The sequence below is a fragment of the Perca flavescens genome, chromosome 1 (assembly GCF_004354835.1).
Source record: "Perca flavescens isolate YP-PL-M2 chromosome 1, PFLA_1.0, whole genome shotgun sequence".
NCBI lineage: Eukaryota > Metazoa > Chordata > Actinopteri > Perciformes > Percidae > Perca > Perca flavescens.
Genome location: NC_041331.1, coordinates 42556230 through 42699359, shown reverse-complemented (window position 1 = coordinate 42699359; position 143130 = coordinate 42556230). Strand labels below are relative to the sequence as shown.

General features: G+C 42.0%; 1 protein-coding gene and 36 non-coding genes across 37 annotated transcripts; 1 reads left to right on the top strand and 36 right to left on the bottom strand.

The window, feature by feature from the left end:
- Nucleotides 1-55329: 55329 nt before the first annotated feature.
- Nucleotides 55330-55402, bottom strand: trnav-uac (transfer RNA valine (anticodon UAC)). Its single transcript has one exon. It is a non-coding gene; the product is annotated as a tRNA-Val (tRNA).
- Nucleotides 55403-56553: 1151 nt separating this feature from the next.
- On the bottom strand, nucleotides 56554-56626 carry trnav-uac (transfer RNA valine (anticodon UAC)). Its single transcript has one exon. It is a non-coding gene; the product is annotated as a tRNA-Val (tRNA).
- A 647-nt stretch (nucleotides 56627-57273) lies between these two features.
- Nucleotides 57274-57346, bottom strand: trnav-uac (transfer RNA valine (anticodon UAC)). Its single transcript has one exon. It is a non-coding gene; the product is annotated as a tRNA-Val (tRNA).
- A 673-nt stretch (nucleotides 57347-58019) lies between these two features.
- trnav-uac (transfer RNA valine (anticodon UAC)) lies at nucleotides 58020-58092 on the bottom strand. Its single transcript has one exon. It is a non-coding gene; the product is annotated as a tRNA-Val (tRNA).
- Nucleotides 58093-58556: 464 nt separating this feature from the next.
- trnav-uac (transfer RNA valine (anticodon UAC)) lies at nucleotides 58557-58629 on the bottom strand. The gene has a single exon. It is a non-coding gene; the product is annotated as a tRNA-Val (tRNA).
- A 647-nt stretch (nucleotides 58630-59276) lies between these two features.
- On the bottom strand, nucleotides 59277-59349 carry trnav-uac (transfer RNA valine (anticodon UAC)). Its single transcript has one exon. It is a non-coding gene; the product is annotated as a tRNA-Val (tRNA).
- A 1033-nt stretch (nucleotides 59350-60382) lies between these two features.
- On the bottom strand, nucleotides 60383-60455 carry trnav-uac (transfer RNA valine (anticodon UAC)). The gene has a single exon. It is a non-coding gene; the product is annotated as a tRNA-Val (tRNA).
- A 647-nt stretch (nucleotides 60456-61102) lies between these two features.
- On the bottom strand, nucleotides 61103-61175 carry trnav-uac (transfer RNA valine (anticodon UAC)). The gene has a single exon. It is a non-coding gene; the product is annotated as a tRNA-Val (tRNA).
- A 650-nt stretch (nucleotides 61176-61825) lies between these two features.
- trnav-uac (transfer RNA valine (anticodon UAC)) lies at nucleotides 61826-61898 on the bottom strand. Its single transcript has one exon. It is a non-coding gene; the product is annotated as a tRNA-Val (tRNA).
- A 647-nt stretch (nucleotides 61899-62545) lies between these two features.
- Nucleotides 62546-62618, bottom strand: trnav-uac (transfer RNA valine (anticodon UAC)). Its single transcript has one exon. It is a non-coding gene; the product is annotated as a tRNA-Val (tRNA).
- A 1034-nt stretch (nucleotides 62619-63652) lies between these two features.
- trnav-uac (transfer RNA valine (anticodon UAC)) lies at nucleotides 63653-63725 on the bottom strand. Its single transcript has one exon. It is a non-coding gene; the product is annotated as a tRNA-Val (tRNA).
- A 643-nt stretch (nucleotides 63726-64368) lies between these two features.
- Nucleotides 64369-64441, bottom strand: trnav-uac (transfer RNA valine (anticodon UAC)). The gene has a single exon. It is a non-coding gene; the product is annotated as a tRNA-Val (tRNA).
- Nucleotides 64442-65475: 1034 nt separating this feature from the next.
- Nucleotides 65476-65548, bottom strand: trnav-uac (transfer RNA valine (anticodon UAC)). Its single transcript has one exon. It is a non-coding gene; the product is annotated as a tRNA-Val (tRNA).
- A 1034-nt stretch (nucleotides 65549-66582) lies between these two features.
- Nucleotides 66583-66655, bottom strand: trnav-uac (transfer RNA valine (anticodon UAC)). The gene has a single exon. It is a non-coding gene; the product is annotated as a tRNA-Val (tRNA).
- Nucleotides 66656-67303: 648 nt separating this feature from the next.
- trnav-uac (transfer RNA valine (anticodon UAC)) lies at nucleotides 67304-67376 on the bottom strand. The gene has a single exon. It is a non-coding gene; the product is annotated as a tRNA-Val (tRNA).
- Nucleotides 67377-68048: 672 nt separating this feature from the next.
- Nucleotides 68049-68121, bottom strand: trnav-uac (transfer RNA valine (anticodon UAC)). The gene has a single exon. It is a non-coding gene; the product is annotated as a tRNA-Val (tRNA).
- Nucleotides 68122-68585: 464 nt separating this feature from the next.
- trnav-uac (transfer RNA valine (anticodon UAC)) lies at nucleotides 68586-68658 on the bottom strand. Its single transcript has one exon. It is a non-coding gene; the product is annotated as a tRNA-Val (tRNA).
- A 647-nt stretch (nucleotides 68659-69305) lies between these two features.
- trnav-uac (transfer RNA valine (anticodon UAC)) lies at nucleotides 69306-69378 on the bottom strand. Its single transcript has one exon. It is a non-coding gene; the product is annotated as a tRNA-Val (tRNA).
- A 646-nt stretch (nucleotides 69379-70024) lies between these two features.
- trnav-uac (transfer RNA valine (anticodon UAC)) lies at nucleotides 70025-70097 on the bottom strand. Its single transcript has one exon. It is a non-coding gene; the product is annotated as a tRNA-Val (tRNA).
- A 1034-nt stretch (nucleotides 70098-71131) lies between these two features.
- On the bottom strand, nucleotides 71132-71204 carry trnav-uac (transfer RNA valine (anticodon UAC)). The gene has a single exon. It is a non-coding gene; the product is annotated as a tRNA-Val (tRNA).
- A 1039-nt stretch (nucleotides 71205-72243) lies between these two features.
- trnav-uac (transfer RNA valine (anticodon UAC)) lies at nucleotides 72244-72316 on the bottom strand. The gene has a single exon. It is a non-coding gene; the product is annotated as a tRNA-Val (tRNA).
- Nucleotides 72317-72962: 646 nt separating this feature from the next.
- On the bottom strand, nucleotides 72963-73035 carry trnav-uac (transfer RNA valine (anticodon UAC)). Its single transcript has one exon. It is a non-coding gene; the product is annotated as a tRNA-Val (tRNA).
- Nucleotides 73036-74069: 1034 nt separating this feature from the next.
- On the bottom strand, nucleotides 74070-74142 carry trnav-uac (transfer RNA valine (anticodon UAC)). Its single transcript has one exon. It is a non-coding gene; the product is annotated as a tRNA-Val (tRNA).
- A 646-nt stretch (nucleotides 74143-74788) lies between these two features.
- trnav-uac (transfer RNA valine (anticodon UAC)) lies at nucleotides 74789-74861 on the bottom strand. Its single transcript has one exon. It is a non-coding gene; the product is annotated as a tRNA-Val (tRNA).
- A 1032-nt stretch (nucleotides 74862-75893) lies between these two features.
- trnav-uac (transfer RNA valine (anticodon UAC)) lies at nucleotides 75894-75966 on the bottom strand. Its single transcript has one exon. It is a non-coding gene; the product is annotated as a tRNA-Val (tRNA).
- Nucleotides 75967-76612: 646 nt separating this feature from the next.
- trnav-uac (transfer RNA valine (anticodon UAC)) lies at nucleotides 76613-76685 on the bottom strand. Its single transcript has one exon. It is a non-coding gene; the product is annotated as a tRNA-Val (tRNA).
- A 1032-nt stretch (nucleotides 76686-77717) lies between these two features.
- trnav-uac (transfer RNA valine (anticodon UAC)) lies at nucleotides 77718-77790 on the bottom strand. Its single transcript has one exon. It is a non-coding gene; the product is annotated as a tRNA-Val (tRNA).
- Nucleotides 77791-78828: 1038 nt separating this feature from the next.
- Nucleotides 78829-78901, bottom strand: trnav-uac (transfer RNA valine (anticodon UAC)). The gene has a single exon. It is a non-coding gene; the product is annotated as a tRNA-Val (tRNA).
- A 647-nt stretch (nucleotides 78902-79548) lies between these two features.
- On the bottom strand, nucleotides 79549-79621 carry trnav-uac (transfer RNA valine (anticodon UAC)). The gene has a single exon. It is a non-coding gene; the product is annotated as a tRNA-Val (tRNA).
- A 673-nt stretch (nucleotides 79622-80294) lies between these two features.
- Nucleotides 80295-80367, bottom strand: trnav-uac (transfer RNA valine (anticodon UAC)). Its single transcript has one exon. It is a non-coding gene; the product is annotated as a tRNA-Val (tRNA).
- A 464-nt stretch (nucleotides 80368-80831) lies between these two features.
- On the bottom strand, nucleotides 80832-80904 carry trnav-uac (transfer RNA valine (anticodon UAC)). Its single transcript has one exon. It is a non-coding gene; the product is annotated as a tRNA-Val (tRNA).
- Nucleotides 80905-81551: 647 nt separating this feature from the next.
- trnav-uac (transfer RNA valine (anticodon UAC)) lies at nucleotides 81552-81624 on the bottom strand. The gene has a single exon. It is a non-coding gene; the product is annotated as a tRNA-Val (tRNA).
- Nucleotides 81625-82658: 1034 nt separating this feature from the next.
- trnav-uac (transfer RNA valine (anticodon UAC)) lies at nucleotides 82659-82731 on the bottom strand. Its single transcript has one exon. It is a non-coding gene; the product is annotated as a tRNA-Val (tRNA).
- Nucleotides 82732-83770: 1039 nt separating this feature from the next.
- trnav-uac (transfer RNA valine (anticodon UAC)) lies at nucleotides 83771-83843 on the bottom strand. Its single transcript has one exon. It is a non-coding gene; the product is annotated as a tRNA-Val (tRNA).
- Nucleotides 83844-84490: 647 nt separating this feature from the next.
- On the bottom strand, nucleotides 84491-84563 carry trnav-uac (transfer RNA valine (anticodon UAC)). The gene has a single exon. It is a non-coding gene; the product is annotated as a tRNA-Val (tRNA).
- Nucleotides 84564-85733: 1170 nt separating this feature from the next.
- trnav-uac (transfer RNA valine (anticodon UAC)) lies at nucleotides 85734-85806 on the bottom strand. The gene has a single exon. It is a non-coding gene; the product is annotated as a tRNA-Val (tRNA).
- Nucleotides 85807-103450: 17644 nt separating this feature from the next.
- On the top strand, nucleotides 103451-142794 carry LOC114558283 (nuclear receptor ROR-alpha A). The gene is made up of 11 exons (XM_028582151.1): nucleotides 103451-103536; nucleotides 122795-122880; nucleotides 126405-126546; nucleotides 128651-128892; nucleotides 130112-130304; nucleotides 133205-133326; nucleotides 135009-135141; nucleotides 137961-138068; nucleotides 140153-140263; nucleotides 140858-140970; nucleotides 142250-142794. The coding sequence occupies exons 1-11, from the start codon at nucleotides 103509-103511 to the stop codon at nucleotides 142412-142414; spliced, it is 1443 nt and encodes a 480-aa protein (XP_028437952.1). The 5' UTR covers nucleotides 103451-103508; the 3' UTR covers nucleotides 142415-142794.
- The last annotated feature ends 336 nt before the right edge of the window (nucleotides 142795-143130 follow it).

Below are 143130 nucleotides of genomic sequence, written 5' to 3'. Positions count from 1 at the left end.
AGACTGCATGGGAAAGGGATCGTACCACTGACCTCCTGACTAGTGGACAGCCGCTCTGTTGACTCAATTTGCTGTTTTTTCCCGTGTGCAATAATACTAACCCAGCCCCCCCACCTCCCCAGGAAGAGCCCTTAGCCTTTGCAGCCAATTTTATCCAGTGGTCACTAGCGGTATTGCAACACAAAACCCCCCTTTTCGCGACCCAGATGGTATTTTCAGCCCGGTCTCACGGCAGTTCGTGATATGTTCACGTTATTCAATCTACGGAGTCGTGGACAGGACACGATAATGTCGTTTTTTTTCCGTGTGGTGAGCACGAATTTTAAAGCAATGTATTTCAATGGGAAGCATATTTCATGAATGATGACGGTAGTGAGTAGTATTGAGAAGGAGAAAGTCTGCATAGGGAGGTAGGTCGGGGGGGTGGATGGGTCAAACAACTCAGGACTGTGTTGCACTGGCAATTTATTGCTATTTTATACTGTTGTGTCCTGCCTTGGTTGCACCGGATTGTTATGGTCTGCAGAAGCGCAGAGAACTTTCCCTTTTTTTCCTGAACATAACAATGGGGATTCGGCCTATTCCAGGCAACATTAAAAGATTTGTACTCCTGAAGGCTGGTTGCCTCTTCCGCCCCCTTTTCCTCCCCGACAGGTGGCTGACCTGACCGCAGATATCAATTAGCGGTTAAAGAGACCCAACTCCCGGTTGGACTCTGCTCAGAGAGTCCAGATGGCGAGGAGCGGTGAGTCGGAGCAGCCGAGGAAGACAAGACCGAGAAGGTTCCCCACCCCCGCTCACTACGCCTGTTCTCTTGCTGGAAACATGAGTGTTTGACTCACGCTCAACGTTTGTCACGTTAACGACTCAACCGCAGTCTCCTCTGTACAAGGACCTCAACATTTGGACTTATGTACAGTACCGGACTAAATGTACTTAGTTACATTCCACGTATGGAAATATCAAACCTGGGAGATATAGATAGATGAATGGATGGATGGTTGGATGATAGATAGATAGATGGATGGATAGATAGAGAGATAGATAGATGGATACAGTAGATAGATACAGTAGATAGATGGATGGATAGATAGATACAGTAGATAGATGGATGGATAGATAGATACAGTAGATAGATGGATGGATAGATAGATAGATAGATAGACACAGTAGATAGATAGATAGATAGATAGATACAGTAGATAGATACAGTAGATGGATAGATAGATAGATAGATACAGTAGATACATAGATAGGTAGATAGATAGATAGATAGATACAGTAGATAGATACAGTAGATGGATAGATAGATAGATAGATAGATAGATAGATACAGTAGATAGATACAGTAGATAGATGGATAGATAGATAGATAGATAGATACAGTAGATAGATGGATAGATAGATAGTATCTGAGACATGTCAAAAGTCCATTTAATGATTGTTATACCTCTGAGGTTCGTTCTTTAATTCAAAATCCGTGACTCTAAATGGCAAAATAGTATCGTCACTAGACGCGCCGACTTGGTAGATGGTATTTCACACACTTTTGCGTCACCATATGCACGCAGATTTCCATCCCTGTAACGCTTGTCTAAACGCGGAATAAAAAGTGAGAACGCAACGCCACTTTTGCGGTTTTCTCTTCAGATGGTTTCTGTCTAAACACAGCCCGACTCTCGCTGGACACGAGTCTTTCCCTCACGCTCAGCATGCGTTACGTTAACGAATGAACTGCAGCCTGCTCTCTCTCCCTCGCAACACATGCAATCACAACAGCTTTGATATGTTCATACAGTACAGGCCAAAAGTTTGGACACACCTTCTCATTCAATGAGTTTCCTTTTTATTTTCATGACTATTTACATTGTAGATTCTCAGTGAAGGCATCAAAACTATGAATGAACACATATGGAATTATGTACTTAACAAAAAAGTGTGAAATAACTGAAAACATGTCTTATATTTTAGATTCTTCAAAGTAGCCACCCTTTGCTTTTTTATTAATAAGGGAAATAATTCCACTAATGAACCCTGACAAAGCACACCTGTGAAGGTAAAACCATTTCAGGTGACTACCTCATGAAGCTCATTGAGAGAACACCAAGGGTTTGCAGAGTTATCAAAAAAAGCAAAGGGTGGCTACTTTGAAGAATCTAAAATATAAGACATGTTTTCAGTTATTTCACACTTTTTTGTTAAGTACATAATTCCATATGTGTTCATTCATAGTTTTGATGCCTTCAGTGAGAATCTACAATGTAAATAGTCATGAAAATAAAAAGGAAACACATTGAATGAGAAGGTGTGTCCAAACTTTTGGCCTGTACTGTACGTCACTGCTGAGTGCCAGCGGGGAAATGTCCGAAGTACATTTACTCTGGTACTGTACTTAGGTACAAATGTCGAGGTACTTGTGCTGTACTTGATTCGGCGTGATAACCGAGAAACCATAAATTTACCAGACAGATGAAGTCAGTAGTTGATCTCCTCCCGTGTGACTGCAGAGAGACTGAAGTGCGGTGAGGAGAAGCTGCAGGACGATCACTCACAGCTCCAGATAGCATCAGAAGTTCAGCCGTTAACGATGAAATGATGAGGTCGATCTGTCCGACTGACAGCTGAGATCACGAACGCATCACGCTGTCGGACTCTTGGTCCCACGTTGACTCTCACTGCTGAAACCTTTCTTTATCTACAACCTGCTTCCTGCGGCACTTTCTAATCACATTCAACATCTATTCATCAATTCAATTAATTAAAATGTAAAAACCTGAATCATTTCACCCCACCCTCGCTAATTAAAGGGTCACATTCCTTTGGAGTTGCAGCAGATTTTTTTTTTTTAAGCGCTTGAAGACCCAATAATCAATAACGTGTATTTACGTGCAATTAAAGGTGCTCTAAGCGATGTTGGGTGACGTCACTACTCTTGACGTTCGAAGTATTGTCAAACAAAATGGAGGCTAGCTCGCCCCTCCCTCCTCCTCATCTCGTCCCCTCCCCCTCCCTTCCGCGCACCGAAAACGCGTGCATACTAGAAATAGATAGCATTAATCTAGAATAGTATTTTTCACGCGACACGCAAACGTGTTGGAAGGATTTCCAGGCAACATAGAATAGGAAAAGATGTTTATAAGTCATTTTGACACAAATACATATTAATAAATGACATTTTGATGTTTGAAAGTCTCGAGGTTTTGATATAAATGCAGATATATAAATGTAATTAAAAAAATAAATAATAAATAATGATCGATTTTCTAATATTGCACCTGTCAATCCAGAAGGAAATATTCTGGAGCCTATATTGCCGCCAACACTGCAGACGTTGTCTTTGCTGTAATCAGATCAGAATATATTTATGTTTATGTTTATGGGAAATATCCATGTGTCCAGACGAGGCTAGCAGCAGCTGTGTTGTTGAATTATGGTCCTCATCAGTAAAGTACACAACCTTTCTTGGTTGATGTCTTCATTCGTGGTGCGAGAGCTCAGAAAACTCAACAAAGTTTTGGAAAAAATGACAGTGCCTTATATACCCCTGGCAAAAGCAACGGTACGAAAAAATATACTGACGTGCACATGAATCGCTCGAAGAAAACGTTACGGTTTCCTGTGTTAACTGCAGCGATGATGTCTGATAAACGCAGCAGCTACAGCACAGGCCAAAAGTTTGGACACACCTTCTCATTCAATGTGTTTCCTTTTTATTTTCATGACTATTTACATTGTAGATTCTCACTGAAGGCATCAAAACTATGAATTAACACATATGGAATTATGTACTTAACAAAAAAGTGTGAAATAACTGAAAACATGTCTTATATTTTAGATTCTTCAAAGTAGCCACCCTTTGCTTTTTTTATTAATAAGGGAAATAATTCCACTAATGAACCCTGACAAAGCACACCTGTGAAGGTAAAACCATTTCAGGTGACTACCTCATGAAGCTCATTGAGAGAACACCAAGGGTTTGCAGAGTTATCAAAAAAAGCAAAGGGTGGCTACTTTGAAGAATCTAAAATATAAGACATGTTTTCAGTTATTTCACACTTTTTTTGTTAAGTACATAACTCCATATGTGTTCATTCATAGTTTTGATGCCTTCACTGAGAATCTACAATGTAAATAGTCATGAAAATGAAGAAACACATTGAATGAGAAGGTGTGTCCAAACTTTTGGCCTGTACTGTGTATGTTGATGGTGCGTTCGTGCGTCTGTTCGTGCGTGCGTTTCCCCGCAGGATTAAAGTGAACTATCATCTAACTGCTGTGAATCCCGATCATCCTCTTTCTGCACGCTGCAGTCGTGTCAGCCGCTGCCTTTGAAGTCGGTGCGTTTTTTTGCAGCGTCGGTGGAAGGTGTTTGGGTGGGGGATGGGGAGGATGGGGGGATGGGGGGAGGGGGCTGCATACAAAGCTATTCTTTCCATCTCTTCCTTCTTACACCGAGTGTGGAAAAAAAGACTAATCGTCTTCATCAGTCAGAAGTGTTTATCTGGTTGGCTGGGGGCAGATTTTGGCGATCGGCATCTGGTGTGGGATGAGTGCTGAAGACGCTCGCCTCGTTGAGTCGGATCGCTGCAGCTACGTGACGGGGAAGGTGTAAACCGCTGTGTTAGCAGAGCTCACAGAGTCAGCTGCCAGTGTTCTGAATGCAGATTGTAAAAATGTGATAATAAACCGGAGAAGAGTCAGTTCTAGCCTGGTTCAGTTTGTTGCCTGTGTGACGTAGATTTGGAAGAAAAGGGAAGAAGAGTGTTACAACTACTCTTGACGAAAGGTCCAGGGGGACCAACTTGTTAATAATAAGTGGCTGGATTTTCCCTTTTCTTCCTAATCTCTAGGGCTGGGCGATATGGAGAAAATCAGATATCACGATATTCTTGACCGAATATCTCGATATCGAGGCGATATTCTAGGGTTGACAAATGGGGCTTTAACAAAATATCTTCACACTTTGGACACATAGATAAATAATCATCAATAACGTAGACATAATGTCTAAGTGGGGAAAAGTCAAATAATAGAACAGTTACAACAGTCTGGTAAGTTCAGAAAAGTACATCACTTTACTGTAATGTAGCCTTTAAAACCAGGAAAAGACAACACTTATGTCATATCACGATATGAGGATATTCAAAATCTAAGACGATATCTAGTCTCATATCACGATATCGATATAATATCGATATATTGCCCAGCCCTACTAATCTCTGATTTCCAACGTACCTGCGCGGAAGAATTTTTTGGATGTGCGAATGTAGTTGACAAAGGAAACCGAGTGTGAAGTCCACTAAATTGTTTGCTAAGTTAAACACACACATTTCCACATCATCCTCCCCCCCCCCCAACCCTAACACCACCAGGGGGGCTCTGTATTTCTGTAATTTAACCCTTTGAGCTCTGCAAAAGAAATGTTTTTCCAGTGTCTAGGTTGGTCTTTTTTTTGCTTATTGTGATGCTATTTGTTGGAGCATCTTCAAAATGCTTAAAGGTAAAATATAAACCTCCAAACACTTCACAATACGTCTCGACTAGTAAACTCTGAGCTGTCTCACAAAGTCATATGAAAACCCCACAAATGGGTCAATGATGTAGTACATCCACCAACAGCTACTGTAGAGACCCACCGTTAGATCATGTGTGTGTGTGTGTGTGTGTGTGTGTGTGTGTGTGTGTGTGTGTGTGTGTGTGTGTGTGTGTGTGTGTGTGTGTCTGAGGACTCTGAAACCAAGAAAGAAATGAAAGAAGTTCTTCTGCGTCTGATTATTTTTCTCTCTCTGTGAATCCACCGGGGAGCAACACATGACACAAAGATGTATTTTTCTTTGAGATGAATAGGGGTTGTGTGTGTGTGTGTGTGTGTGTGTGTGTGTGTGTGTGTGTGTGTGTGTTGTACAGAAAGTAGACCAGCCTGTCCTTCAAATTATCACCTGCAGAGAAAAAAAGTGAAGGAGCGCCACGTTCAAGGTGACAGACATCATGTCTGTGTTTCTGGCTGTTAACACACACACCACACACACACACACACACACACACACACACACACACACACACACACACACACACACACACACACACACACCACACACGTTTTTTTTGGGTGTTGAAGTAGGCGTCTATTTGTGCCATAACAACTTCATGAACTGATCCTGTTTCAGATCTGCCGTGAGTTGGTTTTGCAGTCATGTTTGTTTCTGTTACATTTAAATAAAGTTGAAAGACTCACAAAACAAAGATATAAGTAAAAAATTATAAATTAAATTATAAGTAAGAACCAGTTAATCAGTCCCTCGCATAATTCAATGCATTTTTTCAAATACGCCGCACTTTCGCGGCATAAATTGCCGATTTCCGCGCAAAACATGCGGGGCTTTGCATGATTTCATAATCCCGGCATTTTCGTTGCAAAAAAGTCCTGTAATATATCTTAGTAGAAAGTTCAATAATGTTGCGTTTACTTCACACAAGACCAGCCATTTTGTCCTGTTGCCATGGGAACGTTACGAAATGACACAATTACATCATCGAAAAGCAGGGTGTCTTTTTCATCAAACCACAGTTTATGCAAGTTCCCGCAATTTCATCACATAAAATTGCATAAATATCCTGCATATTCCATCGCATTTTTTAAGAAAACGTGCCGCATAATCAAGGATTTCTGCCCGCAACAAACACAAAAAAACACTTTTCTGGTTAAAGGACACACACACACAGACACACACACACACACACACACACACACACACACACACACCCTCCTATCGGGCCACAGTTAGTTAATTCTTTTGGGCATTCACACCTTTAATGGATAGGACAGCTGGACATGTAAGGGGAAGAGAGAGGGGGAAAGACATGCAGGAAATTGTCACAGGTCGGACTCCAACCCTGGACCTTCTGCGTCGAGGCATACACCTCTACATATGCGCGCCTGCTCTACCAACTGAGCTAACCTGGCTACGGGCCACAGTCAGTTTGTTAGTTAGCTGTTAGCTGAGCCTGTCCAGTAAAGACTAGGTCTCTTTTTCCAACTCATTCTCAACAGGTTCGTAATGTACGAAAACTTAGGCACAACAATTCGTAAGACACACGTGTCAAACTCGAGGCCCTTGGGCCAAATCTAGCCCTTTGCAAATTTTTATCCGGCCCCATATCAATTTAGGTTCACAATACATTTTTGGCTCGCCCAGTTTTTGCCACTCTTTGGCTTTCTTCAATGTTTATGACGCTTTTTCCAACATCTTTTTTGACATTTTTGCTTATTTTTTCCGACATTTTTGTCGACCAAACTCTAACTGAGAAGACTATCTGAGACATGCAATAATAGAGTCAAATATATTTGACTTTTTCCATTAAAAATAAAAGCAATCCACTCTACATGTCTGGAAAGTCTTGTGTTTTCTCCTTAACTTCTTCAGGACATGAACACCTGTTTCCTGGGTGAAAGTCTTGTGTTTTCTCCTTAACCTAACCATTACTTTTCAGAGATATATTAGCTGAATCAGCTTTTGAATGAATGAATGAATCAGACCTTTAGGGTTCCTTTATGGGTTCAGGATATTATCCTACTTCTTAGGAGAAAGAAATAATTCAAAAAGGTTATTAGACTGTTTACATTTTTATACATATGCTGCCTCCTCTCATCTCTGCTGGACTGTAGAGACTCCCGAACACTGACAGCCGGCAGCTCTTTGAAATGCAAAACCAGAACCACTCAGCTGAGATCAAAGCAGGTGTTTCCTGTCTGCCGGAGATCTGATCTGGTGTCAGTCGGCAGCTTTCGGCGTGAAGCCGCGACAACATTTGGATTCCTGTGTAGCAGCTGACACTTTGATGCTGTTTAAATAAACTACGCTGGGTTCACTGTAGAGCCAGTTTCCAGCACTGGAAATTTAACTAAGTACTATGTACTCCAGTACTGTACTTCAGTCTAAATGTTGAGCTGTACTTGTACTGTACTTGAGTCTTTTCTTTTCATGCCACTTTCTACTTCTACTCCGCTACATTTCAGAGAGAAATATTGGACTTTACTTACTCCGCTACATTCATCTGTTCCAGCTTTAGTTACTAGTTACTTTAGTTACTCCGCTACATTCATCTGTTCCAGCTTTAGTTACTAGTTACTTTAGTTACTCCGCTTCATCTGTTCATCTGTTCCAGCTTTCTGTTCCAGTTTTACTAGTTACTTTAGTTACTCCGCTACATTCATCTGTTCCAGCTTTAGTTACTAGTTACTTTAGTTACTCCGCTACATTCATCTGTTCCAGCTTTAGTTACTAGTTACTTTACTTACTCCGCTACATTCATCTGTTCCAGCTTTAGTTACTAGTTACTTTAGTTACTCCGCTACATTCATCTGTTCCAGCTTTAGTTACTAGTTACTTTAGTTACTCCGCTACATTCATCTGTTCCAGCTTTAGTTACTAGTTACTTTAGTTACTCCACTACATTCATCATGTCCTCTGTCCAGTTAGTGAGATGATGAGACTATTAAACACACAACTGGTTGGATCCTTTACTCGTTCTACAATGGGAGGATTCTTCTTTACTTTTAATACTTTAACTACATTTTCCTGACGATACCTACACACTTTTACTTCAGTAACATTTTCAATGCAGAACTTTTACTTGTAAGAGAGTAATTTCACAGTGTGGTATTAGTATTTTTACTGAAGTAAAAGATCTGAATACTCAGACCGATCATCATGAAGTGGCGTATGTACGACACGCCAATTCGTATGCCATTATTGGCGTGTTATGAAGACGCACACTAACTTTTTAGCGTGTTTATCAACGCCGTTTGGCTTCCATTGACTTACACTACCTTGCGATTGTGTGTGAATTGATGCCGTAGAGCAGGGGTCTCAAACTCAATTTACCTGGGGGCCGCTGGAGGCAGAGTCTGGGTGAGGCTGGGCCGCATCAGGTTTTCCACAAGAAAAGCTTTGTTAAAAAAATTCCAATCTTCTCAAATCTCTTTATTGTTATTATTTATATTCTTTTATCCCGCCGCCTAAATTTGAAAAATAAACCGTGAAATGGCACTTTCTGGATAATTTTGTGCAAATAAATGGAGAAATTGAGTCTGACATGATATGTGCAAAACTGCAAGGTTAAGAGCCTATACTCTGCATTGTTGTAGTATCAACAGGTATTAGGGCATTTACATTACTGTTAATCAGTCATCACTTGATTACACACAAAGTAACTAGTAACTAAAGCTGGAACAGATGAATGTAGCGGAGTAACTAAAGTAACTAGTAACTAAAGCTGGAACAGATGAATGTAATGTGTAATGAGGACTAACAAGGGACAGGTGATACAAATCAGGGCAATCACAAGGGAGGGAAAACACAGGAAGTAAAACAGACAAGACAAGACAGAAAACCAGATTTCAAAATAAAACAGGAAACAGAACATAACCGAAACCCACAATCTAACAGTTTGTCTTGCCTCTCAAATTATGAGGCCGTTGCATGCTTGTTACTGTTCTTATGTTTTATCTGCGGTGGGGACTATAGATGAAAACTAGCTATGGTGCTAACTCCAGCATATTTACATTGTGTACTTGTAGCCTACTGATGTCTGTTAATATGCACTATCCCTATCTAAATAAACAATTCAATAAAAAATAAAAAACTTTTTCCGTTATCAGGCCCTTATGCACATCCCTGGTACCTTAGTGTCCCTAGTTGTGCATTGAGTCCTCGGGCGGTGACTTTGCTCGGATGTTGCTCTCACCTTGATCGCCGCTCGCCTTTTCAGAATCTCCACGGAGGAGAGCAAAGATGCACCAACGGCGGCGGCCATCTTATTCTCTGAAAAGTGGGACGATGTTCAGTCAGCTGGTGATGGATGAGGACATTTCTCCCATCTTATTGTACCGGCCGGTCAGCGTGAGCTGGTATTCTTAGACTGACCCGACGCACACACACGCAAACGCACACACACACACACACACACACACAAACACAAACACACACACACACACACAAACACACACACACACACGCTGCGTTGTCATATAATCTCTCTGAAGGAGGTCACCATGTCTTGTCGCTGTGAAACGTGTCGACTTCTGACGGCGTATTTTGTCTCCTGTAACTTTGAGGAAAGTTAACCAAAGTTGAAGTGAAATTGATTTTTTTTCACTTTGCTGCAGGGACTTTTTTCATCTCTCTCTCTCTCTCTCTCTCTCGTTTGTTCGTCCTCAGGAGCTCCGCGGCTTCTTGCGGTTATTGATTCCTTCGTTTCCCAGGGGGACATATTTAGGGAGAGAAGCCGACATGTAGACTGACAAAATGATTGATAGCACAGAGTGAAAGCAACCTATATGGCGCTAGTTTTTTTTTTTTTTTTTTTAAAAGACAGCAGAGAACTTGTGTCCTCAAGTGACGGATCTTCTGTTTTTAGTGAGGAATAAACTTCAGATAATGAGCTTTTGTCGCCAACACAAAGTCTTAACGGCATCATGTGTTTTCTAATGCCTGAGACAGCTTGAAGGTGACATCAGACCAGCTAAAATAACGGGAGTAACTAGTAGTTCAACCTGACTCATGCTGGGTTTATGCGGCCAGCTGATATCCAGATGTAGGCATTAAAAAAAATCAGCCAATACTACTTTTTTTTGACATAAACAACAATCTTGTTACAGATCCTGTTGATTCTTAATTTTGTATTTTGTAGTAGTGACCAAGAAACATAACGAGAAGGACATTTTACAGTGTTAATATAGTCTTATAAGTGCCCCCCCTAGCCTACCGTTAGCTAGTTAACACTACATTTGACAGCAGGTAACGTTAGCCAACCGTTAGCTAGTTAACACTACATTCGACAGCAGGTAACATTAGCCTACTGTTAGCTAGTTAACACTACATTCGACAGCAGGTTACGTTAGCCAACCGTTAGCTAGTTAACACTACATTCGACAGCAGGTAACGTTAGCCTACCGTTAGCTAGTTAACACTACATTCGACAGCAGGTAACGTTAGCCAACCGTTAGCTAGTTAACACTACATTCGACAGCAGGTAACGTTAGCCAACCGTTAGCTAGTTAACACTACATTTGACAGCAGGTAACGTTAGCCTACTGTTAGCAAGCAGCTGGAGTAAACACGGTTAAAATGCTGATAGCTAAATGGTGTAAAATTGTGTCTGGATTTCACTGGAGAGGATTGTAACACCAGACTGTAGCTCTTGTTGTCTTAAAAACACAGAAGAGATGCGTTACCTTTTTCAGCCCTTCTTAGTTTAACCGTATGACTTTAATATAACATTATATTCATTATGGCCTTTAGAAAAATGTTTTTTGTGGAGGTGGGGTAGTGCACTACAGGCCCCTGTGGGGTGGGCTAAGCTTTTGTCCTTATTTGCATTTTTTCCCCCTTACATTACTTTTACTTTTATACTTTAAGTAGTTTTGAAACCAGTACTTTTACACAAGCTTGAGTTGATAATTCAACTTATACAGAAGTCTTTTCAAACCCTAGTATCTGTACTTCTACTTGAGTAATGAACGTGAATACTTTTGACATCTCTGCTACCGGTTCTCTCGTCTCTAATGCCACCTTTCACCAAACGACGTTTCAAGCGATTCCAATGGCGCAGACTATTTAATTTAACTCTGAGAGTCTTGGTAGAGTCAGGGGGGTCTCCTGTCGTCTCCATCGTTTGGTGTAAGGTCATAAAACTCCCAGTCAGTTCTCCCGTCTGGACCTTCAGACAAAATCAAACGTGTTTGATGATATACAGTACAGGCCAAAAGTTTGAACACACCTTCTCATTCAATGCGTTTCCTTTTTATTTTCATGACTATTTACATTGTAGATTCTCACTGAAGGCATCAAAACTATGAATGAACACATATGGAATTATGTACTTAACAAAAAAGTGTGAAATAACTCAAAACATGTCTTATATTTTAGATTCTTCAAAGTAAAATCCACTAATTAACCCTGACAAAGCACACCTGTGAAGTGAAAACCATTTCAGGTGACTACCTCACGAAGCTCATTGAGAGAACTTTGAGGAATCTAAAATATAAGACATGTTTTCAGTTATTTCACACTTTTTTGTTAAGTACATAATTCCATATGTGTTCATTCATAGTTTTGATGCCTTCAGTGAGAATCTACAATGTAAATAGTCATGAAAATAAAAAGGAAACGCATTGAGTGAGAAGGTGTGTCCAAACTTTTGGCCTGTACTGTAGGCCTATGTCACGCAACAATTGAAGACCGGAAGAAGGTCTTTGAGTGGGGATACGGCTCTTCCCGTTAGTTTTTTACAATGGCAGAGCCCGATAGATACTGCTGGACCAAGTCTCTCTGCTACCTGCCTGAAGTCACCTAGGACTGTGTTGTTATGAGTGGCGTTGGCAGGAGCTCAGTCAGTAGGGAGTTGGGTTGGGAACTGGAGGGTTGTGGTGGTGTAAATTTTTCTTTAGCAAGACACTGAACCCCCAACTGCTCGGGGCGCCTTTCCATGGGCAGCTCCCTCACTCTGACATCTCTCCATTAGTGCATGTAGAGGTACTGAGCATGTGTGTGTTATAACAACAGAGTGAAAGCGTTGTAATTTCCCCTTGCGGGATTAATAAAGTATAAATTATTATTAACTAAACTGTCGTCGCTGGTGTCACGGTTTAGAGTTCGGAATGAAGAAAGGAGAAATATTCTTTTTTTAAGGAGAGATGAAAAAGGAAGCTGTCTCATTGGGACACATTGGATAAAGAGTAGCCTCATAGTTCGTTAAAAGAAGGACGAAGCATCAGCTACTGAGCAAAGAAACTTCATAGTTTTGTAAAGAAGAAACAAAGGAAGAAAAAAGATTTCTTATTAGTCTGGAGCAGTGACAGAAAAAAAGTGTCTGCAGCTCCGAAAGGATGCACGGAAAAATCAAGTCATCAAATCCTCAGAGGCTGCACTGCAACCGAAATGAGCGATGCATTCACATGCCGTTTGGAAAACAGAGGCCGAGGTGAGAAAGGCTGCGCGACTCTGAAAACACAAACTCAACAATCTGTCAGCGGTCAAATCCTGGGTGTAATGTTTCTCCTGAGGCAGATACAACATTATCTCTGATGACACACACACACACACACACACACACACACACACACACACACACACACACACGGTCCAGTGTGTACTGTTATCTCTCCGCCACATGTGTGAGTAGGAGGCTGGCTTTTCCAAATCCATTTAAATTCCAATATCAGGCGTTATAGCTTATCATTCACACACTGCAGTCTGACATGTTTTCTATACGTCGCTTATTTATAGAAACTGCAATTAGAAGAAGTTTGGTTGCGTGCCTCATCACACCTTTGTGTGCGGTGTGCGGACATGGTTTATGGAGATGTTTAAATGACTAAACTTTCTAAATAAATAAAAAGTGCAGATGTTTTTTTTCCCTCCCGTTAATATTCTCGCTGTCACCTCTCCTCAGTCACCTCTCCCTCCTGTGCAAATTAAACTCAGATTGTCGTCTGCTGCTCGGAGAAGTAAATTAACTCGGGAAATGGAATTTTTTAGGTGTGAAATATTTCTGTCCCATCAGTTGATTCATGGACGGAGTGGAGGTAGAGGTGGGACGGTGTGTGAGACCTTCATCGTTAACTTTAGGAAAAAATTTGCATGGAGTTTGTTTACCCTCTTCCTCACATCTGGTTCTTTCTTTGTTTCCTAACTTGGAAGCATCCCCTCTTCCTTGCTCAGAAACAATGCAGAGTTTCCCCCTGTCATTATAAGGTTTATGTAGCCTGGTCCTACCAGACCCTAGTACTGTAGCCTGGTCCTACCAGACTCTAGTACTGTAACCGGGGGCTACCAGACTCTGGTACACTAGCTTGGTCCTACCAGACTCTAGTCCAATAGCCTGGTCCTACCAGACTCTGGTACACTAGCCTGGTCTTACCAGACTCTGGTACACTAGCCTGGTCCTACCAAATTCTGGTAACCTAGCCTGGTCCTACCAGACTCTGGTCCATTAGTCTGGATCTACCAGACTCTAGTCCACTAGCCTGGTCCTACCAGACTCTGGTACATTAGCCTGGTCCTACCAGACTCTGGTACACTAGCCTGGTCCTACCAGACTCTGGTACACTAGCCTGGTCCTACCAATTTCTGGTAACCTAACCTGGTCCTACCAGACTCTGGTACACTAGCCTGGTCCTACCAGACTCTGGTCCATTAGGGCGTTTTCACACATGAAAGTCCGAACCAAAGTCCGGACCAAGGTTCATGTTTTTGTTACATTGTCTACATTTGATCTGGTAAGTTGTGGTTTCACACTGCAGTTTTGCAAGCGCACTAAAGATCTCTACGTGACAAACCTACGTCCTGCCGTCATCACATACGTGAGCTACGTCTCCAGATACTTCTAACTGATTGGTTTGTTGAAGGGCTTCCTCGTCCTCTCATATGCTCTCTCTGTGTCGGCTGCTCTCCCCCTACTGACTGATGCTCTCCCCCTACTGCCGCGGCCCTTTTTGTTTTGTTGTGATGTTGAGAAGCAAGACACGGGAACTTTCTTTCTGGAGCATTTATTCAGAGACAAACTGAAACCTACGCTGTACATTTACCACTTAACAAATAAACTGCTGATGTATTCTCTGCTCTGATAGCCGACAGCTGTCTTCTCTGAACACATTCCCTGTCACTCTCTTTCACTAAGCACCTTAAAGGAGCTTCCCCGGTCTTGTAACACAAGGAGAGCCTGCCAGAGCTTCTTGTATTTGGTCCGAAAGTCCGAACCATCCAAAAAATGCTTTCACACTATAAACGAACCGGACCGAGACCACCTCTTTTTATCGGACCAAAATTTGGTCTTTTGATCCGGACCGCGGTCCGGGGGAGGTTTTTACACCTGTAATTTTGGTTTGGATCAAATTAAAAAGTCCGAAAGTCCGGACCAAACGAGGTATGTGTGAAAACGCCCTTAGTCTGGTCCTACCAGACTCTGGTACACTAGCCTGGTCCTACCAGAATCTGGTACATTAGCCTGGTCCTACCAGACTCTGGTCCATTAGTCTGGTCCTACCAGACTCTGGTACACTAGCCTGGTCCTACCAGACTCTGGTCCATTAGTCTGGTCCTACCAGACTCTGGTACACTAGCCTGGTCCTACCAGACTCTGGTACATTAGCCTGGTCCTACCAGACTCTGGTACACTAGCCTGGTCCTACCAATTTCTGGTAACCTAACCTGGTCCTACCAGACTCTGGTACACTAGCCTGGTCCTACCAGACTCTGGTCCATTAGGGCGTTTTCACACATGAATGTCCGAACCAAGGTCCGGACCAAGGTTCATGTTTTTGTTACATTGTCTACATTTGATCCGGTAAGTTGTGGTTTCACACTGCAGTTTTGCAAGCGCACTAAAGATCTCTACGTGACAAACCTACGTCCTGCCGTCGACTCTGGTACATTTCATTTGTACAGAGAGTCTGCCCAATCTCCATTGACAAGAGCCACTCTGGATCTTCCATAACCAATCGCTAACATTTGGTTGTGACGTATGTCACGCGCTTGTCCAACAAGAGGGGAGACCAACAACTATTTGTTTTGATTTAGCATTAGCATCGCTAGCGTTAGCCTTAGCCAGCCCCTTCACCACTTATGGAGCGAGCTGGAAAATCTAACTTTTCCCGAACCCCATGGGGAGGAGGGCCACAACATCACGGCCCCCCAACACAACTCAGAAAAGATTGTTCTTGCTCAGGCCTTAACTTCTGGATATTCGGCAGCGTTGCCACAACGCACCAAATGGCTTCGCTCGAAACTTTCTAGCACACGTCCTCAATGTCATCGTTCTCAGCCACTCCCTCTGTTCTCTGATTGGACCGCCAAATATTTGGCCGGAGAAAACCCAAGAATATACCACAAACCCAGATGGAATACTGAAGGAAAATGAAAAATTGAGCAGAAGTACGTATGAGGGCAGAACCAGGCTAAGGTTTTGTGCAACACCTAAGCCAAATTTATGTAACTAAAAGATTTTTCTCAGATCTAATGATTGTAGTTGGCCTCATTCAGCAAGTTTTGTCTTTGAGCTTTTTGAGTGTTATTTAGTTATCTGCTCTAGCTTTTCAACGTTTTAGTCACATATATGGTGATAATAACAGGCCAAAATGATGAAAAAAGAGATGCAAAACTACCAAAGGGACACATACCAACTACAAAAACACACCAAGTGACCACAGAGACCCAAAACAACCCCAAAGGAAACACAAATGACCAAAAAGAGACACAACATGTCTACAAAGAGATGTTAAAAACCCACAAAGAGACACTAAATGTTTGGGGGAAATTGCATTATTTTTTTAAATTGAGAAATGTAACATTTTCTCAAGGAATGGCGCCTAAACCCCCCGCCAAATACGCGCACCTAAGGCTTCCACAAACCCAGAGAAAACACTGCAGTGGTGTTTCTTTCCTCTTTGATCTCAACTAGAAGATATGTCCTAATTAGGTAGCATCCTCCTTCCTTGCCTCTCATATAGGAAGCTTCCTCCTGCATTTCTTCTTCCTTTTCCTCAAATTAAGAAACTTTCTCCATCCTTGCATTGGAAACAAGGAGATCATCCTCTTCTCTTGTTCTTTAAACTGGAAGCTTTCTTCTTTCTTGTACTGTAAATTGGATGCTTCTTTGATCGCTAACAAGGAGTCTTCCTTCTCTATTGTGAACTTACTAAGAAGCTATGTCTTTCTTTCCCCCTTCAAAAAGAAGGACTCTTCCTCCTTCTGTAGAGTTAGGGTTCCTTCCAAGGGCGTAGGTTTTGTTTCAACATTGGGTGGGAGCATTGACTGTAAATATTAAAGGTCCCATGGGATGAAAATTTCACTTTATGAGGTTTTTTAACATTAATATGAGTTCCCCCCCAGCCTGCTTATGGTCCCCCAGTGCCTAGAAATGGTGATAGGTATAAACCGAGCCCTGGGTATCCTGCTCTGCCTTTGAGAAAATGAAAGCTCAGATGGACCAATCAGGAATCTTCTCCTTATGAGGTCATAAGGAGCAAGGTTACCTCCCCTTTCTCTGCTTTGCCCACCCAGAGAATTTGGCCCCCCCATGAGAGAGAGAGACATCATGGCTTTCTAACGAGCAAAGTGGCAGTTGGTCAAGTCAAAAGACTTCAGATACAGTATTAGGGGACCATTAAGGTCTATATAAAAGAGACTTCAGATACAGTATTAGGGGACCACTAAGGTCTATATAAAAGAGACTTCAGATACAGTATTAGGGGACCACTAAGGTCTATATAAAAGAGACTTCAGATACAGTATTAGAGGACCACTAAGGTCTATATAAAAGTGACATCAGATACAGTATTAGGGGACCACTAAGGTCTATATAAAAGAGACTTCAGATACAGTATTAGGGGACCACTAAGGTCTATATAAAAGAGACTTCAGATACAGTATTAGAGGACCACTAAGGTCTATATAAAAGAGACGTCAGATACAGTATTAGGGGACCACTAAGGTCTATATAAAAGAGACTTCAGATACAGTATTAGGGGACCACTAAGGTCTATATAAAAGAGACTTCAGATACAGTATTAGGGGACCACTAAGGTCTATATAAAAGAGACTTCAGATACAGTATTAGGGGACCACTAAGGTCTATATAAAAGAGACTTCAAATACAGTATTAGGGGACCACTAAGGTCTATATAAAAGAGACTTCAGATACAGTATTAGGGGACCACTAAGGTCTATATAAAAGAGACTTCAGATACAGTATTAGGGGACTACTAAGGTCTATATAAAAGCATCCAAAGAGCACAATGTCACGGGACCTTTAATGGACAACGCATCCTTTTTGGCAAAGTGCTGCAAATGCGGAAGTGCCTTAAACCTGCATTCTACCTGAATACCAGCAGGGGGCGACACGTGCGGTTGCACAAGGAGGTGGGTTTCTGTAGAAGTCTATGAGAAAGTGACCCACTTCTCACTTGATTTATTACCTCAGTAAACATTTTCATAATGAGTTTATGGTCTCAATCGCTAGTTTTAAGTCTTCTGCAATACAGAATAATTATTAATTTTTTTAATTATGGTCTAGTTGATTTTAAAATCGGCGATAAATTAGGGGTTGTTTTAGGGCGTGGCTATGATGTGATTGCCAGTGAAAGTGTGTAACGTAACGTAGAGTGTAAGGGCTCCTCCCTCTCTCCTCCCTCTCGTCTAAAATCGTCACATCCCCAACCAGGATGGCTGTGCTCGTTAACGGCAAACTCGACGATTCATACCAGATCTCCACAAACCAATGGGTGACGTCACACATGCTCTGGCCATTAATTTTAACAGTCTATGGGTGGGACACATTACAGCTAGGGGGGTATGTGGTTTTGAGAGTCAACCACTTAATATCCTGCATTCTGGTGATTTTTTGTTTATGGAACAATTTGTGCCTTTTCTGCACAAATCACATCTTTATTTTTTTTATTTTCTACCCCTCTGTTGTGTTCTTTAACTCCATAACGTAGCACAAGTAGACTTTATATTTCACAGTTACTGTTTACCGTCAGATCGTTTAGAAATCTGGACATTTCTGACTCACTTGAAGTCAGCTTCATTTCACAGAGAAAAAGAAATGAGACGTGCACTGCGAGGTTAGGATGGTAAGGATGCCCTTTACTTTACATTCCTGCTGCTGTATTCTTTTGTTAACCGGGAGGTCGTCGGTTCAATCCCCAGACCGACAGGATAAAAATCTGGGTGGGGAAAGTGAAAGAGCAGCACTTGTCCCTCCCTCATTACCACCACTGAGGTGCCGTTGAGCAAGGCCCTTAACCCCAACTGCTCCAGTGGAGCTGCTCAGTGGCCAACAGATCAGACTGTGGTGGTACTGGGCAGCTTCCAGGTATGAATGTATCGGCAGGCCGATATTAGGCCTTTTCCAAACTATCAGTATCGGCATTTATAATGAGCGATACATTTATATATTATTATTATTATTATTATTATTATTATTATTATTATTATTATTATTATTATTTTAAATATTAATTTATCAGAATTGATTCTGATTCTGATAAATGACACACACACACACACACACACACACACACACACACACACACACACACACACACACGGTGCTCTACAAACTCCCTCGTGTTTAACCCTTTGAGTTTTGTATCTTAAGTTTGTTTATACATTTTATTTATCAGAACTTTAATATATTTTGATGTTCTGTTGTGACAATAAAACAAACAAGTTTATTTTTAAACTGCGTTATATTATTTTAGTGAGGACTCATAAATAACTACAAATAACTAATGTTTGGTTACCAGTTTCTGAATTTTTTTTTTTTTTTATTTATATCGCCCGATATATCGGAATATCGGATTTTTAAATCACCAAATATTTGTATCGATATCGGCCTTAAAAATCCTTTATCAGTCGGGCTCTAGTAGGATCTTCTATAGTGGTTGCTGAAACAGTTGGGCAACGTATTTATGTTAGATAAGAAGGATTTATACATATGTTCTTAGCCCCCTGAACAGCTACCTCTTTTGGGGTGTGGCTTGTCAAATATTTTGAGGGCGATGACTCTACCTCTTCTAAATATTGGGGGTGATTCTTGTTCCTAACCTGGACGCCTCCTCTTTCCTTGTTTCTTTACCAAGATACTTCACTCTTCCTTGATTCCTAATTAGAGAGCATCCATCGTCTTTTTCTCCCTTAATAGGATGCTTCTTTCATCCTAGCTCGTTTTTCCATGCACTCTCTGTTGCTTCTGAATAAGAAAACAGTTCTTTCTTCGTTCTTCGTTCGTCTTTGTTCTGTTGCTAGAAAGCTTTCTGCGTCCTTCTTTATAACTTTGGAGCTTTCTAATAAGGTTTCTCTGATTCCTACTGCACTATAATACACACACACACACACACACACACACACACACACACACACACACACACACACACACAGGCACACGCACGCCCTTCATATTTCACTCTGAATTTGGAGTGCATGTTGAATAACAGCCTGAAGGGTTATATGACCGCTCCTCTGGAGAAATTCTTACAAACATTATTTTCATTATTGTGTGATTTCTGTACTGGATCCTATGCTGGCCCGAGACAGTTCAACACAAATGCAAAAGCCACAACACAAATACAAAAGCCACGTCACAAATACGAAAGCTATAACACGAATACAAAAGCCACAACACAAATGCAAAAGCCACAACACAAATACAAAAGCCACGTCACAAATACGAAAGCTATAACACGAATACAAAAGCCACAACACAAATACAAAAGCCACAACACAAATACAAAAGCCACAACACAAATACAAAAGCCACGTCACAAATACAAAAGCCACAACACAAATACAAAAGCCACAACACAAATACAAAAGCCACAACACAAATACAAAAGCCACAACACAAATACAACACAAATTGATGTGAAGTTTGAGCAATTCTTTAATGGAAACATAACTAAATGCGGTAGTTGTAACATTTGAGTTTCCTCAATCACTTTCTCCTTTGCAGAATTTGGATTTCTCGCCTGGCTTCATGTCTTCTTGGCTCGAACACAAACACAAACAGATTTTGACTCCTCTAATGGGATTAAGCTGTTTGATTTGTCTGACTGGGGTTTATATATTCCTTTATTTTGTTGTTTGGTTTATTCTGGCTGCAGTTAAACAGAAATGTCTTGGCCCTTTGATTTCTTTCGTTGACAGTTGGGCGCTGCAGCTGCAGAGGCAGACGAACCGTACGCCATGTTCAAGCTTTGTGCCGTTGGTCTGTGATATGTGGCTGATGAAACCTTGATGTAACATGAAGCCCTCGGAGCTGTTTGTAAAGTATTCAACAAACACCGTCAGGACATTCAGGCTTCACATCTGTGGTTCAGTACAGGGCGCCGCCAGGGACTGTTCAGAAGAAGTGATACTATCCTTCAACTCCAGCACTTTGGTCTTAAATGAAACTAACTAAAGCTTTGTATGTGTTTGTATGTGTGGCGTGGGCCTTCGAATATGCCCACGTTTGTGCTCAATGCATTGATCGTTGCAGTATTCTCCGAAAAGCCACGGGAGCCAGGGTTTTTCCTGGCTCAAAATGGGCCACACATATGAAGGGGGATTTTGAGCATATACGATACATTTTATGCACCAATTTACTGTGAAAATGTCTTAATTTATGTCAAGGAAAAAAATCTAAATTCTGTTGGCAGGTAACAATTCCAAATGTAAAAATATAATGGGATATAATGCAGTAAGGGGGCTTTCCCATCCGGGACCAGGGCCTGGATTTGACTACACTTGACCTCAAAGTCCAATTGGTTTAATTAATAAGCTATATGCTATAGCTTAGCTAGCTTGTCTGCGCCACCTGCATGTCTGGCTGCTGAAAATCAAATGCTTTGGCGCTCGTTATTTTCCTTTGTCGCTAGCTAAAACTTCTTTGGGGGGGACGCCAAAACTTTCTCTATGCAGGAAAAACCCTGGGGGCGTGCGTACAAGTGGTTCCAGCAAAATGGCTGCATGTGTCTGCGACAATACTGCCTACGTTGTGGCTTTGCGACCGGTACAAGGCCGCAGGCCACGTTTGCCCGAGCCTACGGGACGTGTAAACCAGTGGCAGAGCGGGGGATGTCTTCCGAATGTTTCTCAACAGCCCCAAAAATTGTAGCAACCCTACCTATGTTATGGAACAACAACATCAGGCAGTGTTCTACACTGTAAACCTGTACATTTACAGCTAAAGTCTTACAGTATCTCACTGTTTTAATGTTATACAGGATCATACTGTCAATGGCAATGCATTCTGGGAGAAAATAATATTAAAGCACTATGTGCAAATATTTCACATTACAGGTTTTTACTCTTAATACCAGTGCATCTTGAGAAAATAAAGGAAAAGGCAGGAATTACACTTCAGCCAGTATATTATATTACTGTAAATTCAAATAAGACAGTAAGAAACTGAATGTATATTTACAGTAAAATACCTTAAAATGTAAAAACAGTATACTTACTATAAATAAACAGTAGTTTACTGACGAAACTGCTGCCAGTATATTACTGTAAATTTACAGTGACAAGTCTTGCAGTGTGCCAATGTTATGGAACTTAAAAACAGAAACATCCGACAGTTTCTGCCTCTCTTTAGGGGGCAGGACAGAAAATGAGTCATTCTTAACATTTGTTGTGTTCTGGTTTTCAGAATGATGAAGACAGTTGGAGAACAGTTAGACATATAAAAGGATGTAAAGAAGCAACGCAAATGTCAAAAAACCCGAAAGTCTGTGACCCAAACCGGCTTGGACCAGGGAGGTTGAGGTGGATGGGTGGGTCCCAAGACAAAGACGGAAATCGGTCAGAAATAATTTCTAAATTAGCATTTGCTTAAGTTTAAGTCTAAGTTTAGTTTATTTATTTAAAGAAACAGGGACAGCGTACAATAAACATTAACCCCAAGGGGAGAGATGCATAGTACCAAGTTTTAGCTCAAGAGCTAATTTTCACCCGTAGTCCCTGGGCAGGCTGATCTTAACTAAAATACACAATATATCATACATACATGAATAGTAAAATTTACATTGACCAGTTAAATAAATAAAATATAAGAAAAGGTCATTTTCAAACCTTTCATGTACTCAGATCTACTATTATAGACCTCAGAACACACACTTACACCACACATACATATATCCAGTCACATATGTGTACAAATTTGATTTGACAAAAGCCATTTCTTTGTCTGTCTTGCAAATGTGTAAAAGTTTGTGCTTCCTATCAGCTCTGTGTGCAACATATTCCACTGACGAGCGGCCACACAAGAAAAAGCATTTATTCCAAATGTTGTCCAGCGTTTAGGGATCCTGCATTCACCTCGCACTGTAGAGCTAGTTGCTCGAGCCGTTATTTCAGAGCCCAAAGATATAAATTCATTAGCATGCATTAGCTATTTGATATCAAAAGGTGTTGAAGCCTAAATAACGGTTTATTTGTCTCTCAGCAGGATTAAATGAAAACGACTGGCCCAAGTGCCATGACACTTGGTGGAAAGGTGTAGCACAGGCCGAGGAAGAAGGCAGACAGGGAGTGGCCTTGACAGAGGTCTGCGCTCTCCGAGTGCCCTTCTAGTTTAGATTGTTGTTGGGTTACACTTTACTTGAAGGTATCTACATAAGAGTGACATGACACTGTCATGAACGTGTCATAAACATTATAAACAAGTCCTAAACGTTTATTACATAACGCTTCTTTTAGTAAGTGTCATTTGGTTTTTGCCATGACTGGTTATGGTTAGAGTTAGAGTTAGTATTAATGTGCTCAATACATGTCCAAAGAATGCTTCTAAAACCTTAATAATACCATCATAATCCCATATGTCTTAATCTGAAAATGCTAAATTTGGGAAAAGGCCTAATTCAGAATATGGAATTGAACGTATAATAATAGTGGAATATTAGTGTGCATGTAAAGGTACTCATTCTAATCAGCAGTCAGTCAATTATCTTCCCTTTCAGAGAAACAACCAGGCTTACTTGTCAAGCTGTAATCTCTCTCATCTCAAGTGTTTTTAGTGCCAAAGATTGTTTCTAGATTTTCAGTTTTTCTCTTTTTTCCATCTCAGTCTCTGTATTTAACCTGTGTGCTGAACAACCGCAGTCCTCGACCAACACCAGCCTCTCCTCGTGTTTGTCGAGGCCCCGCTGTCTCCATCATCTACCTCCTATGGCGGCAGAACAAACAGTGTGTGTGTGTGTGTGTGTGTGTGTGTTCATTAGCCGGCTGAGTCTCTTGCAGGCCTTCAGAGCTTCATCCTGAGCCGAGGATGAGGAGTTAATCAGACTCAGTTTGGGATCTCCTGCTGCCTGCAAATCCACATCACTGGCCACAGCTGCAGGAGCTTGTGTGTTTAAGTTACATACGCAGACTTATGTTGTATTGTGACTGTTACACAACTTCAGCTCGGAGGAATGTGAATGTGAAGTGGCAGATAAACCACTGAAAACCAGAGAGAGAGAGAGAGAGAGAGAGAGAGAGAGAGAAGAGCCAATCTAAATGCCACAGCAACTTTAGTTATTTCAATATTCATTTATAATACTTAAAGAAGAAACAAATCCAACACTGTAATCCCAAACAGTTGTACTAGCTCATAAGTAATAAGGTCATAACAGTCAAATGTCGTTATGCAGTTGACCAAACAATAAAGTGTTGAGCTCTGTTGAGATTTATGCCACTTTAATTGAAGAGGGCTCAATATTTTATAGGTAATTTATGTGGAACGCTCAAAATGTTTAGGTAGTGTCATGACGTTATCGACGTCATGACGTTCTGGTGGGTGGGTCATCTCTCCCTCAGGAAAGCTGAGTCAGCCATCTTGAATTTGCCTTGATGCGGGGATGTTTGGGCCGCCCGTGGGGATGTGGAACACAGTTTAATTTGTTTTAATTTGTTTGCAATGCGCACTTTTATGCTGCCTGCTTGAAACCACCACCACCTCCGTTTTTATCATTAGTCTTATTGCCCTCGTTTTCTTAAGCGCCATCTTATCATCACCTCTGATTTGGTAAGTAACTCTAATGTTGTTTTTGTTGGGTTTTTTTTAAATTGAATTTCGATAGTCTTAAATGTGGAACTGGGAATACATTTGTACAATGTGCACAGTGAATATTTGTTGTAAATAGTTTAAAAATCCCGGTAATTGTAACTTTAGAAGTTGTTAAATATGTGACAAATACGTTACGTTGCTTCATCTTACAACGGTGTAACGTTATCAGCGGGTTTCCTGGATGAACTACATTTCCCATAATGCATGTTTGCCCGGGACATTGACGGGACAAGGATGGAGGAAGGTCCATGAGTTTTTGCTGTTCGCCGGTAATGCAAGTGCGTACTGTGAGTATACTTATTTCAATAAGTGTCTGCCTTACACAGTAAATATTTTAATTTATCGAGCTGTATGTACGTGTGTGCTAGCGTGAAACGAACAATGCTAAACAACATAATGTGAGTGTGTTATCATGATGCTAACCAGGCCTGTGTTTGTATTTCTTCCTAGGCTCAAGTGTGTGGTTGTGAGATCATCTCGAAATCCTTTTAACAGTTCAGGTAGGATGTATTATGAAATAGTGTTACTAATAATTGGTTTTATTTTATGTGTTTCCACAGTCATTCTTTTGCTATTTCTGCTATTTCTAAATTTTAAATGTTTTTATCTCAACTGTGGGGTCAACAGTTGATCACTTGAACCCTTTATTAATACTTTGTTAAATACAAAGAACAACAGAAATAGCAGATCTATAAGCACACAACTTTGATGCTTTGCTTGTTAATAACTAACTTGCTTATCTTTTAACATTTTCATTTTTACTATAATTAGTGTACAATGAATGTTTTTGATAGATTTGGATTTTTATCTATATATTCACATTATTATTTTAAAAATGTTTTTGAACATTAACAAATCATCTTTGTGCGCATGTTGTGTACAGATATTGGACTACAAAGAGTGCTACAGAGAGCCAGCGTTTCACCATCAGACAGGTGCTAATAGGTGACTTTTGTAAATTGAGTACTAATTAAAAACAAAAAAAGATTTTCGCCTTGAGTTATTCACAATGGTTAGATTTTTTTTGCAGCAGAACAGACTTAATCAAATTACTGATGTGTTAACTGGTTGGCATAATTTTTTTTTAAATAAATTTTTGAATAGCCAAAAGTTCAAAACAGGGCTGAAATGGTTTAGACTTTAATCGAAAATATTTAAATTGCAGGCTGAAGTTGGCCCAATGGAGTGGAAGTGCAAGTTGTGTTCTGCAACTTCAAATACCCGGGGACAATTATTTTGGCACTATACTGTACTGCATAGCCAATATTCAAGAGTGTCCCCCTGCCATGTCTCTATGACAGTTGCATTTGTACTTTTCCATCATTTGAAGCGATGAAAGCTCATCTGTCAAGATGTCATAATGATTCATGTAGAGTAGATGCAACTGAAGGAGCATGTGGTTTTTTTACATGTCATTTGTGTAACTTCAAGCAGCCCTTTTCTGAGGAAATTCTATTGGGTCATTTGAGAAGTCATTTACGAAGTCATGAGATGGTAGCATGCCCATTCAAGAATTGTAATTACAGAACAAATAGCTACTCAGCGTTTAATGCACACAAAAGTAAAAAAAACATGGTGGTGATTCAGACTTTGGTGAATGTGTTGTATTGGCAGACAATGATAGTGCCCCAGTTGTAGTTGCAACAGAAAGTCTTGGGGAACACACTGAAAGTCACAGTGCAGGGTCTGCGGACACATTTGATCTTGATGAGGTGAATGGTCAGTGTGACACTTTAAGAGCCCAGTTGAAGCATAACTTGGCATCGTTATTCCTAAAGATGCAATCTATTCTTCATGTATCTGACATGGCATCTCAGGAGATAGTGGAACATTTGACTCAGATATTTTCCTTGTCCCAACCGATACTAAAACAAGATATTAGAGAGGTCTTACAGAGTCATGACATCACTGTCAGTGAAACACTTCTAAATGATGTTGTCAGTATTGTTATCGACAGTAATATTATTGTCAGTGCCACAGCTAAGGGGAAGCAGTTATCCTCAACCAAGAGAAGGAAAACCTTCATCGAAAATAATTACCCTGTGGTAAAGCCTGTACAGTATCTGCTACAGCCAGGACACACAGCAGTGCATGTTCCCATTCCGGAGATGATACAAAAAAATCTTCAATCATACAGATATTCTGGACAAAATTAAAGAAACAAAAGTGGCACAAAACAGTCATTATGTAAGCCACCAAGATGGCTTGTACTTCAAAGAAAACACATTCTTGTCTTCAGATGAGTTAACGATAACACTCATTTTGTACATTGATGATTTGGAAATAGCCAATTCACTTGGCACATCACGGAAAATACACAAAATCTGTTCAGTATACTGGACTCTTGCTGATCTTGCCAGTAAATACCGATCAGCCCTGCATGTAATTCAGCTTGCAGCTTTATGTAAAGTGGCTGACATACAGACATTTGGCTATGAAAAAGCACTTGGTCCTTTGTTGAGAGACCTCCGTATCCTTGAACAAGATGGGATATTCATTGAGTCTATTGGTAAGGTAGTTCAAGGAACAGTCATGTGTGTGGTGTCTGACAATCTTGCAGCCCATGATTTGGCAGGCTTTTCAAAGTCTTTTAAAGCAGAATATTTTTGCAGATTCTGCACAGCGACACAAGCTAAACTTCAGACTCATGAAGTTGCAAGTGGCGAGTTCAGTCTTAGGACAAAAGACAGCCATAATAGTGATGTGCATGCTGTAATGCATAGGGGTGGTCAGAGTCAGAATGGTGTTCAGGCAGATTGTGTCCTGAGCCAGCATCTAGAGCATTTTCATACGGTCACTGGCTTTCCACCTGATGCCCTCCACGATCTTTTTGAGGGCATTGTGCCTGTAGAGCTCGCCCTGTGTATCAGAGAGAGATGATCCGTTGCAAAGACTTCACCCTTGAATATTTGAACGAGAGAATTCTATCGTTTCCATACCAGCACACAGACAAGCTTGACAAACCTCATAAAATACCACAGACCTTCGCTGTAAAGAAAAGCATTGGTGGTAACGGCCATGAAAATGCCACATTGCTTAGACTGCTCCCTTTGATTACTGGGACTTCAGTTCCTGAAGAGGATGGAGCATGGACTGTGCTAATGGACTTAAAAGAGGTAGTAGAGTTATTGCTGTGCACAGAATTCACAGAGGAGTCCATCCAGTATTTACAGTCCAAGATACAGGATCATTTTGGGCCCCTTGTACACTTGTGGACAATGAAGTTTGAGGGTAAACACAGTTTTTTCAATAGAGTTGTACATGACACACAAAACTTTAAAAATGTGTTAAAAACACTTGCAGACAGGCATCAATACATGGTAGCATACCATCTCAGTGCCTCCGGATTCTTCAAACCTCACCAGCAGACATCAAACATCTCTTCTGTACTGGTATCAATGCTTCCAAATGTTGCCAAGACATACATTGAACAAATAACAGCAAGCAATGTTATTTACAGCAACAAAAATATTTATTAATTCAATGATTAAATAAGGTAATGTCTCCAAACTTACCTCAATTATAACTTGTCTCCTGCTAGTTATTCTACAGTACTTACTTTAAAAATAAGTTAAATTAATAAATAATTTTGTTGCATCTCTTTTCGGTGTTGTAATTTGTAGACGGTCCCTAAGCACTCGTCTTACAGCAGCAGCAACAACAGAAGAGAGCAGAAGCCAGCAGGCAAGTGTTATTTACATAAACTTCTGGTGTACTTACAAACTTTACAATCCATCGTTTTATGTGACCGTAATGTCTAGACATCATTAGCATGATTTGTATCCTTGAGGGGCTGAACTCATTTTTGTATTATTTGTGTTTTATAGTCAGCAGATGGTCCAGACCTCACTGACACTCCGGTGGCTCTCCAGACAGTTGTCACTGATGATACTACTGATACGGCCCTCTTCAGCCCTGAGAGCATCTGTATTGTCGTGGAAGATGAAATACTTGTGAGTGGTCCCACAAACCTGGCTGACTCATTTCTCCTGCTCTTTGGGTATGTCTATGCACTAGACCTACAGTACCCAAAGAATCTCGAGCTTACATTCACATTTATCCAAAAAGTTGTGATGTGTCTTGAGGACAACAAACCACTGAAAGGGCGTCTACTGACACTGAAGAATGATTTGTTCAATGAGTGAATCACTCAGAATGGACTATTTGTTGAGCTGAGTATTGAGGATGTTTTTGTTTTTTCCCCTTTACAAATGTAATAATTTGCCTCTTCTACCTCATGTTTAATATGTTACACTGTTTGCCTCTTCTACCTCAGATTTAATACATTGATTGTTAATAGATAAATATCACAACATTGACGTATTGCCAAGCCCAAGTTTTTGTACTGTACTTGTGGGAAACGACTGTTGAATTCATGCACTATACATGTTTAATGTTGTGTGACCTAATGCTTACCTTGATGTTGCCAGTTGAAGTACGGCACAGTAGAAACCAGTACTTTTATTTGAATGTTTTATTTAAAAAAAGTGAGTTGCAGCCTTCAAGGTAAAGTAAGTGCCAAAACGTTTTAAATGGCTCCACATTCTAATAGTTGCTGTTGAGGATGGATTATAATTAGAATCTTATTGAATTTTATCATGAAGCCTTTGTGAGTTTTTATCATAATGTTTACTGAATAATGTGATATGGAGACCCAAAATACTGAATCTACCCTCTGTAGCAATGACCACTATCAGAATATTGAACTTTTAACACTTAATGTACTTTAAAACACATTTTGTTTTTATGGAGTCATTTCCTTTTCCTTTTTTCTTTTAATTTATGACAAGCACTTTGTTTTGACTGAGCTCCTTTTGATTTGTGCCTTTTTAAAAACACATTGTGTTGAATAAAAAAAAAGTTAAATTGTCACTGTGGTGTCACTTTCATGTTTTCTAACATGCCTGCCTGTGTGTATACGTGCGTCCGTTTACTTTGAGTTTGTCAGAGCCAGGTCTAATGTCTCAGAACTATTTGGCTACATATAAAAACAGAATACATGGTTTTGCACAAGGTGCACAAATTAACACTTAACAGTTGCCAAATGCAGGTTAATTTACCGTTTGGCGAGTGAATCTCAGAGCCCTATCCGTCACATGGCGAGTTAATGTTTGTACCAAAATAGTTCTGTTTTTCAGTCTTCATTTTGGTGAAGGTACAGCTACTTTCTGGTGCCATGTCATTTCCCCGACGCTCTTTGTCATTGTTCCGACCTCTCAGTAACCCGAAAAATATTACTAATCCCACTATGGCCACGCCAAGACCCGCCCTTCAATAGCATTTATGGACCTTTTTCACAGCAGACATGTTGACTTGTCATAGTAGGAAAAGCACAGCTGAAATTGATAACCTTAACGATGGCTCAGTTCCATCAAGTGTCCCAGTAAGATATTTCAGTGAGTCAGCATGACCAATACCAGGACCTCTCCTAAGTGGAATGCAGCCATCATTAATGGTTTAATACCAGGGCCTCTCCTAAGTGGAATGCAGCCATCATTAATGGTTTAATACCAGGGTCTCTCCTAAGTGGAATGCAGCCATCAGTAATGGTTTAATACCAGGGTCTCTCCTAAGTGGAATGCAGCCATCAGTAATGGTTTAATACCAGGGTCTCTCCTAAGTGGAATGCAGCCATCAGTAATGGTTTGAATACACCTGTGCTTTTCCTACTACGACATGTCAACATGTCTGCCGTGAAAAAAGTCTATTAGCCAGGCGTCCATGCTTACGCAAGCCAACGTAACCCGATTTGTACAGGTCCTATCCCCTGACCAATCGGCTATTCTAACCTTAACCACTCGAGGTGAAATGTCTAACCCCAACCAATCGAGCTGCTTCGTAGGGCGGGTCTTGGCGTGGCCATAGTGGGATTCGTAATTTTGCAACCAAAGGGACGTCGGACTAGTGGGCTGTAGGACCAAAGGGAATTTTTCGGGTTATTGAGAGGTCGGAACAATGAAGCGTCAGAGAAATGGGCCGTCCCCCTACTTTCTTCTGTTGCTCTGCTGTCTGCATGTCGCAGCTTCGCGGGACCAGGCTGACACACGCACACACCAGACGCCAGCCACCCTGTCACTTCTGTTTACTGATAGACATCGTTTACATCAGGCTAAATACTTAGCTAGTAAGTGGCAATTTTTGGCAGCCAGCCTTTCAAAAGAAAGCACAATGAAATTAAATGTTAACTGATCATTAACTGTTGACTAGGGATGGGCAGTAATACGGTAATACGGTACACCGCGGGGTATTAAAAATAACAACGGTATCAGTTTCAACACCTTCATTAAAAAAAATGCAATTCACTTATATAGGAGACAAGGATTAAATATTAAATATAATTTATGTTATGTTATGTTAATTAAGTTGTCACATCACATAAAAAGCTTCTTTTTTTAAAACTTTTTATTAATATGGGTTTTCTGATAATATTAGGCTAATCGGTCAAAAATCCTATTGTCGGTTAACAATTAAACGGTTAATCGATAACATCGGTCCCTACCAGCAGGACTTGCAACCACAACTACCAAGTTACAAAAAAACAATTTAATAAAATATGCTTGGCAAGTGGATTTTTTCATCTACCCGCCAACTTGATCGGTGAGTCCAAAAGTAAATTTTGGACACTGGTTATGTGGATAACTAGTTTAGAAATCTAGACGCACATGTAGTTTGCATCCAGGGTCGTTTAGCAACTCTTGGTTGGCTTGCGAGCTGGAAAAACCAAATTCTGGTTGGGCCAATCACATCGTGTATAGAGTCGGTGGGCGGGGCTTATGGCTGCTGCTGCTGCTGCTGGTGAACAGAGGTCTTCTGGAAGACTTGGAGTTCAGCTTTTCTTTGAGAAAAGAACAAAGAACGGCACTGAAGTCATTCTTAAAAAAGAAAGATGTGTTGGGAGTTTAAAGTTTAATCTATCAACTAGCGTTGCTCTGATTGGCTGCAGCACTATCCTATTGCGTGCAGAGAGAATTTGAAAGACAACCGTTGATCCCGCCCCTCGGATTGAGCTCTGTCCAATGGGGAGTTCCCAGACCTCAACATCTGGATGTGGGGCTGGCTTGTCAGGCTAGTGGAGAATAGCCATGATGTTTAATGTTTAATCTTTGTGCTACTTTAGTGTCTGATGTGAAGCGATTACAGCTCATGTCATCTCATGTCAAGTTCAGTTTCCGTGTTTCAATGTCACAGTGAGAGTTTGAAATTCACGCTTTCGTGAAATATTACAGCTAAGAAACTAAAACTTTACATTTACATACATTTTTTTGGTTTTTATTAGTATCTTATTAACCTGGCAATATAGTTGCAGTTTGCTAAAAATATTTTTCACTGCTTATTTTAGTTTTTGTTTTAGTTAAAGGTCCAATATGTAATATTTGTACTGTAATAAATCCAAAAATGACACCAATGCCTCATCAGATATTAAGGAAACATGTTAAACTGAAATACTATCTTTTCTGACAACCATGCTAATGTCAGTATTTTTTACTTTTTGAAATTTACATTCCGTGACGTAATGTCTTTATGTTTTGATCTGTGTGTTGTTACCAGTTTGACAGGCAGGCCGGGTTGCCAGATATACCTGTAAAAATGTAAACCCAGCGCGCTACAGCTGTAACGGTAGTACAGCCATGAAAGCAGCAAACAAACCAACAGGATCAACGGAGATAGATTCTACATGACATAAAAAAAAGAAAACAGCATGTTTCTATCAGTTGCGTGACCAGAGACGTAACAACCCCCTGGTAAATATTGGAGATGTATTTGAAAGATGGAGACAGCTTAGATCCCAAAAGGACGCAGAGTTGGCTTATTTTCTCCTGAACAGGTTAGCATTAGCTTCAGGCTAATTTATCACAGCTACTAGGGAAGGGCATTTTTTGTCATTTCAACATTTGTGTACTCACATTGAATTATATAGCTAGAGTACCCGAGTTGGTTAATCGCAAAAACAATTGAGACAGCCAGTAAAGTGATCCCGACCGGTCCTGGCTAACGCCGCCATGCTAACCCTGCTAACTGCTAACGTTACCGGGAGGACCAGGCATGCAGCCCATGGCTGTTTACAACGTGTAGTTTCACGATGGAGCCGACAACGGTGAGTTATTTTAAGCCACGAGAGGGGGGCTGTAAATCGGGAAGAGGGGACTGTGAGTTTGAAGTGTGTTTAGCGATTGTTGCCGTAATTCTAAGCCAATGAAGTGTGTTCCGTCGGCAAGGTAGTGGTGTTTTTAGCGTTTCGTATTGTAATTCTAAGCCGAGGAAGTGTGCCTGACTGGCGTGTGGAGAGGACAGTGAGGTTGTTGTGTTTTTAGCGGTTCATACTGTCATTTTAAGCCGAAAAAGTGTGTCTATCAGTTGGTTACAGAGCTCAGCGTGAGCACGGGCTTTTATGACTTTGGCTTTTTTATGTCAATAAAGCCAGCATCTAACGTTAGCTACTCGGCTGTGTTGTGGAGTAATGTCTGGCTATGTGAGACTAGCATCTAACGTTAGCTACTCCGCTGTGCTGTGGAGTAATGTCTGGCTATGTGAGACTAGCATCTACCGTTAGCTACTCCGCTGTGCTGTGGAGTAATGTCTGGCTATGTGAGAAAAGCGTCTAGCAACATTGTTGTGAATGCTGCGTCTCAGCCTGGCGACCCCCGTGAACTTGGAGTCTGGGCAGGAGGGGGCGGGGGAGACGACTCTCCAGTATTTTGAATTGGTAGTGCAGTAACAATTTTAACCGCTAGCTGCCAGTATTACATACAATATTACATATTGCACCTTTAACTATAATAAAACTTGTCTGTGTGTGTGTGTGTGTGTGTGTGTGTGTGTGTGTGATGGATGCAGTGCAGAGCCTCAGGTAATAATAGCCATGATGGATTCTCACCCAATCCGGCAAGCTGCGGCTCAATGAGAAATATAAAGATGTGTTGGAGCTCCGCTCCGGGTCCGAGGGGGCCCCTGGGCCCGGGGAGATATTAATGACAACCCCCTAACATCAACATCCCCACCCTTCCCAACACACCATGCCAGTGGTCATCCGCTAACAATACCGCTTTTAGGGCAAGAGCATCAATCTGCGTGGCTCCCAGCATGGGCTGTTAATTCAAAAGGGAAACAGTGGAGGTGTGTTTGGGAGTCTTTAATGAGAAACAACATCAACCTCTGGGTAACAGACTGTTTGACTGTAGTCTTGCTACACCACATATGCATTATAGGATAGGAGACACTTTTTTTTACATTTCTTTGAACCAATCACAATCGTCTTTTGCGCTAAGCTCCGTACACACCAACAGCGTCTCTGCAAAATAGTCTCAGGAAGGAAATTGTTTTGGTGGAACATTTGCCCCGCCTCAAAAGAAAACGCCACATACAATATTAAAGGTCCCATGACATGGTGCTCTTTGGATGCTTTTATATAGGCCTTAGTGGTCCCCTAATACTGTATCTGAAGTCTCTTTTATATAGACCTTAGTGGTCCCCTAATACTGTATCTGAAGTCTCTTTTATATAGACCTTAGTGGTCCCCTAATACTGTATCTGAAGTCTCTTTTATATAGGCCTTAGTGGTCCCCTAATACTGTATCTGAAGTCTCTGTTATATAGACCTTAGTGGTCCCCTAATACTGTATCTGAAGTCTCTTTTATATAGGCCTTAGTGGTCCCCTAATACTGTATCTGAAGTCTATGTTATATAGACCTTTGTGGTCCCCTAATACTGTATCTGAAGTCTCTTGTATATAGACCTTAGTGGTCCCCTAATACTGTATCTGAAGTCTCTTTTATATAGACCTTAGTGGTCCCCTAATACTGTATCTGAAGTCTCTTGTACACTGTTAATTATTACAGTGATTTCACAATATTTAACAGTATTATTTCACAATAAAATATTGTATTCAGACTTTTACTGTGAAATAAATGTAAGACTGTATGTTCTCTATCACAGTACAGCATCTTATTGTGAAATTTGAATTGCACTTGAAACGCACTGCATTGTGGGGCGATTTCGTCAGAAGCCAAACTCACTGGATTCTGGATTTTGTCACAGACGTCACAGACGATCAGGAGAGATACACGACCAGATACGAGGTACGTCAAGTTGAAGGCAAAAAGTCAATAAGTAAAAGAAGGCAATAGAGTTATATGGTAGATTGTAATTCACGGTGCTTTTAATAGGTATTCTGAAGAATTCTTTTGCTTTTTGGTTTAACTTTTAACGTTAGTGGACTGACTTTCATGCTGGTTAGCTAGCTAGCTATCAGACTCTGTCACCACATTTTCAGGCTCAGTCATATATTTATTTATTAAGCTGACACTTTTATCCAGAACGACATACTAACAGTCCCCTGGACTTGAGCAACGGAGGGCTATATATATAGCTAGCTTACTAGCTAGCTAGCTAGCTATAACGTTAGCTAGCTAGCTAGCAACGTTAGCTAGTTAGCAGACCTCCACCGTTCTCAGACTCCCTCATTGTGGTGAAATAGCAGGTTGCCCCTTGTCCGTTCAGTGTACCTGTAACGTTAATATAATTTTACTTCGGATACCAGTACCTTTTTCTCTCGTTTTATCAGACATTATCTACTTATCTACCAAAATCCTCCGTTTTTTTGCTTATTTTTTTTTTTTTTTTTTTTTTTTTTTTTTTTTTTTTTTTTTTTCGCTCAGCATGTTTCATACTCCTGCTAGCCAGTTCATTTAAATCCTTTCCCCCGCCATTTTGTGAACAATGTTTCACTGTAAATTTAGTTTGTGTGAGCATGTGTCTGAGACGGTTAGTCAGTTTATTCACCACACAAAGCTGCACAGTAACACTCCCAATTATCAGTATCAGTGTGGTGTTCCTGACTGTACTTGTATGTACAGCAAAGTGATTGTTTTAAAAACTCATATATATAGAGACCACAAAGCTACAGGATCTTCCCAGTGGCATTTCAAGCCAACTGGCACACTCTTAAAGTGTGTGTCTCAGCCCTGTGCATTCAAGTGTGGCACTATAACTTCCCTTGTAAAGCATTTGAAGGCACATTTACAAGAAGGGTTGGAAATCAAATGCCCATTTAGAGGCTGCAACTGCAGCTTTACAATTGCTTCCAGTTTTGCCTCACATGTTTCCAGGAAGCATACAAGTGGAGGTGTAGAGGATCTAGATGATTCGGTACTAGAAAAGTCTGTTCCCACAGAGCCTTTGGGTCAGCCTGAGCCTGGTCAGTCATGTTCAGACATTTCAGAGGAACAACATGAGCTAGAAGTGCCATTTGCTGTGGATGATGCCCTCTTTTTACACAACCTTACACTTCTTTACTTGAAATTACAAGCTAAGCTATTGTTACCAGCGAGTACCATTCAAACAATAATTGACGACTTCCAAAATGCCCATGAAATTGGTCTCTTACATTCACTTAACATTCTGAGTAAAAAATTAAAGGTACATGGAATTCCTGAGGCCACAATAAGCAACATAATTGAAGAACTAAACAAAGGGGATCTACTCAGGCTTTATAACAGGGGCGCTCTGAGCACAGATGTAAAGAGGAAGGAGGCTTTTAAAACGGGTTTCAACTACGTTGATCCTGTGCCTTTATTTTTGGGAAATGATGAAAGCGACAGAGTGCTTTGCCCAGTATGTACCTATAAGGGAAACATTGGCTGCACTTTTCAAAAGTGAGTCTTTTCAAGAGCAGTACGCTTTGACACGTTTGCAACCCAGTGCTGATAATGTCTATCAGGATGTTAGGGATGGAGAAGGAATTCAGAGTAATCGATTGTTGACAGCTGAGCCTTCATCATAAATATGTTACAGTTAAGGTTTATTTTACAGCCGTGTGCCACAGCCGCTGATGTGCAGAGAACAGTGATGCTACCGAGCACCCCCCCTGCTTGATTATCCAAGGTACTATTTATATCTGGACTTCATATTCAAATTTTCTAGCACAATGTTTCCTTTAGGATTTTTTTTTTTTTTATTACTGTAGTAGTTGTATACAGTCAATGGCTTTAGAGATTTTCAGAATTATCCCGCATTCAAGGGGTGGGGTAGCAAAGCATGTTCTGTAGCTTGAGCTGTTTGAGAGACTAAATCAGTAGATCTTGTTAGATAATATATCAGTAACAAGTGGGTTCACAGTTTAAAGGCAGTGTTGCTAGATATCAAAATCAGAAACATTCTTCTCTTGTTCATTCAACATTCCACTTCTATATCTGTTCATTTTAGGTGACCTGATGAAGCCAAAGACTTGGATGCTATCCACTGAAGGCCAAGTGGTGATGGGGCCAGATGACAGCTTCATCAATGGGATAGCAGCCGTTTTTGCAAGCTATTACAACTTTAATCTGCAGTATCCTGAGGACGGCTCATGTACTCTGGAGTTTATTCAAAGGTATTGAAAAACTCAAATGTACATTACACACACACACACACTTATATACACACGCCTACAACAACACGGTAAGGGTCTGGATGCGCGCACCCCAAGGGGGTAAGCTTCGCCTCAGAACTCGAACCTCCTATGGCGCCATTTTGATGCTACAAAACGATCACCTCCCGTTAGCATTCCATTGACTCAAATTAATATAGCAATAATTTAAATAATAAATAGCAATTTATTTTGACATGGACGTATTCCCACTGCAACACGCTATAAAGTATTTTTTTGCTAATGTATATAATGGTCTTTCACAAAACTTCGATTAACGTAATTTTTCTCCCAAATGAAAGTTTTAACCCATTATCAGCCATAAATAGACCCACGGTTGTTTTTACTCTGGAGCATTCCTTCTAACTGTAAAATATAATGAGCAATATAACATGCAATACTGAAAGTTGTTGTCTTGTCATATTGTTTACAGGTGCTTCTTGGGTATTAACCCTGAGGTGGGCTCCAAATCGAAGAAAAAAACAGCTGGGAGGCATCAACCCACATGTGAGCACACTCATGAGAAAACTTGTGGACTTTGAATGGATGTCGATGTAGATATAAAGGATTAAAGTATAGGGACACCTGGCCATTACACCAACAGGAACTTTAACATTCAGGGGCATTGCATTCTAAAGACATGCATTACATTACTGATGGCAAGCTCTATATCTCTCTCTCTCTATGTATATATATCTCTGTCTCTATATCTCTCTCTCTCTCTATGTATATATATCTCTGTCTCTATACCTCTCTCTCTATGTATATATATCTCTATCTCTCTGTTTCTCTCTCTCTCTATGTATATATATATCTCTCTCTCTGTATATATCTTTCTCTCTCTATGTATTTCTCTCTCTCTATCTCTCTGTTGCTCTTTATCTCTCTCTATGTATATATATCTCTCTTTCTCTATCTCTCTATGTATATATCTCTCTCTTTCTCTATCTCCTATGTATATATATATTTCTCTCTATCTCTCTCTCTCTATGTATATATATCTCTCTCTTTCTCTCTCTATCTCTATGTATATATCTCTCTTTCTCTGTGTATCTCTTTCTCTCTCTCTCCGTTTGTATCTATCTCTTTCTTTCTCTCTCTCTGTATCTCTCTCTTTCTCTGTGTATCTCTCTCTCTCAGTTTGTATCTCTCTATCTCTCTCTATGTATATATATATCTCTCTTTCTCTCTCTATCTCTATGTATATATCTCTTTCTCTGTGTATCTCTTTCTCTCTCTCTCCGTTTGTATCTATCTCTTTCTCTCTCTCTCCGTTTGTATCTATCTCTTTCTTTCTCTCTCTGTATCTCTCTCTTTCTGTGTATCTCTCTCTCTCAGTTTGTATCTCTCTTTCTCTCTCTCTCCGTGTGTATCTCTCTGTCTCTATCTCTCTCTATGTATATATCTCTCTCTTTCTCTCTCTCTCTATGTATATATCTCTGTGTATCTCTCTCTCTATGTATATATTTCTCTGTGTATCTCTCTCTCTCTATGTATATATTTCTCTGTGTATCTCTCTCTCTCTATGTATATATTTCTCTGTGTATCTCTCTCTCTCTATGTATATATTTCTCTGTGTGTGTATCTCTCTCTTTCTCTGTGTATCTCTCTCTCTTTCTCTGTGTATCTCTTTCTCTGTGTATCTCTCTCTCTTTCTCTGTGTATCTCTCTCTCTCTATGTATATATATCTCTGTGTATCTCTCTCTCTTTCTCTGTGTATCTCTTTCTCTGTGTATCTCTTTCTCTGTGTATCTCTTTCTCTGTGTATCTCTTTCTCTGTGTATCTCTTTCTCTGTGTATCTCTCTCTCTGTGTATCTCTCTCTCTCTCTCTCTCTCTCTCTCTCTGGGAACAATTTGGTTTTGAAGAATTCTACAATCAGCAATACCACAAGCCAAGCAAACAGCCCGTTCCAAACACATTTTCAGCACTGCACTAGTTTAATCAATGTTATTAAAGTCCTTGTTCGTGTAATGGTCTGGTGTCCCAACAGTTTTGTCAAAATAGTGTATGAGACACTTTCTCTCTCACACACACACACACACACACACACTCTATCTGAGCTTTTATTTGTGTTTCTGTTGATTGGAAGATGGTTGTAGTATTGTTGTTTATTGACTTCGGGTCAAATTGACCCATTTTCAATTTATTTTTTATATCAGAAAATATGGGACGTAGAAATAAGCGCTGAAATTGTGTTGAAAAAAAAATGTAACAATTTAAAATGCTGGAAAAAGCAAAAACTGTGGGGGAAAAAAGCCTTTTTTTTCCTTTAAGGTTGACAGACAACACAAGGGTTATGATAATGTTTAAATGTACCAATGCATTCCTGTGAGGTGAAATATGTCATTATCACATTGGCCAATGTCTTTTTCTGTACTTGGACCCACATAGACAGCAAGATGGTTGTAGTATTGTTGTTGTTGAAGATAATCTTTAAATGTATAAATGTTTTGTAGTTTTATTCATTAAAAAGTTAAACTTGCTTTGTTGTTTTTATTTTTAACATGTTGGTATAGGTCTGGTAAAATCACATCAAATTTACAGTGTTCACTGTAAATACACAGCAAATTGCTGGCTACTGAGTTGCATTACTTTTTACAGTAAAAATTCAAAATATACAGGATATTATTGTGATAATATACAGCAAGATACCTTAAAATAATGTAATTCACAGCAAATTGCTGGCTACTGAGTTGCATTACTTTTACAGTAAAAATGATAATATACAGGATATTATTGTGATTATATACAGCAACATAATGTAATTTCACAGCTAAATGCCGCTTTATTACAGTAAATAGGTTTGCCCGACTGCTGTGAAGTTACAGTATATAGCTGTGGATTTATTGTAATTTACTGTAAAATAGTACCGATAAATTACTGTGAAATTACTGTGAAAGTAATGCAACTAGTAGCCAGCAATTTGCTGTGAATTTACAGTGAAACATTTTACAGTGTATATAGACCTTAGTGGTCCCCTAATACTGTATCTGAAGTCTCTTTTATATAGGCCTTAGTGGTCCCCTAATACTGTATCTGAAGTCTCTTTCCCAAAATTCAGCCTTGGTGCAGAATTACAGCCACTAGAGCCAGTCCCATAATGAGCTTTCCTTAGGATGTGTCATTTCTGTGTCTGTAGGAGAGGGAGGGGCGGGGGGAGGTGGAGGGTGGGGGTGTAGTCTTGACCAACTGCCACTTTGCTCTTTTGAAATCCATGATCTCTCTCTCATGGGGGGGCCAAATTCTCTGGGCAGGCAAAGCAGAGAAAGGGGAGCTAACCTTGCTCCTTATGACCTCATAAGGAGAAGATTCCAGATTGGCCCATCTGAGCTTTCATTTCCTCAAAGGAAGAGCAGGATACCCAGGGCTTGGTTTATACCTATCACCATTTCTAGCCACTGGGGGACCATAAGCAGGCTGGGGGAACTCATATTAATGTTAAAAAAAACTCATGAAGTGACATTTTCATGCCATGGGACCTTTAAATGAAGTGAACTGTTGACACAATACAGTAACGTGAGCTATTTAAATTAGCTGATACATGGTTAAACCTCAATGGCTCCTACCAGTGTATCTCTGTGTGTTTACTTCGTCCACAGCAATAGCTTAAGAAACAAACAACGGAACAGTCAGATAACTCATTTTGTTGCGCAGAAATCACTGTCTGAGTCATTAGTTGGCGAAGAAAGAACAAACTTTGTACGTCTTTTTCTCAGTTTGCCTTGGGAGCGTTGCAGCCTGCAGCCTTTGCAGGGTAGCAGAGATATTTCTCGATGCTCCACAGGGACCAGGGGGACGTCCTCTCTCGGTCTCCGCTGTCCTGTTTTTAGCTCCTGAATGTCTGGAGACGCTGCAGTGATTTATTTAGCCTCTCTGCTGCTGCTGCTGCTGCTGCTCAGGTGAGAGTCGACCGTAGCAGCAGGATGAATGAACTGGCTGTCACACCTGCTCACTCACTGGTAGTACATGACCAGGATAAAGCCTGACACGTGCCAGATTTCAGGCTTTGTGCGTCTCTTTCCACTCTCTGTGTGTTGCCTTTCCCAAAGTCGTTTTGGCATACTGTGCAGTTTCCGTTTCTTCTCAAACAGCGACCCCTAGAGTCGCTGTGGAGTACTTACATTTAACGTTACTGTCGTATGCAGAGCCGTCTCTGCACTCAGGGCCTGAATCCCCTCCCCCCCTTCTCGCGAGATTTGGCGGGGCACCACCTACCAAACTTGCATTGCTGGTCTTGCAAGCGATGTCCCCCCCCCGCTTTCCTATCGGGATGATTCGCCCTACGAGTTTTTTTACCATCGAAATGACTTCAAAGCTGTTATATTAAGGTACAAATCTTGCATAGTGTGCCTTTAAGACACCGTCTGTCAGACACCGCCTGCCAAGAGTCTGGGTCTGCCGAGGTTTCTTCCTAAAAGGGAGTTTCTCCTCGCCACTGTCGCAATAGCTACTGCTAATGCTTGCTCTTGAGGGCATTACTGTAATTGTTGGGGCTTTGGAAATTATAGAGTGCTACGCCATGAACTACTACAACTACTATTTCTAGTCACTGATCCATTATCTTTATTGTGACTATTATTGCCTCTGTTCATCACACCCCCAACAAGCACCGTCAGACACCACCTACTAGTGATGGTCAAATGAAGCTTTGCGAACCAGTGTCTTTACTTTCTGAGCTCACTAGATGGTGCTGTCTGTTCAACAAAGGGTTTGAAAACCCTTTGAATTGCCATTCATTTAACCTTTTTTTTTTAACAGACAGCACCATCTAGTGAGCTCAGAAAGTAAAGACACTGGTTCGCAAAGCTTCATTTGACCATCACTACCACCTACCAAGAGTCTGGGTCTGTCCCAGGTTTCTCCCTAAAAGGGAGTTTCTCCTCGCCACTAAACGCTTGCTCTTGGGGGAATTATTAGAATTGTTGGGTCTTTGTAAATTACAGAGTGTGGTCTAGACCTACTCTATCTGTAAAGTGTCTTGAGATAACTCTTGTTATGATTTGACACTATAAATAAAATTTTATTGAATTGAAGACTAGTTTGAATTGAAGACTGTCCAACGCACAGAGCTGACCGTAAACACAACCGCAAACTGCGGTAACAATCCACCATTGAGACACTTATTCTGAATGTCTTGTCCAATTACCAGTATGTCGACATTTGTTTTACTGTTTTCTGACATTTTATAGACTTAACAACTAATCCATTAATCCAGAAAATAACCCACAATGAAAACAATCCTTAGTTGCAGCCCTAGTGGAGCTTAATTACCGTTTTTTTTAACTACATCCTACTTGCTCTGTTCTGCTTTTCTTCCGTCTTTCAGTCTTCAAACTCTTCAGACCTGAACTGTCAACATCCCTCGGTGTATTAAACAGGGGAAATGAATTTAACTGGTACTGAAAGGAGCCTCTCTGGCATCCATCTTGTCAATTTTCAGGGAGGCCGTCAGGCTGAGTTTAAGAGCTCTAAACTGGTAGACGATAAAGTTAATCCTTTTATCCGTATCCTTGCCGCGGGGCAACCGAAATAAACGAAATAAAATGGGAGCTGGGAAGAATGTGGTGAAAGAGAGGCAAGTCTTAAGAGCTGTGACTGTGAGACGAAGGAGGAGCACAGAAGGAGAGAAGTGAGAGGGAAATAATGAGGGTGTGATCATGTGACTTGTGCCAAATACGTTTAATATAGCCGGCTTCTCCCTGAATTCATCGTGTCTGGTAACTGTACGGGGTTGTGTGGATACATTCACACCAGAAAGCCTCCGGTCTGAAAATAAATACTGGATAAAAAGCTTTCAACAAAGGGACTACACTGTGTTTCAATGACGACGTTTACATGTGCATTAATATTCCACTACTATTCCGAATATGACAATTTTAAAATGGGTCATGTAAACTAAAGCTAATTCTGTTTTCGATATTATATTTTTTTCCGAATTCCCTTAATTAATTCCCTTGTTTGTTCACTGTTTCCTGTTTTTGTTGTCCATCTCAGGCTACATTTACATCGCTACGGTTTGGTTTGAAAAGGAATATCTTCTGCTACCTTTCCCCCTCTCATTCCCCCTGCTCTGGTGTTTCCCCCTGTCATTCCCCCTACTCTGGTATCTCCCCCTCTCGTTCCCCCTGCTCTGGCGTTCTCCCCTCTCATTCCCCTTGCTCTGGCGTTTCCGAGTCCCCAAACCAAAGACATTTGGAAACACTTCTGACCCGTTGTGGTTCTGAATCTGCGGGGTTGTGTTTCAGTCTCAACGGCCGCCAACGGAGACCTTTGGAAACACACCGACACTGACGCCAACGTTTCTCCGTCCTGATTGGGTCTTATCGGTCACAACGTCTCGTTCTCTGAGACTTAAAGCTACTACCGTTACCATGTCAACTACCAGCAGTGGGCGGAGTCTCCACGCTGCCTCCTATTTATGCCCAGTATACCAGAATGTTGGTGAGATATGAGGTTTGGGCGTGTTTAGATTAAACAGAGATTAGTTCTTCTACTGGAGATAAAAACACTTGGTGCACCGAGATCACTTCTGGCTCAAAACTCAAAAGCTTTAAAGTAGTGCTGTCAGTTAAACGCAAACCCATTTTAACAGCATACATATTTTTAATCGCGAGATTAACGTTCTTTTTGGCCTAGCAAACGTTGTAGTTTTTTTTCACATGTTGCAACAACTAGTAACGTTAGAAAAACTACCACTAGACACCTCCGATCTAGCTAGACCAGAAACACAACAACAGGCGACAAAAGCACAAAGCAAGCCGATCCACTTTTCCATGTTGATAAGAGCATTAAAATGAGAAAAAAATAATGGGACAAAAAGAAATCAAGGGACATGTAGAATAGATACAAATTTGCGATTAATTGCGAGTTAACTAGGACATTAATGCGATTAATCGCGATTAAATATTTTAATCGTTCGACAGCACTACTTTAAAACCTAAAATGTAGCAGTGTAAATGTAGCCTCAATTCCTTGTTCATGGTTCTTTTGTTGTTGTGTGTTCTGTTTGGGTCTCCCAGTTCTATCCTCGGGTACGTTTTTGATGTTTTTGATGCCTTAGTTTCCTGTTTTATTTTGTATTGTTGTTTTCTTCTATGACATGTCTTGTTTTACTTCCTGCGCGTATTTTCCCGCCTTTGTGATTGTCTGTCCTCGCCCTAGTGTGTCTCACCTGTTCATCACGTCACCTGTCCCTCATTAGTGCCCTCGTTAACTTGTGTATGCGGCCTCTGTGCTTTCTTTGTCTGTTTTGCGATCGTTGTCATTAAATGCATCTCTCCCTGAGTAGTTTTGTTCTTATACTATGTTTCTACGTGGGCGTCTATTTTCATAAACAGACATTTCAACCTCTCCGTTTTCAAAAATAACATCGTGCACAGCTTTCAGTTGTCAGAAAAGTGTTCGTTTAAACGTACCTGTGTATATATATGCCGTCAATGCAGTTAAGAGCATGCCAGACCTGTAGGTGGCGTTGTAACGAGAAGCTCAAGCCCACATTAGCCAATCAGAATCCCGAAAAATAGCAACAACAGCAACCAATCACTTCCTCTTTCTCTCTCTCGGCTGCCAAAACCTCCATTTGTCTGTTTACATGCAAACGTGCAAACAAAGTTTTCCTAAATCTCCACTCTGGCCGGAGTATTTTAGAAAGACTCGGTTTCAGAGGAGAGTTCTCCATTTGCAATTAAACGAAGGGCACAAACGAAGGGAAATGTCACCGTTTGTAAAAATAACCATGTACGTGTAAACAGGGTCTTAGTGTTTGGGGATTTTCCTTATGCCCGTTTTCTACCTGCTTGCTTTTCAGATTATTGTAGTCCGTTTAATATAATAAAGCTTTGAGACCTTAAGCTGCCTCCTCGTCTCAACTCTCTCGATTGTTGGGTCCAAGCCTGCTCAAATCCTGACATCTATCACATGTCAAAACAATTTCACAGGTTTCACATTTCATACATTTACATATGAGTTTTCACTTTGCATTCAGGTGAATATTTCTCAAGTTGGTTTTCAGAACCGGCAGATAATTAATATTGTAATTTACGCAATAACTGACTTCAATCAGGCGATGAATCATTTCAACCCTTCTGGTGCTGTATTTATCGGTTACATTTGAGTTAGAATTAGTGAATTTTCTCAAGCTCATAAGTCTCACAAATAGTTACACAAATTGGTGCACTGTGTGGACAAGTATGCCATTGATGAACTGAAGCAAACAAACAATCATGAGTTTTCAGACAGATAAACACACACAAACACACACACACACACACACACACACACACACACAGCAGTGAAGCTGCAGCTCATCACCAACACGCACTCTGTTCCCAGCAGATGTCAGTGTTACATAATGACTCTCTGATGTAACACACATGCACACACACACACACACACACACACACACAGACACACACAGGCACATACAAACACACACAGACACACATGAATACACAGACACACACAGACACACAGACACACACACACACGCACACACAGACACACACATGCACACACAGACACACACACACACACACACACACACACACACACACACACACACACGCACACAAAGACACAAACACACACACACACACACACACATGCACAGACACACATGCACACACACACAGATGCACACACGCACACAGAGATGCACACGCGCACAAAGATGCACACACACACACATAAATGCACATACAGATGCACACACACACACAGATACGCCCATACAGATGCACACACACACACATACAGATATGCATGCACACACAGCTGCACACACACACGCACACAGACAATGAGCATGTAGAAACTCGGACAGTAACAATTTTTACCACAAATGCAGTCAGAAATGTCAGGCGGTCAAATTTACAGTTTGATGATGAATTAACTATTTGGTTCGTTGTTATCTTTGAATCACAGTGGATGTAATTTATATATTTTGACACTGATGAAGCTGAATAGATAACTGGAAGAAATGTTCCGACAGCAGTCTTACATTCTGACTAAGTTATATACACAGAGAAACTGATATTTAAAGGGACATTTTTGTATTTTTCAACATGCATTAGTGTATAAGTGACTGATGGGACCAAAAATCTTTGAAATTGGTCCAGTATTGAGCGAGAACGCTGTAACAGGCAGCAGTGAACCGGGCTGTAATGTAACCCTACAGGACTAATGTTCAGCGTCAGTTAGGGCCGTTACAGAGTCAACGCGAGCAACGCGAACAAGCAAAGCGAGCGACGCGCTCCCTTTCATAGTCTAAACAGTGGACGCAAGTAGACGCAAGCGTCACGGACGATTCGTGAAATGCAATACACCGCCAACACAACAGGGGGCAGCAGAGAGCTCCGCGGTGTTCGGTCGGCAGAGCCAGACCCTCCCGGAGAGTGGCTCTCATCAGGGAGCAGCTGGATGGCTGACTTCTTTTTATCAGATGCTGGCGTGTTTCCCCACCAGTACTACGATTGGGTAGCACTGACCAATACATTAATAAAAGGTCGCGTAAACATGGTTTAGCAGGTTTCAAAAATATATAAATACATTTGGGTCTCTCTCGTCTCTCTCCTGCTGTAGGCTACTTCAGCCTCTTGAGGAGGGCACACAGCATAGACACACACACACAACGTTGATACATACCGAAAAATTTGACTCAGAAGTCCTATGTTTGATGAATTTGCTCAGCTAAGTTTATTCAATATTTTTGGATAATGTACAATATAGTATACTATATTTAAATATAGGGCACTACTACAATACATGCAGTGTCGCCCCCACCGACAACGCATAGTATTGTGCGCACCGGCGCGTCACGTATCAAAAACTGGGACGACACATTTGGCTACGCATCGACCCATTATGGCGGCCGAAGCGTAGCGATGCGTAGCCTTGCGGACGCGTATGCGTACCGATGCGTTGACTCTGTAACGGCCCTTAGCGTCCACTAACAGTTCTGTTGTTGCTGCTGACAGACTCAGATTATTATTCTAAGTGTCTGACAACATTATGGGATGGATCCCTTCAGAGATAGACCTTTTAGTTAAAGAGTAAGATCCTTTTTGTTTAACATGAAACAGCCCCGAAATCACCATCACCAAACTCCACCAGACTCCATGTAAATAATCAGGACTTTTAGCCTGTATAGAACCAGCATATTTCCACCAGACTCCATGTAAATAATCAGGACTTTTAGCGTGTATAGAGCCAGCATATCTCCACCAGACTCCATGTAAATAATCTGGACTTTTAGCGTGTATAGAGCCAGCATATCTCCACCAGACTCCATGTAAATAATCTGGACTTTTAGCGTGTATAGAGCCAGCATATCTCCACCAGACTCCATGTAAATAATCAGGACTTTTAGCATGTATAGAGCCAGCAAATCTCCACCAGACTCCATGTAAATAATCAGGACTTTTAGCATATATAGAGCCAGCATATCTCCACCAGACCCCATGTAAATAATCAGGACTTTTAGCATGTATAGAGCCAGCATATCTCCACCAGACTCCATGTAAATAATCAGGACTTTTAGCGTGTCTAGAGCAAGCATATCTCCACCAGACTCCAGGTAAATTATCAGGACTTTTAGCGTGTATAGAGCCAGCATATCTCCACATGTAAATGGGTGAATTAAGGGTTTATTTCAACCAAACCAGAGTGGTGATTGTTGGAACAGTGGAAAGATGAACCAAAATGGCTTTTGGTAGTTTTATTTTGTGTCCGTCCACTTTGAATTAAGTATGTTTTACAATGATATAATTTTTTTTAGTTTTTTTTAAATGGAGTCTGGTGGGTTTATGCAATAGAGATTGATGGTGCGCAAATGCCTATTAATGTTATATTGCAGCTTGTTTCTCGCTAAATGTTGGACCACTTTCAAAGACTGTCGTTCTCATCAGTCACTCAGACAAACAAAACTTATTAAAGCCCAGGTCGGAATAGCCTTCAGGTCTGTGAAGGTGACAGTGTTTCTGATCAGCAGGTCACTGAGAGAAACAGAACAACAACCCATTTCTGCGTGAGTCATACTCGCCCCTTGTAAAGCTTTGTGGTGTCAGATAATATTTTGATTTGAAAGATAAGACTTCGGGAACAACGTGGCCTGTTTGATGAGGACGTGACCTTCTGCACGCAGGTGATGTGCACATTCAGCTGATTGAATTCCTGATATGACATTAATGAGAGCTGCCTCTCTGTCGCTCCCTCTGTACTTTGAGTTAGCAGCAAAATAACCAGTCCAACGCCCTGTCAGGTGTTTATTGGTTTCTAGTTTCTTTTCACAGCAAGTAAAGTTATTCTGTCAGTTGGTTACTGTTCACTTAAAGTGTGCGTGAGCCATACACAGCCAAATATATGACTCCAGTATTTAAATCAATAAATTCATTCGTTCCTCTCTGACTAGTGACTTGTACTTAAATGTAAAATATGTAATACTGATAGCTAGTGTTTAAAATAGTTACTGCAGTCCAAATTCAAAATATTGGAAAGAGTTGTCTACTCTTGGCCCAAAAAACACAGACTCCCCAGACTCAAAGTTGTTAGAGGTTGCCAGGTTGAGACCACAGCATAACAATGTTGCTAGACGCTAGTCTCACATAGCCAGACACAACCCGGTGTCAGGCCAGTTCGTGAAATAGTCACGTTATTTTGATTTATTGATTTGTGTACAGGTCACGGTTTTGGCGTTTATTTTGGGAACAAGTCATGATTTTTGAACGTGTACAGGTTGCGATTTTCAAACCTGCTCTGGGGGTCAAGACAACAATGGGGAAACCAAACGGTTGTGGTTCGGAAAAGAAGAATGGGGAAAGAAACTGCAACACGTGGGACACGCCGACAACAGCAGGACGTTCAACATGGCATCATGACTTTGCGTAAATATACACGCCACTTTCATAAAGCCAAATGGCGTTGTTATTGTACACATTTTCAGCTATCCACGTGTATGTCTACGCTGTATACAGCTGATGTAAACATACCCACCACGTGGCCTCGCCATGTTGCGTGTTATCGCGAGAACGCGACGTACTATTGCGAGAACAACGTCACACGCCTGTTAAAAAAGAAATGGTTGGGTTTAGGAAAAGAACACAGGGAAAGGCTTTAGTAACAAAACAGTGACAAACACACGGAAAATAACGACAAAAACATGCTTAGGAAAACAATAAATGGTTGGGTTTAGGAAAGAAACATTGGGTAAGGCTTATTAAAAAGAAAAACAAAAAAAAACAGCTGAAAAATCACCACCAGCGGGACACAAACCCAGCTCTCCCAGGTGAAAGTCCTGTGTTTTACCCATCCGCCACCCAAATCTACCTCCTTACTCAATCCCCCGTTCCTTTATACTACTCGCTACGGCGTAAATTGACTCGCAATATAGGTCAATGGCGGCCGATTTGCGTTGATATACACGCAAAAATGCGATTATGCGTCTTTATAACACGCAAAAACGGAATACAAATTGGCGTGTCATATAGTGATGTGCGGATCGATACTAAAGTATCGATATTTACGATCCCAGAGTCTCCTGCTCTAGTATTGATTCTCTTATAAAAAGATCGATATTTAAACTCAATAATTTGGAGTGAGTGTTTATGTTATCATAAGTAACTTGTTGTCACCAGAAAAGTCTAATTATATCCGGTTAGGGGAAGGAACTACTTCTCCTTCCGCCGGTCAGTTGTATGTGCACTGCGGCTCTGTGACGGAGCCGGCCGCTGCAGCAGCCCTTCTTTAATTTCCCGCTACGAAGAAGACTGCAGACTGCAGTCTGCACAGGAGTGTGTGGAAAGACAATGAAATACAGTGGTAACACTACAAACCTCACTAAACATCTGAGTCATAAGAGTGAATATGATGATATAATATAGCGTCAGTCTGAGGAGGAGGTCCAGGGCGAGAAGACGCGAGGTGCTACGGCAAACATACTTCAATCAGTGAGTCATTTGGCAGCAGCGGCAGAAGTTATCCAGATACAGGGAGATAGCGTGATAGGTTCACTGACTGTGGGAAAGTTATTCACGTCTGTTAAGGCTTTAGTTTTTTAATGTTCAAGAGTTCACCGGCATCCCAGCATTCTTACAACAAGCTAACAGAAAGCAGTTTGTTCTGAGATTTTCTTTATAATTAAATAATATGAGAGTAGGTTATTGTCTTGTCATTATGCAGCTATAATTTGGGAATTGGTAAGCCTACAGCCTACTTTTTTACTTTACTTTAAACTAGTTGTCACATCACACTACAAATAAAATACGTAAAAAGTATTGGTATTGGTATCGGTATCGGCAATACCAGCCTGGGTATTACTTGGTATCGGATCGAATAGGAATTAAGTGGTATCGCACATCACTAGTGTCATACATACGCCAATTCATGAGATCAGTCTGGGATGTTTGTGGTTAGGACCAACCTCCCTGCGCAGACTTTTGCCTTTTTGCTTCACGGGGGGGACTTGTGAAATCTTTTGCTGCTTCCATGTACCATGTCGTTGCAACCCAAACGCACAACAGGTGGGCCTTTTTTCAGTGATTTATGTCATTTTTTAAATAATTTATTTTTCCACTATTCCCTGTACTATATTAATGGGAATCAGATGCATGTTGGTATCATAAACATGGAGTCCATGAAACACGTGACCACCTCGGAACCAATTGCAGAACGGTATGCTCAGAACATTTGATTCCCTAGTTGGCCAAACTCTCTAAATATAGGGTACTAGTTTGACCCCGACCAACCTCCCTGCGCGGACTCTCGCCTTATCAATACAACTCTCGCCTTATCAATACAACTCGCTACCGTCATCGTTCTGTGATCACGAAATATGCTTCCCATTGAAGTACATTGCTTTAAAATTTGTAATCACCACACAAAAAAAATGACATTATGGTGTCTTGTCCACGACTCAATAGATTCAATAACGTGACCATATCACGAACTGCCAGACATTACTCCACAGCACAGCGGAGTAGCTAACGTTAGATGCTAGTCTCACATAGCCAGACATTACTCCACAGCACAGCGGAGTAGCTAACGGTAGATGCTAGTCTCACATAGACAGACATTACTCCACAGCACAGCGGAGTAGCTAACGTTAGATGCTAGTCTCACATAGCCAGACATTACTCCACAGCACAGCGGAGTAGCTAACGTTAGATGCTAGTCTCACATAGCCAGACATTACTCCACAGCACAGCGGAGTAGCTAACGTTAGATGCTGGCTATATTGACATAAAATCCCGTGCTCACGTGGAGCTCTGTACCAAACTGACAGACAGACTTTTTTGGCTTAAAATTACGGTACGAACGGCTAAAAAACCCTCAACCTTGCCGTCCTCTCCACCCTCGGGACAGAAATTTAACCTTAAAATTACTCACCGTTGTTGGATAAAAGCCGTGGACCGCATGCATGGTCCTCCGGTAACGTTAGCAGTAATGGCCTGTTAGCATGGCAGTCGGGATCACTTTACTGGCTGGGTCTCAATTGTTTTTGCGAGTAACTTAACTCGAGTACTATATAATTTAATGTGAGTACACGAATGTTGAAATGACATAAAATGCCCGTCCCTTGTAGCCGTGATAAATTAGTCTGAAGCTAATGCTTATCCTACCTGTTCAGGAGTAAATTAACCAACTCTGCGTCCCTTTGGGCTCTAAGCTGTCTCCATCTTTCAAATACATCTCCAATATTTACCCGGGGGTTTGTTACGTCTCTGGTCACGCAACTGTTAGAAACATGTCAAGTTTTTTTTTTTTTAGGTCGGGTAGAATCTATCTCCGTTGATCCCTTTCAGCAGTTTTAAAAGGGGTAAAATCATAGACAAGTGAGTGGATGGCTGAAGCGGATAGGATTACATTGGTGTACATTGTTGTTGGTAGTTGAAAGCACCCATGCAATGTAGACACCAAGCAGCCTAATAGTAATTGTGTTGTTGTGTTTGTACATTATATGGATGTATGATGTTGAAACAAGGGGGCAGAAATACAACCGAGGGTGTCATGCGCTGGGGAATTTGAGGACCCAAAAGCAGAGATCAGGCAGGAGAAGTTTGAGCTCGAGGATTTATTAACAACAAAAAGGCAGAGTTCCAACAAACAAAGGGGACCTAAAAAGCAGTAGGCAACACCAGGTGTCCAAAGGAAGCAGGCAAAAAAAAGGACCAAAAGACTGCAGGAAAGATTATAAACACAGGCACGCTGACAGGACTCAAAACGATGTGACAAGAGACAAAGGGAACACAGGGGCCAAATAAAGTAGGTAACGAGCAATCACAGGACAGGTGACACCAGGGCTGGGGAACAGGTGGAGCACATTAGACAATCACACAGGCGGGAAAACACAGGAAGCAGAACTAGACACGACAAGACAGAAAACAGACTATCACCATAAAACAGGAAACAGAAATATACACAATCCAGAGAATAATACACAGTGAAAACAGGAGAACAGAAAAATACCGAATCACAACAGTACATATACAAAACAGCAACAGAAATATGAACAACTCCAACAGAAATGTCCATAACCACAACAAAGGGGGCAAAGCCGGGTACGCTTCCATGGATTTACGACAGCTGTAGCGCACTGGGTTTGCGTTCTTACAGGTAAATCACCCCAAGCATTGTTTTCTGCATTATATGTTCTGTAAAAAAGATTTGCATACCTGAAATGTCTGTGAAAGGCCAAATGGAAAATCAGCATAGTGTGTATATATATATATATATATATATATATATATATATATATATATATATATATATATATATATTAGGGCTGTCAAAATTACTAAAATAGTTCACTGAAACATGTTTCTGAAAACATTTTAAGCCTGTAAAGTAGACGAGAGCAGGCGACAGCAGCCGGGGACGGTGACAAAAATCTGCTCTCAAGTCAGACAGTTTCTAGTCGTTTCAGCAGCCTTCAGCAGGACTAAATAAGCCAAATTGTTGCTGCTGTTGTTCTGAAAGATATTAAACATTCTGACCTTAGCAGAACCTTTCCTTGTTTGTTTTTTTCTTCATATTTGCAAAGTTAAGTGATTTAGCATTTAAATATCCATTATTATAAGCTTCAGTCTCAATTAAAAAAAGCGATTAATCGCGATTAATTACAGCAAATTGTGCAATTAATTAGTTAATTTTTTTTAATCGATTGACAGCCCTAATATATATATATATATATATATATATATATATATATATATATATATATATATAAATATTTATATATATATATATATATGTACATATTTATTGCCTTGCATTTACCACAAGTAATTTAAATACTGCATGCTGTGTGACAAAAAAACAAAAGACAAATTGAATCACACACAGATAAGTACACAGTTGGAGAATTTTCAGTCCTTCAGCATCTCTTCTGTCTGCACAGAAGAACAGACGTTAGTGCAGAGATAACACATAAACACACACTGCACTGTCACAGAGCTGTGTTTACCCCTGAGGCCTCTGATCACACACTCACACTCACACAGACACAGTTCTTGTCAGGCACCTCCAACATGTCACTTATCAGGACGTAAGTAAAGCAGCTTTTTTTTCATATCTGTTACACTGCAGTACATATTCTTGAGATCAGAGATGTAGCATGATGTTTGGTGTACTCAGGTATTTGATGTATACACTCCTCTAGCTTCAAAAGTGGCCAGTGGCCAGGGAGACGTATCAGTGCACATCTTGCAGAAAAAAAAACGCTGCAGCCGATTGTTTTAGTCTTTAATGTAACCTGTGGTGTGTACTGTGCATGTGAGACTTTTGCTGCCTGACTTATACGGCACCGGTGCCTTAACAACCGTTATCTACCGGACCGGATTTCGGTGCCATTTAAATGCCTGCGCTTCTCTCTGATGCTCTGAAACATCGCCGCACGGGACGCTAGTTATAGTAACACTACACTCAACATCAGGTAACATTAGCCTACCGTTAGCTAGTTAACACTACACTCGACAGCAGGTAACATTAGCCTACCGTTAGCTAGTTAACACTACACTCGACATCAGGTAACGTTAGCCTACCGTTAGCTAGTTAACACTACACTCGACATCAGGTAACGTTAGCCTACCGTTAGCTAGTTAACACCACACTCGACATCAGGTAACGTTAGCCTACCGTTAGCTAGTTAACACCACACTCGACAGCAGGTAACGTTAGCCTACCGTTAGCAATCAGCTGGAGTAAACACGGTTAAAATGCTGACAGCTAAACGGTGTAAAAGTTTGTCCGTATTTCACTGGAGAGGATTCCAACAACAAACAACACAGATGTTGCGTTCACTTGAAATTCGCCTCGCCAGCCTTGTGCTGCATTCAAAGTTGTTGTAAAATACCCTTTTCCCATCCAGTGGTTGTTTTTGTCGTTTAACAGGAATTTACTGGTGAAATAAGTTATTGTTATTACATTTTTAATAAATCAGTTAATTTTGAGCTGACTGTTGTTTTGGGCTCCTTTTTTATTCTTTAGATCAACTATCATATATATATATATATATATATATATATATATATATATAGTATCGTTTTAGCACTGGAAAAATGTTTTGTTTTCCATTTTTTTCTCTTCAGGGGGGATGAGGATGTGTCAACTTTTTTAGCCCTTCTGAGTTTGCAGGTATGATGGCCGGGTATGAAATATGAAATGTTAGAAGGAGACAATACTGGCACTTACATCTCCAGTTGGGTAATTGTTTTTCAGTAGTGGAGGAAGATTCTTTACTTTACTAGGCTACTGCAAAACAGAAATACTCAAAATGCCCCTCTGAGTGTTATCCTACATTATATTGTTATTACTGAAACTTAATTTACAACAAACGTTATAAAAGCAGTTTTTTAACGGAGAATTTATACGTTAATAGACTTCACAGTTGACATGATCCATAATAAGACATAGCTCAGATTCGACTGGTGACTGAACCCAGGAACTTCTGCGTGGAAAGCAAACATGGTGAGCTACACTCTGTGTTATGTGTAACATAATCAGTGCATAAATGTATAAGGTATAAGTAATAGGTTCTGAAGTATAGATTAATAGATGGAGCTCCAGTTCTGAAAGGTGAGACCAATGAAAAAGTGAAAGAACTAAAGACGTCTTTCAGATTAGAGACAAAACGTCTATAGAGCACCTTTAAAGCAAGTCCAGTTTCCTTTAACTTTAACCTTTCGATGGATAACTATGACCTGGTTGACAGAAAAACTTGAAAGACATAATTGCAGGCTTTTATTTGATTGTCTTTCAATCCCTTTTGATGACTTTTCAACTGATGCTTGCCAGGTGGTAACAGGACATAGTTCTGACTTCAAACCATGAGACCAAAGTCTGACTCCACTGGGGATTGAACCCAGGACCTTCTGCGTGTAAAGCAGACGTGATGACCACTACACCATGGAACCTCTGTGAGAAAGTTATTGTTAACATAATCAATTAAAAATAAATGTGATGTGAACCATAGACCGTAGAAATAATGGATTATGTTCGGGTTTTGAAAAGTGAAACCAATGCAAAAGTGAAAGAACTGAAAAAATCTTTCAGATGGAAAACAAAACATTTTTAGAGCATCTTTAAATGACAACTACCTAACTAAAAGAACTAAAGACGTATTTCAGATTAGAGACAAAACGTCTTTAGAGCACCAAGTACAGTTTCCTTTAAGTTTAACCTTTCTGCCTTCCTTCCTACCACTGATGTGGTTAACTTTAACATAACACACACAGTTCTTACTTTAAATCATTAATCTGGTTCCACTGGGGATTGATCCCACGACCTTCTGCGTGTAACGCAGACGTGATCACTGCTACACTACAGAACCTCTGTAGAATGCTTTAACGCTTGCATTCCTTTGACATATATCACTAGACAAACAATAAAGCCAGTCCATAATCCAGTGATCCATGCATTGGCCCACCTATCTACAGCCAGGGTATACCGGGATAGGCCCTATTTCAACAAACGGTGGCGTATTCCTTTAACATAATCGGCGCATAAATGTGATCTGAACCATAGACAGTAGAAATAATGGATGATGCTCGGTGTCTGAAAAGTGAAAACAATGCAAAAGTGAAAGAACTGAAGAAGTCTTTCAGATAGGAGACAAAATGTCATGGAGCACCTTTAACCAAGTCTTCAATTCTAAATAAATGGTAGAGAAACCCAGCTATTTAACTTCTGTGGGTTCTTTGTCAAAATTAGCGCTGCGGCTTCCATGGCAAGCGCTCCTGGCTGTTATAACGACACTCGTTATGGATCCAAGGCCAAGTCTGAACGACCATCAACCATTCTCACACAAAACACCATTCAACGACCCACAAAGGTTAAATAGCTGGGTTTCCCTGTCGTTAAGTCAGAACTAAAGACGTCTTTCAGATTAGATAATATAGTATAATCTTTTGCTGGATAACTATGACCTGGTTGATTGAGAACCATCAAAGACATAATTGGGGGCTTTTATTTTATTGTTGTTCAATCCCTTTTAATGACTTTTCAAATGACGCTTGCCAGGTGGTAACAGAACAAAGTTCTGACTTCAAACCATAAGACCAAAGTCTAGTTCCACTGGGGATTGAACCCAGGACCTTCTGCGTGTAAAGCAGATGTGATGACTACTACACTATGGAACCTCTGTGACAAGGTTATTTTTAACATAATCAATCAATAATAAATGTGATCATACCCATATACAGTAGAAATAATGGATGGAGTTCCGGTTTTGAAAAGTGAAACCAATGCAATAGTGAAAGAACTGAAGAAGTTTTTTCAGATAGGAAACAAAATGTCTTTGGATCACCTTTAACCAAGTCTTCAGTTCTGAATAAACAGTAGAGAAACCCAGATATTTACCTTCTGTGCGTTCTTTGTCAAGATGATCGCTACCGCTTCCATCGTTAGTGCTACTGGCTGTTGTAACAAGACTCGTTATGGTTCTTGCAGACGCCCAAGGCCAAGTCTGAACAACCATCAACCATTCTCACGAAAAACACCATTCAACGACCCCACAAAGGTTAAATAGCTGAGTTTCCCTGTTGTTAAGTCAGAACAAAAAACGTCTTTCAGATTAGAGACAAAATGTCTTTAGAGCACCTTTAAGCAAGTCCAGCTTCCTTTAAGTTTAACTTTTCATTGGATAACTATGACGTGGTTTACTGAAAACCTTCAAAGACGTAGTTGGGGGCTTTTATTTGATTGTCGTTGAATCCCTTTTGATGACTTTTCAACTGACGCCTGCCCCGTGGTAACAAGACAGAGTTCTCACCTCAAACCATAAGTCTGGTTCCACTGGGGATTGAACCCAGGACCTTCTGCGTGTAAAGCAGACGTGATTACCGCTACACTATAGAACCTCTGTGACAGAGTTATGTTCAACATAATCTGTGCAGAAATGTGATCTGAATCATAGACAGTAGAAATAATGGATGGTTCTGCGGTTCTGAAAAGTGAAACCAATGCAAAAGTGAAAGAACTGTAGAAGTCTTTCACATAGGAGACAAAATGTCTTTGGAGCACCTTTTACCAAGTCTTCAATTCTTAGTAAACGGTAGAGAAACTCAGCTATTCAACCTTTAAGGGTTCTTTGTCAAGATGATCGCTACCACTTCCATCGCTAGCGCTCCTGGCTGTTGTAACGTCACTCGTTATGGTTCTTGGAAACTCCCAAGGCCAAGTCTGAACGACCATCAACCATTCTCACACGAAACACCATTCAACGACCCCACAAAGGTTAAATAGCTGGGTTTCCCTGTCGTTAAGTCAGAACTAAAGATGTCTTTCAAATTAGAGACAAATCTTCGTTTGCATGTGAACTGAGACAAACGGCGGTTTAGGCAGCAGAGTAAGAGAAAGAGGAAGTGATTTGTTGCTGTTGTTGCTATTTTTGGGATTCCGATTGGCTAACGTGGGCTTGAGCTTCTCGTTTACACTGCCACCTACAGGTTTGGCGCGCTCTTGACTTTTCAAATGACGCTTGCCAGGTGGTAACAGTACAAAGTTCTGACATCAAACCATAAGACCAAAGTCTAGTTGCACTGGGGATTGAACCCAGGACCTTTTGCGTGTAAAGCAGACGTGATGACTACTACACTATGCAACCTCTGTGACAAGGTTATTTTTAACATAATCAATCAATAATTGATCTGCATTGACGGCATACACGACGATGAAATGTCCGTTTATGAAAATAGCAGACCACGTGTAAACGTAGCATTGGAGGCGCCCAAGGCCAAGTCTGATCGACCATCAACCATTCTCACACGAAACACCATTCAACAACCCCACAAAGGTTAAATAGCTGGGTTTCCCTATCGTTAAGTCAGAAGCAAAGACGTCTTTCAGATTAGAGACAAAACATCTTAAGAGAACCTGTAAAGAAAGTACAGGGTCATTTAAGTTTCACCTTTTGCTGGATAACTATGACTTGGTTGACTGAGAACCATCAAAGACATAATTGGGGGCTTTTATTTTATTGTTGTTCAATCCCTTTTAATGACTTTTCAAATGACGCTTGCCAGGTGGTAACAGAACAAAGTTCTGACTTCAAACCATAAGACCAAAGTCTAGTTCCACTGGGGATTGAACCCAGGACCTTCTGCGTGTAAAGCAGACGTGATGACTACTACACTAGGGAACCTCTGTGACAAGGTTATTTTTAACATAATCAATCAATAATAAATGTGATCATAACCATATACAGTAGAAATAATGGATGGAGTTCCGGTTTTGAAAAGTGAAACCAATGCAATAGTGAAAGAAATGAAGAAGTTTTTTCAGATAGGAAACAAAATGTCTTTGGATCACCTTTAACCAAGTCTTCAGTTCTGAATAAACAGTAGAGAAACCCAGATATTTACCTTCTGTGCGTTCTTTGTCAAGATGATCGCTACCGATTCCATTGCTAGTGCTCCTGGCTGTTGTAACGTCACTCGTTATGGTTCTTGGAAACTCCCAAGGCCAAGTCTGAACAACCATCAACCATTCTCACGAAATACACCATTCAACGACCCCACAAAGGTTAAATAGCTGAGTTTCCTTGTTGTTAAGTCAGAACAAAAAACGTCTTTCAGATTAGAGACAAAATGTCTTTAGAGCACCTTTAAGCAAGTCGAGCTTCCTTTAAGTTTAACTTTTCATTGGATGACTATGACGTGGTTTACTGAAAACCTTCAAAGACGTAGTTGGGGGCTTTTATTTGATTGTCGTTGAATCCCTTTTGATGACTTTTCAACTGATGCCTGCCAGGTGGTAACAGCACAGAGTTCTTACCTCAAACCATAAGTCTGGTTCCACTGGGGATTGAACCCAGGACCTTCTGCGTGTAAAGCAGACGTGATGACCGCTACACTATAGAACCTCTGTGACAGAGTTATGTTCAACGTAATCTGAGCAGGAATGTGATCTGAAACATAGACAGTAGAAATAATGGATGGTTCTCCGGTTCTGAAAAGTGAAACCAATGCAAAAGTGAAAGAACTGAAGAAGTCTTTCACATAGGAGACAAAATGTCTTTGGAGCACCTTTACCAAGTCTTCAATTCTTAGTAAACGGTAGAGAAACTCAGCTATTTAACCTTTGAGGGTTCTTTGTCAAGATGATCGCTACCACTTCCATCGCTAGCGCTCCTGGCTGTTGTAACGTCACTCGTTATGGTTCTTGGAAACTCCCAAGGCCAAGTCTGAACGACCATCAACCATTCTCACACGAAACACCATTCAACGACCCCACAAAGGTTAAATAGCTGGGTTTCCCTGTCGTTAAGTCAGAACTAAAGATGTCTTTCAAATTAGAGACAAATCTTCGTTTGCACGGTTGCATGTGAACTGAGACAAACGGCGGTTTAGGCAGCAGAGAGAGAAAAAGGGAAGTGATTTGTTGCTGTTGTTGCTATTTTTGGGATACCGATTGGCTAACGTGGGCTAGAGCTTCTCGGTTACACTGCCACCTACAGGTTTGGCGCGCTCTTGACTGCATTGACGACATACACGCCGATGAAATGTCCGTTTATGAAAATAGCCGACCACGTGTAAACGTAGCATTGGAGGCGCCCAAGGCCAAGTCTGATCGACCATCAACCATTCTAACACGAAACACCATTCAACGCCCCCACAAAGGTTAAATAGCTGGGTTTCCCTGTTGTTAAGTCAGAAGCAAAGACGTCTTTCAGATTAGAGACAAAACATCTTAAGAGAACCTGTAAAGAAAGTACAGGGTCATTTAAGTTTCACCTTTTTGCTGGATAACTATGACTTGGTTGACTGAGAACCATCAAAGACATAATTGGGGGCTTTTATTTTATTGTTGTTCAATCCCTTTTAATGACTTTTCAAATGACACTTGCCAGGTGGTAACAGAACAAAGTTCTGACTTCAAACCATAAGACCAAAGTCTAGTTCCACTGGGGATTGAACCCAGGACCTTCTGCGTGTAAAGCAGACATGATGACTACTACACTATGGAACCTCTGTGACAAGGTTATTTTTAACATAATCAATCAATAATAAATGTGATCATAACCATATACAGTAGAAATAATGGATGGAGTTCCGGGTTTGAAAAGTGAAACCAATGCAATAGTGAAAGAACTGAAGACATTTTTTCAGATAGGAAACAAAATGTCTTTGGATCACCTTTAACCAAGTCTTCAGTTCTGAATAAACAGTACAGAAACCCAGATATTTACCTTGTGTGGGTTCTTTGTCAAGATGATCGCTACCGATTCCATCGTTAGTGCTACTGGCTGTTGTAACAAGACTTGTTATGGTTCTTGAAACGCCCAAGGCCAAGTCTGAACAACCATCAACCATTCTCACGAAATACACCATTCAACGACCCCACAAAGGTTAAATAGCTGAGTTTCCCTGTTGTTAAGTCAGAACAAAAAACGTCTTTCAGATTAGAGACAAAATGTCCTTAGAGCACCTTTAAGCAAGTCCAGCTTCCTTTAAGTTTAACTTTTCATTGGATGACTATGGCGTGGTTTACTGAAAACCTTCAAAAGACGTAGTTGGGGGTTTTTATTTGATTGTCGTTGAATCCCTTTTGATGACTTTTCAACTGATGCCTGCCAGGTGGTAACAGCACAGAGTTCTTACCTCAAACCATAAGTCTGGTTCCACTGGGGATTGAACCCAGGACCTTCTGCGTGTAAAGCAGACGTGATGACCGCTACACTATAGAACCTCTGTGACAGAGTTATGTTCAACGTAATCTGAGCAGGAATGATCTGAAACATAGACAGTAGAAATAATGGATGGTTCTCGGTTCTGAAAAGTGAAACCAATGCAAAAAAGTGAAAGAACTGAAGAAGTCTTTCACATAGGAGACAAAATGTCTTTGGAGCACCTTTTACCAAGTCTTCAATTCTTAGTAAACGGTAGAGAAACTCAGCTATTTAACCTTTGAGGGTTCTTTGTCAAGATGATCGCTACCACTTCCATCGCTAGCGCTCCTGGCTGTTGTAACGTCACTCGTTATGGTTCTTGGAAACTCCCAAGGCCAAGTCTGAACGACCATCAACCATTCTCACACGAAACACCATTCAACAACCCCACAAAGGTTAAATAGCTGGGTTTCCCTGTTGTTAAGTCAGAAGCAAAGACGTCTTTCAGATTAGAGACAAAACATCTGAAGAGAACCTGTAAAGAAAGTACAGGGTCATTTAAGTTTCACCTTTTGCTGGATAACTATGACTTGGTTGACTGAGAACCATCAAAGACATAATTGGGGGCTTTTATTTTATTGTTGTTCAATCCCTTTTAATGACTTTTCAAATGACACTTGCCAGGTGGTAACAGAACAAAGTTCTGACTTCAAACCATAAGACCAAAGTCTAGTTCCACTGGGGATTGAACCCAGGACCTTCTGCGTGTAAAGCAGACATGATGACTACTACACTATGGAACCTCTGTGACAAGGTTATTTTTAACATAATCAATCAATAATAAATGTGATCATAACCATATACAGTAGAAATAATGGATGGAGTTCCGGGTTTGAAAAGTGAAACCAATGCAATAGTGAAAGAACTGAAGACATTTTTTCAGATAGGAAACAAAATGTCTTTGGATCACCTTTAACCAAGTCTTCAGTTCTGAATAAACAGTACAGAAACCCAGATATTTACCTTGTGTGCGTTCTTTGTCAAGATGATCGCTACCGATTCCATCGTTAGTGCTACTGGCTGTTGTAACAAGACTCGTTATGGTTCTTGAAGACGCCCAAGGCCAAGTCTGAACAACCATCAACCATTCTCACGAAATACACCATTCAACGACCCCACAAAGGTTAAATAGCTGAGTTTCCCTGTTGTTAAGTCAGAACAAAAAACGTCTTTCAGATTAGAGACAAAATGTCCTTAGAGCACCTTTAAGCAAGTCCAGCTTCCTTTAAGTTTAACTTTTCATTGGATAACTATGACGTGGTTTACTGAAAACCTTCAAAGACGTAGTTGGGGGTTTTTATTTGATTGTCGTTGAATCCCTTTTGATGACTTTTCAACTGACGCCTGCCACGTGGTAACAAGACAGAGTTCTCACCTCAAACCATAAGTCTGTTTCCACTGGGGATTGAACCCAGGACCTTCTGCGTGTAAAGCAGACGTGATGACCGCTACACTATAGAACCTCTGTGACAGAGTTATGTTCAACGTAATCTGAGCAGGAATGTGATCTGAAACATAGACAGTAGCAATAATGGATGGTTCTCCGGTTCTGAAAAGTGAAACCAATGCAAAAGTGAAAGAACTGAAGAAGTCTTTCACATAGGAGACAAAATGTCTTTGGAGCACCTTTTACCAAGTCTTCAATTCTTAGTAAACGGTAGAGAAACTCAGCTATTTAACCTTTGAGGGTTCTTTGTCAAGATGATCGCTACCACTTCCATCGCTAGCGCTCCTGGCTGTTGTAACGTCACTCGTTATGGTTCTTGGAAACTCCCAAGGCCAAGTCTGAACGACCATCAACCATTCTCACACGAAACACCATTCAACGACCCCACAAAGGTTAAATAGCTGGGTTTCCCTGTCGTTAAGTCAGAACTAAAGATGTCTTTCAAATTAGAGACAAATCTTCGTTTGCACGTTTGCATGTGAACTGAGACAAACGGCGGTTTAGGCAGCCGAGAGAGAGAAAGAGGAAGTGATCTGTTGCTGTTGTTGCTATTTTTGGGATACCGATTGGCTAACGTGGGCTAGAGCTTCTCGTTTACACTGCCACCTACAGGTTTGGCGCGCTCTTGAGTGCATTGACGGCATACACGCCGATGAAATGTCCGTTTATGAAAATAGCCGACCACGTGTAAACGTAGCATTGGAGGCGCCCAAGGCCAAGTCTGATCGACCATCAACCATTCTAACACGAAACACCATTCAACAACCCCACAAAGGTTAAATAGCTGGGTTTCCCTGTTGTTAAGTCAGAAGCAAAGACGTCTTTCAGATTAGAGACAAAACATCTTAAGAGAACCTGTAAAGAAAGTACAGGGTCATTTAAGTTTCACCTTTTGCTGGATAACTATGACTTGGTTGACTGAGAACCATCAAAGACATAATTGGGGGCTTTTATTTTATTGTTGTTCAATCCCTTTTAATGACTTTTCAAATGACGCTTGCCAGGTGGTAACAGAACAAAGTTCTGACTTCAAACCATAAGACCAAAGTCTAGTTCCACTGGGGATTGAACCCAGGACCTTCTGCGTGTAAAGCAGACGTGATGACTACTACACTATGGAACCTCTGTGACAAGGTTACTTTTAACATAATCAATCAATAATAAATGTGATCATAACCATATACAGTAGAAATAATGGATGGAGTTCGGGTTTGAAAAGTGAAACCAATGCAATAGTGAAAGAACTGAAGACATTTTTTCAGATAGGAAACAAAATGTCTTTGGATCACCTTTAACCAAGTCTTCAGTTCTGAATAAACAGTACAGAAACCCAGATATTTACCTTGTGTGCGTTCTTTGTCAAGATGATCGCTACCGATTCCATCGTTAGTGCTACTGGCTGTTGTAACAAGACTCGTTATGGTTCTTGAAGACGCCCAAGGCCAAGTCTGAAAAACCATCAACCATTCTCACGAAATACACCATTCAACGACCCCACAAAGGTTAAAAAGCTGAGTTTCCCTGTTGTTAAGTCAGAACAAAAAACTTTCAGATTAGAGACAAAATGTCTTTAGAGCACCTTTAAGCAAGTCCAGCTTTCTTTAAGTTTAACTTTCCATTGGATAACTATGACGTGGTTTACTGAAAACCTTCAAAGACGTAGTTGGGGGCTTTTATTTGATTGTCGTTGAATCCCTTTTGATGACTTTTCAACTGACGCCTGCCAGGTGGTAACAAGACAGAGTTCTTACCTCAAACCATAAGTCTGGTTCCACTGGGGATTGAACCCAGGACCTTCTGCGTGTAAAGCAGACGTGATGACCGCTACACTATAGAACCTCTGTGACAGAGTTATGTTCAACATAATCTGCGCAGAAATGTGATCTGAATCATAGACAGTAGAAATAATGGATGGTTCTCCGGTTCTGAAAAGTGAAACCAATGCAAAAGTGAAAGAACTGAAGAAGTCTTTCACATAGGAGACAAAATGTCTTTGGAGCACCTTTTACCAAGTCTTCAATTCTTAGTAAACGGTAGAGAAACTCAGCTATTTAACCTTTGAGGGTTCTTTGTCAAGATGATCGCTACCACTTCCATCGCTAGCGCTCCTGGCTGTTGTAACGTCACTCGTTATGGTTCCTGGAAACTCCCAAGGCCAAGTCTGAACGACCATCAACAATTCTCACACGAAACACCATTCAACGACCCCACAAAGGTTAAATAGCTGGGTTTCCCTGTCGTTAAGTCAGAACTAAAGATGTCTTTCAAATTAGAGACAAATCTTCGTTTGCACGTTTGCATGTGAACTGAGACAAACGGCGGTTTAGGCAGCAGAGATAGAGAAAGAGGAAGTGATCTGTTGCTGTTGTTGCTATTTTTGGGATTCTGATTGGCTAACGTGGGCTTGAGCTTCTCGTTTACACTGCCACCTACAGGTTTGGCGCGCTCTTGACTGCATTGACGGCATACACGCCGATGAAATGTCCGTTTATGAAAATAGCCGACCACGTGTAAACGTAGCATTGGAGGCGCCCAAGGCCAAGTCTGATCGACCATTAACCATTCTCACACGAAACACCATTCAAAGACCCCACAAAGGTTAAATAGCTGGGTTTCCCTGTCGTTAAGTCAGAAGCAAGGACGTCTTTCAGATTAGAGACAAAACATCTTAAGAGAACCTGTAAAGAAAGTACAGGGTCATTTAAGTTTCACCTTTTGCTGGATAACTATGACTTGGTTGACTGAGAACCATCAAAGACATAATTGGGGGCTTTTATTTTATTGTTGTTCAATCCCTTTTAATGACTTTTCAAATGACGCTTGCCAGGTGGTAACAGAACAAAGTTCTGACTTCAAACCATAAGACCAAAGTCTAGTTCCACTGGGGATTGAACCCAGGACCTTCTGCGTGTAAAGCAGGCGTGATGACTACTACACTATGGAACCTCAGTGACAAAGTTATTTTAACATAATCAATCAATAATAAATGTGATCATAACCATATACAGTAGAAATAATGGATGGAGTTCCGGTTTTGAAAAGTGAAACCAATGCAATAGTGAAAGAAATGAAGAAGTTTTTTCAGATAGGAAACAAAATGTCTTTGGTTCACCTTTTACCAAGTCTTCAATTCTTAGTAAACGGTAGAGAAACTCAGCTATTTAACCTTTGAGGGTTCTTTGTCAAGATGATCGCTACCACTTCCATCGCTAGCGCTCCTGGCTGTTGTAACGCCACTCGTTATGGTTCCTGGAAACTCCCAAGGCCAAGTCTGAACGACCATCAACCATTCTCACACAAAAACACCATTCAACGACCCCACAAAGGTTAAATAGCTGGGTTTCCTGTCGTTAAGTCAGAACTAAAGATGTCTTTCAAATTAGAGACAAATCTTCGTTTGCACGTTTGCATGTGAACTGAGAGAAACGGAGGTTTAGGCAGCCGAGAGAGAGAAAGAGGAAGTGATTTGTTGCTGTTGTTGCTATTTTTGGGATTCTGATTGGCTAACGTGGGCTTGAGCTTCTCGTTTACACTGCCACCTACAGGTTTGGCGCGCTCTTGACTGCATTGACGGCATACACGCCGATTAAATGTCCGTTTATGAAAATAGCCGACCACGTGTAACGTAGCATTGGGCGCCCAAGGCCAAGTCTGATCGACCATTAACCATTCTCACACGAAACACCATTCAACGACCCCACAAAGGTTAAATAGCTGGGTTTCCCTGTCGTTAAGTCAGAAGCAAAGACGTCTTTCAGATTAGAGACAAAACATCTTAAGAGAACCTGTAAAGAAAGTACAGGGTCATTTAAGTTTCACCTTTTGCTGGATAACTATGACTTGGTTGACTAGGAACCATCAAAGACATAATTGGGGGATTTTATTTTATTGTTGTTCAATCCCTTTTAATGACTTTTCAAATGACGCTTGCCAGGTGGTAACAGAACAAAGTTCTGACTTCAAACCATAAGACCAAAGTCTAGTTCCACTGGGGATTTAACCCAGGACCTTCTGCGTGTAAAGCAGACGTGATGACTACTACACTATGGAACCTCTGCGACAAGGTCATTTTTAACATAATCAATCAAAAATAAATGTGATCATAACCATATACAGTAGAAATAATGGATGGAGTTCTGGTTTTGAAAAGTGAAACCAATGCAATAGTGAAAGAAATGAAGAAGTTTTTTTCAGATAGGAAACAAAATGTCTTTGGACCACCTTTAACCAAGTCTTCAGTTCTGAATAAACAGTAGAGAAACCCAGATATTTACCTTCTGTGCGTTCTTTGTCAAGATGATCGCTACCGATTCCATCGTTAGTGCTACTGGCTGTTGTAACAAGACTCGTTATGGTTCTTGAAGACGCCCAAGGCCAAGTCTGAACAACCATCAACCATTCTCACGAAATACACCATTCAACGACCCCACAAAGGTTAAATAGCTGAGTTTCCCTGTTGTTAAGTCAGAACAAAAAACGTCTTTCAGATTAGAGACAAAATGTCCTTAGAGCACCTTTAAGCAAGTCCAGCTTCCTTGAAGTTTAACTTTTCATTGGCTAACTAAGACGTGGTTTACTGAAAACCTTTAAAGACGTAGTTGGGGGCTTTTATTTGATTGTCGTTGAATCCCTTTTGATGACTTTTCAACTGACGCCTGCCACGTGGTAACAAGACAGAGTTCTCACCTCAAACCATAAGTCTGGTTCCACTGGGGATTGAACCCAGGACCTTCTGCGTGTAAAGCAGACGTGATGACCGCTACACTATAGAACCTCTGTGACAGAGTTATGTTCAACATAATCTGTGCAGAAATGTGATCTGAATCATAGACAGTAGAAATAATGGATGGTTCTGCGGTTCTGAAAAGTGAAACCAATGCAAAAGTGAAAGAACTGTAGAAGTCTTTCACATAGGAGACAAAATGTCTTTGGAGCACCTTTACCAAGTCTTCAATTCTTAGTAAACGGTAGAGAAACTCAGCTATTTAACCTTTGAGGGTTCTTTGTCAAGATGATCGCTACCACTTCCATCGCTAGCGCTCCTGGCTGTTGTAACGTCACTCGTTATGGTTCTTGGAAACTCCCAAGGCCAAGTCTGAACGACCATCAACCATTCTCACACGAAACACCATTCAATGACCCCACAAAGGTTAAATAGCTGGGTTTCCCTGTCGTTAAGTCAGAACTAAAGATGTCTTTCAAATTATAGACAAATCTTCGTTTGCATGTGAACTGAGACAAACGGCGGTTTAGGCAGCAGAGTAAGAGAAAGAGGAAGTGATTTGTTGCTGTTGTTGCTATTTTTGGGATTCCGATTGGCTAACGTGGGCTTGAGCTTCTCGTTTACACTGTCACCTACAGGTTTGGCGCGCTCTTGACTTTTCAAATGACGCTTGCCAGGTGGTAACAGTACAAAGTTCTGACATCAAACCATAAGACCAAAGTCTAGTTGCACTGGGGATTGAACCCAGGACCTTTTGCGTGTAAAGCAGACGTGATGACTACTACACTATGCAACCTCTGTGACAAGGTTATTTTTAACATAATCAATCAATAATTGATCTGCATTGACGGCATACACGACGATGAAATGTCCGTTTATGAAAATAGCAGACCACGTGTAAACGTAGCATTGGAGGCGCCCAAGGCCAAGTCTGATCGACCATCAACCATTCTCACACGAAACACCATTCAACAACCCCACAAAGGTTAAATAGCTGGGTTTCCCTATCGTTAAGTCAGAAGCAAAGACATCTTTCAGATTAGAGACAAAACATCTTAAGAGAACCTGTAAAGAAAGTACAGGGTCATTTAAGTTTCACCTTTTGCTGGATAACTATGACTTGGTTGACTGAGAACCATCAAAGAAATAATTGGGGGCTTTTATTTTATTGTTGTTCAATCCCTTTTAATGACTTTTCAAATGACGCTTGCCAGGTGGTAACAGAACAAAGTTCTGACTTCAAACCATAAGACCAAAGTCTAGTTCCACTGGGGATTGAACCCAAGACCTTCTGCGTGTAAAGCAGACGTGATGACTACTACACTATGGAATCTCTGTGACAAGGTTATTTTTAACATAATCAATCAATAATAAATGTGATCATAACCATATACAGTAGAAATAATGGATGGAGTTCCGGTTTTGAAAAGTGAAACCAATGCAATAGTGAAAGAAATGAAGAAGTTTTTTCAGATAGGAAACAAAATGTCTTTGGATCACCTTTAACCAAGTCTTCAGTTCTGAATAAACAGTAGAGAAACCCAGATATTTACCTTCTGTGCGTTCTTTGTCAAGATGATCGCTACCGATTCCATTGCTAGTGCTCCTGGCTGTTGTAACGTCACTCGTTATGGTTCTTGGAAACTCCCAAGGCCAAGTCTGAACAACCATCAACCATTCTCACGAAATACACCATTCAACGACCCCACAAAGGTTAAATAGCTGAGTTTCCCTGTTGTTAAGTCAGAACAAAAAACGTCTTTCAGATTAGAGACAAAATGTCTTTAGAGCACCTTTAAGCAAGTCCAGCTTCCTTTAAGTTTAACTTTTCATTGGATAACTATGACGTGGTTTACTGAAAACCTTCAAAGACGTAGTTGGGGGCTTTTATTTGATTGTCGTTGAATCCCTTTTGATGACTTTTCAACTGACGCCTGCCAGGTGGTAACAAGACAGAGTTCTTACCTCAAACCATAAGTCTGGTTCCACTGGGGATTGAACCCAGGACCTTCTGCGTGTAAAGCAGACGTGATGACTACTACACTATGGAACCTCTGTGACAAGGTTATTTTTAACATAATCAATCAATAATAAATGTGATCATAACCATATACAGTAGAAATAATGGATGGAGTTCCGGTTTTGAAAAGTGAAACCAATGCAATAGTGAAAGAAATGAAGAAGTTTTTTCAGATAGGAAACAAAATGTCTTTGGATCACCTTTAACCAAGTCTTCAGTTCTGAATAAACAGTAGAGAAACCCAGATATTTACCTTCTGTGCGTTCTTTGTCAAGATGATCGCTACCGATTCCATTGCTAGTGCTCCTGGCTGTTGTAACGTCACTCGTTATGGTTCTTGGAAACTCCCAAGGCCAAGTCTGAACAACCATCAACCATTCTCACGAAATACACCATTCAACGACCCCACAAAGGTTAAAAAGCTGAGTTTCCCTGTTGTTAAGTCAGAAAAAAAACGTCTTTCAGATTAGAGACAAAATGTCCTTAGAGCACCTTTAAGCAAGTCGAGCTTCCTTTAAGTTTAACTTTTCATTGGATAACTATGACGTGGTTTACTGAAAACCTTCAAAGACTTAGTTGGGGGCTTTTATTTGATTGTCGTTGAATCCCTTTTGATGACTTTTCAACTGATGCCTGCCAGGTGGTAACAGCACAGAGTTCTTACCTCAAACCATAAGTCTGGTTCCACTGGGGATTGAACCCAGGACCTTCTGCGTGTAAAGCAGACGTGATGACCGCTACACTATAGAACCTCTGTGACAGAGTTATGTTCAACGTAATCTGAGCAGGAATGTGATCTGAAACATAGACAGTAGAAATAATGGATGGTTCTCCGGTTCTGAAAAGTGAAACCAATGCAAAAGTGAAAGAACTGAAGAAGTCTTTCACATAGGAGACAAAATGTCTTTGGAGCACCTTCTACCAAGTCTTCAATTCTTAGTAAACGGTAGAGAAACTCAGCTATTTAACCTTTGAGGGTTCTTTGTCAAGATGATCGCTACCACTTCCATCGCTAGCGCTCCTGGCTGTTGTAACGTCACTCGTTATGGTTCCTGGAAACTCCCAAGGCCAAGTCTGAACGACCATCAACCATTCTCACACGAAACACCATTCAACGACCCCACAAAGGTTAAATAGCTGGGTTTCCCTGTCGTTAAGTCAGAACTAAAGATGTCTTTCAAATTAGAGACAAATCTTCGTTTGCACATTTGCATGTGAACTGAGACAAACGGCGGTTTAGGCAGCAGAGAGAGAGAAAGAGGAAGTGATCTGTTGCTGTTGTTGCTATTTTTGGGATTCTGATTGGCTAACGTGGGCTTGAGCTTCTCGGTTACACTGCCACCTACAGGTTTGGCGCGCTCTTGACTGCATTGACGGCATACACGCCGATGAAATGTCCGTTTATGAAAATAGCCGACCACGTGTAAACGTAGCATTGGAGGCGCCCAAGGCCAAGTCTAATCGACCATCAACCATTCTCACACGAAACACCATTCAAAGACCCCACAAAGGTTAAATAGCTGGGTTTCCCTGTCGTTAAGTCAGAAGCAAGGACGTCTTTCAGATTAGAGACAAAACATCTTAAGAGAACCTGTAAAGAAAGTACAGGGTCATTTAAGTTTCACCTTTTGCTGGATAACTATGACTTGGTTGACTGAGAACCATCAAAGACATAATTGGGGGCTTTTATTTTATTGTTGTTCAATCCCTTTTAATGACTTTTCAAATGACGCTTGCCAGGTGGTAACAGAACAAAGTTCTGACTTCAAACCATAAGACCAAAGTCTAGTTCCACTGGGGATTGAACCCAGGACCTTCTGCGTGTAAAGCAGACGTGATGACTACTACACTATGGAACCTCGGTGACAAAGTTATTTTTAACATAATCAATCAATAATAAATGTGATCATAACCATATACAGTAGAAATAATGGATGGAGTTCCGGTTTTGAAAAGTGAAACCAATGCAATAGTGAAAGAAATGAAGAAGTTTTTTCAGATAGGAAACAAAATGTCTTTGGTTCACCTTTTACCAAGTCTTCAATTCTTAGTAAACGGTAGAGAAACTCAGCTATTTAACCTTTGAGGGTTCTTTGTCAAGATGATCGCTACCACTTCCATCGCTAGCGCTCCTGGCTGTTGTAACGTCACTTGTTATGGTTCCTGGAAACTCCCAAGGCCAAGTCTGAACGACCATCAACCATTCTCACACAAAACACCATTCAACGACCCCACAAAGGTTAAATAGCTGGGTTTCCCTGTCGTTAAGTCAGAATTAAAAGATGTCTTTCAAATTAGAGACAAATCTTCGTTTGCACGTTTGCATGTGAACTGAGAGAAACGGAGGTTTAGGCAGCCGAGAGAGAGAAAGAGGAAGTGATTTGTTGCTGTTGTTGCTATTTTTGGGATTCTGAATGGCTAACGTGGGCTTGAGCTTCTCGTTTACACTGCCACCTACAGGTTTGGCGCGCTCTTGACTGCAGTGACGGCATACACGCCGATTAAATGTCCGTTTATGAAAATAGCCGACCACGTGTAAACGTAGCATTGGAGGCGCCCAAGGCCAAGTCTGATCGACCATTAACCATTCTCACACGAAACACCATTCAACGACCCCACAAAGGTTAAATAGCTGGGTTTCCCTGTCGTTAAGTCAGAAGCAAAGACGTCTTTCAGATTAGAGACAAAACATCTTAAGAGAACCTGTAAAGAAAGTACAGGGTCATTTAAGTTTCACCTTTTGCTGGATAACTATGACTTGGTTGACTGAGAACCATCAAAGACATAATTGGGGGCTTTTATTTTATTGTTGTTCAATCCCTTTTAATGACTTTTCAAATGACGCTTGCCAGGTGGTAACAGAACAAAGTTCTGACTTCAAACCATAAGACCAAAGTCTAGTTCCACTGGGGATTGAACCCAGGACCTTCTGCGTGTAAAGCAGACGTGATGACTACTACACTAGGGAACCTCTGTGACAAGGTTATTTTTAACATAATCAATCAATAATAAATGTGATCATAACCATATACAGTAGAAATAATGGATGGAGTTCCGGTTTTGAAAAGTGAAACCAATGCAATAGTGAAAGAAATGAAGAAGTTTTTTCAGATAGGAAACAAAATGTCTTTGGATCACCTTTAACCAAGTCTTCAGTTCTGAATAAACAGTAGAGAAACCCAGATATTTACCTTCTGTGCGTTCTTTGTCAAGATGATCGCTACCGATTCCATTGCTAGTGCTCCTGGCTGTTGTAACGTCACTCGTTATGGTTCTTGAAACTCCCAAGGCCAAGTCTGAACAACCATCAACCATTCTCACGAAATACACCATTCAACGACCCCACAAAGGTTAAATAGCTGAGTTTCCTTGTTGTTAAGTCAGAACAAAAAACGTCTTTCAGATTAGAGACAAAATGTCTTTAGAGCACCTTTAAGCAAGTCGAGCTTCCTTTAAGTTTAACTTTTCATTGGATGACTATGACGTGGTTTACTGAAAACCTTCAAAGACGTAGTTGGGGGTTTTTATTTGATTGTCGTTGAATCCCTTTTGATGACTTTTCAACTGATGCCTGCCAGGTGGTAACAGCACAGAGTTCTTACCTCAAACCATAAGTCTGGTTCCACTGGGGATTGAACCCAGGACCTTCTGCGTGTAAAGCAGACGTGATGACCGCTACACTATAGAACCTCTGTGACAGAGTTATGTTCAACGTAATCTGAGCAGGAATGTGATCTGAAACATAGACAGTAGAAATAATGGATGGTTCTCCGGTTCTGAAAAGTGAAACCAATGCAAAAGTGAAAGAACTGAAGAAGTCTTTCACATAGGAGACAAAATGTCTTTGGAGCACCTTTTACCAAGTCTTCAATTCTTAGTAAACGGTAGAGAAACTCAGCTATTTAACCTTTGAGGGTTCTTTGTCAAGATGATCGCTACCACTTCCATCGCTAGCGCTCCTGGCTGTTGTAACGTCACTCGTTATGGTTCTTGGAAACTCCCAAGGCCAAGTCTGAACGACCATCAACCATTCTCACACGAAACACCATTCAACGACCCCACAAAGGTTAAATAGCTGGGTTTCCCTGTCGTTGAGTCAGAACTAAAGATGTCTTTCAAATTAGAGACAAATCTTCGTTTGCACGGTTGCATGTGAACTGAGACAAACGGCGGTTTAGGCAGCCGAGAGAGAGAAAGAGGAAGTGATTTGTTGCTGTTGTTGCTATTTTTGGGATACCGATTGGCTAACGTGGGCTAGAGCTTCTCGTTTACACTGCCACCTACAGGTTTGGCGCGCTCTTGACTGCATTGACGACATACACGCCGATGAAATGTCCGTTTATGAAAATAGCCGACCACGTGTAAACGTAGCATTGGAGGCGCCCAAGGCCAAGTCTGATCGACCATCAACCATTCTAACACGAAACACCATTCAACGCCCCCACAAAGGTTAAATAGCTGGGTTTCCCTGTTGTTAAGTCAGAAGCAAAGACGTCTTTCAGATTAGAGACAAAACATCTTAAGAGAACCTGTAAAGAAAGTACAGGGTCATTTAAGTTTCACCTTTTGCTGGATAACTATGACTTGGTTGACTGAGAACCATCAAAGACATAATTGGGGGCTTTTATTTTATTGTTGTTCAATCCCTTTTAATGACTTTTCAAATGACACTTGCCAGGTGGTAACAGAACAAAGTTCTGACTTCAAACCATAAGACCAAAGTCTAGTTCCACTGGGGATTGAACCCAGGACCTTCTGCGTGTAAAGCAGACATGATGACTACTACACTATGGAACCTCTGTGACAAGGTTATTTTTAACATAATCAATCAATAATAAATGTGATCATAACCATATACAGTAGAAATAATGGATGGAGTTCGGGTTTGAAAAAGTGAAACCAATGCAATAGTGAAAGAACTGAAGACATTTTTTCAGATAGGAAACAAAATGTCTTTGGATCACCTTTAACCAAGTCTTCAGTTCTGAATAAACAGTACAGAAACCCAGATATTTACCTTGTGTGCGTTCTTTGTCAAGATGATCGCTACCGATTCCATCGTTAGTGCTACTGGCTGTTGTAACAAGACTCGTTATGGTTCTTGAAGACGCCCAAGGCCAAGTCTGAACAACCATCAACCATTCTCACGAAATACACCATTCAACGACCCCACAAAGGTTAAATAGCTGAGTTTCCCTGTTGTTAAGTCAGAACAAAAACGTCTTTCAGATTAGAGACAAAATGTCCTTAGAGCACCTTTAAGCAAGTCCAGCTTCCTTTAAGTTTAACTTTTCATTGGATAACTATGACGTGGTTTACTGAAAACCTTCAAAGACGTAGTTGGGGGTTTTTATTTGATTGTCGTTGAATCCCTTTTGATGACTTTTCAACTGACGCCTGCCACGTGGTAACAAGACAGAGTTCTCACCTCAAACCATAAGTCTGTTTCCACTGGGGATTGAACCCAGGACCTTCTGCGTGTAAAGCAGACGTGATGACCGCTACACTATAGAACCTCTGTGACAGAGTTATGTTCAACGTAATCTGAGCAGGAATGTGATCTGAAACATAGACAGTAGCAATAATGGATGGTTCTCCGGTTCTGAAAAGTGAAACCAATGCAAAAGTGAAAGAACTGAAGAAGTCTTTCACATAGGAGACAAAATGTCTTTGGAGCACCTTTTACCAAGTCTTCAATTCTTAGTAAACGGTAGAGAAACTCAGCTATTTAACCTTTGAGGGTTCTTTGTCAAGATGATCGCTACCACTTCCATCGCTAGCGCTCCTGGCTGTTGTAACGTCACTCGTTATGGTTCTTGGAAACTCCCAAGGCCAAGTCTGAACGACCATCAACCATTCTCACACGAAACACCATTCAACGACCCCACAAAGGTTAAATAGCTGGGTTTCCTGTCGTTAAGTCAGAACTAAAGATGTCTTTCAAATTAGAGACAAATCTTCGTTTGCACGTTTGCATGTGAACTGAGACAAACGGCGGTTTAGGCAGCCGAGAGAGAAAAGAGGAAGTGATCTGTTGCTGTTGTTGCTATTTTTGGGATACCGATTGGCTAACGTGGGCTAGAGCTTCTCGTTTACACTGCCACCTACAGGTTTGGCGCGCTCTTGACTGCATTGACGGCATACACGCCGATGAAATGTCCGTTTATGAAAATAGCCGACCACGTGTAAACGTAGCATTGGAGGCGCCCAAGGCCAAGTCTGATCGACCATCAACCATTCTAACACGAAACACCATTCAACAACCCCACAAAGGTTAAATAGCTGGGTTTCCCTGTTGTTAAGTCAGAAGCAAAGACGTCTTTCAGATTAGAGACAAAACATCTTAAGAGAACCTGTAAAGAAAGTACAGGGTCATTTAAGTTTCACCTTTTGCTGGATAACTATGACTTGGTTGACTGAGAACCATCAAAGACATAATTGGGGGCTTTTATTTTATTGTTGTTCAATCCCTTTTAATGACTTTTCAAATGACGCTTGCCAGGTGGTAACAGAACAAAGTTCTGACTTCAAACCATAAGACCAAAGTCTAGTTCCACTGGGGATTGAACCCAGGACCTTCTGCGTGTAAAGCAGACGTGATGACTACTACACTATGGAACCTCTGTGACAAGGTTACTTTTAACATAATCAATCAATAATAAATGTGATCATAACCATATACAGTAGAAATAATGGATGGAGTTCCGGGTTTGAAAAGTGAAACCAATGCAATAGTGAAAGAACTGAAGACATTTTTTCAGATAGGAAACAAAATGTCTTTGGATCACCTTTAACCAAGTCTTCAGTTCTGAATAAACAGTACAGAAACCCAGATATTTACCTTGTGTGCGTTCTTTGTCAAGATGATCGCTACCGATTCCATCGTTAGTGCTACTGGCTGTTGTAACAAGACTCGTTATGGTTCTTGAAGACGCCCAAGGCCAAGTCTGAAAAACCATCAACCATTCTCACGAAATACACCATTCAACGACCCCACAAAGGTTAAAAAGCTGAGTTTCCCTGTTGTTAAGTCAGAACAAAAAACTTTCAGATTAGAGACAAAATGTCTTTAGAGCACCTTTAAGCAAGTCCAGCTTTCTTTAAGTTTAACTTTCCATTGGATAACTATGACGCGTGGTTTACTGAAAACCTTCAAAGACGTAGTTGGGGGCTTTTATTTGATTGTCGTTGAATCCCTTTTGATGACTTTTCAACTGACGCCTGCCAGGTGGTAACAAGACAGAGTTCTTACCTCAAACCATAAGTCTGGTTCCACTGGGGATTGAACCCAGGACCTTCTGCGTGTAAAGCAGACGTGATGACCGCTACACTATAGAACCTCTGTGACAGAGTTATGTTCAACATAATCTGCGAGAAATGTGATCTGAATCATAGACAGTAGAAATAATGGATGGTTCTCCGGTTCTGAAAAGTGAAACCAATGCAAAAGTGAAAGAACTGAAGAAGTCTTTCACATAGGAGACAAAATGTCTTTGGAGCACCTTTTACCAAGTCTTCAATTCTTAGTAAACGGTAGAGAAACTCAGCTATTTAACCTTTGAGGGTTCTTTGTCAAGATGATCGCTACCACTTCCATCGCTAGCGCTCCTGGCTGTTGTAACGTCACTCGTTATGGTTCCTGGAAACTCCCAAGGCCAAGTCTGAACGACCATCAACAATTCTCACACGAAACACCATTCAACGACCCCACAAAGGTTAAATAGCTGGGTTTCCCTGTCGTTAAGTCAGAACTAAAGATGTCTTTCAAATTAGAGACAAATCTTCGTTTGCACGTTTGCATGTGAACTGAGACAAACGGCGGTTTAGGCAGCAGAGATAGAGAAAGAGGAAGTGATCTGTTGCTGTTGTTGCTATTTTTGGGATTCTGATTGGCTAACGTGGGCTTGAGCTTCTCGTTTACACTGCCACCTACAGGTTTGGCGCGCTCTTGACTGCATTGACGGCATACACGCCGATGAAATGTCCGTTTATGAAAATAGCCGACCACGTGTAAACGTAGCATTGGAGGCGCCCAAGGCCAAGTCTGATCGACCATTAACCATTCTCACACGAAACACCATTCAAAGACCCCACAAAGGTTAAATAGCTGGGTTTCCTGTCGTTAAGTCAGAAGCAAGGACGTCTTTCAGATTAGAGACAAAACATCTTAAGAGAACCTGTAAAGAAAGTACAGGGTCATTTAAGTTTCACCTTTTGCTGGATAACTATGACTTGGTTGACTGAGAACCATCAAAGACATAATTGGGGGCTTTTATTTTATTGTTGTTCAATCCCTTTTAATGACTTTTCAAATGACGCTTGCCAGGTGGTAACAGAACAAAGTTCTGACTTCAAACCATAAGACCAAAGTCTAGTTCCACTGGGGATTGAACCCAGGACCTTCTGCGTGTAAAGCAGACGTGATGACTACTACACTATGGAACCTCAGTGACAAAGTTATTTTTAACATAATCAATCAATAATAAATGTGATCATAACCATATACAGTAGAAATAATGGATGGAGTTCCGGTTTTGAAAAGTGAAACCAATGCAATAGTGAAAGAAATGAAGAAGTTTTTTCAGATAGGAAACAAAATGTCTTTGGTTCACCTTTTACCAAGTCTTCAATTCTTAGTAAACGGTAGAGAAACTCAGCTATTTAACCTTTGAGGGTTCTTTGTCAAGATGATCGCTACCACTTCCATCGCTAGCGCTCCTGGCTGTTGTAACGTCACTCGTTATGGTTCCTGGAAACTCCCAAGGCCAAGTCTGAACGACCATCAACCATTCTCACACAAAACACCATTCAACGACCCCACAAAGGTTAAATAGCTGGGTTTCCCTGTCGTTAAGTCAGAACTAAAGATGTCTTTCAAATTAGAGACAAATCTTCGTTTGCACGTTTGCATGTGAACTGAGAGAAACGGAGGTTTAGGCAGCCGAGAGAGAGAAAGAGGAAGTGATTTGTTGCTGTTGTTGCTATTTTTGGGATTCTGATTGGCTAACGTGGGCTTGAGCTTCTCGTTTACACTGCCACCTACAGGTTTGGCGCGCTCTTGACTGCATTGACGGCATACACGCCGATTAAATGTCCGTTTATGAAAATAGCCGACCACGTGTAAACGTAGCATTGGAGGCGCCCAAGGCCAAGTCTGATCGACCATTAACCATTCTCACACGAAACACCATTCAACGACCCCACAAAGGTTAAATAGCTGGGTTTCCCTGTCGTTAAGTCAGAAGCAAAGACGTCTTTCAGATTAGAGACAAAACATCTTAAGAGAACCTGTAAAGAAAGTACAGGGTCATTTAAGTTTCACCTTTTGCTGGATAACTATGACTTGGTTGACTAGGAACCATCAAAGACATAATTGGGGGATTTTATTTTATTGTTGTTCAATCCCTTTTAATGACTTTTCAAATGACGCTTGCCAGGTGGTAACAGAACAAAGTTCTGACTTCAAACCATAAGACCAAAGTCTAGTTCCACTGGGGATTTAACCCAGGACCTTCTGCGTGTAAAGCAGACGTGATGACTACTACACTATGGAACCTCTGCGACAAGGTCATTTTTAACATAATCAATCAAAAATAAATGTGATCATAACCATATACAGTAGAAATAATGGATGGAGTTCTGGTTTTGAAAAGTGAAACCAATGCAATAGTGAAAGAAATGAAGAAGTTTTTTCAGATAGGAAACAAAATGTCTTTGGACCACCTTTAACCAAGTCTTCAGTTCTGAATAAACAGTAGAGAAACCCAGATATTTACCTTCTGTGCGTTCTTTGTCAAGATGATCGCTACCGATTCCATCGTTAGTGCTACTGGCTGTTGTAACAAGACTCATTATGGTTCTTGAAGACGCCCAAGGCCAAGTCTGAACAACCATCAACCATTCTCACGAAATACACCATTCAACGACCCCACAAAGGTTAAATAGCTGAGTTTCCCTGTTGTTAAGTCAGAACAAAAAACGTCTTTCAGATTAGAGACAAAATGTCCTTAGAGCACCTTTAAGCAAGTCCAGCTTCCTTGAAGTTTAACTTTTCATTGGCTAACTAAGACGTGGTTTACTGAAAACCTTTAAAGACGTAGTTGGGGGCTTTTATTTGATTGTCGTTGAATCCCTTTTGATGACTTTTCAACTGACGCCTGCCACGTGGTAACAAGACAGAGTTCTCACCTCAAACCATAAGTCTGGTTCCACTGGGGATTGAACCCAGGACCTTCTGCGTGTAAAGCAGACGTGATGACCGCTACACTATAGAACCTCTGTGACAGAGTTATGTTCAACATAATCTGTGCAGAAATGTGATCTGAATCATAGACAGTAGAAATAATGGATGGTTCTGCGGTTCTGAAAAGTGAAACCAATGCAAAAGTGAAAGAACTGTAGAAGTCTTTCACATAGGAGACAAAATGTCTTTGGAGCACCTTTTACCAAGTCTTCAATTCTTAGTAAACGGTAGAGAAACTCAGCTATTTAACCTTTGAGGGTTCTTTGTCAAGATGATCGCTACCACTTCCATCGCTAGCGCTCCTGGCTGTTGTAACGTCACTCGTTATGGTTCTTGGAAACTCCCAAGGCCAAGTCTGAACGACCATCAACCATTCTCACACGAAACACCATTCAACGACCCCACAAAGGTTAAATAGCTGGGTTTCCCTGTCGTTAAGTCAGAACTAAAGATGTCTTTCAAATTATAGACAAATCTTCGTTTGCATGTGAACTGAGACAAACGGCGGTTTAGGCAGCAGAGTAAGAGAAAGAGGAAGTGATTTGTTGCTGTTGTTGCTATTTTTGGGATTCCGATTGGCTAACGTGGGCTTGAGCTTCTCGTTTACACTGTCACCTACAGGTTTGGCGCGCTCTTGACTTTTCAAATGACGCTTGCCAGGTGGTAACAGTACAAAGTTCTGACATCAAACCATAAGACCAAAGTCTAGTTGCACTGGGGATTGAACCCAGGACCTTTTGCGTGTAAAGCAGACGTGATGACTACTACACTATGCAACCTCTGTGACAAGGTTATTTTTAACATAATCAATCAATAATTGATCTGCATTGACGGCATACACGACGATGAAATGTCCGTTTATGAAAATAGCAGACCACGTGTAAACGTAGCATTGGAGGCGCCCAAGGCCAAGTCTGATCGACCATTAACCATTCTCACACGAAACACCATTCAAAGACCCCACAAAGGTTAAATAGCTGGGTTTCCCTGTCGTTAAGTCAGAAGCAAGGACGTCTTTCAGATTAGAGACAAAACATCTTAAGAGAACCTGTAAAGAAAGTACAGGGTCATTTAAGTTTCACCTTTTGCTGGATAACTATGACTTGGTTGACTGAGAACCATCAAAGACATAATTGGGGGCTTTTATTTTATTGTTGTTCAATCCCTTTTAATGACTTTTCAAATGACGCTTGCCAGGTGGTAACAGAACAAAGTTCTGACTTCAAACCATAAGACCAAAGTCTAGTTCCACTGGGGATTGAACCCAAGACCTTCTGCGTGTAAAGCAGACGTGATGACTACTACACTATGGAATCTCTGTGACAAGGTTATTTTTAACATAATCAATCAATAATAAATGTGATCATAACCATATACAGTAGAAATAATGGATGGAGTTCCGGTTTTGAAAAGTGAAACCAATGCAATAGTGAAAGAAATGAAGAAGTTTTTTCAGATAGGAAACAAAATGTCTTTGGATCACCTTTAACCAAGTCTTCAGTTCTGAATAAACAGTAGAGAAACCCAGATATTTACCTTCTGTGCGTTCTTTGTCAAGATGATCGCTACCGATTCCATTGCTAGTGCTCCTGGCTGTTGTAACGTCACTCGTTATGGTTCTTGGAAACTCCCAAGGCCAAGTCTGAACAACCATCAACCATTCTCACGAAATACACCATTCAACGACCCCACAAAGGTTAAATAGCTGAGTTTCCCTGTTGTTAAGTCAGAACAAAAAACGTCTTTCAGATTAGAGACAAAATGTCTTTAGAGCACCTTTAAGCAAGTCCAGCTTCCTTTAAGTTTAACTTTTCATTGGATAACTATGACGTGGTTTACTGAAAACCTTCAAAGACGTAGTTGGGGGCTTTTATTTGATTGTCGTTGAATCCCTTTTGATGACTTTTCAACTGACGCCTGCCAGGTGGTAACAAGACAGAGTTCTTACCTCAAACCATAAGTCTGGTTCCACTGGGGATTGAACCCAGGACCTTCTGCGTGTAAAGCAGACGTGATGACCGCTACACTATAGAACCTCTGTGAAAGAGTTATGTTCAACATAATCTGCGCAGAAATGTGATCTGAATCATAGACAGTAGAAATAATGGATGGTTCTCCGGTTCTGAAAAGTGAAACCAATGCAAAAGTGAAAGAACTGAAGAAGTCTTTCACATAGGAGACAAAATGTCTTTGGAGCACCTTTTACCAAGTCTTCAATTCTTAGTAAACGGTAGAGAAACTCAGCTATTTAACCTTTGAGGGTTCTTTGTCAAGATGATCGCTACCACTTCCATCGCTAGCGCTCCTGGCTGTTGTAACGTCACTCGTTATGGTTCCTGGAAACTCCCAAGGCCAAGTCTGAACGACCATCAACCATTCTCACACGAAACACCATTCAACGACCCCACAAAGGTTAAATAGCTGGGTTTCCCTGTCGTTAAGTCAGAACTAAAGATGTCTTTCAAATTAGAGACAAATCTTCGCTTGCACGCTTGCATGTGAACTGAGACAAACGGCGGTTTAGGCAGCAGAGATAGAGAAAGAGGAAGTGATCTGTTGCTGTTGTTGCTATTTTTGGGATTCTGATTGGCTAACGTGGGCTTGAGCTTCTCGTTTACACTGCCACCTACAGGTTTGGCGCGCTCTTGACTGCATTGACGACATACACGCCGATGAAATGTCCGTTTATGAAAATAGCCGACCACGTGTAAACGTAGCATTGGAGGCGCCCAAGGCCAAGTCTGATCGACCATCAACCATTCTCACACGAAACACCATTCAACAACCCCACAAAGGTTAAATAGCTGGGTTTCCCTGTCGTTAAGTCAGAAGCAAGGACGTCTTTCAGATTAGAGACAAAACATCTTAAGAGAACCTGTAAAGAAAGTACAGGGTCATTTAAGTTTCACCTTTTGCTGGATAACTATGACTTGGTTGACTGAGAACCATCAAAGACATAATTGGGGGCTTTTATTTTATTGTTGTTCAATCCCTTTTAATGACTTTTCAAATGACGCTTGCCAGGTGGTAACAGAACAAAGTTCTGACTTCAAACCATAAGACCAAAGTCTAGTTCCACTGGGGATTTAACCCAGGACCTTCTGCGTGTAAAGCAGACGTGATGACTACTACACTATGGAACCTCTGTGACAAAGTTATTTTTAACATAATCAATCAATAATAAATGTGATCATAACCATATACAGTAGAAATAATGGATGGAGTTCCGGTTTTGAAAAGTGAAACCAATGCAATAGTGAAAGAAATGAAGAAGTTTTTTCAGATAGGAAACAAAATGTCTTTGGATCACTTTTAACCAAGTCTTCAGTTCTGAATAAACAGTAGAGAAACCCAGATATTTACCTTCTGTGCGTTCTTTGTCAAGATGATCGCTACCGATTCCATCGTTAGTGCTACTGGCTGTTGTAACGTCACTCGTTATGGTTCCTGGAAACTCCCAAGGCCAAGTCTGAACGACCATCAACCATTCTCACACAAAACACCATTCAACGACCCCACAAAGGTTAAATAGCTGGGTTTCCCTGTTGTTAAGTCAGAATTAAAAGATGTCTTTCAAATTAGAGACAAATCTTCGTTTGCACGTTTGCATGTGAACTGAGAGAAACGGCGGTTTAGGCAGCCGAGAGAGAGAAAGAGGAAGTGATTTGTTGCTGTTGTTGCTATTTTTGGGATTCTGATTGGCTAACGTGGGCTTGAGCTTCTCGTTTACACTGCCACCTACAGGTTTGGCGCGCTCTTGACTGCATTGACGGCATACACGCCGATGAAATGTCCGTTTATGAAAATAGCCGACCACGTGTAAACGTAGCATTGGAGGCGCCCAAGGCCAAGTCTGATCGACCATTAACCATTCTCACACGAAACACCATTCAACGACCCCACAAAGGTTAAATAGCTGGGTTTCCCTGTCGTTAAGTCAGAAGCAAGGACGTCTTTCAGATTAGAGACAAAACATCTTAAGAGAACCTGTAAAGAAAGTACAGGGTCATTTAAGTTTCACCTTTTGCTGCATAACTATAACTTGGTTGACTGAGAACCATCAAAGACATAATTGGGGGCTTTTATTTTATTGTTGTTCAATCCCTTTTAATGACTTTTCAAATGACGCTTGCCAGGTGGTAACAGAACAAAGTTCTGACTTCAAACCATAAGACCAAGGTCTAGTTCCACTGGGGATTGAACCCAGGACCTTCTGCGTGTAAAGCAGACGTGATGACTACTACACTATGGAACCTCTGTGACAAGGTTACTTTTAACATAATCAATCAATAATAAATGTGATCATAACCATATACAGTAGAAATAATGGATGGAGTTCCGGTTTTGAAAAGTGAAACCAATGCAATAGTGAAAGAAATGAAGAAGTTTTTTCAGATAGGAAACAAAATGTCTTTGGATCACTTTTAACCAAGTCTTCAGTTCTGAATAAACAGTAGAGAAACCCAGATATTTACCTTCTGTGCGTTCTTTGTCAAGATGATCGCTACCGATTCCATCGTTAGTGCTACTGGCTGTTGTAACAAGACTCGTTATGGTTCTTGAAGACGCCCAAGGCCAAGTCTGAACAACCATCAACCATTCTCATGAAATACACCATTCAACGACCCCACAAAGGTTAAAAAGCTGAGTTTCCCTGTTGTTAAGTCAGAACAAAAAACGTCTTTCAGATTAGAGACAAAATGTCTTTAGAGCACCTTTAACCAAGTCCAGCTTCCTTTAAGTTTAACTTTTCATTGGATAGCTATGACGTGGTTTACTGAAAACCTTCAAAGACGTAGTTGGGGGCTTTTATTTGTTTGTCGTTGAATCCCTTTTGATGACTTTTCAACTGACGCCTGCCAGGTGGTAACAAGACAGAGTTCTTACCTCAAACCATAAGTCTGGTTCCACTGGGGATTGAACCCAGGACCTTCTGCGTGTAAAACAGACATGATGACCGCTACACTATAGAACCTCTGTGATAGAGTTATGTTCAACATAATCTGAGCAGAAATGTGATCTGAATCATAGACAGTAGAAATAATTGATGGTTCTCCGGTTCTGAAAAGTGAAACCAATGCAAAAGTGAAAGAACTGAAGAAGTCTTTCACATAGGAGACAAAATGTCTTTGGAGCACCTTTTACCAAGTCTTCAATTCTTAGTAAACGGTAGAGAAACTCAGCTATTTAACCTTTGAGGGTTCTTTGTCAAGATGATCGCTACCACTTCCATCGCTAGCGCTCCTGGCTGTTGTAACGTCACTCGTTATGGTTCCTGGAAACTCCCAAGGCCAAGTCTGAACGATCATCAACCATTCTCACACGAAACACCATTCAACGACCCCACAAAGGTTAAATAGCTGGGTTTCCCTGTCGTTAAGTCAGAACTAAAGTTTGTTGCTCCCAGACTATGGAACGCCCTGCCCCTGTCCATGCGTCTGGCAGACTCTGTTGTCTCTTTTAAAAAGGATCTGAAAACATGTTTATTTAGGAAAGCTTTTGGCTGATGGGTTTTCACTAGTGTCACTTTAATTTCACATATGTATACACATTCTACATTGTTTGTTTTACCTCTTCTATTGTACAGCACTTTGTGATTTTATCTGTGAAAAGCGCTTTATAAATAAATTTTACTTACTTACTTACTTACTTACTTTCAAATTAGAGACAAATCTTCTTTTGCACGTTTGCATGTGAACTGAGACAAACGGCGGTTTAGGCAGCAGAGAGAGCTTTTCCTGGATAACTATGACTTGGTTGACTGAGAACCATCAAAGACATAATTGGGGGCTTTTAATTTATTGTTGTTCAATCCCTTTTAATGACTTTTCAAATGACGTTTGCCAGGTGGTAACAGAACAAAGTTGTTTCACCCCTGTGAAATGTGACTCTTTAATATAATCGGCACATAAATGTGATCTGAACCATACTGTCGAAATAATGGATGGTTCTCCGGTTCAGAAAAGTTAAACCAATGCAATAGTGAAAGAACTGAAGAAGTTTTTCAGATAGGAGACGAAATGTCTTTAAAGCACCTTTAACAAAGTCTTCAGTTCTGAATAAACGGTAGCGAAACCTAGATATTTACCTTCTGTGGGTTCTTTGTCTGGTAACAGGAAAGAGTTATTTCTTCAAACCATAAGTCTGGTTTCACTGGGGATTGAACCCAGGACTTTCTGCGTGTAAAGCAGACGTGATGACTACTACACTATTGAACCTCTGGGATATGGTTAGCTTTAACATAATCGGCACATAAATGTGATCAGAACCATAGACAGACTCTATGACATGTTTATTTCTAAGACATTAATGTGGTTTTGATCACAGTTTTAATTGAATAAGGTATTGCTGTTGTACTGTCATTGTTGTTGTTTTATCCAGTCATGCCATAATTACAAATTAAAGTTTTTCAGTTACAGCTTGGTTAAACGGTTGGTCAAGATTTTCCTACAATTATCATAGAAACAAACCTTCTGTGACAGCCATTAGTCTATCAATCATCCAGACGCGATTGCAATTCACAATCTTACTTTAACCAGACCTGCATCTTAAACCAATCATGTGTACAATGTGTACATGTTACACTTAACTCTGTATATTATCACAATGTACTGTACCGTTCTGCTCGTGTCTGTGGGAGCAGCTTTGAAAAGGCTCATCCATCGGGTCCATATGGGGCCCCTGAGGGCGAGAAAGCTATGGTGTGTGTGTGTGTGTGTGTATGTGTGTGTGGTTTGAGGAAGGGGCACAGAAGGCTGAGCAGCATGTTTCTCCCTCAGTATGGAGTCCAACTGGAGCACCAAGACGCTCAAATTACCTATTTAATTTATTTAATAAGCATGGGAGGGGATGGTGTGGTTGTGTGTGTGTGTGTGTTATATTCCTGTTAAGAGATAAGTCTGTTGATATTTCATATTTTCTTAGGGCTGTCAAAATGAACGTGACAAGTGAAACGCAAATTCAGTTTAACGGCACTAATTATTCGGACACACGATTTAACGCAAGCGCGTGATTTGGTCCCTCGCGCCGATACGTAGTATGGGAGATGTAGAAGTGATGCAGCACGATTTCGCTCTTTTTTCGGGCCTGCAGATAGTACACTCACCCAGATAAAAGCCAGAGTGGGATTTTTGTGACCACAGACAGACACACCTCTACACCGGTGTGTGTGACAGCTGTTGATGGTGTCTTGGTGGTACTTCCCTGCCTCTCATACCTGAATAACAGGAGCTGGAGCTGCTTGGGTTGCAGCAGCAGCAGCAGCAGTGTGTCAGTTATGTTTGGCTGCTGGAGATAAGCTGCTGCTCTTTCATGTGTCGCTGCATGAGGTGGAAGAGAACGTTACTGCGGTTAGACAGGAAACTACTACCCGGAGTCCTGTGTGTGTGTGTGTGTGTGTGTGTGTGTGTGTGTGTGTGTTTTGAGGAAGGGGCACAGAAGGCTGTTTGTTTGTTTGTGCACTAACCAGCCAGGCTAGCTGTTTCCCCCGTTTCCAGTCTTTGTGCTAAGCTAAGCTAAACCAGCTGCTGGCTGGCAAGATAGACTTGAAAATATTCATATTTTTGTGTAGATTGACTTGTCGTTGACTAAACAACTAAATTATTACTTAATCTGGAGTTGCAGCCTTAATGCTCAGTTCTTTCTGCTGTTAAAAGATGTACCGAATAGTATGAATCATGCATCCTCTGATGTTATCTTAGATGTTTTCTCTTTCTGTTGTGGTTTTATTTTAACTTCTATCCTGTGTGCGCAGCAATATGACTCACTTGGTCTTGTCATTTCAAAACGATAAGTCACCAAGAGTTCAGTCACATCTTTCCGTCTCATCCTTAAAATCCGATTTTTATCTCCACACGTCTTAAATCTTCAGTTGATTTGAAGCTGCGGCGAGCGAGAGGGAGGGTGTCTTCTTCTTTTGCTTTTTGTTTTGAGCTCCCCGATGAGCGCAGATGAAATGACTTTGGCGGCTGCTGCTAATGTGCTATAATTGGTACGAGGAGCCAATCGCTCTGAACAATTATAACACGCAGGAGCTGTAATCTCCGCTGAGACTCGGAGCGAGACGGATTCTCGCCGTCTTTGAAGTCAACCTGCTGAGTTTGATGTCTTTAAAACAGTTTCAGACACATGGCTGTGTTGGAAACCGTTCCCTGTCACAGAAAATAGTGCACTGTATAGTTCCACCATAAAATAATAACGATGCTCAGCTAATTTGAGTGTACATACAATGCACCCTACATTTTATTCCCATATCCCACAATGCAACGCAGTGTCGTGTTTTCTCGGAGGAGAAGAAGAAGAAGCAACCGCGAAAATTGAGAAGGAAACATGGAGCGGGCTTTCGTTTCTAAACACTGGAAATGTAACATGCAACATATTTAATATATACAACCTATTTTGAATCCTCTTGACCGCTTGGTTTCTTTCAGGGACGTATTAGAAGTATTTTAGTTTCAGTTTGTTTACATGATGCTTGGCGCGCCCGCCTTCGTCACACAAATAACCGGGGTCAGCCCTATGTTCCCACAGCCCTGTGGTCACACTATGTTCCCACAGCCCTATGTTCCCACAGCCCTATGGTCACACTATGTTCCCACAGCCCTATGTTCCCACAGCCTAATGGTCCCACATCCCTATGTTCCCACAGCCCTATGGTCACACTATGTTCCCACAGCCCTATGTTCCCACATCTCTATGTTCCCACAGCCCTATGGTCACACTATGTTCCCACAGCCCTATGTTCCCACATCCCTATGTTCCCACATCCCTATGTTCCCACAGCCCTATGGTCACACTATGTTCCCACAGCCCTATGTTCCCACATCCCTATGTTCCCACAGCCCTATGTTCCCACATCCCTATGTTCCCACAGCCCTATGGTCACACTATGTTCCCACAGCCCTATGTTCCTACATCCCTATGTTCCCACAGCCCTGTGGTCACACTATGTTCCCACAGCCCTATGTTCCCACAGCCTAATGGTCCCACATCCCTATGTTCCCACAGCTCTATGTCCCCACATTTCTAAGATTTTTCTTAAAATTAGGCCCTATGTTAGGGTTACATTCCATATGTAGTCCATTGCTACTGGATAATAGGTTGGGTGTAATTGGCTACCAAATTGAGAGAAAGGGGGATAAAATCTGATAAAAATGTATGAAAAAAAGAAATGTGGGAACATAGGGCCTAATTTTGGAAAATAAATCTTAGAAATGTGGGAACATAAGGCTATGGAAACATAGGGCTGTGAGAACATAGGCACGCTCCCAAATAGCCAGCACATCTACCGACCCAACGACGTTTTCAGTGTAGTGTCCAAAATCTGGTTTGGTGGTTCCCTATATATTTGACTATTTAATAAACACTATATAGGGTTGAGTGAGTGAATAAGGGAACGGTTTCCAACACAGCTCCTCTCTGGAAGCCATAGTGTTTGTTATAAAGCTGTTCCTGCTGAAGACGTCACTGTAGTGGAATTAAATTGGATTTACTCAGGCTCATGAAGACGGTTGTTGGAGCCGTTTCTCTGTGCCAGAGAGCTCTTTCTTCAGAGTCCTCGAGGCTCGGGCTCGTTGTGAACAAATGTTTCTCCCCCTCCATCCATCACAGCCCTGAGGGATCCACTCATCACGTCGTCTGCTCCTTCTTGTTAATGCCTCCTCTCTCCGCCTCGACGTCCAACCCGCTCCAACCCTACAGGGAAGCAGCTTCTACGTCCCTCATGTGTCTCCTTATGTTGCTGCTTTCTGCTCACTTCAGCCGATGAATTATGGAGGAGAGCAGGACGACAGAAAGGCCCCGGTACTGAGTGCATACTCAATGTTTGATTAGATTTAGATAGGAACTGAGACACAGATCACGAAAGTCTTTTTAAAGAAATAGAAAAGCAAGAGGCTGCAGCCGTTCTTATACTCATGTTTAGTAAGTGTAATGTTTACCATGTTTGACATTTTAGTTTATATGTGCTATTTAGCAAGTACAGCTGAGGCTGATGGGAATGTCATTAGTAGTTTGCAGGTATTTGATCCTAAACTACAGTATTAAGCCCAATTCAGACGCGTCGAGACGAGTTGAAACTTGCAACTACATGCGACGCCCCCAAATAAAAATAGCTGGGTCTAACATGTTTTCCAATGTGAAGCTGTCGGGTGTATATTAAGTGAGGAAGGTAACGTTTAAACAGGCTGGTGCATCCTTTGATGTCATCTTCAGCCAGACTGTTAACGTCCCACATAGTGAATCCTCTCCGGTGAGGCTGTGAATATTTCAGCAGCGAGCTGCAGGTTCTGGGTCAGTGTGTCAGTGTGTGATCTGCTGTGACAGACTGCACGGAGACGAAAAAGAGGGGCCAGAGGCAGAGGAGCAGCGGTTTACTGAGTAACTCACCGCCTGCTGATCACGGAGCAGACAGAAAACAGGAGTCCACATCATTGTCACACTGATGAAACCACAAACTTGCATCTGTAGTCCTGATGTGGTCTGTTGTTACTGCAGCTGTGGAACTGGACAAGAATCCACTGCTCAAAATCAGATTTGGACACATTCATACAAATTAAAGTGCTCCTATTATGCTCATTTTCAGGTTCATAATTGTATTAAGAGGTTGTACCAGAATAGGTTAATGTGGTTTAATTGTCAAAAAACTCCATATTTTTGTTGTACTGCACATTGCTGCAGCTCCTCTTTTCACCCTGTGTGTTGAGCTCTCTGTTTTAGCTACAGAGTGAGACATCTCACTTCTGTTCCATCTTTGTTGGGAGTCGCACATGCTCAGTACCTAGGTAAGGACTACTAGCCAGTCAGAATCAGAGTATGAGGGCATTCCCTGACAGTACCTAGGTAAGGACTACTAGCCAGTCAGAAGCAGAGTATGAGGGCATGCCCTTAAAGTCTATCTATCTATTTATCTATCTATATGTCTATTTATCTATCTGTCTATCTATCGATTTATCTATATGTGTCGGTCTATCTATCTATCTATCTGTCTATCTGTTTATCTATCTATCTTTCTATCTGTCTGTCTGTCTATCTGTCTATCTATCTATCTATCTGTCTATCTATCTATCTATCTATCTATCTATCTATCTGTCTATCTATCTATCTATCTGTCTATCTATCTATCTATCTATCTATCTATCTATCTATCTATCTATCTATCTATCTATCTATCTATCTTTCTATCTGTCTGTCTGTCTATCTGTCTATCTATCTATCTGTCTATCTATCTATCTATCTATCTATCTATCTATCTGTCTGTCTGTCTGTCTATCTATCTATCTATTTATCTATCTATGTAAGACAACCACAGAATAATTTGTGATGTCCACGAAGAGACGCATGCGCGCCTTCTTGGTTTGGAGAAGGACTACCCATCCAGCAGAGATGATGAGGTTATTGTGTTGATTCCCATCGTTTTCTTGCCACTCTCTGACAGCCTGAAGTATTCTGGGGTTTCTGTATTTCTTGGAGCTGAAGCAGCTTTTCCTCCTCCTGCAGCCTGGAGTTGAAAAGGGCAGACCTAATGAATATTCTAATCTGGCCTAGATTCTGTGATAAAGCCTTGTAGGCGCTTGATGACAACGCCATGTCTTTGAAATATGAAGTGTTTGCAAGGGTGTGTGTGTGGGTGTGTGTGTGTGTGTGTGTGTGTGTGTGTGTGTGTGTGTGTGTGTGTGTGTGTGTGTGTGTGTGTGTGCGCGCACGCAGGCAGGATTCATTTTTGCAGGCAGTCAAAGGTCACTGCAAATAAACAACAGCACCCGCTGGACTTGGAAACTTTTTTCTGCTGATGAGGTGGTTTTGCAGCCACATTAAATCAAGTTGTTTTCCAGGTCAGCGTTTGATGATCAATGAAATCAACTGGATCGTTTATTTTGATCTCTTTTTTTCTTCTTCTTTTTCTTCCTCCGGTAGCCTGAGCGGTTGCGTTGCACCTTGCTCAGGTTTTCTCAGTAATACCACAGTGCACTCAGTGTTTGCTCTGAGTCATGTGACAGGAAGCCCCTCAGATCGGAAGGGTGGAAAGCTTTTGGTGCAACTTATCTGACACCATCAGGAACAGATTCAGGTTCAGTGAGGGCGGACGTGCAGCTGATGGAAACGGCTGAATGTCATGTTCATTTTTTAAGTCTCGCTTTGCCAGACCTTCCTCCACAGCGCTGCGGATGAAGGTCTGACTGGTCCACAAAGCATTCTGGGATGGGAGGAAAATGTGTTCTGGTTTATTGGCATTTCTTTAAACCAATCACAATCATCTTGGGCGGTGATGGTGCAGTGGATATGTCACTTGCCTTTGGTGTGGCAGACCCAGGTTTGATTCCCACTGCGACATATCAACCAATGTGTCCCTGAGCAAGACACTTAATCCCTAGTTGCTCCAGAGGTTTGTGACCTCTGATATGTTAACAATTGTAAGTTGCTTTGGATAAAAGTGTCAGCTAAATGACATGTAATGTAATGCTAAGCTCCGGACGGAGCCACGGTGCCTCTGCTAAATAGTTTCAGGAAGGAACTTGTTTTGGTGGAACATGTGGACGTTCAAAAGTAGTTTTAGTCGTGCAACAGAAAACTCAGATTGGACAGATAGTCTAGCTAGCTGTCTGGATTTACCCTGCAGAGATCTGAGGAGCAGTTAACCATAGTCCTCACAAATCCACCGGAGGTTAGAACGCCAACACAGAGACAGAGGAAGGGGACGGGATATCCGAAAACAAATATCCGAAAAGAATGACATCCGGCGGAATTTCCGGCAGAACGAGAGCAATCCCGGAAGTGGAACGTCGTGGATATAGACTACTGTATGTTCAGGGCTAATCAGCAGATATTAGCATGCTTATACAACTATATTAAGATGGTGACAATGGGCGGAGCGAGGGGGCAGCTTGTTGTTTTCTCAAAGGCCCCAAATCTTCTAGGGTTTTAAAACACGTTAACCTTTCTGTCATTTGGACCGGCAAATCAATGGAGCAAAAGTTCTATAAGTGGGGAAATATCGCCATTCGTTGTGTGAATGCTGATTCAGCAGCATTCACAGTATTGTTATCCGATTCTTTCTTTGGTCACCTCTAACTACTGCATACGTGCAGCTACAAAAAACATTGAAATATCAAAATGTTCAGCTCTTTAAGCACATGATGGGACTTCTTCAACTTTTCGACCACTATTTATACTTTTTGAAATATTAAGCTTTTTTCAAGATTTATTTTACGTTAAAGGTGTAGACACATATAGTCGACGGCCGACCCTTGACAGAAAACCCTGTCGGAATGATCAGTCGCGTCTCCTAGGTCCAAAAAAGTGCCACAGAACAGATTAAAAAGACGAGAGGAGACAAAATGTAATACGTCTCTCTAATCTGTAATGTTGCCCAAGAAATGAAAACCGGCAGCTGATTGGACGAACGCGTCACATGGGTTTGTTTTCTCCGGAAATTCAAAGCCAGACTGTCATGGCGCCTCGTTCAGAATACGATCTCATATTGTACTAAAATAGTTCACTGAAACATGTTTCTGAAAACATGTGAAGAGAGAAATAGGCCGTGTCTCTGTGTGTGCAGTTGCTGAATCTGTCTTCATTTCAGATCAAAAAAGTTTAAAAGATTTTCGTCAGATTTTGAGAGACTCTGGTCACCTCATTCCGCTCCCCATTTCCGGGTGAGTCCCGACGGCCCTGCCGCCGACCGAACATGTCAGGTCGGCCAAAATGAACGCCGACAACCCCGGGACGGCACGGGACACACTGAACAGATTTGAGTCAGTGACCTCGCCAGACTGTCCCAAGGCCGATAATCGGCCTGATGTGTCAGCGCCGTAAAGTCAATGGAGCAATCTCCAAATGCTCTTCAGGCTTCTTACTCTTTGAAATGCTACTCCTCCCACTTACATTTACCTACAGATGGCAAACTTTACGCAAACTTTACGCTTTACGAAACTTTACGCTGTTCGCAAAACCTTTAGCTATTAGAAAATTATTTAGCTTCATGATATCTTTTACAGTTTTTGTGTTATCACTGTTTAAGTTTAGTCTTTTATTCAGGCTTTTTCTATGCTTATAATAGAGTGTATATTGCATGACTTAGAGTGGATGATGTTTAGCTTTAGCAATTTAGCTTTTCAGCATTCACAAGCATTTTCTGCAGCAAATGCATTTTCTAGTTTTTTTAGCTCTACTAAAAATAGGTTTCAAGATTAGTAATGCTGTTTACGTCAAACTCCTACCCTACCTACTGTACGTATGTTATGAAATTTGAATGGTAACATCAGTTTTTTGCCTCTCTTTAGGTGGCAGGAGTGAAAACAACATTTGTTGTGTTCTGGTTTCAGAATGATGAAGACAATTAGATATAAAACAGGACGCTGGCTGTACAGGATGATTCTTTTCCTTTGCAACTATCGTGTTTTTTTCAAATTATATACTGCTTTTTAGGCATTTTATTATCTAACAACTGGAAAAGTAGTGCAAATAGCTACTGTAAATAGAGAAAGACAACATTAACACAAACTTTAAACCTTTAAACACACTGAGGACTTCACATTCATACATTCGAGAATGTATGAAATGTACAGCGTTAAAAACACGTCCATTTTCTCCCCGTCTTTCCAAGTTGTGATGTTGCCAAAGTTCAACCGGACGAAACAGTTTAATTCCGAGCAGTTGTACTTTGGCAGAGCGCCACCTACTGTACCGGAGGGAGAGTTATTCTCGTCATTCAGTCTGGTGTATTCAGTCAGCGTCAGAAACGATGCAAAAAGCGCCCTTCAACATACCAGGAAGGGCAGCAGCTACACAGCGTTTGGAGATGACACAGCACTAAGAGCGACTACGGTAGCGAATCATATGAAAGCCCTGTTAGTTGGGGAGGTGGATGGGTCAAACAACACAGGACTTTCACCCAGGAGACCGGGGATCGTGTCACGTTTCCTAAACCCAACTGTCCCGTTCTTCTTTATCTAAACCCAACTGTCCCGTTCTTCTTTACCTAAACCCAACTGTCCCGTTCTTCTTTATCTAAACCCAACTGTCCCGTTCTTCTTTATCTAAACCCAACTGTCCCGTTCTTCTTTACCTAAACCCAACTGTCCCGTTCTTCTTTACCTAAACCCAACTGTCCCGTTCTTCTTTACCTAAACCCAACTGTCCCGTTCTTCTTTACCTAAACCCAACTGTCCCGTTCTTCTTTACCTAAACCCAACTGTCCCGTTCTTCTTTACCTAAACCCAACTGTCCCGTTCTTCTTTACCTAAACCCAACAAAGTCTTATTCCCAGCAGTTGTACTTTGGCAGAGCGCCACCTACAGTACCGGAGGTAGAGTTATTCCCATCATTCTTCAACCCGTTCTCACTCCGAACTCTTAAAATACACACGTTTGGACGGTGTCAGAAACGATGCAAAAAGCGCCCTTCAACATACCAGGAAGGGCAGCAGCTACACAGCGTTTGAAGATGACGTAGCACTAAGAGCGACTACGGTAGCGAGTCGTATGAAAGCCTGAAAATCTGCATAGGGAGGTTGGTTGGGGGGTGGATGGGTCAAACAACATAGGACTTTCACCCAGGAGACCGGGGATAAACCCGTGTCACGGAAACGTAAGCCCACCCACAACCTTTTCCTAAACCTAACTGCGTCAAAAGTGAGGCCAATAGTCCTGACCCAGCGCGTTTAGATGAAGCGCGTTTAGATCTGAGACTTTTAGCGTCAATAACAACGCCAAAGGCACCTGACCAAGCGTCCGTATTTTACCCCGGTTACTGCTGTGCATGTGAACACACCGAGCGACTCCTCACAGCAGTTTTTCTTCCTGGTGTTCAGACACCAGTGAAAAACCATCAAATGTGATCCGCAATATTAAGTCAGCAAAAGAAACACAAGGTGCCCTCTCTAAGGCCTAGTCCACACGTACACAGTTAGTTTTGTAAACAGACGTTAAAGAGTAAAAAGCTGCTTATTTCATCCAGTGGAGAAATGAAAGGCAGAATACAAAAAATATCTTTGAAGACTAAAGTTTTGGAGGCCTCGGGTGACTAAAATCTCAGGTGACTGGAAGGACTGAACAAGGAGATGCAGCGCTGCATGTCTGCCTCCACAGGCTGCTCGACAGTGATGGAGCATCCTGTTGTGTGTGTGTGTGTGTGTGTGTTTGTGTGTTTGTGTGTGTGATGGCAGACAACCAGATGGCTGATGGGAGGAGACTTGACAGGAGAGGTGAACTGTACCAGAGTGGGAGCGCTGAATAAAAAAACAAACACAGTAGCACAAACTTACCCAGGGTTTGAGCCATGGTTTAAAAGATCTGATTTAAAAAAATCTACAATATATAACATGCGCATTAAAATAAGGCTCATTATAACTTTATTTATACAGACAAAACATAGCACACTTAACTCACGAGGTTAACAGCATCCACCTCTTTCCTGCTCTCAGTATTGAAATGCAAAAACACACACGTTCAGTTCACAGATGGATACACAAGTTCAAGCACTTCAAATGATTGTAATCACATACACACACACACATTCACAAACACAAACACACAGTCACAAACACAGCCGCACACACACACACACACACACACACACACACACACACACAGTCACACACAAACACAGTCACACACACTGACGAACACACACACACACACAGTCACACACACACACACACAGACAGACAGACAGACATAGACAGACAGACACAGATAGACAGACAGACAGACACACACACACACATTCACAAACACACAGCCACAAACACAGCCGCACACACAGACAGACACACACACACACACACACAGTCACACACACATACAGACAGACAGACAGACAGACAGACACACACACACACACACACACACACACAGTCACACACACACACAGACAGACAGACAAACAGACACAGATAGACAGACAGACAGACACACACACACACACACATTCACAAACGCACAGCCACAAACACAGCCGCACACACACACAGTCACACACACACACACACACACACACACACACACACACAGACAGACAGACAGACACACACACACACACACACACACACACAGTCACACACACAGCCACACACACAGTCACACAGTGTCTCACACACAGTCACACACACACACAGACACACACACTGTGATCCCGTCCAGATGGGCCGAGCAAGCGGAGCGTCACCAGAGAAGTGAGTCATTGTGGCCCCGACAGATTTTGGCCCCGGGGCCGTCTCGGGGCCCCCACAGCCTCCTGGAGATCGGCCAGGCGACGAACTGCGTCACTTTCTGCTGCTGTGTGTCGACATTTACCCCAAAATATTAGCCACACTACTGCGTCACGTGAAGTAGTTTTATTGTTCTTCTATGGTGAAGATGAGAAATTCATCAAAATGTTTTAAGTTATGCTTTTTGACTTGCAAACAATCACGTCATTGGGCAACTCAGGGTGGTTTTATGATTAGAGAGATGATGTGTGAGGGTGGGGAGCAGGGGCTGATCTGGATAAATATTTATGGGGTGGCAAGAGGGGGGGCAGGAATTTTTGCGTGGTGGCAACATATGTCAGACGTATATTTACTGAATTCAATCACAGTTATCACAGTTTGATGAGAAATAGTATGTACACACTACAAAAGGGCACAGGCTGCCATTTACAAACTCATACAGACACACTTCATCTCATGCAATCAATGTCCTGCATTTGAGGCGAGGTGACCATACAATGTGATCTTACTTAATAGGAGATATAGAAGTATGATAGAAGTATATTAGGAATAAGTGACCATACAATGTGATCTCACTTAATAGGAGATATAGAAGTATGATAGAAGTATATTAGGAATAAGTGACCATACAATGTGATCTCACTTAATAGGAGATATAGAAGTATGATAGAAGTATATTAGGAATAAGTGACCATACAATGTGATCTCACTTAACAGGAGATAGAAGTATGTAAGGGGCTTTATCACAGGAAAGGCATAAGACCCAGGTGATGAGTGGCAGATGTGTGAGAGGGGAAGCAAACCGTTTTTGACCAACTGCAGTCGGACATTGGAGATTTGAGCTCGTAAATGGTCAAATTGGCGGTAGCCTTTAATTCAATGCTGCTAACTGGGGTGGCAGCAGGGGTGGCAAAGCTTTCTTTTAGGGTGGCATTTGCCACCCTATGCCACCCCAGTAGATCCGCCCCTGGTTGGGAGTAAGCTGTCATCTCCCTGAACAACACCTTTGTCACTTTTTTGCGACTTTGTTGTCGCTTTTTTCAACATTTTAATTGCTTTTTTGACTTTTTGTTAATCACTTTTATGTCAGGAGATCTGGTCCCCTCTTTGTGGGGACAGAGGGGTCTGGAGGAGAACTGGTCCCCTCTTTGTTGGGACAGGGGGGTCTAGAGGAGATCAGGTCCCCTCTTTGTTGGGACAGGGAGGTCTAGAGGAGAAACATCAATATTAAATAAACAATGATTGTAAGATGTTTTTTTAAAAACACGTTTCCTCATCTAAACATATGAAGGGAACCACCCAACATACCGTTGAGATGTTTGAAGGCTGGATCTTTTGTTAATGTGATTCTCAAAGTTTTTAACTTCAGCTCGCTGCACACACAAGGTGTCCCTGGGGTGCCATGTACTCCCCAATAACCTGAAAAAGCTAACAGTGTCTGGTCTGCCTAATATGCAGCTGATATCATGATCTAATCTCTAATGTGTGTGTTGCAGGTTTGTCAGCAGCTGTGAAGAAGACACACACATGTAAGTTCACTGTTTCTACGTCTGTTTGTCATCAGTTGTCTGTTAGATGTCTCTGGGAGGGGGTCAGCCCTGTGGTCCCACAGCCCTATGTTCCCACAGCCCAATGGTCCCACAGCCCTATGGTCCCACAGCCCTATGGTCCCACAGCCCAATGGTCCCACAGCCCTATGTTCCCACAGTTCCCACATTTCTAAGATTGTTTTCCAAAATTAGGCCCTATGGTACCACATTTTCCTTTTTCATGAATTATTATCATATTTTATCCCCCTTTATCTCAATTTGGTAGCCAATTACACCCAACCTATTATCCAGTAGCAATGTACTACAGATGGAATGTAACCCTAACCCTAACATAGGGCCTAATTATAAGAAAAATCTTAGAAATGTGGCACCATAGAGTTGTGGGACCATAGGGCTGTGGGACCATAGGGCTGTGGGACCATTGGGCTGTGAGAACATAGGGTTGTGGGACCATAGGGCTGTGGGATCATTGGGCTGCGGGACCTTTGGGCTAACCCCTTTGCTCTTACCAGCGTATCACCGTGTGCACTTCATCCAAAGTTCGGGACAAAGCTGTCAGGCTTTCCCCTGGAAATGTTCTTCCGTTGTACATTTCCAGGGTTGTACTTCCAGATGATTTTTCTTTTTTAATGCAGTTCTCGCTCTCTGTGGTGCACTGAGAGTGGATGTTTCCAGTTTGGACTGTATAGCACATGTGCGGGTTGCGAGCGCGCGGAACAGATGAAGATGAATGTGTGACGGGGGACCGCTGCCAGAGTCGAGTCTCTCTCATTAGAGCCGGTAAGGATGGATAATGAATGGGAGATCCTCCTGCAATCGTCTGTGTGCGTGGGATGATCGTGGGGAGAAATGCTGATCCTTCGGGCACCATGGAGGCATTTTGCAAACAACTCATAACGTGCTGCTGCGAATCTATTGACCGGGTGTGATGAGGGGAGGCGGAGAGCTCCGCCGCCAGCCAACAAGCCTTTCCAAGCGTAAATCGGTCCCCATGTTCTGCCAATTTGGAGGAAGAATGAAGCTCCCGCTGCTGCTCAGTTTCCTCTCTCAGCTCTCGCCTGCAGCCCTCTCGTCTTCGACATGCTGATATTTACTCTGCTCGGTCTGTTTTCAGGCTTAATAGTTTTCAGGCTTAATAGTTTTCAGGCTTAATAGTTTTCAGGCTTAATAGTTTTCGACGACGCAGCTGGATGTCGGGTGAAGTGTCCTGTTAGCTCGGGCTGCAGTTCAGTCTTTTCTTAACCCTCATGTTGTCCTGGGGTCAAATTGATGTCCTGTTTTCAGAGGTTCTTTTATATCAGAAAATATGGAACGTCGATAAAGTGCCAAAAATGTAGAAATACAAAAAAAGAAACATGACAAAACATTAAAAAAAGAAACAAACAAAAAAACGATGAAAAAAATTGTCAAAAAAGCGTCAAAAACTTCAAAAATAAGCACCCAAAACATTGAAAAAGTGACAAGAACACTGGGGGAAAAAACGGCGATTAAAATTTTGAAAAAAGTGACCAAAACAATGGAAAAAAACCCACTAAAATGTAAAATACTAAACTTTGAAAAAAGTGGCTGAAACATTGAGATAGGGACAACAAAAGTGTTTTTTTCATGGTTGACAGGAAGACAACAAAAGGGTTTACTTCATCACAGATCTATTTAAGCAACATGGGAGCACAAACGCTGCTCAAAGGCACTTAAATACCATTGTGGAGGGGTGATAAAACATTAAGCGACTTTGAGTCCTTGATAAGCGATATATAAATTAAATTTATTATTATTGTAATGTTCACAGAATTTAGTTCAAAGTTATAATCCTGAAGACTTCCATGAGATCTGAGCCCTTTACAGAGTCAAGGAGAATACTTATATGTAGTATATATATGCAGTAGGTAAGACTTATAAAACTACCTTTCTGTCATATTTGCTGAAACTGACCCTATGTTCCAGTAGAACTACATGAAGCAGGTTCAGACAGACATGGTTCCTCTGGCACCACCTACAGCCTGTAGTGAGATGTGCAAAAAATCCACTGCTACTTGTTCAGATGCACCAATCAGGGCCGGGGGAGGTGTCTAACTGTTCAGATGCACCAATCAGGGCCGGGGGGCATGTCTAACTGCGTGTCAATCACTGCTCAGGCACACGCATTCATTCTCCCTTGTGGGGGGAGGAGCTTAGGAGACAGTTTTGGTCTTTAGCAGAAAGGGGGGTAGGGAATTAGAAGTTGTTGATGTTCACAATTTTTGGCTAAGTCCTGGATCTTCCCAATCCTACGTACAGCACCTTTAAATTAAATACACTAATAAATAACCGATCGGATCTGGAAGCATTGGATGGGAGCCAACGTGGGCATTTTTTAATGAATCGGGGTTCGGCAGTCACCCCGATCATTTACCTCAGTAAATTCTACACAATTCTAAGTAGAAAGTGATTTTATATGTGAGGTTGCACAAAAATGCTAGCTGCACTAACTTAAAGGGATATACCACCGTTTGTTGAAATAGGGCTTATCACGGTCTCCCCTAGCTGTAGATAGGTGGGGTCTCCTCTAGCTGTAGATAGGTGGGGTCTCCCCTAGCTGTAGATAGGTGGGGTCTCCTCTAGCTGTAGATAGGTGGGGTCTCCTCTAGCTGTAGATAGGTGGGGTCTCCCCTAGCTGTAGATAGGTGGGGTCTCCTCTAGCTGTAGATAGGTGGGGTCTCCCCTAGCTGTAGATAGGTGGGGTCTCCCCTAGCTGTAGATAGGTGGGGTCTCCTCTAGCTGTAGATAGGTGGGGTCTCCTCTAGCTGTAGATAGGTGGGGTCTCCCCTAGCTGTAGATAGGTGGGGTCTCCTCTAGCTGTAGATAGGTGGGGTCTCCTCTAGCTGTAGATAGGTGGGGTCTCCCCTAGCTATAGATAGGTGGGGTCTCCTCTAGCTGTAGATAGGTGGGGTCTCCTCTAGCTGTAAATAGGTGGGCCAAAGCATTTTTTGTGCATTCATCGTTTTAGTCCGGTGCAACACCGGCAGCGCCGCCGCTAGTTAGCTTAGCGTAGTGAATGGAATCCTATGTTGCCGGTTAGCATGTTGTGAGTAAAAGTGAGCCAACAAAAGACAAAAAAAGAAACCTAATTACTTGAACTGAGACAAAAAATGCGTTGGCCCACCTATCTACAGCCAGGGGAGACCATGATAACAATTATTTCAACAAACGGTGGCGTATTCCTTTAAAGGTATTACGCTTGAAGGCATCTTTAAATTGCATCGCTGTTTCCTTCACTTGCTTCCCTCCCTCGTGTCTTAGTCCATCCCACGAGGAAGCATGCGAGGGGAGAGGAAACGAGGAAATGTGTTTTAGATTGATGATCCTTTCCTCTGAAGGGTCATGTAAATTCATCAGCTGTGTGGGCGGAGTCGACAGCAGCTTTCTGCATCCTCCATCCTAGCTCCTCAGAGATCCCTCCTCCATCCTCCATCCTAGCTCCTCGGTGCAGGGATAAGAGCTTTGAGACGGCTTTCAAGAAGGATGGACAGAACCACTTCCGGTTCAAGCGAGGAGATATCAAATAAGACACTTGGGAAGCAGCCAAAGAGAGTGATGTAAACCCACATGTAAGACAATTCCTTACAAAGCATCAGTTTTTAAATCTTAAAGCTACATTGTGTAAGATTTTCTCCCATCTAGCGTTGAGATCATATATCGCAATCAACGCTCTCTCTCGCCACGCAGTATTGCAGCTACGGTAGCCTTTACGCTTCAAAAAGCAAAGGTGTACAGAAGGCTGTCTGTCAGCCGTCATTGTTGGAATTCATACGTTCTCTTAATACATCCATGAGTTCATGTCGGAGGTGGCCTGGCGTGAAAGGAGGGAAAGGAGAGAGAAAGAAAAGGAGACTGCAGCGGTCCAGAGGACAATTAACTAGTTGGGATTTGGTGTGTGCCTCCAAAAGCAGCTCCAGTGTTCACTCTTTTTCCGGTCTCTTGCTCTTTTCAATCTCTGTTTTATTTTTCTGGGCGAAGGAGAAAAAAATTGGGATTTTGAATACGGGAAGCGACGATACCCGTTAGCAGCATTAGCAGCAGCTGTGAGTCGAAAACATGAAAGGTGGAGCAGTATGTCCTGTATGTCCCTTATACACACAGACACACACACACACACACACACATATAAAGGTGGAGCAGTATGTCCTGTATGTCCCTTATACACACAGACACACACACACACACACACACACACATAAAGGTGGAGCAGTATATCCTGTATGTCCCTTATACACACACACACACACACACACACACACACACACACACACACACACACACATAAAGGTGGAGCAGTATGTCCTGTATGTCCCTTATACACACAGAAACACACACACACACACACACACACACACACACACATAAAGGTGGAGCAGTATGTCCTGTATGTCCCTTATACACACACACACACACACACACACACACACACACACACACACACACAAAGGTGGAGCAGTATGTCCTGTATGTCCCTTATACACACAGACACACACACACACACACACATAAAGGTGGAGCAGTATGTCCTGTATGTCCTTTATACATACACACACACACACACACACACACACACACACACACACACACACACACACACACACACACACACACACAGACACACACACACACACACACACACATAAAGGTGGAGCAGTATGTCCTGTATGTCCCTTACCGGCTAACATATTTCTAGATGGAGCATCATTATGGAGCGTCTACCCCAGTTCATGCAAGTGCACATGTAAAATTTCAAGCCAAAAAGAATACTTGGAATTGATGGTGGAGGTAAATATTCATGAAAAAGGACAAGTTGGTGAACGGGCAACACAGATTTAGATAACGAACAACTAAACACGTTACACACTGGGGCTTTAATAAAATAGAAAATGGGGGAAAGTAATCCTTTTGGAACTAAAACTTTTGGAGCTGCCTCACTGGCTGACAGCCAAGTCAGTCAGAGGGGCCGGGGGAGGGGAATGGGAGGGGGGATTAGGAGAGGGGGGGCGGGGGTGGGGGAGGGCAGACTGATGTCACGGTCACATGGATCCTCATGTGGTGCAGCCGAGGATGACAGAGCTGAGAGAGAGCTGCAGCTGAACACACACACACACTGTTACTGCTCTCTGCATGAGTCTGGATTATAAATATGTATTTTGTGATTTCTGCCATGAAAGGTAAGATTTAAAATAACTCTGTGTGTGTGTGTGTGTGTGTGTGTGTGTGTGTGTGTGTGTGTGTGTGTGTGTGTGTGTGTGTGTGTGTGTGTTGGTCTCTCTCTGTATTTCAATGTGTGTGCGCTTGATCCATCCTAAAGCATGATTTTATTTTTCAGTTTACAGTGTTCTTGAGTTTTTCTTTCTGTGCTGCACACGAGTTCTGTCCAAGATAGGGCAACTAATGATTGTTTTCATTGTCGATTAATCTGTAGACCGTATTCTCAATGAATAGATTAGTTGTTTTGGTCTCTAAAATGTCAGAAAATGGTGAAAAGTGTCCAGTAGTGTTTCCCAAAAAGCCCCAAGATGACGTCCTCAAATGTCTTGTTTTTGTCCACAACTCAAAGATATTGGGTTTCCTGTCACAGAGGAGTGAAGGAACTAGAAATGATTCCCATTTAACACGCTGGAATCAGTCAATTTCTTTGCAGCTCTAAGTCCTGCTCTAAGTTTCTCCGTCCGAGAGGATGCTCCACTCTGTCTGTGTTTTTCCTCCTCAAAGCGTCTCTGTATACATGTGTTCTTGAAACCGATATCAGCAACAGCACTGTCAGTGTGTGCAGCTGTGTTTGGTGAAAGAACTGGTTTCAGTGTACATGCGTTCCTCTGTTGACTGTGTCTGAGTCTGGAAACATGACACCTTCACTCGTCGTGTGAATACTATTTTGGGAACGGACGGCCAAGTGAATTGCACTGTAAAGGAATGTTGTGAGGAGAGGAGGTGAGGTGAGGAGAGGAGGAGGTTGGGAAACACGGATGAATGAAATGTGACAACTTGAGTCAATAAAAGTCGATTTTCAGGATGAAACCTGACGAGGTTTTAGTCCGGTCATCAAAGGATGTATATTTAAAACACACACACACACACACACACACACACACACACACACAGCTGTGATAAATGCCTGTACCCTCCCTACATTACATAGAAAATGTAGCTTAAATATAGTTAGTATAAATGGAATCCAAAGAAGATCAATGATCAGTTATAAGATACATTTTGTAACCATATATTGTAACCTTATATCTCAACATTTTACACAGGCATCAATACAGACTGTCCTCCCCCGAAAAAAAGCTCCCATAAGTTGTGTGTTCAAGCTAGTGGTGGAGTCTACGTGATACGCAGGTATACATACTAAGAAAGCTCCAGGATTTCCATATACCGTCTTAAAAATGCCCAATGACACGCAACAACATACTTTGGATTACATTTTAGATATATTTCGAATTGTCATCTGTGGTTTAAAGGGATTTCCACCGTGAATTGGTGCATAAAAGTGTATCCGAATACAGGAAATGAAGTCGTTGATGATCAAAACTTCCCTGGGGAAGGACACCCAGACCCCCCACTATGATTTGCCCCCACCCCCCAAAGGCAGATTCTGGCCAATATATAAATATACAGTACAGTATACCCACTACAATACACTGGACTACACCACTGGCTCAAGCAGAAATTAAGACTCATCTTAATGTTTATAGTGAGGGCGCCCTCTAATGGCCGTAGTAATAATGATGGGAGTCGTCTTGCTTTGCCAGAACATCCACACGCTGTGGAGCGGAGAGGAAGGTCTGGCTAGTCCACATAGCATTCTGGGATGGGAGAGAAACGTGCTCTGGTTTATTGGCATTGCTCGAAACTAATCACAATCGTCACGGGCCGTTGCAAAAGAGACGTGCGAGAGAAAACTCCGATTGGACAGATAGTCTAGCTAGCTGTCTGGATTTACCCTGCAGAGATCTGAGGAGCAGTTAACCATAGTCCTCAGAAATCCACCGGAGGTTAGAACGCCAACACAGAGACAGAGGAATTTCCTGCGGCACTGGAGCAATCCCCGGAAATGGAACGTCGCGGATATAGACCAAGGGGGTAAGCTTCGCTTCAGAACTCGAATCTCCAATGGTGCCATTTTGTTGCTACAAAGGTATCACCTCTTGTTAGCATTCCACTGACCGCCATTTTTTTTTTACGTCACTTGACAGTTAATAACTTCACATCTGAAGCGTTTAAAGACTATTTGTCCGTTGTTTATTTCTAAAGAAACACAACAATGTATAAAAGGCTCCATTACCTTGTAGCTCACGTTATGGCTCCGTAGCAGACGCTTTTATAAAAATAGGCTAACGATTGGGTCATAACCACGAGACTTACTGTCACACAGTAGAGGAATTACTGTATAGTACAGGAGAAGCTCTCAGGCAGTTTGGACTTCCATTAGCTGTTTAGGTTTAATTACTAATGTTAACTAGCATGTTAGTGATCAGTAATTACTAATGTTAACTAGCATGTTAGTGATCAGTAATTAGCCTGTGTCTATGTTATCTCCTTACATATACCTACACTCTCCGTCTCTGTAAGATTGGGAATGATTGAGATTTCTCTCGGCACAGCTACCAGAAGACTTCACACTTTCAGACACGTTGCTCACGTCACATCTACGTCTTCAAGCTCAGTTGGAGGCTGCTCAGTAAAGCAAGAGATCACCGGAAAAGTGCTTCTAATATCCTTCACTGGTCTCCGTCCAGAGCAACAGGGTCTATTGGTCCATTATATATATGTCAATGATATAGACTATGACGGGAGCAAAAGCAGGAAGTAATTAGTTGTGAGTGTGTTTGCTAGTTTTGGTTTAGTTTCTGTTTTTCAGAAATATTTAGTGTTAGTTTTTATATGTTTAGTTTCACAGTAGTTAGGACCCAAGGTGAAGGCCGTATTGAAACTGAAGGAATTATTAGGGGTCCAAGCTGGAGGGGTCAGCCCTATGTTCCCACAGCCCTATGTAAATGGATTGGACTGTTTTTTATATATTTTCTTAACGACCACTCAAAGCGCTTTTACATAGTACACCATTCACCGACATACACGCTGTGGCTGACAAGGTGCTCATCAGATAAACATTCACACAGCATCAGGGGCAAGGACACTTCGACATGGGACACTGCAGGACCAGGGATCGAACCACCAATCTTCCGATTGGCAGGCTCTACCACTGAGCCACAGCCCTATGTTCCCACAGCCCTATGTTCCCACAGCCCTATGTTCCCACAGCCCTATGTTCCCACAGCCCTATGTTCCCACAGCCCTATGTTCCCACAGCCCTATGTTCCCACAGCCCTATGTTCCCAAAGCCCTATGTTCCCAGGGCTAGGGTTAGTTAGGGTTAGGGGTTAGGGGTTAGGATTAGTTATCAGATTCAGCTAAAAGCTACATTCTATCTGTAGTCCATTGCTACTGGATAATAGGTAGGGTGTTACTTGACTTCAGCTGAATTACGTGATATAGGCCACTCGGGTCCTTGGGGTCAACTCCCGCTGTGGAGGCTTGTAGTTCTAGTTTTATTTTTATTCTTCCAAATGAATCACCTTTTTGGCGTCCTTAACATACTCAAAAAGTCACCAAAATTGGCAATCACATCAGACCTGGTGAATTACGTATTTTAAGGGTTTTGTGAATAGGTGTGCAAAAGTGGCTCTCTAGCACCCCCTAACAGTTTTCAAAGTTTGAAGTCCCCTCCTTTAACTTTCTTGTAGACTAATGAAAAGTGGTACACATATGTGTCATGTTGAGATGTACAATAAAAGCCTCTTGGACCCACTCCCTAAACTCAACAGGAAGTCCGCCATCTTCAATTAACTGTACAAAATGTGTGCGTTTTTAGTCGTACCTTAACAAACTCCTCCTAGTGTCATGATTGTGTATGTTCTATGCTTCAGTTTCCTGTTTTATTTTGTAGTCTGTTTTCTCCCACGTCATGTCTTGTATTACTTCCTCCAACATTTTTTTTGAACTATTTTTGCCTGTTTACTTCAGGACTCTTTTTGTTGTAACAACTTTTTATGTATTAAATCTTTAAACTTAACACTGCCCCGTCGTCTCTGCATTTGGGGCCAATATCTGTAGCTATATAAACTGTACAAAATATATATTGTTGGAGACCTGTATAGGAATAGAGAGGCGGAATCCCTCACTTTCCAGTGGGCACACCACAGGACCTTAATTCGAAAAAATATGTCCGGTAGTGAACGGAGAGAGACAAATTATGTTTTGATCCCATTTGAACTGAGCCATGAATTACACATATGATGTTCGTCAATTTATAAGATAATTTTCAAAGTCAAGAAAGTCTCAGTTTATTAGTCTCAAGAGTATTAAAAGACAAATACTGTTCATCTGATTGACAAGTTAAAAAATCAGTCTGGTACAGCTCCACAGAGAGAAAGCGCTTCAGGAGGCATTCAGCCAGCCTGTTATGTCACAGGATTACAACAGCCAGGAGATTATTAAACTGTTTCCATGCAAGGAGGGTGGGAGGGGGGGCAGTGTCAGAGGAGGTGACATCACTGACGACATCACTTCTACCCCAGCCACTAAAATGTGAAGAAGTGGCTGCAAAATAATGAGCAATCACACCAAATTTTTTTTAACTTTGTTGTGCACTTGCTGCATGGGTTTCGTTCTGCCTCCGGTTTTTAATTTTTATTTATTTCACCTTCATTTTTACAGGCAAGTCATTAAGAACAGGTTTCTTATTTACAATGGCAGCCCGACAAGTGGCATAGCCACTTAGGGAAAGGGAAGGAGGGCAAGATAATAAAAAAAAAAAACATTAGAAATACATACAATTTAGAAATTACATAAATTACATGAAATTCAATTTGAAATACTACACAGAAAACAAACACTTATAACGAGATAAGTGCACAGGTACATGAGTGAGTAAGAGAGGGAGAAACCATTCAAATATTTAGCTGGAAAATGAAAAGTTATGGAGAGAAGCAACTGCATGTGTCCGTGAACAAGGATGATATGATGGTTTTGAAGGAGGAAATGGAAATGAGTTTGTCCAGTTTGAGAATATTTTGAAGAGCGGTCCGGTCGCGAGAGGCAGCAGATTGAAAAGATGCAAGACCAGAGGCAGAGTTGGTTTTGGCAGAGTTGACGTGAAAGTGAACAAAGTTGATGGAGAGAGAAGTTGGAGACAGAGGGAGGCGTCAATGAGGGACAGATTGAGGAGTTTCGGAAGGTTAGAGAAAACGCTCTTGGTTGTTTGCGCTTCTTTCAGACCAATCACAGTCGTCTTGGGGCGGTGCCAAGCTCCGGACGCGGTGACGGTGGCTCTGCTAAATAGTCTCAGGAAGGAACTGGTTTTGGTGGAACATTTGCACCCCGAAAAAGAAAACTCCACATCCAATATTAAATGAAGTTAACTGTTGAAACAATCCAGTACCGTGAGCTCTTTAAATGAGCTGATACATGGTTAAACCTCATTGGCTCTTACCAGTGTATCTCCGTGTGTACACCAACTCCACAGCAATCTCCACCAATCGGTCCCAAAACCTACCAGTTAGAGAGGAAATGCCCTAAACATATTCTTTGTAAATCTTGACAGTCATTCCCTGAAAGAACCGAGCAGGCCTCACTTGTTGCACCCTCCAAATGTTCTTCAAAACTTGACATTTTCAGCGTTTAGCTTGTAGGGGTGCAAAATATATTGCCTCAATATCGTTGTCGCAATATATCGAAAGTGTTGCAATAAGTATGCAATATTTAGTTTATTTTGTGGAGTGCTGCGTCCCATCCGTTGGCTGGTTTGCTGAGTTGTGTTTGATTTAGAGCTTGAAATGATGTAATGATCATGTTTCATTGACCAGTTACCGTGCCACGTGCACATGTTAGTGCACGTCAGAGCACGGGGCAACTACGTGACAAACCCTATGGAGCGTACCACGGGTGGGCATATTTCGACAGAGTGACGGTGTAAGTGAAGAAATAGATAGAGACAACAAAACGGACCAAATCAGAGAAGAGAAAGAAAAATTGTGTCCTGTTCGCTTTTTATATATTTTACACTGTCCAACCAGTAGAACATGTCCTGTTCTGTAGACATGGTCCTTATTTATATGTTTTATAACTGTCCAACCAGTAGAACGTGTCCTGTTCTGTAGACATGGTCCTTATTTATATATTTTACACTGTCCAACCAGTAGAACATGTCCTGTTCTGTAGACATGGTCCTTATTTATATATTTTACACTGTCCAACCAGTAGAACATGTCCTGTTCTGTAGACATGGTCCTTATTTATATGTTTTATAACTGTCCAACCAGTAGAACATGTCCTGTTCTGGAGACATGGTCCTTATTTATATATTTTACACTGTCCAACCAGTAGAACATGTCCTGTTCTGGAGACATGGTCCTTATTTATATATTTTATAACCGTCCAACCAGTAGAACATGTCCTGTTCTGTAGACATGGTCCTTATTTATATGTTTTATAACTGTCCAACCAGTAGAACATGTCCTGTTCTGTAGACATGGTCCTTATTTATATATTTTATAACTGTCCAACCAGTAGAACGTGTCCTGTTCTGTAGACATGGTCCTTATTTATATATTTTACACTGTCCAACCAGTAGAACATGTCCTGTTCTGTAGACATGGTCCTTATTTATATGTTTTATAACTGTCCAACCGGTAGAACATGTCCTGTTCTGTAGACATGGTCCTTATTTATATGTTTTATAACTGTCCAACCAGTAGAACATGTCCTGTTCTGGAGACATGGTCCTTATTTATATATTTTATAACCGTCCAACCAGTAGAACATGTCCTGTTCTGTAGACATGGTCCTTATTTATATGTTTTATAACTGTCCAACCAGTAGAACATGTCCTGTTCTGTAGACATGGTCCTTATTTATATATTTTATAACTGTCCAACCAGTAGAACGTGTCCTGTTCTGTAGACATGGTCCTTATTTATATATTTTACACTGTCCAACCAGTAGAACATGTCCTGTTCTGTAGACATGGTCCTTATTTATATGTTTTATAACTGTCCAACCAGTAGAACATGTCCTGTTCTGGAGACATGGTCCTTATTTATATATTTTATAACCGTCCAACCAGTAGAACATGTCCTGTTCTGTAGACAGACAGTGTCCTTATTTATATATTTTATACTGTCCAACCAGTAGAACATGTCCTGTTCTGGAGACATGGTCTTTATTTATTTATTCATGTTGGACCGGTCCAATATGACTGTCAGTTGAAATGTTGTGTTGTAAGAAAACTTGTTTAATTTGTTATGAATCTATTTTGATGCGTTTTCCCGTAACTTGTTTAAAAATATCGAAATTAATATTGATATTGCAATATTCATAATCGATATCGCAATATCACATTTTGTCAATTTTGTGCATCCCTAGTAGCTTGCTAGCTTGAAGTTTGTGTTGTTTTTTCTGTCGAGAGCAACACACAAAGAGCAGAAGGAGAAAGCCTAAGCCTGGAAGTGATTGCAGCTTTCCCAACCAAACCTTGACATATTTCAAAAGGCCCTTTGGCTGAACAGCGCTCCTCTTCGCTCCTGTTTGATCCGTTTCTTTTTTAGAAATTTGATTGTTTTTTAACTCTGTGTTTCAGATAATTTAGCCATCAGGGATTTGTTTTGCCTGAGCCTTAGCATTTTTGAAGTAAACACACTAACTGGCGGTGGCTCTCATGAAATTCTTGCAGCTCATTAGCCTTCACGTAGCGCGGCAGCTAATTACACATTATACGGTGGTATCTACACAGCGAGCGTCTGCAGGGTCCATGGGGAAAACTCTGCAAGGTTCAAGTGTTCATATGGAGCTCTGAATATAATTACTAATATGCATAATATGGTTTCAATCGCCACACAGAGTTTGTGTCAGCACTCTGTAGAGGACGGAGAAGCTGAGGTACACGAGACGTTCTCTGAGCTGAAACACGTCTGTTTTCTACGAGATGGTCCAGGTACAGAAATGTTTTCTGTCTTCATGGTATGACAGACAAACCACAGCCAACATCTTAGGGCACTTTGAAGTCCAAACCAAGCTTCAATGCTTTATGTTACGTTGTATATATTTGATCAGGTTAGTTTTGGTTTTATATGGCAGTTATGCAAGTGCACTAAAGAACTATGCATGATGTTCCACAAACCGGATTGCTCCGGTGCCGCCAGAAATTCGGCCGGATGTCCATTACCTACCGCTTTCTTTGTGTTGTAGTTTTAAACTCTACACGTTCCACCGTTTTTCCTTGTATTTTTTTGAAATCTGTCAGGTCCATATGTGTTTGTGTTATGTGGTGAATGTGAAAATGAACTGCTACCTCCTCTGTCAGCTCTAGCCACTGAACAGAAATAAGAGGAGAAATCAGACCAATCACAACAACTGGTCAGTCTGACATCATACTGCCTGAGCTCATTACTATTCATGAGCTCGCCCAGTTGCGCTGGGTAAAGGATGCTGACAGCCAGGCTCTCATTGGCTAGCTGTTAGCCAATCAGATTCAAACAGCTTAGCTTGTTGAATATTAATGAGAACTGGCAGAAATCGAGCTGAGTCTTCCTGTAGGCTTTCTACACCCCACTAGAATGGCTTGAAACAAGGTAACCAAGGCATTTTTTGTTACAGAGTCCATGGTAGAACTTCAGACATTACCACAACGTAATGAAATACGTGTGGCAGGGCACCATTGAAGGAGCTTCCCCAGTCTTACAACACAATGACAGCCTGCCAGAGCTTCCGAAAGTCTGAACCATCCAAAAAAGGCTTTCAGACTAGAAACTAACCGGACCATGGTTCAGTTTGATCTGAAAAGAGACTACCTCTTTTGGTCGGACCAAATATCAGCGGTTTGATCCGGACTGGGAGAAGTTCATCACTTGTAATTTTGGTTCATATCAAACTTATAGGCTGAAAGTACGTACAAAACGAGGTAAAGCCCCTACCTCATTCCTCTTCCCTCTGGGCGGAGACATAGGCTCCCTAGAGCAAAAAACTATTCAAGGTATTAACTTGCACAACTCTTGAGTGCACAGTTTTTATTGGTGTCACTTACGTAATCCTTCTTAACGACACTATTAGAAATCTCTCCTTGTTTTTCAGACACTCTCCAGGATTTAAATTTGACACTGTTCATGTTTAGCTTAATCTGTTGGTTGTTTTGTTGTTTTTTGTACTGCAGATTAAATTCCCCTCGAGGGACAGTAAAGCTTAGCCTGGATGCCAGCCAAATTTAGCCCCTCCCACAACATTTGAGGTGATAACCGGCCCGTCTCAGCTCGACTCAAACCAGCTGATGGTGTCGCTGCGACTCAGCTGTTCAAGTCCGCCCGAAAGCACGGTAACGTCACATGGTCGTGCGAGATAGAGAGAGACTGAAGAGAGAGAGCGCCCAACGGTGTTAGAACAAAGCAGAGAATCAAAGAAATAAAATGTGTTTTCACCGATTCATCACTAGAAATGCAACTGTAGCGAGCATCTTACAATCACTAACGTTATCCACATTCATATTTACACAAAACAAATGTTATATTCAGCTACAAAAAAAGTCGGAAGTTAGGACGGAAGTGCTAAGAGGTTGCTACTACGATACACTGTCTCATCTCAGTGGTGTTGAGTTTTGTTGACAGTTGAGTTGAGTTATGTTGCTATGATTGGTTGTAGGGCTATCCAATTGCTCTGATTGGTTTTAGGTCTATCTGTTGCTCTAATTGGTTGTAGGTATATCCCATTGAGTGCAGAGGCATTTTCTTTCCTGGTTCGGTTGAAACACGCCCCATAATCACAGCCCAATGGAGCAGCATCATACTCAGATTCTGACTAGTCTGAGTATGAAGAAGTAAAGCTATCTGAACTCTGGAAAAGCATTTTCTAGAAGTCTAAATATGTTGAGTTTGTTGCTGAGCGTGATGTCAACCTCAGAGTAAAAGTATGTAATCATAAAGAGACTCACAATCTGGAGATAACTGTGCCCACCTGCTGGAGAGGTGACTAAGCAAACTGCTGTTGAACAAGCTGTTGCTTCATCTGCTGACAGGATGAATGAGTGTTGGCTCTTCATGTGCGCTGCCATATGTCTGTCTTCATTACATCCACTCTGAGATCCTGTGGAAGCTGGATGAGGACATTTAAAGTGCCCATATTATGCTCATTTTCAGGTTCATAATTGTATTTAGAGGTTGTTCCAGAATAGGTTTACATGGTTTAATTATCAAAAAACACCATATTTTTGTTGTACTGCACATTGCTGCAGCTTTTCTTTTCACCCTGTGTGTTCAGGTCTCTGTTTAGCTACAGAGTGAGACATCTCACTGCTGTATCATCTTTGTTGTCAGTTGCACATGCTCAGTAGCTAGGTAAGGACTACATGCTCAGTAGCTAGGTAAGACTAAATGCTCAGTAGCTAGGTAAGGACTACATGCTCAGTAGCTAGGTAAGACTACATGCTAAGTAGCTAGGTAAGACTACATGCTCAGTAGCTAGGTAAGACTACATGCTCAGTAGCTAGGTAAGACTACATGCTCAGTAGCTAGGTAAGGACTACATACTCAGTAGCTAGGTAAGGACTACATGCTCAGTAGCTAGGTAAGACTACATGCTCAGTAGCTAGGTAAGATTAGATGCTCAGCTACAGCTGTAGCTTGCCTGGACATCTTTATCAGACTACAACGAGGACCACAATGGAAATAAGTTTGTAACTTTCTTGTGTTATCCTCGACAGTTCTGTTAAATGTGCAATGTCACTGTCTGCCGTGAAAGAGGCAAAGCAGCGGGTGTGGGAGAAGTTTGGAGAAGACATGGAGAAGGACTTTCGGTCGGCACCAAAGTGCTTCTGGAAAACTGTTCGCCACCTCAGGAGGGGGGGGGGAACCATCCAAGCTGTGTACAGTAAGGATGGGACACTGTTGACCTCAACTGAGGAGGTAATAGGGCGGTGGAAGGAGCACTTTGAGGAACTCCTGAATCCGACTAATACGCCCTCTATGTTAGAGGCAGAGCTGGAGGATAATGGGGGATTGTCGTTGATTTCCCAGGCGGAAGTCACTGATGTAGTCAAACAACTACACAGTGGCAAAGCCCCGGGGATTGATGAGATCCGTCCAGAAATGCTCAAGGCTCTGGGTGTGGAGGGGCTGTCCTGGTTAACACGCCTCTTCAACATTGCGTGGAAGTCTGGGACGGTGCCAAAGGAGTGGCAGACTGGGGTGGTGGTTCCCCTTTTTAAAAAGGGGGACCAGAGGGTGTGTGCCAATTATAGGGGTATCACACTTCTCAGCCTCCCTGGTAAAGTCTACTCCAAGGTGCTGGAAAGGAGGGTTCGGCCGATAGTCGAACCTTGGGTTGAGGAGGAACAATGCGGATTCCGTCCTGGTCGTGGAACAACAGACCAGCTCTTCACTCTCGCAAGGATCCTGGAGGGAGCCTGGGAGTATGCCCAACCGGTCTACATGTGTTTTGTGGATTTGGAGAAGGCGTATGACCGGGTCCCCCGGGAGATACTGTGGGAGGTGCTGCGGGAGTATGGGGTGAGGGGGTCTCTACTCAGGGCCATCCAATCTCTGTATGACCAAAGTGAGAGCTGTGTCCGGGTTCTCGGTAGTAAGTCGGACTCGTTTCAGGTGAGGGTTGGCCTCCGCCAGGGCTGCGCTTTGTCACCAATCCTGTTTGTAATATTTATGGACAGGATATCGAGGCGTAGTCGGGGTGGGGAGGGGTTGCAGTTTGGTGGGCTGGGGATCTCATCGCTGCTCTTTGCAGATGATGTGACCCTGATGGCATCATCGGCCTGCGACCTTCAGCACTCACTGGATCGGTTCGCAACCGAGTGTGAAGCGGTTGGGATGAGGATCAGCACCTCCAAATCTGAGGCCATGGTTCTCAGCAGGAAACCGATGGAATGCCTTCTCCAGGTAGGGAATGAGTCCTTACCCCAAGTGAAGGAGTTCAAGTACCTTGGGTTTTGTTTCGCGAGTGAGGGACAATGGAGCGGGAGATTGGTCGGAGAATCGGTGCAGCGGGTGCGGTATTGCATTCAATCTATCGCACCGTTGTGACGAAAAGAGAGCTTAGCCAGAAGGCAAAGCTCTCGATCTACCGGTCAGTTTTCGTTCCTACCCTCACCTATGGTCATGAAGGCTGGGTCATGACCGAAAGAACGAGATCCAGGGTACAAGCGGCTGAAATGGGTTTCCTCAGGAGGGTGGCTGGCGTCTCCTTAGAGATAGGGTGAGAAGCTCAGTCATCCGTGAGGAGCTCGGAGAGAGCCGCTGCTCCTTTGCGTCGAAAGGAGCCAGTTGAGGTGGTTCGGGCATCTGGTAAGGATGCCCCCTGGGCGCCTCCCTAGGGAGGTGTTCCAGGCACGTCCAGCTGGGAGGAGGCCTCGGGGAAGACCCAGGACTAGGTGGAGGGATTATATCTCCAACCTGGCCTGGGAACGCCTCGATCCCCAGTCGGAGCTGGTTAATGTTGCTCGGGAAAGGGAAGTTTGGGGTCCCCTGCTGGAGCTGCTCCCCCCGCGACCCGACACCGGATAAGCGGACGAAGATGGATGGATGGATGGATGGACTGTGATGGTATCTTGTTATGCATTTATTTCTGTTACTGTCTAATACATCAAATCAAATCAAAAAGTAGCTTCTTATAAATGAGGACGCAATTCACACTTAGTGTGGAATACCTGCAGAACAGGGACATGGAAGTAGTTCTTTTGTAGATAATGGTGATCTAGTGTGTGTTGTAGCAGTGCTTTACCATTGAGAACGAGCTAGCATGCTAACGGTTAGCCCCCTAGGCCCCTCGATTCAGCTAGTCATGTAGAAAGCCGTGCAGATTTTGACCAGCTCCCCAGGAGACTGAAGGCAGGACACATTCAGAAACCGGACTTCACTCAGAACACCATGGATGGTTGTTTTTTTCAAAGTTTGTATGCGTGTGGAAGCACCAGAGAAACAAAATAACACCCCAAATCCCAGAAAAAGTGATTTTTTTCATTATATGGGCACTTTAAGAACCCGCTGAAGACGTCTGAGCGAGAGAGGGGATACGAGATGTTTGGCTCTATCACAGCGGCCCACGAGCAAGGCACTTTATCCTGCTAAAGAAACTAAAAGTGGACCACACCACTAAATCATGAGCGTCAGTCATCTGTTCAGCCACAGAACTGATGAGCACAAAGACATTCAAAGTCAAAAAAACACAGTCAGGTATTGATCATAGAGCTCAACAGTGTGGTTCCTCCACAACATCTTGTTATTCTTCGTAAGGATTTAGATTATCAGCCATAATGTATTAAACCATCCAAAGTAGACTGACCACGAGCTGTCAGATTGTGAAACAAAGGATTCTGCTTTTATAGAAGCCACAAGTCCTTGTGAAATCAACCTTTATTGCTATCTTGAGGCAGCAGGAAATGACCAAATGCGCCATTGACCAACAAAAACCTGGTCTAAAGTCAATAACGCAGCATTTCATTGTTATTTTAACGCCTGCTTCACCTCGTGGAGTTTTGGTCACATAGTGCTTGTGCCATATAATATCTGCTCATGCGCTTTCACTTCACGCACGAGCAGATCAGTTTCTTCTCCTGAAAAATCTCTCCTTCCTGCTTAGCTAATCCTCCATCATAACAGCAATGCTCCAAGGTCCAAACGTGCCTGGCTTTTAAAAGGGAATGGGAGATGATCTCTGATTGGTTGATTGCATGTTACGCCCAAAACACACCTCTGATTAATGAAGACACTAAGGACAACCCTTTAGGACCAGGCGCCCGGCACAAAGACCCTTTTTGTCCACCGTCAAACTAGCAAAAGTGGATTTGGACACGCCCTAAACACACCTGCGCCAGGCGCTTCACGCTGCGCGATTAGATCATTAAAATAGGGCCCTAAGTGGCCAATGCTGGGAAGAAGAGGGATGATCCCAGCTGTCAAGAAACGCCACAGTTAGTGGAGCTCGCTGTTACCATAGAAATCTTATTTCGGTACCCAGTCTTTCACATTTGCCTTTTTTTTTTTGCTGATTTCAACATTTTATTTTGCGCTGAATCAAATGTTTTATGGTCACGATTCATCTGGTAACTGTTTGGCTTGGTAGTTGTGGTGGTTCGGGCATCTGGTAAGGATGCCCCCTGGGTGCCTCCCTAGGGAGGTGTTCCAGGCACGTCCAGCTGGGAGGAGGCCTCGGGGAAGACCCAGGACTAAGTGGAGGGATTATATCTCCAACCTGGCCTGGGAACGCCTCGGGATCCCCCAGTCGGAGCTGGTTAATGTGGCTCAGGAAAGGGAAGTTTGGGGTCCCCCTGCTGGAGCTGCTCCCCCCGCGACCCGACACCGGATAAGCGGAAGAAGATGGATGGATGGATGGATGTTTGGCTTTGTCCCAGTTTTGAAACTATTTCTATCAGCATTTAATGAAAAGTCAAGGGAGATATTGAACGTGGAAAATCATTTCCGGCACCAGAGCCGTTAAAAAAAGTGGCCGCTCACTGTTGAGCTCTATAGACTGTGAAAAAATAGTATATAAAATACATCAACATTTTAACTTACCTCTGATCTCCTGTTCCAAGAAGGAGGAATCATCTCATATTTTAATTTACTTAATTACTGATTTATATACTGAGTAATTACTTAATTATGGATGTAAAGGATGTTACAAATCCTGATTTCCAATGGTCATTCATACCATTTTCCACCCGATATGCTTCAAAATGAGAAAGACAGTGCATTTTCTTTTTTTCATTGGATGTTAATTGAAACCAACTCAACAGCAGGTTGACTTCCGTCACAGACTTCCTGTCTTCTTCCTGTCTCCATCACGCTCTGGTTGCTCTTGTCGGAAATAGAAAGATAAAAAGCTGCATAGCCTTCACGGTGGGCCTGAAAAACAAAGCAGATGTTTGTGTTCGCGGCTGAGTGTAAAAATATCTGCTGCTCTCTCATCAGCTCTAATTTCAGACGGTGGCTTTGTTGAGCATCGTCTTTGATGTTGAAATGTAGAATCGAGATGGGATTAACACTCGGAGAGCTAATTACTGCGGTGTGTGTGTGTGTGTGTGTGTGTGTGTGTGTGTGTGTGTGTGTGTGTGTGTGTGTGGTCTTTGTGCTTCACATTTTGACTGTTGTGAAGCACTTTGTGTGAGGTTTTCATTTGTTGTTCACTTTGAAACATTAGTAAACGCCAAAACGTCTACAATATCTGAAATATATCACTGTTTATTATTAACATGCTTCAGTTCCATAAAGTTTATTGAATTTATATATTATTTCATATGCGTAGTTCACATTATAAAAATGACTTCTTTTTTTTTTAAGGAAAATTTGGTCTGGATCAGAGAGGTTTCTGGAGCAAGACAAACACAGATACACGTTTATATAGCCAACAGAGGACTATAATCCTACACTGTGGGCCACCGTTTTTGATCATTTTGAAAAATGAAAAAACAATTTATTTAAAAACCCCTAACCCTAGCAGGTGTCTTCCTATTAGAGAAGGGACGTCTATAGCTCGACGACAATGTCACGATATAGCATGTTTTCTGCAACCAGCCCTCCAGACCATACAATGTTATGGGCCATTGGTTCCTACCCTCTAATACAGTGTTTCTCAAACTGGGGTGCATGTCCCCCTAGGGGTACTCTGGAGGACTGCAGGGGGTACATGTCCCCCTAGGGGTACTTTAGAGGACTGCAGGGGTATGTGTACCCCTAGGGGTACTTTGGAGGACTGCAGGGGGTACATGAGATATTTAACAAAATGTTTAATAGTTACAAGGCTGTTCTTCTTTATGTAGAATTTTTTTTTCTACCAGAAATGTGACATTTGTGTCGCCTTCTTTGGACCTAATCTATCCTTCCTTCTACTTTTCTTCTACTTTTTAGAAGTTTCTCGCTTTTTTCTTCTTATGTCACAGTTTTTGACGTTTTTGATACTATTTTGAACTATTCTTGACTTCCTTCCTTACTTCTTTCTATCATCTTTTTCCAAGTTTTTGTCTTTTTTTACAGTTTTTGTCTCTTTTTCTCATCAGCATTTAAATGTTTTTCAGTTACAAGGCTGTTGTTTAGTAAATCTATCTCTGACAGCGCTGTGCTGTTCCTCTTTATATAGACCTTTTTTTTCTACCGAAAATGATTAGCGCTGGTCAGAGGGTACTTGGCTTAAAGAAACAATTCAAAAGGGGTACAATATTGAAAAAAGTTTGAGAACCATGTGCTCTAATACAACCCACAGGAGCGGTTTCTGTCTTCATAATTAAACCAGAGAGAAAAAAGTGATAAAGTCATACTATAGTATGTGTCCAGTATAGGTAACGGTTGCAGTTTTGAATGTAAAGCAGAGTTCAGACCAAAGATTGGTGACCAGACGAGTGTAAACTTGTAACTTCTTGCAACGAGCCGGTCTGCAGCGTTCTGAAAGCTGCCAGTTCACACCAATGGGACGAGACGGTGTATCATCTCCAAAACAACAACTCTTTGTTCTTCCCTTCTGACTTACAGGCTTTTTATAGCTGACTACAGTACAGGCCAAAAGTTTGGACAAACCTTCTCATTCAATGCGTTTTTTTATTTATTTTCATGACTATTTACATTGTAGATTCTCACTGAAGGCATCAAAACTATGAATGAACACATATGGAATTATGTACTTCACAAAAAAGTGTGAAATAACTGAAAACATGTCTTATATTTTAGATTCTTCAAAGTAGCCACCCTTTGCTTTTTTATTAATAAGGGAAATAATTCCACTAATTAACCCTGACAAGGCACACCTGTGAAGGTGAAACCATTTCAGGTGACTACCTCATGAAGCTCATTGAGAGAACACCAAGGGTTTGCAGAGTTATCAAAAAAAGCAAAGGGTGGCTACTTTGAAGAATCTAAAATATAAGACATGTTTTCAGTTATTTCACACTTTAAGTAAATAATTCCATATGTGTTCATTCATAGTTTTGATGCCTTCAGTGAGAATCTACAATGTAAATAGTCACGAAAATAAAGGAAATGCATTGAATGAGAAGGTGTGTCCAAACTTTTGGCCTGTACTGTATTTAATTTGGATATTATTTGTTGCGTCTTAATATGAATGTGGATAACATTAGTGATAGTGAGATGCTTGCTACAGTTGCATTTCTAGTAGTCTATATCCACGACGTTCCACGTCAGGAATTGCTCTGGTGCCGCAGGAAATTACGCATTATTATTTTCGCCGATTTCCATTTCCTTCCTCTGTCTCTGTGTTGGCTTTCTAACCTCCGGTGGATTTGTGAGGACTATGGTTAACTGCTCCTCAGATCTCTGCAGGGTAAATCCAGACAGCTAGCTAGACTATCTGTCTGTCTGTCTGTCTGTCTGTCTGTCTAACTGCTCTTCAGATCTCTGCAGGGTAAATCCAGACAGCTAGCTAGACTATCTGTCCAATCGGAGTTTTCTGTTGCACGACTAAAACTACTTTTGAACGTACACATGTTCCACCAAAACTAGTTCCTTCCTGAGACTATTTAGCAGAGGCACCGTGGCTCCATCTGGAGCTTAGCCCCGCCCAAGACGATTGTGATTGGTTTAAAGAAATGCCAATAAACCAGAGCACGTTTTCCTCCCATCCAGGAATGCTTTGTGTGCCAGACTCTCCAGCGTGCTTTGGAGGAGGGTCTGGCAAAGCGGGACTACCCCAACCCGCTTCCTCATTTGGCGCTCTTATACTTCCTCACCTTACTTCCTGCTTCGGTCCTGTCATAACCTCTACGGCCTGTAGAGGGCACCACCACTATGAACATAAATGTGTCGTAATTGCTTGAATTACTGGAATTGTTGCGTCTTTGTAAATTATAGAGTGTGGTCTAGACCTACTCTATCTGTAAAGTGTCCTGAGATAACTCTTGTTATGATTTGATACTATAAATAAAATTGAATTGAACAAACGAACTCTGGGAGCGTCAGCGCGACAGTCTAAGTTAATCCATCTTCAGATTGCAACATACTTATTCCTGACATTAGCAAGGTGAGATCAAATATTTTGAATATTTTTCTTTCTTCTTAGGCCGGTTGCACACTGGCTGAGTGGCGCGAGCGTGTCAGCTGCGTGGCGTGTCCGTTTATATTTCGGCTCCCATGTTAACAGGTCAGAGCTTACACACTGCCTGCTCGAGCTGCGCCGAAAACGCATGCACGCTAGAAATAGAACCGACGCCTATTTTTCACACGACATGCAAGCGTGTTGGAAGCGTTTCCAGGCAAAATAGAATAGGAAAAGATGTTTATATGTAGTTTAGACACAAATACATATTAAAATAAATGAAATGTTGATGTTTGAAAGTCTCGAGGTTTTGATATAAATGCAGATATATGAATGTAATAAAAAAAAAAAACAATTTTCTAATATTACACCTGTCAATACAGAACAAAATATTCTGGATGCTATTTTCAAGTCAATACTGCCGACGTTGTCTTTGCTGTAATCAGATCAGAATATATTTATGTTTAACATGGTATTTCATTTTATCAATGGGAAACATCCATGTGTCCAGACAAGACTAGCAGCAGCAGCAGCAGTCAGACACGTTTCTGGTGTGTAAAGACGTAGAAAACGCCACGCAGCCGCCACGCAACAGAAATGCCACGCTCACGCCACGCAGCCAGCGTGTAACCGGCCTTACTAAAGATTATTCACAATGCTGAGTTGATGTTCTGTCCACATGCACACATAAATGAGTGTAAATGGCACTTTGCGCTGTCTTAATGGGAACGTATTGCTTTATACAAGCTAACTACACACACACACACACACAAACCCAAAAATACACACACACAAACACACACACTCTGCTGTAGATTTGTAGTTTCTCCAAATGGATATTACAGAACAGAAGGTTGTTGGCGTAGAAGTGGATGGTGGTTTAAATCCAACATAAGCATGTTCTGTTGTTTAACAGAAATCAGACAAAAACCAGACAAAAGAGTGTTTCTCTGCTGCAGACAAATAGCTGGGAGACTCAAGACTTCTTTATACAGTATCTTGTTTGTAGTGTGTGTGTGTAACTGCACTCTTACATAACTTCCCTGTGCTAAATATAACCGCTCAGAGCCGAGCTGTCAGTATACAAGCTGCTGAGTGTATAATACACAGTCAGCCGGTGTGTTCAGATTCAGTGTGAGCTGCTGAGAACCCTTCACTTTAACTCAAACAGGGAACAAAGTGTGAACAACTGCTGTTGCTGTCACAGATAAATCGATATCTGCACATTTGTTTGCCAATATGTAACAAGAAACCACACTGAGGACATGTCAAAGATGCGTTTATAAAAGTCGTTTTATTAATCAGTTCAACTGATGCAGTCGTTCGTAATTAGCTGCTGACTGAGCGTGTGATCCTGACACTTTGTTTTGTTCTCTCTCTGTGTGTCTGTAGCTCAGATTGAAATCATTCCCTGTAAGATCTGTGGAGATAAGTCATCAGGGATACACTACGGGGTGATCACCTGCGAGGGCTGTAAGGTAAGCCCCGCCCTCTCCTCTTCATCATCTCACTTCCTGGTTGATTGGTGTGCAGCCGCTCTGAGATGTGTTTTCTCTCGTTTGGTGGGCGTGTCTCACGTTTATTGGCTGTGACACAGGTGATACCCAATCAGCAGAGACGTGTCTGTAAACACGTGGTGATAAAAAGACAAAGCGCCCTGTTGTCACATAAAAGTCAATTAAACATCAATGGTTCATTTATATTGTAAACATTCCTTCCATCCGTTTGGTCATTTTAAGGCTTTTAAGGTTATTCAGTTTGATGACGTTGTTTTTAGGATTAGAATGAAACTTTTATGATGTTTTATTGTATTATTTTCACATTGGGTAAAGGGACCAATTGTGCCACCGAGGTCAGCCCTATGGTCCCTAAGCCCAATGGTCCCACAGCCCAATGGTCCCACAGCCCAATGGTCCCACATTTCTAAGATTCTTCTTAAAATTAGGCCCTATGTTAAGGTTAGGGTTACATTCCATCTGTAGTCCATTGCTACTGGATAATAGGTTGGGTGTAATTGGCTACCAAATTGGGAGAAAGGGGGATAAAATGATACAAATTCAGGTAGTCAAGCACAGGCAAGCAGACATCTGGTCCTGCAGCCAAACAAAGGCGCTGGTCACAGACCCGCCCGCCTCACTGGGGGTAGAAGCGGTGAAGGCGCTGGATTGGGGGTGGGGGGTGATTGCATATCTGTATATATGTAAGAGTTTGTGTGTATGTAGGCCTGAGTAGTCAAGCTACGTCTGGCCCCCGTAATCTGGTTTTCTCAGTCCGCACGATTGTCATTGCGATACACAGCCGGTTGCCATGGAGTCAGCCTTGAAATAGGACCCAGTCCGAGTCAACAATCAACAGGTGTCTGTGGGAATCGGGTAGGGAACGCCTAATAACATAGGGCCTAATTTTGAAAAAGATCTTAGAAAGGTGGGAACGTAGGAATGCCCGTTTCTGTCTGATAATAGATTTTGTAGTTTATCTTTAACTTTAACAGTTCCAACATTTACACAGAAATCCCAGTAGCCTATGATGTAGGTGTTCTCCACACTGTGGTCCATCCGCAGTCTGAGTCCCATTAACGGAATCAGAGGAGACAATCAGCGACAATCATTTGGCAGAGGAAAGCTCCTGGTTAGAACGGTTCCCCAAACAAGCAAGCGTGTGCATCTGCTGCAGCAGCTGCTGTCGGCAGCTGGAGGCTCATTTCACAGCCAACGAGCAGCGGATGGAGATTTATCCGTGTTCAAACAAGACAGAGAGAGAGAGAAATTGGCTTATGGGAGGCACTGTGTATCTTGGAGACAAGAGATATTGGTTTTGGGAACAGTAGAATAGCAGCGGGAAAGTAAAGCAGGGAAACATGCGTTTAAAAAAGCTGTAATATCTTTTAAATGTGTTAAAAAGACGAGTGAATGACTGACCACGGAGCCACTAATTGAACATGTGTCGGAGCTCTTATTAAAGGGATACGCCACCGTTTGTTGAAATAGGGCTTATCACGGTCTCCTCTAGCTGTAAATAGGTGGGCCAACGCATTTTTTGTGCACGCATCATTTTAGTCTGGTGCAACACCGGCAGCGCCACCGCTAGTTAGCTTAGCGTAGTGAATGGAATCCTATGTTGCCGGTTAGCATGTTGTGAATAAAAGTGAGCCAACAAAAGACAAAAAAACAACCTAATTACTTGCACTGAGACAAAAAATGTGTTGGCCCACCTCTCTACAGCCAGGGGAGACCGTGAAAAGAACTATTTCAACAAACGAGTATTCCCTTAAATATAACCAGTGTTGGGAGTAACGCGCTACAAAGTAACGCATTACTGTAATTCCACTACTTTTAGCGGTAACAAGCATGTAACAATTTTTTTTTTTTAAATCAAGTTACGCATTTAATTCAATTCAATTTTATTTATAGTATCAATTCATAACAAGGGTTATATCAGCACACTTTACAGATAGAGTAGGTCTAGACCCCACTCCATAATTTACAAAGACCCAACAATTCCGGTAATTACAATTACTGAAATTTAAATGAGTTCGTTACTTCCAGACAAGAAGACAGATAGGCCTACTTTAGCTGCAGTCGCAGGACCTTATGGTGGCGCAATGATGCACCAATCGAACAGCGAGCATTAAACCACAGCATGGTCGATAGTGTGGCTAGAATGAGCTTTCTCTCCTGGAAGTATGGAAATTGTAAAATGATAACGACGGAGGCAGTTTATCATTCAGTCTTCTTCTCTCTGAACTTCTGATGCAAGTAACAAGTGAGCAGTGACACACATGTTTTGGGTGCTCCCGTATATAGCACAGTATATGCGTAGGCGCATTCTAACTACCGTATATGACAGACATTACTTTTCACTCTTCGAAATTAAAGACTAAAATTTAGTGGTGAGTTGTCAATTGTGTGCAGGTGTAAAGAACCTATCCACATCTAAGAGTAGCAATTAAAATCTTATGAAGCACCTGTTGAAGCAACATGCTTCGACAAAGCTAGTAGCGAACGAGCCCAGCCCTACAGATGCTGAAGGCGCCACTCCATGCAAACAACCAAAGCTAGATTTTACACGGGTTGCAGTGCAGCCGATAAGCCAGGCAGAGCTGAATACATTGATTGCTAGGTATACTGTAGGCCAGGGGTGTCAAACTCAACTTAACTAGGGGCCACACTGGAAAAGGAGAATCGCATCAAGGGCCACACAGGTAGAGTTTATTTTCATGCTTTTATTTCGAAAAAGTCAAATATCTTTGACTGATGTCTAAATTAGTCTTCTCGCTTACAGTTTGGTCCACATAAAGCCCTAAAAAAAGGCAGCAAATAGTTTCTTAGAAATCTTAGAATTTAGCAAATCAAGCAAAACAAAGATTACATTTTAAGAGACGACTCACTTTTTCCCAGCATTTTCAAAACTCTCTGCTTCTGTGGGCATTTCTGGAATCTCAAAGTCGGCAAATCTACCAAAATCTGCTCTAAGTGTGGTGTAGTTGCCGTTTCAAAAAAAAGTTTCTTGTCTTTTTGTTTTGGCGCACAACTAGGCGGACCAACATTTATCGTGAACCTAAATTGATACGCGGGCCGGATCAAAACCTGCCAGGGGCCGGATTCGGCCCGCGGGCCTTGAGTTTGACACGTGCTGTAGGCAAATCACTTTTATTTCATTGGGCCTAATGTGGTAAAAAAAACAGTTGTTATTTCGTTTCAAGTATTAAAAGGGACTATTGTACTACTGCTTGATTTGAAGGCCGTTGCCCTGTTGATTACAAATAATAGGTCTAAAAATTATGTTTGACTGTTCAGTACTGTTCATATCTACCTTTAAAAAGCAGCCATATAGTAACTTAAAAGTTACTTTCCCTAGTAACTAATTACTTTTGATATACAGTAATTGGTAAAATAATTCAATTACATTTAAAAGACGTAACTAGCAACTGTAACTAATTACTAATTTTCTTAACTTGCCCAACACTGAATATAACTAATATAACATTTCTCTCGTCTCTCAGGGTTTCTTCAGGCGGAGTCAGCAGAGTAACGCCGCCTACTCGTGTCCTCGCCAGAAAAACTGTCTGATCGACCGAACGAGCCGCAACCGCTGCCAACACTGCCGTCTGCAGAAATGTCTGGCTTTGGGCATGTCCCGAGACGGTAAGACGCTCACAAACACACACACACACACACACACACACACACACACCTGCAGAAACATCTGGCAGTCAGCATTTTGCAAGATGTTAGCCAGCAGACTAACCAGCGGAGCAGAAGTGTCTGGCTGTGTGCGACATCTCGTCTGTGTTCTTCTTGGTCAGTGCAATGAAAAGGAACTGGCTCGGCTCCATCTCAGCCGGCATCTCTTTAGTGTTACTGTCCAATCTGAGTTTTCTGTTACACGACTAAAACTACTTTTGAACGTACAAATGTTCCACCAAAACAAGTTCCTTCCAGAGGCTCCATCCCGAGCTTAGAGCCACCCAAGACGATTGTGATTGGTCTTATAGGCGCCGATACCATGGTACCGTGGAAAATACTGAGCACCTACTTGTGCCAGACTGCCACTAGGCTACCATTCATTTAAAATTAAACATTGCAGTTGGTGCTAAGTGGAGCGTGTGAGCGCTGGTCGCGGTTACGTGTTCAACTTCTCATCTCCAGTCCTATCTGTATTTGTGAGAAGTGGCGCTGTCCTGAATAGAAAGATAGCCTACTTTACGGCTTTATTTTCGAGTTAATAGGTGTGTGTGTGTGTGTGTGTGTGTGTGTGTGTGTTCGTATCGGCCACTGTCCATTTCCCAAGGTTCTGAAAATGCAAACATGTAAAAAGGGCATGCGCACCCACGGAGGAAAACATAAATCGGCGCCTATGATTGGTTTAAAGAAATGCCAATAAACCAGAGCACGTTCTTCTTCCATCACGGAAAGCTATGCGGGACTAGCCAGACCTTCTTGTGCAGCGCTGTGGAGGAAGGTCTGGCAAAGCAAGACTACAGAGGATAGCTACCTCTATTTTAAATCATGACTCCCACCCTTTGCACATTGATTTTCAGCTTCTTCCCTCCCGGCGGAGGTTTTGAGTCCCAAGGTACAGAACAAAGCAGTACAAAAATATCTTTGTTCCTGCTGCTGTCACTGAGTTGTTGTGATATTTGCACAGATATGACAGGAGCATTTTTAGTTTAGTATCTATATTTTATTTGAGAGTATCTTTATTTCAATGCTTTTAATACACTTTTATATAACTATCTCTATCTCCTACATCCTGATTTGTGGAACATTCAAGGTCCCATGGCATGAAAATGTCACTTTATGAGTTTTTTAACATTAATATGAGTTCCCCCAGCCTGCCTATGGTCCCCCAGTGGCTAGAAATGGTGATAGGTGTAAACCGAGGCCTGGGTATCCTGCTCTGCCTTTGAGAAAATGAAAGCTCAGATGGACCAATCAGGAATCTCCTCCTTATGAGTTCATAAGGAGCAAGGTTACCTCCCCTTCTCTGCTTTGCCCGCCCAGAGAATTTGGCCCACCCATGAGAGAGAGAGAGAGAGAGACATAATGGCTTTCAAACAAGCAAAGTGGCAGTTGGTCAAGGTCTATATAAAAGAGACTTCAGATACAGTATTAGGGGACCACTAAGGCCTATATAAAAGAGACTTCAGATACAGTATTAGGGGACCACTAAGGTCTATATAAAAGAGACTTCAGATACAGTATTAGGGGACCACTAAGGTCTATATAAAGAGACTTCAGATACAGTATTAGGGGACCACAAAGGTCTATATAAAAGAGACTTCAGATACAGTATTAGGGGAACACTAAGATCTATATAAAAGAGACTTCAGATACAGTATTAGGGGACCACTAAGGTCTATATAAAAGAGACTTCAGATACAGTATTAGGGGAACACTAAGGACTATATAAAACAGACTTCAGATAGTGTATTAGGGGACCACTAAGGTCTATATAAAAGAGACTTCAGATACAGTATTAGGGGACCACTAAGGTCTATATAAAAGAGACTTCAGATACAGTATTAGGGGACCACTAAGGCCTATATAAAAGCATCCAAAGAACACCATGTCATGGGACCTTTAAGTATGTGTATTTTATTAGATTTTAGTACGTGTGTCAGTTTTTGGTATGCTTTTGTAGTTGTGTGTCTTGGTGGATGTAATACTCTAGCTGCAGAAAAAATCTACCCACAGGTACAAATAGAGTAACCTGAACCTGTTAACTTCTCCTCTTCCTCAAACACAGCTGTGAAGTTTGGTCGCATGTCCAAGAAGCAGCGGGACAGTTTGTACGCTGAAGTTCAGAAACATCGCCTCCAGCAGCAGCAGCAGCAGGGACCCCTCCTTCTGTCCCACCCCAGCCTCAGCAGCCCGAACCCTAGCGAGACGGAGCCGCTCTCCCCTCACTTCGGCCTGACGGAGCTATCAGAAGAGCTGGGAGGTTACGTGAAACACAACTCACCTGAAGGAGGATCTGTATCGTCCAAGGTCTGTGGTTTTTACTTTTTAGAGCAACAACTACACTCTAAAATGGATGGAATTGCCAACTGTTTACAGTAGGGGTGACCCAGAATAGTGGGATATTTGATGCTTTGATGGAAAGAGCCATATTTCGACTAGCCAGGCTCCACCCTCCTACATACTTCCACTCAATTTTCATTTTCCTTCAGTACTCACTTACTTCAGTCTGGGTTTGTGTTATATTCTTGGGTTTTCTCTGGCCAAATCTTTGGTGGTCCAATCAGCGAACAGAGGGAGTGGCTGAGAATGATGACGTTGAGGTTGTGAGCGAGTTTGAGTTGTAGTTCTGTAATGGCGGCGGAGAAAGATGCGAGCGAAGCCATTCGGTCCGTTGTGGCAACGCTGCCGAATATCCAGAAGTTAAAGCCCGAGCCAGAACGATCTTTGCTGAGATCTTTACCAGAGTCTGGTAGGGCAAGGCAAATGGACCAGAGTCTGGTAGGACCAGGCTAGTGTACCAGAGTCTGGTAGGACCAGGCTAGTGGACCAGAGTTTGGTAGGACCAGGCTAGTGTACCAGAGTCTGGTAGGACCAGGCTAATGTACCAGAGTTTGGTAGGACCAGGCTAATGGACCAGAGTCTGGTAGGACCAGTCTACAGTACCAGAGTCTGGTAGGATCAGGCTAATGGACCAGAGTCTGGTAGGACCAGGCTAATGGACCAGAGTCTGGTAGGACCAGTCTACAGTACCAGAGTCTGGTAGGATCAGGCTAATGGACCAGAGTCTGGTAGGACCAGGCTATACAGCCTCACAGTCAAATGTAAAGCACCGTGCTGGTAAACTACTACTTAATATGTTAAGTTTTATCTACAAAGAATTACGGTATTCTTTAACATGAACATTTATTTTTGGCCCAGATACATTTTGGGCCTTCAAATAAAAGAATTTGGGCACCTTTGGTTTATATGATATGTAAGATCACACCCCCAACCGGCACCGCCAGACACCGCCTACCGAGAGCCTGGGTCTGTTCGAGGTTTCTCCCTAAAAGGGAGATTTTCCTCGTCACTGTCGCACTGAATGCTTGCTCTTGGGGGAATTACTGGACTTGTTGGGTCTTTGTAAATTATAGTGTGGTCTAGACCTACTCTATCTGTAAAGTGTCCTGAGATAACTCTTGTTATGATTTGATACTATAAGTAAAATTGAATTGAATTGAATTCGGACGTTCCCTTCCACAAACAGGCGGACTCTGGAGGGGGAGGAGAAGGTCGGGGGTTCTACCTGGATATCCAGCCATCCCCAGATCAGTCCGGACTCGATATTAATGGCATCAAACCGGAGCCGTTGTGTGACAATGGATCCAGTAACGGCTTCTTCCCATACTGCTCCTTCAGTGAAGGAGACACCTCACCCACAGTGTCCATGGCTGAACTCGGTGAGATAATATAGAGGTTGAACCCTTTCCTGCTAATTAAAGGAGACCTGATATGCGTTTACATATTTTCTGTCATATCTACAATGTTACAATGTCAGATGTTCATGTTAAACGTGGCCAAAGCTTCAAATAATGAGGTAAATGATATGTCTGTGAGCCACCGTTCTGAGCGCTCTGGGTTTCAACAGTTTTTTTCTACTTTCGTCTCTGTGTGATGTCATATTGATCTGGTTTTCCATATGTGGTCATCTGCTCCATGCTGGCATGCTACTGCAGTTTTAAGGTTACATACCCTGCTACACACACACAGCGCTGGAAGTATTCAGATCCTTTACTTACCGTTTAACTCTCACCAAAATGCAACCTAGAGTCTGTTTGTGAATGTACCCAAGTCAAACTTTTGTTTAAAAGCATAATTAGGACGGAAGCGTCACTTTTAAGATTTACCGTATTCTCATTTTTCGGTGAATGAATGGGAGAGCTAGGGGCACTTTCATGCTAGCCTCAAAATAGCCGTTTTTAAAACACTAAGAAGGCTCGACACAACATGAAACTTTACTCCAACTACCACCAGGAGCTCTACACCTGAACAAAAGCGTTGACAACATTGGTTGTGTTCACAGAGTTCACTAAAAAGAGAAGTTTTCAACAACTCACCGTAGCTCTGGTTGTTTCCGGCCGCTACCACCTCGGCAGTCAAAACGAGTCAATTTTTCATGTTGTGTCAAGCCTTCTTAGTGTTTTAAAAATAGATATTTTGAGACTAGCATAAAAGTGCCCCCAGCACTCCCATTCAAAAGGCCATTTGACCGAAAAAACGAGAATACGGTGAATCTTACAAGTGGCGCTTAATATGCTTTTAAACGAAAGTTTGACTCTGGTACATTCACAAAAAGACCCTAGGTTGCATTTTGGCAAGAGTTACACTTTAAGTAAAAGTATTAACACCCAGTGGCGACTGGTCATTATGGGCAGGTGGGGCACACCTCTTGTCAACAGAAAGAAATGCAAACAAATGTTATGTTATTTTTTATTAATTCCAGATTATTATCATCTATATTTTATCTTATCTATGAATATAACATCTTTCTAAATTGCATATAACTTGTGGTAGGATTTTAACTTCACATTCTGCTCTCTGCCTTGCTGCTTCAGACTGCGTTCTCCCGTGTTCGCGATAGACTACGGCAGCCTGAATGTGTCAGAGTGGGGCTAGCAATGTGCATTGTACATGAGAAATTATTAATACGCATGCTCTGAGTGTTAGTGTGTTTTAATGCAGATCACACAAATTTTATGGCCAGTGGGGCTGACGGCCCATAGCCCCACGACAGCGTCATTTCGTATCTCAGATATGATTGGCTCAAGTACAAGTAAAGTACAAGTACCTCAACATTTGGACTTAAGTACAGTACTGGAGTACATGTACTTAGTTACATTTCACCAGCGCCCTCCACCATACGGCAGAAGGTTGTAGAGAGCTGGAGGGGAAAAACAAACCAGACAGGAGGTGAGGAAGTGTCTGGAAGCAGACAGAAAGGAGAAGAAAATTAGATGGGAGGATTAAGAAGCAGCAAAGAAGAGTTAGAGAAACAAAAGAAAGGAAAGTGTGGGGCAAACAGAGACAGAAAGGTGGTTTAAAATAGCAGGAGGTTGGAAACTCATCTTCAGAGCTCATTAAAACATCACTGTGGTAATTAGCTGTCTGTTAATTAGAGCCAAGTGGGACGAAGCCGGGCTACTCGATGGGGGAAATCATTTTTGCATTCTCCTCGGAGATTGGTTTTTATACGTAGTTTCTTTTTTTTTTTGACAAAAGCATTTATCATAATAACCCCCTAACTACAGCCCTATGTTCCCACAGCCCAATGGTCCCACAGCCCTATGGTCCCACAGCCCAATGGTCCCACAGCCCTATGGTCCCACAGCCCTATGGTCCCACAGCCCTATGTTCCCACATTTCTAAGATTTTTCTTAAAATTAGGCCCTGGGTACACCAGCATGAGGAGTCAGAGGGAGGGAAAAGTGGGAGGGGAGAGGGGGAAATAAGTTATTTTTTGAGTAATCAGTGGGTAAATTTAAAAGGAAAAGGATTGTAAGTATCCCAGAAATTTGGATATGAAATGGGTGGAAAAAAAGGATTGATAATGGTGATAATACATAAAGGCATTGCAGTAATAAGGAGGAGATGACGCTCGCAGAATCAGTGACTTCTTTTAAAATACTTCTTAGAACTCATTTTTATGGACTTGCTTTGATGTGATGGTGTATTTTTACCATTAGGGTTATGGGTTAGGGTTTCTCTTTGTCTGCCTGATAAGATAAGATAAGATGATAAGCCTTTATTGTTCATCTTGGGCATTCGAGAGAAACGGAATGGCGACACATCGCGCATAAACACACAATAAACATACAGTTAAGCTACATAATCATACATTATCTCATCCAATGCTTCAATGAACAGACCCTAACCCCCCCACACACACACACACACACACACACACCTTTCCTCTCAATCACAGAAGAACAGAAGAGAACCCACCCAGAACACATCCTCCCCCTCGTATTGCACATCATTTTGATAATGATTGCACATTGGGAAGTATGCAAATGTAAAAAAAAACGTGTGCTTTTAACTCCATTTTATCATTGAATTGTGATTTTTTTTTTCTGTCATTTCATGCTGCCCCCCATCTCTTATTTTTCCCTATCACTATATTGAGCATTGATGGGTATGTGTATTGACTTGATGTGTATTATTTATGTATTGATATGGGTGTGCTTTTGTTTCCACTTTCAAAGCACTTTGTAAACTTTTTTTAAAGGTGCTATACTAATAAGATTATTATCATTATGATCGTTATAATTCTGTCCGTTCAAACAGCTGTGTTTGGTTGCAGATCATCTGGTTCAGACCATCTCAAAGTCTCACCTGGAGACGTGTCAGTACCTGAGGGAGGAGCTGCAGCAGATGAGCTGGCAGAACTTCCCACAGGACGAGGTGGAGAGCTACCAGAGCAAGGTGTGCGTTTCTGTTGTGTTTTTGGGATCAGCCCTATGTTCCCACAGCCCTATGTTCCCACAGCCCAATGGTCCCACAGCCCAATGGTCCCACAGCCCTATGTTCCCACAGCCCAATGGTCCCACAGCCCTATGGTCCCACAGCCCGATGGTCCCACAGCCCTATGGTCCCACAGCCCAATGGTCCCACAGCCCTATGTTCCCACAGCCCAATGGTCCCACAGCCCTATGTTCCCACAGCCCTATGTTCCCACAGCCAAATGGTCCCACAGCCCAATGGTCCCACGGCCCTATGTTCCCACAGCCCAATGGTCCCACAGCCCTATGTTCCCACAGCCCAATGGTCCCACAGCCCTATGTTCCCACAGCCCTATGTTCCCACAGCCCAATGATCCCACAGCCCTATGTTCCCACAGCCCTATGGTCCCACATTTCTAAGATTTTTCTTAAAATTAGGCCCTATGTTAGGGTTAGGGTTACATTCCATCTGTAGTCCATTGCTACTGGTAAATAGGTTGGGGGTAATTAGCTACCAAATTGGGAGAAAGGGGAATAAAATCTGATACAAATTCATGAAAAAGGAAATGTGGGAACATAGGGCCTACTTATGGAAAAGAATTTAGAAATGTGGGAACATAGGGCTGTGGGAACATAGGCACACTCCCGTGTTTTTTTTATCGTAGCTTTCCATTTGAGGCCAGTCAACATTTATTCATATAGAGCTTTACAGCAACCAACCGGTATTCAACGTGCTTTACAACAAGGACTAAGAATAAACACAACATAACATACATTAGAAAGAATACAACATGGAATACAGTAAAATGTGAAAAAGTTCCATAAAAGCAGGAGGAAGAGAGAGAAAATGTCACAGCGCTATGTATTCAAAGCCGTTCTAAATAAATACTTTTTGGGTTTGGATTTAAAAAGAGCTACCTCTGTGATAGTTTGAATGTCAGGGGGGTAACCTGTTCCAAAGTCTTGGGGCAGCAACTGCGAAAGCGCAATCAGCCGACAGTGTTCCCACATTCCCCACACTGTCCAACCCGTTCTCACTCCCAACTCGTAAAACTCTCAGCGTCAGATATCAATGTCAAAATCACCCTTTATGTGATGGATGGGCCATTTCTGTGTCTTTAGCTATTGAGGAGGAGGGGGGCAAGGTGGATGGTGGGGGTGTGGTCTTGACCAACTGCCACTTTGCTCTTTTGAAAGCCATGATGTCTCTCTCTCTCTCTCATGGGTGGGCCAAATTCTTTGGGCGGGCAAAGCAGAGAAAGGGGAGTTAACCTTTCCCCTTATGACCTCATAAGGAGAAGATTCCTGATTGGTCCATCTGAGCTTTAATTTTCTCAAAGGCAGAGCAGGATACCCAGGGCTCGGTTTAGAACTATCACCATTTCTAGCCACTGGGGGACCACAGGCAGGCTGGGGGAACTCATATTAACGTAAAAAACCTCATGAAGTGACATTTTTATGCCATGGGACCTTTAAAACTAATGTACTTGCACTTAGTTCTTGCCGTCCGGAGTTTGTACCTTCAAGGTTGAAAGAACTTAATTGGAAGTTGCTTTGGATAAGTGTCAGCTAAATGCCAGGTAATGTAAAATAATGTGTTGCACTGTCACATAGTTCTGTTCAACATGTTTGGTTTGAATATCTTCCCCCCACTGTCTTGTGCAGCCGCGGGAGGTGATGTGGCAGCTGTGTGCCGTAAAGATCACCGAGGCCATACAGTACGTGGTGGAGTTCGCCAAACGTATCGACGGCTTCATGGATCTCTGTCAAAATGACCAGATTGTTCTGCTGAAAGCCGGTGAGAGAAACTGCCTAGTCTGGTGCTATTCAATATTATTCTTATCGTCAACAATTCTTCCTGATGAAATTATATATTTCTGTTTTTAAAGAATCACGTCTTCAGTAGGAACCAATGAGCTCGGAACTGAGAGACACAGACAAGAAGTCAGACAGTAGAGAAACGGATTCGTGGTAGTTGGCCGCCAGCTTTAATCTTTTCATAGCCTGAATACCTAGCACTTAAGGCTGGGAAGTTGGGTCTGGACTTGATCCGTTGTGGAGCAACTATGCTCGAACCAGAGCTGTTTGGACCAATCAGATTGTCAGGGCGGGCTTTATACGATGATGGATAGATGATCAACAGTAACGTAACCAACCTCGTCACCAAAGAGCACTTGGGTTAAATTTGTTTACAACAAAGATTGTATTTTATTGTGTATTGTCGCGTCTGTTATAGAATATATCGACAGCGCATTCATTTTAAAAGAGGAACAGTGAACTGCGATCACGGCATTTGTCAATTGTAAAGATGTTTTTGCCGTCCTTCCTACGGAATTCCGCAAAAGTTTAATGTATCAGCTGGCCCCGATGGGCACTAAGAAGACATATGTCACATATTTCGTCGCTCTGATTGGTTGTAGGTCTATCCGTTGCTCTGATTGGTTGTAGGTCTATCTGTTGCTCTGATTGGTTGTAAGTCTATCCGTTGCTCTGATTGGTTGTAGGTCTATCTGTTGCTCTGATTGGTTGTAGGTCTATCCGTTGCTCTGATTGGTTGTAGGTCTATCTGTTGCTCTGATTGGTTGTAGGTCTATCCGTTGCTCTGATTGGTTGTAGGTCTATCCGTTGCTCTGATTGGTTGTAGGTCTATCCGTTGCTCTGATTGGTTGTAGGTCTATCCGTTGCTCTGATTGGTTGTAGGTCTATCCAATTGAGTGCAGAGGCATTTTCTTTCCTGGTTGGGTTGTAACACACCCCATAATCCCAGCCCAATGGAGCAGCATCAGACTCAGATTCTGACTAGAATCTGAGTATGACCACATCAGGCTAGTCTTTTTCTTGTGTTTAAGTGTAATTTTTTGGCCAAGACAAAGGCGTCATGAGGCGACGCAACAGTCGGCCTTTGTCGCCACTTGGTCTTTAAGTAGAAAAGGGCAATATGAAATGCAACCATCATTCTTCTTTTTTCTCATTTTTGTGTCCAATGTTGTTTCGAAGACAGGAAGTGTGACAGTATTAAGAGATGTTGGTGTGAGTCTTTTTATGGGATTTATAGACTAGAAGAAAAACAACTTTTTCGAAAACGATTTTCATGTTGATGCACAGAGATGTAATTCACTTTTTTTTTTACCAGTGTATTAGTCTTACATTTGTCTGTGTAAGCTGTCCATCGCTAGTAATTTATTTATCTGGACGCTCTTACGTCAATTATTTATAGAATAGATAGATGTGTTCACATTAGAAAGTGGAGGAGCAGAATTCCTTAGCATGTCGTGCATTAACACATGCACCAACAAACACAGACAGAAAACATCTCACAGGACGGACATGGCCGTCCTGTGAGGTCCATGGGTCGCTCTTGGGTCCATGGTTTGGACCCAAGAGCGAACACAGACTAAATGGTTGGGACTTGACAACAGTTCTTTAATGTAAGGTCAACCGAACAGAAATCTTGTAATTCAACGTAGGAGGGTGGTGATCCAAATGGAGTGGAGGAGTGGAGGTAGGCAAGGCAGGCTCGAAAACACACAGGGCTGGTGGCGTGGCTGGAAGCGAAGATCAGGTAGACCTCCAGCGTCTGCACACAAATAGACGACAGCGTTAGTAAAAAGAAAAACACTTAGATAGCACAAGGTTTACTAAAGAACTAGAGTGTTTGGCCGCGAGTAGTTACCACTTGGTGAACTGAAACAAACTGGCGCTGGCTGCCTGGATCACAGGAGTACTAGTGCTGGAGCTTGATTAGTAGATCATCTGCAGCTGCGCTGGAGAGCCAGGTGCCCTGAGGAAAGCCACGCCTACCCACACACTCCACACACACAGAAGACCAAAAAAGGAAATGGCAATCTGAGTCACGGACAGGCATATGTGTACCGAGTTGACCTGGGATGTCTGGGATATGTTTTCATGCTAATCGAATGCGTTTCTAGCTTTAAACAAGCTACTGCAAACCGGTGGTTAGCTGCTAACGCTAGCTTTTGGGGCAGAGGGTAAATCTCTATTTCTACACCACCAACAAGGCTCAAAATAGCACCACACTTCCACGGTAGCATAATGAGGGTCCCTACATGTAAACCGAAGCATTGAGAACTTTGTAAGTGTACAGACAGTTTATTAAAAAGATAGTTTAGAAAGACAGTACCGTTCACGTATACAGGCAGGCGCCATCTTGGAAAACAGTCATGACCAGTCGAACGACGAACCAGTAACCAGTAACATAACTCAAACACAGCGTTCATGATTCGACTGCTTGACCCGAAGACTGTTGTCTAATAGGGTTAATTTTTTCTTGTTAAATACAAACAAATTCCTATGAAGTTTGGTGGATAGATACGCTTTGGGCCAAGGAGACATTGTGATCCTTCTACAGTAAGACCATTTTTAAAGACATCACCTTGGACTTTGAGAAACTGGAGCGAACATTCAACACTATCTTTTGACATTTTATTGACCAAAAGATGAATCAGTTTGTCTAGAAAATGATCCACGGATTGTGTTAATGTGAAACCGTCCTGTTTGAAAATGTGATTTAGTGAGTAATGAATAAGCTAGCAGCGGGGGTCATTAAACCATCATCACTGGACTTCCCATTACTCATCAGTGTCTCCGTGTTCCCAGGCTCTCTGGAGGTCGTCTTGGTCCGAATGTGTCGGCTGTTTGACTCGCAGAACAACAGCGTCTACTTCGACGGGAAGTTTGCAGGTCCGGACGTCTTCAGGGCGCTCGGTGAGTTCTGACAACTTCTTCTCCCAGCGGTGTAGTCTACGTGATACGCAGGTATACGCAGGTCATCCACTAAGAAAGCTCCAGGATTTCCATATACCCACTTAAAAATGCACAATGACACGTAAAACATACTTTCCATTATATTTTTGATATATTTTGTATTGTCATCTGTGGTTTCCTTCTTCGCATAGGCTCAATAAAGGGATTTCCACGGTTAGTGCAAAAAAAAGTCAGATTGCAGGAAATTAAGTCTGTGATGCTCAAAGTTTCCCTGATGGAGGACACCCAGACCCTCCACTTCCAGTTCCAGTCTGATCCATATATTTATATAGTACAGTATACACGCTAAAATACATTAGCCTACACCACTGTCTTCTCCGGTTCTTCACAAACTGTCCAAACTGACCTCACCTAAAAAACGCTCCCAGAAGTCGTTTGTACAAGCAGCATTTACGACTTATGTCGACCTTACACCAAACGACTTTTCAAGCGATTCCACCGTAATGAAATCCTGAGAGTCTTGGTAGAGTCTGGGTCTCTCGTTGTCTCCATCATTTGGTGTGAGGTCATAAAACTCAGTCCCAGTCAGTCTTTCTCCCGTCTGGATGTTCAGACAAAACCAAACGTGTTTGATATTATAAGTTTGAAGTCTTGGTAGTGAAGTTAAATCATGTGAACGTCGTCAACAACCAATGGGTGCTCTCCCTCCAGCACCAAACAGGAAGCAGCAAACAGCTAGAGCCGATGTCGTTTATGGTTGTTATGGCACTGTGCTAAGCTAGACGCTAAAGAGGGAGAGTTACCGATGTTTAACCCTTCTGAAGCGAGTCATCCAACGGAGATTTACCGGCAGATAAACACAGACCTCCAGGTACTGGAGACATTCATCTGTATGTACGGCAGAACAGAAAAGCAGCAGACTTTCCCCATAAGTTACCACCTAACGCTAGCGGTAGCTAGCTAGCTTAGTTTCACTTTTCAAAACAAATCTAGTTGTAGTCCTGTAATGTGTGACCCTGCAACATCCCCAGTCTTATTATTACATATTATTAGATTATTGTTAAAGATGTGTTTAAAATTGGGACATTTACATTCAAAATCGCCGACTGTTACCTTCTCTGGTTTAGACGTGAGGACGTATTTCCTGCCTCCACTAGGGGTGCTATTTTATGAACCGCTCCTGTGGGTCGTATAAAGCGTCTTATATACTAGACGCAGCCCAGCTGGGGGTCGCGACACTAATTGCAGTCTTCTCCTGAACAGAGGTGGCACTAATGAGCAAAGAATACCGACGTTGCTATTTCTACGGACTAGAAGAACAACAACAACAACAAGGGCCACCTTGGGTGCGTCTAGTATATAAGAGCTTTAAGACGGGAGGGACAAACAACATCACTGAATGGTTTGGAGGACTGGTTGGATCGGAAGTTAACTCTCTCACTGGCTCATTTGTTGAGAACAGATTGCATTGTGGTCCACAGCTGTTTACTTCCTTAACAGTGAGGAGCTTCAACGTAAATAAAATGTCAAAGTGTTATCATACGTCTCTGAATTATAATCATGTTCTCCCTGTGTGTGTGTGTGTGTGTGTGTGTGTGTGTGTGTGTGTTTATGTCTGTGAGTGTGTATGTTTGTGTGTGTGTGTGTGTGTGTGTATGTCTGTCTGTGAGTGTGTGTGTTTGTCTGTGTGTGTGTATGTCTGTGAGTGTGTATGTGTGTGTGTCTGTATGTCTGTGTGTGTATATATGTCTGTGTGTGTGTGTGTCTGTGTGTATGTGTGTGTGTGTGTGTATGTTTGTGTGTGTGTGTGTATGTCTGTGTGTGTCTGTATTTGTGTGTGTGTGTGTGTGTGTGTGTGTGTGTGTGTGTGTGTTTGTGTGTGTGTGTATGTGTATGTCTGCGTGTGTGTGTGTATGTCTGTGTGTCTGTTTGTCTGTGTGTGTGTCTGTGTGTGTCTCTGTGTGTGTGTATGTTTGTGTGTGTGTGTGTGTGTGTGTGTGTGTATGTCTGCGTGTGTGTGTGTATGTCTGCGTGTGTGTCTGTGTGTCTCTCTGTGTGTGTGTGTGTGTGTGTGTGTTTTTCAGGTTGTGACGACTTGATCACATCAGTGTTTGACTTTGCCAGCAGCATGTGTTCTCTGCGTCTGTCGGAGGACGAGCTCGCCGTGTTCTCAGCGTTCCTCCTGCTCTCTGCAGGTAACGTCTCTTCACTTTTCACGTTCGTCTGCCGTCTGAACACTGGCCTGAGTTTATACGTCCATTTCCATTTGTTTTGTTAGTTGGAAAGCAATGACCTATATTTTGTTACAAATGTGCCTGCACATTGTGTCAATTACAATAAAATTGAATTATCCTGCACCATTGCCCTGACTGATTTTGTGTGTGTGTGTGTGTGTGTGCTCGGTGCGTGTGTGTGTGTGTGTGTGTGTGTGCGTGCGTGGGTGTGTGTGCGTGCGTGGGTGTTTGTGTATTTCTGTGTCTGTCTGTCTGTCTTTGTGTGTGTGTGTGTGTCTGTCTGTCTTTCTGTGTGTGTCTGTCTGTGTTTGTGTGTGTACGTGCGTTGGTGTGTGTGTGTCTGTCTGTGTGTGCGTGCGTGTGTGTGTGTGTGTGCATGTGTGGGTGTTTGTGTGCGTGTGTGTCTGTCTGTGTTTGTGTGTGTACGTGCGTTGGTGTGTGTGTGTGTGTCTGTCTTTCTGTCTGTGTGTGCGTGCGTGTGTGTGTGTGTGTTCATGTGTGTGTGTGTGTGTGTGTGTGTGTGTGTGTGTGTGTGTGTGTGTGTGTGTGCTGCAGACCGGTCATGGCTGCAGGAGAAGCTGCAGGTGGAGAAGCTGCAGCAGAAGACTCAGCTGGCTCTGCAGCACGTCCTGCAGAAGAACCAGAGAGAGGACGGAGCGCTGAACAAGGTTATAAATATATATATATTTATATTTATATAGTAAACTAAAACCAAAATAAGCTGTGAAAAGTATTAAAAGTACTGAAACAAACAAAAAATTTAAACTTTTATAACCTTGGCACACACACGCACGCACCCACGCACGCACACACACGTGTTCAGGTACACCAACATTACTCATAGAAACAGGTTTAATGGCTGTCTTTGTCACGTGAGTTTTAATGTTCAATGTAACGTCTCATTCTCTTAAATGATGATTTAATGTCTGTAATCAAATTATATACATCCAAAATGAACTCAGTAGAGACATCAACACATGGTGTAAACATTTAACTTTAGGAACAGCCTCGCTCTGCCCTCGTGTGGCCTGGCGGTGAACTACAAGGTCTCCAGCTCACCTTTCCCTCCAAACATTCATAACGAGCGTATTCAGACCAAACAGCTTGATATCAATAAGAAAAAACTGTAATTCTATACTTGCGTTATCCATTTCTGATCATAACATTAATCTAATGCTTCTAGTTCATCTCATTTGCTAGTGAAATAATTCTCTATCCTCTCTTCCTTCACTCCTATCCTACTTTCCTCTTCTACCTATTTCCTCCTCTTCCTCTCTCTCCTGTCTCCCCCTCTTCTGTCCCATGCATCTTGCTCCTCCCCCTCCTCTCTTTCTCTCCTCTTTTGTTTCCTCTCGTCTCGTCTCCTTTACTTACTTGTATCCTCTCCTTACCTGTTTCCCTTCTCTCCCCCTGTCCTTGTCTCATGCCCTGTTTTCTCTCCTCTTCTCCTTTCCTCTCTTCTTTCCTCTCCCCTCTCCCCCTCTCCTCGTCTCCTGTTCGGTTTCCTCTCCTGGTCTCCCTTCCCTTCTTCTTATCGCTTCCCTCCTCTCCTGTCTCCCCTCTCTCCCCCTCTCCTTGTCTCCTGCCCTGTTTTCTCCCCTCTTCTCCTTTCCTCTCATCTTACCTCTCCCCTCTCCTTGTCGACTTGTCTCCTGTTCTGTTTCCTCTCCTGGTCCTCCCTCTCCTTCTTGTTATCGCTTCCCTCCTCTCCTGTCCCCCCTCTCTCCCCCTCTCCTTGTTTCTTGTCCTCTCTTCCTTCCTTTCCTTTTCTCACTTCCTGTCCTTCCTCTCTCTTCCTCCTCCCATTCTCTTCCTGTCGCCCTTGTCCTGTTTTCTCTCTCCCATCTCCTCTTCCCTCTCCTTGTCTCCTTGTCTAATTGTCTCCTGCCCTGTTTTCTCTCCTGGTCTCTTTTCCTCTCTTCCTTCCTGTCTTCCTTGCCTCCTCAGCTCAGATGTAAGGTGTCAGCGTTGCGCTCCCTGTGCACCCGTCACACGGAGACGCTGTTGGCGTTCCGCGCCGTCTACCCCGACGTGGTGCGGACACACTTCCCCCCGCTCTATAAGGAGCTGTTCGGGGCCGACCTCGAGCTGACGCTGCACGGCGCCGACTAAAACGCAGACTGGTTGTCTTGCAGGATCGGGACGCACCGGGCCCCGGGCCCCGGGCCCCGGGCCGTCCAACGGCCACAAAGGACGGGGGTCATGTGACTCACAGCGGGGACACTGAACAGGACGGAGAGATTTGGATTTCTCAAAGTTTGTCTTCTCTTCACCTCTTCCTCCTCTTCCTCTTCTCGCTGGCTCTGGCTTTTCGGGGCGCAGCGCTGGACTCGGGCGGTCTCCCTTCAACGTCTCGTGTCCCGGGACTTTTTTTTGATCTGGATTCCCCTCTGACACACTGAAACCTGCCTCTTGTTTGTCACAACCTTTTCTAACAGTTACTTCACACAGCGTGTTCTCATCAACAATTCGTACACATAGCTACGAAAGACAATCCCCGTTATTGGTATGTATTCCTCATGTATTTATTACTGTCAGCAACACACTAGCTACGTCTCCATCCACTTGTCAATCGAATTATCTGAAGTTCGGTAAAAAAAACTCATGCGCATAAAGCTGAGTGTGAAAGTGTGTTTCCATCCAACGGCTTTAAAGCGAATAAAAACCTGTTGCGTAATGACGTTGCATGCTGTTTTGCGATTAAATTGGTATATGGAATTGATTTGAGACATTTTAAGGTGTTTCCATTAATTTTTGCACTGAATAGCTAGACAAAAGTAGTTGTTAATATTAGAAGCCGAGGAAGCTGCGATGGGCCATGGTGCAAC

What these genes read in the sequence shown, in the direction of transcription:
- LOC114558283 (XM_028582151.1), top strand. Translation starts at nt 103,509, where the DNA reads ATGTATTTTGTGATTTCTGCCATGAAAG. An exon ending in GATTGTTCTGCTGAAAGCCG is followed by an intron (nt 135,142 to 137,960) that starts GTGAGAGAAACT and finishes CCGTGTTCCCAG; the next exon opens with GCTCTCTGGAGGTCGTCTTG. An exon ending in AGGACGGAGCGCTGAACAAG is followed by an intron (nt 140,971 to 142,249) that starts GTTATAAATATA and finishes TTGCCTCCTCAG; the next exon opens with CTCAGATGTAAGGTGTCAGC.